The sequence below is a fragment of the Vespa mandarinia genome, chromosome 2 (assembly GCF_050613455.1).
Source record: "Vespa mandarinia isolate Hongniang chromosome 2, ASM5061345v1, whole genome shotgun sequence".
NCBI lineage: Eukaryota > Metazoa > Arthropoda > Insecta > Hymenoptera > Vespidae > Vespa > Vespa mandarinia.
In genome coordinates, this window is record NC_140811.1 from 8,993,850 (window position 1) to 9,138,028 (window position 144,179).

Below are 144,179 nucleotides of genomic sequence, written 5' to 3' on the forward strand. Positions count from 1 at the left end.
TATCAGAGATATTTTACAAATGCAAAATAAATTTTCTTGCAAAAAAGAAAGAGAACTTATCGAATAGTTTTGCTAGATCTTCCGCGTAGGCGATGAACAGGTGCAGCTATAGTTGAATAAAAAACACCTTTGCGATAGGCTCTCATCAGGTGAAAAAGAGAAGGGAAGAGCGTACACACGTTGGCCAAGGGAAGACGAAATTTAAAGGACTTAATCACCGTTTTTTTCTCTTTCGGAACCATGCATGCAGATCTAGGTTGGTAGTGATAGAATGACTGAGAGAAAGGAATAGAGTGAGAGAGAGAGAGAGAGAGAGAGAGAGGGAGGGAGAAAGAGGGAGAAAGAGAGAGAGAAAGAGAAAGAAAGAGTAAGAACAGGTGGAGCTGTTTAGAGAAAGACCGTTTCATCTTGGCTTGCCTCCGTTTCTTGTTTATCTCACTCGCTCTTCTTCTTTGTACGTCACTACTCCCTCTCTCTCTGTCTATCTGCCTGTCTCTGTTTTTGACTCTTTTTTCTTTTTCACTCACCCACCGCTCTTCTACAGGCGATTATTCTTCTCTCTTTCTTTCCTTTTTCGTTCTCAAGAATCGTACGTACATATATACCTACGTAGACAGCAAGTCTAAGAGGCTGGCAACGTTGCTGCGTGAGCGGGCTAAGTGTAAGAACCATCTGGTCCTGCGGATCTTCGCGGCAGCTGCGATAATCCTGTCGACGTTTTTCTTCTCTCTCTCACTCTCTTCCCCGTTTTTCATTTTCATTTCTTTTTGCTTTTTTTTTTTGAAAATAACGAGGATTCCAGTATGAGGATCCGGAGAATAAGAACGCTCAATAGATTCGTTAAGAGTTTGTGTTCAATGAGCAAAGAGTGAGTTAGATAGATCAGATAAATTATTATTGTGATGATTATTATTATTATAATATGTTTATGTTATTTAGGACAATTAATTGTTGAGTTTGATTTGACTTCGTAAAATATTACAAAAGTTTCATAGTTTTAATGTTTAGAAACTTGAGCGTAGATGTCTAATCTCTTTTCTATCTGCATTAATCACGTAAAAATAGAAGGTTGTGACCACTTTGATGGCATCTTTCGGTTATCTTCAAAGAAAACTTCGAGCACGGAGTAGGATCAGAAGAGCATTTAGTCGAGTAACTTGACTAGTTTTTGTTTAGATACCATTAGAAAGAGAGAGAGAGAGAGAGAGAGAGAGAGAGAGAGAGAGAGAGAGAGAGAGAGAGAGAGAGAGAGAGAGAGAGACTTGCAGCTCGGAGAAATTTAACGTGCTTCACGAAAGTGTTCTAATCGATGTTAACTTTTCCTTTTCCTTCGAAGCAATAGGAATTTTTAAGGATTTTCAATAATCCTTAAATATTACTATGCTAAATATATAACTAGTGTGATGTCTAATCCGTGGAAACAAGTGACTTATCTGTGCTTTATTACCTGAATTACATTCGCCATATTTTTTAAGTTCTTTTACTCACGAGCATCAAAACAAATGTTTTCTTCCGTGTACTGCTGTCTTCTTTTTCCTTTCTTTCTTTTCTACCCTTCTCCTTTCTTACTTGTTACTCCATTCATAGATGCACACTTGGTTACTGATAAAAGTTACGAAACAAAAAGTCGTTTGAGAATTACTGTATATTCCTTATTTCTTATTTCTTTAATTGAAAAAGTATGCATCGATAACAATTAATATTGAGTTGAAGAAAGAGAATAAATCTTTGTGATAAAAGTTAAGAAACTTACTTTGCTTAAATTTTAATAAAAATAAAAAAAATAACGGTATGCAAACGGCTATCATGAGCCGTTGTCATGAGCATCTAGTAAGATGTTGCATAATGATTTAGATTTGATGACTGTTTGCTGGTACCTGTGTAACATAAATTCGATTAATCGAATACAAAACTCACCCAGTATTTCAGACCATGTTCTCATGATTTTTTGTATTAACTCCGTTTTATTGATAAAAAAATAACTTCCTAATTAACCTCCAACGTAATATTCAATTAATATATCTTAATTAATTTAGAGTATTTTGGGTCATTATTTTGTTAAAGTAACCGTTCTATTGAAATTTTCTCGTTAGCAAATGGTAACTATAATTTCGTAATATATTGTGATACATAAAGTTTCTTTTATTTATATTAATGAAGTAGAACCGTTACGCGATAAATAATCTTACATCATCAAATTACCACTACCAGATTGTATTGTCGATTCCAGATACTTGACATTAAATCGCTATACTTATTATCATCATTTTACAGAATTTTTAACAACTCAGTAACAGTTTAATTGACGTGTTCCTTACCATATTTCAATTAGACTTTTCAATTCTTTTTAGAAACAAGTGATTTTTTACATGCTTTTAAGCGGAAAAAAGATTATTTTCATTTAAACGGCAACTAACTGTCCTACTATTAATACTTTCAATTGATTATTAATTTTCGAAGCAGTGCAAAATGGATTTCATTTAAAGATCTAATCTTGTTCGAATTCTTGCAATTCGACGATATAACTTTTGACTAGTTTTTTGCGATCTGCCGGTTTGTGATGACGTTTTAACATACTATATTCTTAATATCATTTTATAATCTTCGTGATAATAACGATTTGTACTCATCACTTCCATAATCTCAGCTTTTCTCTAGTCTTTTTTAAACATTTTAACTATACTTCGTTCTTCAGTTTCAGTTAAATATTCTCTTCTTGTCCTATATTTAATGCAGCTTATAATATAAACCACATTCGATGATGTCAGAAAGGAAACTTTCTCCAATCATGTTTGTCTACATTGCATCCTTTACTCACCGAGAAGCCTCCATGTTTTTTAACTTTTGTTATATAGGTTTTGTCTTCTTTCATCAACTTAATATTATTACACAAGTATATTCAGTGAAAAAATTATTGTATGTTGATGTATAAAATGTTATCTCTTTACGCTAATTTTAATTCCTACTTATCTACCTCAGAAAATAAACGATTAGTAATTACCAAACGGTTATTTTATTTACATACATAAACGCTTCGAAGAATGAGAAAAAGTCGAAAGAATAAGGTCAACGGGTGAATCAGCTTGTTTTTCTATCGTTTCAATGTGTATCGTTTGGACAAAACACTTGATACTTTATGATTCAAAAAAAATGTCTAATCTTCTATAAGTACATTCTAAACAATTAAATCAATAAAATTATATAGTTGATATAATAAATCTTTTTCTCTAAATGATAATAACGATACATGGAGAAAGTGTTTTAATTTTTTTAATTATATATTTTTGATTATACGAAATCTAGGCAAATTTAAAAATGAACATCTATTTTATTTTTCTTTTTCTCTTCCTCTCTTTTTATTTTTTCCTCGTTGTAATTTCATAAGGACATTAATCGCCGTTGTCGCGTTTCGCCATTGAAATATAGTAGGTAAGTGGCTTAACAAGGACACAGATGCAAGCGTGTCGGCTGTTCCGATGGTCGAGCGCAAGATCGCAGAGTGTGCATATCGAGGGATATCTCGATGCATTCCGCTCGTACGTCACGTTTCCTGACGACAACGACCACGATGTTGTTTTGAATGATATTCTATCTATCTCTGTCATTCATTGGTGAAATAAAATATTCTAATGATTCGATCCTTTATATTAAAATCTTCGTCTATTAACAATTTGATACTGTAGTGAAATAGAAATTTTAGATGTATCGACGTATTTTATTTGTATGTTACGTTTCCTGTTGACAATATGAAAAACGTTGTTTTGAAAAATATTCTATTTTTATCTTTCTTATTCATTAGCGAAATAAAATATTCTAATGATTTTAAATTTGATTGGTTTTATCATAATTTTCGTCTATCAATCGATTCGATATTGTATTGAAGTAGAACTTTTAGATAGGTATTTCAATGTATTCTATTCGTTTGTTATATTTCCTAACAATGATGATGTTTTCCTAAGCTATATATATTCTATTTCTTTTTCATTAGTTCATTAGCCAAATAAAATATTCTAATGATTTAAAATTCGATTTTTTCATCATAATTTTTGTCGATCAATGATTCGTTATTGTATTGAAATAAAAATCTAAAATGTCAATTTTTATATTGATAAGAATAGATAATTATTAAATGATAAGAAGACACTAATTTAGAATTTGTTATAAGTTGTCAAGTTATAAATAAAAAGATCCGGAAAAAGAGAACGATATTTTGGATTTGAATAAAAATCAAGAACTAAAAAAAGGATTCATTACCGAATTATAAAAAAAAGATTCGAAAGAGTGAAATAACGATATATTCAAATCAAATGAAAATCCAAAATACAAAATAATGTTTAATTATAGATTACCAAGATAAAAATAAATAGAATAAAGAAAAAAGAGGAAGAACGAAAGATATTTTTGATTCGAGTGAAAATCAAGAATTATTATATATAAATTAATTATAACTGAAGTTATTATTCATTAAAGATTTGGAAGTGACAGAGAGAAAGAGAGAGAGAGATAAAAGGGATTATATTTTCTATTCCACTAAAAATCTAGACTGAAAACTGATTTTAACCCGACAATTCCTATTAAAGAGCTACTTACACTCTTTGAGTATCTATTTAGTTGAGTTTAGGAAAACAGGAAATAAGCTAGACAGGACTGAACTTTTGATATTTATAATTCTCTTTAAACGATCTTTCTCTCTCTCTCTTTCTCTCTCTCTTTCTCTTTCTCTTTCTCTCTCTCTCTTTCTCTCTCTCTCTTTCTCTCTTTCTTTCTCTTTTTAAATTAAACTGGGATCATAGAAAAGATATGGATATTCTCAATTCATATTGAAAGAAAAGTAAGTATAATAAAAATCGACAGTAGTTAATTAATGTCTTAACAAGATAATCTAACTTCAAAAATCTTAACTTAAAATTCAACGATCTTTTAAAAGACCGAGAAAATGTAGAGAACATAAATCGGAAAGAAAAAGGAAAATGAAGCCAAAAATAAAGAATAAGAAGAAGAATGGAGAAGTCGGTAAGCAGGTACGCATAAGCAAAAATGCTTACTTACATTTAACAAAGTCGGACATTTCCTTCCTAAATGCAAGAAGGTTTGCTTTCTCCCAACACGGAAAGGTTGTTACATTCTCGGATGTGCAACATTGGCTGCTTGCAGGAAAATGAAAGAAAAGAGTGAAAGAGAGAGAAAAAGAGAGAGAGAAAGATTAAGAAACGAAGGTTGGAGGAGGACAAAAGAGAGACAGAGATAGCTGCGCAACGCGAACTTTACTTCTTGGACCTTGTTGTCTTTGTCTTTTGTCTCGTTATTCCGGTCAGGGACCATCTCCTGGAGTGGCGGCTCTTTGTCGAACAATAAGTCCAAGATCGCTACTGCCAATACTACTCTTCTCGTTTTTCTTTGAAGAAGAAATATACTGAAACTATTTGTTTTTTTTATTTTATCTATTGATTTAACTCATCCAGGTAAATTTAGGTGTCCGACCAATCAATTGATAAGTATTGATAGTAATAATTAATCCAAGCTTATTGTTGAATTAACTTAGAAATACATACAAACATATACATATACATATATATTTTGTATATATATATATATAGATATTTTTGTATATATATATATATATATATATATATATATATATATATATATATATATATAAATTCATCGGCCATTCGATATAATCCAGGACAGATTTGACGACAAATCGTTGGCTCGATGCTCTTGGGAATGAAGAACGCTGTAAGAAAGTCTAGCACGCTTTAATTACCATTCAAGCCGGAGGGAGGGTTGCCTCATGAAAGTATAATTTCCTGTCTGTCTCTCTCTCTCCCTCTCTCTCTCTCTACCTCTATCTCTTTCATTCCCTTCACCTCGCGAGCTTCAGAGACTCGCATGATCGAAGGGACAAGCACGTTCGAGAAAAGGCATAACTTCTTACCGTTACGATATTTAAACGAATTTTCTTTTAACTTTTCACAATTTTATGAAAAATCATGTGAGTGGTCAGATATTATTAGAATGTAGTATGTGTAAGTACACTAACTCAGCACGCGGCGATGATATAGAGGTGGAAAAGATAGAGTGGAAGGGATGAGGAGTCGAGTAGTTACGGGTTTGGTGAAGGAGAAGGGTGAAAAGGGGTAGGAGGAGTAGAAGGAGGGAGGGAGATATCGTCGTGCTCGAACGCTTGGAATGCGCCAACTCTCCGACATCTCTCCGGACATATGTCCTTCGTGTCTAACCGTGCACATTGCTGCACGTTGCTCTCACTCCCTCTATTTTTCTCTTTCTCTTCCTTTCTCTCTTTCTCTCTTTCTCTCTCTCTCTCTCTCTCTCTCTCTTTCTTTCTCTCTTTCTCTCTCTCTCTCTCTCTTTCTTTCTCTCTTTCTCTCTCTCTCTCTCTCGTTCTTTCTCTCTCTCTCTCTCTCTCTCTCTCTCTCTCTCTCTCTCTCTCTCTCTCTGATGCGCGCGTTGCTGCCACGAAGCATTCGCCGAACGAACCGTTCGAATTTACGAACGTTGCAAGCGCGCTCGCGCGCACGCATGCCCGCTGATAAATTGTGGCTCGTCTTTCCGTCGTCTACCAGCATTTATGAACGCTTAATCAGGATATCAGATTCTCTGGGAAATCGAATCGAGTCTGTAGGATTGGTTTTTGCTAAAATTGATGGTAATAGCTTTTGTTTTTGTTCTTTTTCATTTTTTTTTATTCATTGGTACAGTTTTAGAATCGTCGATTTTTATATTGTATATTAGATTTTATCTAATGCTGAGATTTTCAATTTTATTTGGTAATTAGCAGACTGCAAAGTTACTTATTTGTATATGTAATATATCAATTTGTATATGTATCTAAATAGATACATGTATATACATACATATATATATATGTAGATATATATTTGTATGTATTTTATATAGTCACGGATCGAATTTGGCGGTAGGCCAAAGAGAACTCAAGAGCTTGGATTTTTCTCCCTCTTGTTTCAGCCATCTTGCTATCTCGCTGTTGTTCATCGTCTATTCTTTGGTAAAACGTCGATATTTCGAGAACACAGGATAACCGGTCATGCTCGAGAAGTGAACCAGGTAAAGAAGAATCGCTAATAATGAATGGAAAAAACATATATACATATACATATACGATATATAGGTAAATAAGTGTATAGATATCTAAGTAGATACATATATATCTATATTAGTGATATATAGTATATGTACCTAATGTAAGTATGTACCTAAATGTATTTATATGTAAATATGTATTAGTGAAATATCTAATAACCAACAAAAATCAATTAGTGAAATAGTAATTCGAAAAGATCGATTGAGATCTATTATTTCGTTGAGAATGGGATCGAGAAAGATGAAGAAAATCCGTGTCGTGTGAGAGGTTCGGTTATATCGCGTGTAAAGGACGTAAGAGCTTTTTCCACGAAGGCTTTTTGATTATCCTGACTCATGGAACAATGAACAGTCGTCGGAGATGATAATAATTGTTCATCGAGCAATGGCCGTAAGCGATCGTTCCTAGTTTCTAGATACAGAGCCCATCTTATAGGTGTATGCATGGCAACACGATTTCGCTCTCGTTCCTAATTGCCTCCTAAGAAGAGGCAATTACATTCTTGGACATGCTCGTAAAAATAATGATATATAGGCTATTAAAGAATATAAAAAAAAATGAGGTAAACAATAAACAAATGAATTTGTATTTTTGCAGTTCTCTTCCGTTAAAATAATTAACTCGACTAGTTTTTGTTGTATAATTACATCATATAGAATATTCATTTAGAATTATCAGTGTTTAATAATTATAATAATTAGATACGGTTTTACAGTTCTAGTTCATTAATTTCTACCCTAACTTTTTATTGTGGCTAGAAAAAAAATTATATAATATGAAACTTATATTATTATTTATATCTATTAGTATACTATACTAAGAGAGTATAATTTATATGTATATAAAAAACATGAAAAACTTTGAATATGAAATAACAGTTAATTTTGTTTTAAATCACACTAAAATGAAATAGAACCTAAAAAATAGAGATAGGTATATAAACGTCTGGCTTCAAACGCTTTTAGTTGCATGGCATATGATTGTTATATAATAGAATTAGATCATATATTTTTTTCAAAACATATTTGACTATAAACTTTCTATTATCTCTTTGTTTTATAAACTTATTAACATTACTGATGTCCAATAATCATAATAAATAGTTGAGTTTTCATACTATTTTATTATTAAAATAATTAGCTACTATAAAATAGAATTCAATCGAACATTTTCTTTCAAATTTGTATAATATTTTTTTTGATTTCTCTTCTTTGAGATATATAATCTCATTTAATATATAATATCATTAGCCACTTTTAATTCTCATAAAATGTATCGCTAAATATATACCTATTTAAATATTATATAACAAACGTTATAAATAAACTAATTATTATAAAAAAAGACATAATGAAGAATATTCGTCATGTGGAATAAAGTTTTCAAAAGAGGATTGTTTAATACGAGCACTTTTTATCGGTCATTCACTGTTGCCATTGTGTGTAAATATCGCGAGCGTAATGCTTTCACCCCCTTCCTTTCTTTCTACCTTACCTTCCTTTCCTTCCTTCTTCTTCTTTCAAAGACGTCGCTAACTTGTAACGTGTATGTAATCCACGTAATGTCAGTCCGTAGCGTGTTAATAAATCTTGGAAGGAAGGAAAGAGCAAAAGAAAGAGAGAGAAGAAGAGTAAAGAGAATAGTAAGAAGAGACCAGCAGAGAATAAGAGAGAGGGAGAGAGAGAGAGAAAGAGAGATGAAGAGATGTTGCTCGACGCTACACATGCCACCACACACGAAGGGCGCAAAGAGGCGGCATCGTTTGCATTCACTCGATCGGTTCATTAACGTCCAACGTAATTTCAAGTGAGCATGGAACTTTGACAACGTAATCTTGCCGAGAGAGAGAAGAGAGTCTCTTTTTTGTTCTTTTTATTCTTTTTCTTCTTCTTCCTCTTCTTCGATAAGATCGTTCCATCTCGGAAAATTTTGTTGTTGAATAAATGTAAGGATATACGGGAATAATCTTGTTTTGATTTCATTTTCCTAATATTTTCGAAATTTAATAATGATATATTTAGTATCGTATAAAATTATTATTTAGTAAGTTTTTGAATAAAAAGAATTTGTTTCTCCTAATATTTCTCGAATTTAAAAATGATACGTAATATTGTTAAAAAATATCTAGTAAGTTCTTAAAGTAATTTCAAGTGAGACAGCCTTGCAAGTGGTCTCATATATTGTAGATATAATCCGATTTTTAACTATTTTTAGTGGTAGAACTAACAGTTATTAATTCTATTGAGAAATTAAATAAATTATTTGTAATAGGGTAATTTAGGAAGTGCAGGGCCACTTTTTTTTAAAGCTTTATTATATTGTCAATTTAATCGATATCTAAAGAAAAAAATATATCTGTAGTGATAGATATATGACAAATTATGATATAAATAATTTGTAATTTTCATGATAAAAATAAGATTTAGATTTTTGTGAAAAGAAAAAATAAATTATTTCCCATGCAAAAAGACATTTCATCCATACTGTTCGGGTGAGAAGAACAATAATTCAGGACGTCATGGCCCGAGTAATGAAAGAGGTTTTGAACATAACAGGAAGAAAAATTATTTCTTCTGCTTACAGAAAATTTCTTTGTAAAGATCACATAAATCTAAAAATGTTAAATATCCTTCGTGAAACCATTTGTCACATCTCACAGCTATACATAGAATCCAGTCATTTTGTTTTAATGTACACCTGTACTACTACCTATACCTAATTCATTCAGTATTATCTTTTTCCTCAAAACTTTCTGTAGATTCTTGGACTTTAAAATTTGAACAATTTTCATCCATAAATAAATCTTCCGTAAAAGAGACGTTTTTACCTGAATTTTTGGGTTTGTCTAAATCTTTAGCACATTTTGTTACTTTTATCACTTGAAACGCCTCCTACGTTTTCTAATTCGTTGAACTACATCTGACAAATGGATTAATTTTATTTTGCATTGTCTTCTTATTAATAGCTTGAACAATCGGGTGAATCGGATTCTATTTCTTCATTTTTCTTTGTATCTTATTCAGTTATATGAAGTACACGTGGATCTGGTTGTTGTTCATTATTTAAGAAAGCGCATAATTGATCTTCGTTATTATACGCAAATGATTAAAACAAAGAATAAATATCTACTATTTTCGTAAGAAGCCAGGTTTATGTTGTAAGAACATAACAACGTAAAATTTTACAATGGATCAACCATTCCCGAAAAAATCGTGCTATTTATTCTAAAAGTCAGGGAATGACGACTCACTTGTTTTTCAATAATGTTACAACAACATTTCATCGCACGGTTATAAATTTAACTATTTAAATATTATATTAATGAACTATATTTAAAAAAAGTTATTATTTTTTTGGTAAATTGTTAGTAAATTATAATTTAAAAAATAAGCAGAAAATTTAAAAAATATTTTATTTCTATGTTACAAATAACTTACCTAATTTTTAAATTGAAAACAAACAAAGAATATTGTTTAATAGTTTTGTTAGTATTGTAATTATCAGTTCTACCACTAAAAATATTGGAAAATCGGACTATATGTACAAAATGAGACCGAGTATTTTCATCCGTAACGTCAGCTCAACCGAGATTACTCTATAGAAATTAAATACTCTACAGAATTTCCTGCTTGTTTTTTTAAATCAAAGTTTATTAACAATTTATTAAAAATAATGATTTTCTCTTCGAAAATTTTTCAAATATTGTAACTTAAGCAATTTTGAAGGAAGTTTTGCGGAAAAATTATGCTAAAAATGTGTCCGGTGTAGATAACATCGAGCTAACATAGCTGTATATCGAAACAAGCCGACTAGATTTGATGTATGATATGTAATAAGTGATTTCACGAAAACTGTAAATTTTTATGATCTTTGAGGAGACGTTTTGTACCAGCAATATATAAATAATATTTCTTTCTGTTATGTCTAAAACTTTTTTTTATCTGGGCTATGATGCACAGACAGTCTGGATAAAATTGCCATGTGCATAGGACACAATTTCTTTTTTTTTTACTAAAATCTATGATTGTTTTTTAGTTTTATCTTGATATTATAATTTCTTGTATTTCCACTCTTGTAAATACATTTTTAAATATATGAATATATTTTGGAACATGCATTAAATTTACAATGTATTGAAGTTTTAAAAAAAAATGGACCATGACTCCTCGATTTACCGTGTATGAAAATAAGCCAGATTTAATAATGATATGTAATATTGTAATGGATTATTATCTGATATGTTTTTATATAAGAAAATTACAAATAATATTATAAGCCAATTATTTTGAGTAAAAAGTTAAAACTAATACAAATTTATTGGTAATCATTATTTATTAGCTTTTTTATAGAATTCGAATATTTTACTCTACAATTTAACTCTACAATTTAAGTTCAGTTCATTTGTGAGTTATATATAGTAATTTGTTGCTAATATTTATAAGATATTTGAAAGTAAATAACGTATTTGATAATTGCTTACAATCAAATATTAACTTAATGATAACAAGTACTTCAATAGTTAATCATTAATCCATCTAGTAATTAAAACCTTAAATTAATTGTACCATGTGATTAATATTGGCGTAATTACAAATTTAGTCGTTAATTTATCGATAGATTAATTAATTAAATATTTAAATTAACCCAAATTCAACCTGATCGGACTATTGTAGTTCATAACAGTGCTCATTTTGATAATATTTAAACACTTAACAATTGATCTGATCTATAAAATAAGTACATTATTAGATCATACGAGAATTAAAACAAAATTTTTATTTATGAAAAAACGAAAAAAGCAAAAGAATGGTCGTTTGAGTATATGATTTACACGAATAATATCGTTACTTATTTACGACGAAAAGGAAGAAAACAAGAGTGAAGAAAGAGAGAGAAAGAAGAGGGTTCTCCCAGTCTTAAAAGAGGGAATACATTATCTTTTGGCGAAATGCCAAGAAAATCGGTCCACGGCTAGCACACTCATACTATGACTATGTAACAATGCGACTATGCTAGCAATATCACCAGGAAGAAACACGAGAGTCCTTTCCCTACTCACTACCACTATCAACACTTTTTACCTTCTACCTATGGATTTGCCCTAGTTTCACAATGACGATTTAGAAAATGACGATTTAGAAAAGTGAGATCTTTCACTGGATTCGATGAACCATCTTCTTTTTTCTTTTATCTTACTACAATCTGTTCATGTAGCAGTTTTTTTTCACGTTCAACAGGTTCGTAAAAATTCGATAATGTTAAATTAAGAGACTTAAAATGATAAATGGAATTAGTTTTCTGAAAGTGAACTTCGTTATTATTTCTACATTGCAGATAATATATACATACATAGATATATATAGACACACACGCACACAATAAAACACACAGGTATCTATATGATAATTCTTTGGAGTATTCATGTTAGAGATACTATCAGTATGCATTAGATAACTTTTTTTAAGCGTATCAATAATCGTTCGATAACATGTCAATGTAGATATATAGTATATCTTTGTATAAGCGTCTGCTGTACGTAGAACTCTTTTTATATCTAACTATTCGATTATCATATTTTTGACAAATATGCCGAAGTTGATTCTTTTTAAATCTCATAATCTATACCTGTATTTATTATTGTTTTAATTTGTTAATATGTTTGTATTTGTGTGCGCGTATGCACATATAGAGCTAATAGCTATTAATTGTGACCTGGACAGACCTTCGTTTCTTGGATAAATGATTAATTTTTAAATGAATTTCATATCTGACCTTGAAGATCTTTTTCTTTTATTTTTCTTATTCTCTCTCTGTAAATCATCTTCCTTTAAAGTTTTATTTCATTTTGGCTATTGTTACTTTTTGGTTAGAAAATACTTTTTGTAATTTCTAAGCTTACTATAGTTCACTTAAAACTAATCAACAAGGGAGAGTGTTGATGGAAACGTTCAAATGTCTTATCGTACGATTCGATCAAATAAACGAGGTAAGGAAAGATCGATAGTTGGTCAGCTAATCAATTTTTTCCCCTCACATATAGCGTTTCAAGGCTATTTCTACAATACTCTACAATACTAACAGTCGTCTCTCATACGAAATGGTTTCCAATCTCTTCCCTACGATTGATATAGTCGAGTTGGTCAGGTCCACACGTATCATTCGGCGCATTTGAGCGTTTCGAATGGAAGGGCCACCCCTCATCCTCCAATCAGCGATGCGTATGAAGCCACCACGGCAGGAGGCTTTAGCATACCACTTACTTCTTCTGTTTCTCTGATCCTTTGCCGAAACATCTATTGTCCTTAATGATACTTGCCTTCTCTTCCTTCTACTTCGTCCTTTCATCTTCAACATTTTTTTTCATATTTTCTTTCTCTTTCTTTTCATCTAAATTTTTCCTTCATGTATGAAATTATAAATATCGTTAAGTAACATTTCTTATTTTTTATTTTTTTTGTGACACTTTTGTTAACAATCAACTTTGTATAGATAAATATACTTTCTCTAACAAGATTTACACAAGATTTATACAATTGATAAGAAACAATTATGTAGTAAGAATGTTCTTTGTTCTATTCCATTTGCAACGGTTGGTCGATTCATCGGCTCATATTTCATGAATGTTTTGTTAGATAAACCCCATGATGGTGGTTATATCCGCCAGCCTATCATTTTCTCTTCTGCTTTATACCATTGGGTTTTAGACGGGTTTTATGGTTGTGAAAGTCTAACGAACAAGGAGATGATGGAAGAGAAAAATAGGGAGAAAAAGAAAGAAAGGGAGAAGAGAGAACAACTGTACCTATCTATTTACTGTCATTGCTTCTATAGCAACTAATATATATATATATATATATATATATATATATATATATATATATATACATATATATCAGTCGCTATAAAATAAATATTATATATTATATATATATTATATATATAATATTTTACTATATATTATTATTTTTTGTATTTATATACAAAATATATATTATTAGATATATACTATATTCATATATAAAATATATATTATATATTAGTATTTTATTTTTTAATATATGGTACATCTACTTATAGATGTAAGTACCATTTATTCTTTATCTCATTTTAGAAAAAAAAGAAATACATCGTTAAAGAAATATAGGTGTGTTTGAAGAAAAAGGTTGTAGCAGACTGTTAAATAAGCACAATTCGTCTGTATCGAAACTTTAAAGTAAAATCTGTGATACTTTATGTTTTATTCATTTAAATAGATTGACAAGTAGTCATATAACATGAAAATCCCTTATCTTCTCTTTACGTGTTCTTTATTCGTATTTTCTCAGTCTCTCTCTTTCTCTCTCTTTCTTTTCTCCTCTCCCTCTCTCTCTCTTTTCCTTCCTCTCTCTCTCTCTCTCTCTCTCTCTCTCTTTCCCTCTAAAAACGAAGGAAAGTTTGATGTCGACCATCTTTACGCTCCATTGATTATGATAATCGCTCTTGCATGTAGGCGCTCGTTAGCAGCTTGTTAACTTCATTCAGAGTCTAGGGACATTTAATTACTACCATTCGCAACCGTCAGAAACGAGAAATGAAGATACGAATTAATAACGAGAATAGTGTTCCTTAGATTGATCTTTTAAATTAATTTATATATATATATATATATCAATATTAATATATATTAATATATACATATATTGTATATATATATATTTATATATATATATATATATATATATATATATACGTATATATAGGTAGTGTAAAATATTTATAATATTAAAATTTTAAATAAAAAAAGTTCTTTTTTTACAGATGATTTTTTAAATCAATTTTTCAATTTATTAACTATTGAGTTCTAAAAATGAATGTTGTAAAGTAAAAATTGTTTCTACTCTTATTTTTTTTATAATTTTTATGTTTTCTTATCAAAGTTAAAGAATCTCCAAAGTATCTGTCATAGTACAAAATTTCGAACGGAAAATATTATTTTTCTTTATAAAGAGTATTCTCGAATACTAAAAGGCCAACTTCTAACCTAAATGATGTAATGCTATTCCGTTGTAAATAGATCAATTTTTTAATTTCTTTCCTGTTAATTTCTCTAACGTAGATGATGAAATGTAAAAATTTGTATCTCTCTCCTCGTAATTTATATTCTTTTTATCGAAGTTAAAGAATTCTTAGAATGTTTCTTACAATGTAAACTTTTAAAAGAAAAGCATGATATCTACCCTGAGAATATTCTCAAAGACTAAGGATTCAACCACGAATCGGCGATTTAATGAAGATCCATGGGAAGAGAGAATAGAGTCCGGTAGCGCCATTTGCTATTTGCCCTTTTGATGTTATAACAGCAAAAGCGGTCTGATTGAGATTTCCACGAGGTGGTCCTCCGTAATAAATCGTATTGTCAGCAGTTCCCTCGGACAGCCACCTGCCAATCAATATCTCAAGAGTTGGCCCAAGGTGAATCGTATGCAAATTCAACGGGATCGAAAAGAAGGGACTCTAGTTTTTCCCTATCTTCTTTTACTTTTTATTTTCCATCTTTTTCCTTTCTCTTTCCCTTTCTCTTTCTCTCTCTCCTCTCTCTTTCTTTCTGTCTATTTGTCTGTTGCTTATTTCTTTTTTTCTATTCGATTCTCTCTTTCCTAAAACGGTTTGAACTAGAGCTTATCGATTTCAACAAATCGATTTATAATTTTTGAATGAAATGGAAATTTAAAATTTTTCAAAAGTTACTTCAATATTAATGAATAATATCGAGTCAAACAACTCGTTAAATCGATCGAACTAATCACCGTACTTTTTTATATTTTCTTGTCTTTCTGTCCGATTTGCTATCTACTTCCTTTTCTTACAATTTTTTCAATTAGATGAATTTCTTCTATTGATTTTGAACCAATATGAATTTCTTACTTTTCAATGAGATAAAAATTTAGGACTTTTCAAAAATAATATCAATTCTATCATGGATGAGATAATGAGTCGAACAAAATCATTGATTTAAACAAGCTAATCGTCATACTTTTCTTAGAATATTCTCCTATTATAAAAAGAAGACAATAAAAAGAAAAAAGAAATAAAAAAGAGAAGAGGTCCGAGTTCAGGCGTTAAATGTATAATTCGAGAGGCGAATGAGATGATTCATTTGGCGAAGAGGAGAGTGCTCTTCTCGATGTATAAAGGCGACAGCGAAAAAGAATGGTAAGGGAGAGAAAGAGAGACCCTGTGTGTACGTAGGTAAGTCTATATACAAGTAAATCTACATACAAGTGTGTGAGCGTGTGCGCGTTTGTGTATGTGTATACCTACTATTTCTCTCTCTTTTTCTCTCATAGTGGCAGCCGGTTCGGCAAGTTTTTGACCGTCTGCCGTTAACTGCCTGGCCCTTGGTGTCCCACCTTCTTTGCAGGTACCGCTCCACGGTACCATCCCACACGTCCTCGTCCCACTCTTCGAGATACTGCTTCTGCTGGATCCTGTCCACAAACTCACGCCACCATCGCGCCTCTTATACTTTTGTCGTTCGCATTTTTTTGCATGTTGGCATGCTACTGAAGATATGCAACAGTTAAGATTTGAAAAAAAATTTATACAAGAAAAAAAGTATTAATACATTACAATAAGAAATTACCTATATCTATTACGTTATGAAAATAGCAGCAAACTGCTCCTGAAACGTGCTTTTGATGATATTCTATGCTTTATAAATTTCGTTCATTATTTTATCAGACTTTTAGCAATGTAGTGGATGAGGAATTGTTTTAGTGTCTCAAAAATAGAATTATAAAAAAAGAGAGTGGCTACAATAAAGAATGACCTGTATCTACATGTATGTTTGAAAATAGTTGTAAATTGGTATAAAATTTGTCTTGGATGATATTTTATTTCTTTTAATTTTGTTCATTATTTTATCAGGATTTTAGAAATACTAAAAGTATTGTAAGAAATCATATCAGAGTCTAGGACCTGATTGAAATAAAAATTTGCCTTCTGTCTCTATTATTAAATAGACTACACATTGACGTACTGGTGAATACATTTAACAAGTAAGCTATAGACTTTAAGATTAATAAATGTATATCATAAAAAATAGAATACGTAAAATAAGCATTAATTGTACAAGAATCTTTGCAAGTAATTATAGTGTTTGAAACGTGTCTTGGATATGATACTTCATGCTTCTTAAATGTCGTTCATTTATCCGAAAGCGCAATGTCATTTCTAACTTTCAGAAGTGTTGCCAATAAGAAATTTTTTCGGTTTATCCTCTATTTCTGATTCTGTAATTTATTAAATAGACCTCACATTGACATCTTGGTGAAGACATTCAAAAAAACAAGATAAGAGTTCTGAGACTAATAAATATGTATCGCAAAGTAAAACGCGTATAATAAAAACTTATCTGTATTTATATATTTAAAAATAATAGTTAATTGATTTGAAATATGACGATGATGTCATGCAATGTCCTATCTTAAACAATATTTATGCTTTAATTTTGTTCATTTATCCAATATCATTTATTCTCCTATTTTTAGGAATCCTGTTATTGAGTAACTCCATTATATAAAACACACAACCGAAATCAAAATCTGTCTTCCATCTGTGGCATCTTAACATATTTAACAATCTTATTCCTTTTGAGGTAAATTACTTTTTAGTTGATGAAGTAGTTAATATATTATATATAAACTTATTAGTGTTGATGAAAGTATTTAACGTTATACCTTCATCATTCGACTATGAGACTAATAAATATATATATTATAAAAAAACAAAGTAGATACAATAACAAATTACTTATACCTATACATTCGAAACAATTGCAGATTGACCCAAATTCTTTACATTTAATTCATTTATCGAAACATCAGTTCTTCAAAAATATTGCAAATGAAATATTATTGTAGTGTTCGAAACGTAAGTGAAGTTAAAATCTGTTCTTCTTGATCAAAGAAGAATTTATCAAAGACAATATTTATGTCAATATTTATTAAAGACAAAATATTTACGATATTATTGTACCTTTTGTATTTTTCTAGAATATTATGAAAGCTCTTAAGAATTCAAATTCATGCAAAAAATATAAAAAACAAGCTATACAAAATACATTGATGTAATTAAACGAATAGAAAACTTCAAAATAAATGTAATTTCATATATAAATACTAATGAAAACATTTAACAGGCAAATGGAAGACTCTGATCTATATATATATCGCGAAAAGCAGAACAGGTAGATACAATAGGAAATCCACATACAAATTTCAATACAAAAATAGTATAAATATAAATAATATAAAATTAATTTTTAATTTTTTCATTACCAACGAAATTTCTTTTTTTCCAACTAAAAAAGAAAAATGCATCCGTAAATGGTGTTTTATAGTACTCGAGGACGAGAGCTCGTTGGAAATCGGTCGAACGTGTCGGAAATAGAGTCGGGTGCGTGACGGGCGACGAACTTGATCAGGAAGGATCGAGAAGAAGACAGTCGAAGGAGGTAAACTATCGAGGAGGTAAATCGAACCGAAGGAAACGGAGAAGTAGAAGGAAGGAGGTAAAGAATGAAGGAAACAAGCAATGTGAGTCGTTGAGTTTGAAGTCGAACTAAAGTAATCGTTCGACTTGGTTATAAAGCCAGTAAATTATATAAGCATAGTAATAATGGTAAAAATATTAATATTAATAGAGTAGCAAGTTGCAGTAATAGTAGTAAATGTTGGAGAGATAGATTCTTTGTATTGACAAAAGAAGAAGAAAAAGAAGAAGATAAGAAAGTAGTAAAATAAGACGAAAAATAAGAAGAGGATGACGATGAGTTGACCCTGCGGGCCAATATCGGCGAACGTCAGGAGGCCGAGTAACATTTTTTCCTACCGAACGCAGACAAATCGATATCTACTCGCGCGCAGCGCTGGTTCTCTACGTTCTTCTACAACATAGTGGAATCGTTCGTTGAGTGCATACGAGCATAGAGGTCATTACCACTCCATCGGTGTTGTCTCTATCTCAACATTGACGGAGATACTTCTAATTTAATCAAATTAACAGTTTTCTTTCTTTTTCTATATTTTCTCTTGATTAATACCTTTTTTTTTTAATTTGCCGAAAGAATCAAAGCAAATTCCTTTTTTTTGATTTGCAAATTGATTAAATTAGATATTAACTGTTATTTATAAATGTAGTTATTGAAATTTGATATTCAATATTGAATGAGAACGACGAATTGTCATTTTACAGATTCTTTTTTCTATAACATTTATATTATATTTTTTTTTAATATCTCTGTGAGTTGTCCGAATGATTCGAAAGATATCGATAAATAAATAGGAAATTAAAGTAATCCTGAAATGTATCTAATAATTCGCCTACATTGTAAACATCTATATTGGAAATACTAGTTGAATTCTTGACTTAAATTATTCGAAAGAAAACTAAGTTATAGGTTAGAACATGAAGCGGAAAGTTTCGAAGTTTCGAAAGAAAAAAGATAGGGAATACATTTTTACGATCTTATTCGTATCATTACGACTAGAGAGATAAAAAACGTACTTTTAGTTATCACGTTTTCGATGCTCGATACTAAACGCGTTTATGTTTCGTGGTTGTAAAGCATTAGAAGTTGTACGTAGGAAGTGTTATAAAGCTATGATACGTGAGAAAAAGAGAGAGAAAGATATATATGTGTGTATATATATATATATAGAAAGAGAAAGAGAGAGAATGAGAGATAGAAAGAGAAAGAGAGAGAATGAGAGATAGAAAGAGAGAGAGAAAGAGAAAGAGAAAGAGGCAGAGAAGGGGAGATACAATGCAAACTTCCTGCAACTTCTGAAACCTTGCTATAACTTAGTTCCTCTCCTCGTTTCTTCCATGCAGAACTGAGAGAACGTGATTCAACTTTTCTAACATGTGGCAGCACCGATTTAACCGCCCAAAGAGACTTCCTATTTTTTTGTAATCATTTTCTATTTTTCTCTTTCTTACTCTCTCTTTCTTATTTTATTATTATATATATATTCTTATAATAATTCATATTATACATATGTATATATATACATACATTATATGTAGATATATATATATATATATATATATATATTATATGTAGATATATATACATTATTACATAAAATTTATATCTTATATATTATACTGTATACTTTCCTATAACGGTATACTATATTATAATAATATGCTATATAGTATATAAGGAAAAAAGAAAGAGATACTTTAGTATTTATGTGATATTATATAGGTACTTATACACATGCACATATATATATATATAAAATATATATATATAAAATATATATAATATTAAATATATAAAAAGTATGTATATATATCACAAATTTTATGGTCTTTGGAAGAGAATCGCTAGCTAACATTTGCTTTTTCTTTTTTCACTACCCTTCTATTTCTCTTTTTTTTCTCTCTTTTGTATTTTCTCTACGATTTAAGAAAAGCTTCATGATCTCCCGATACCATGGACAAGTGAACGCAAACGTGCAAGGTGGCATGCTTAACTGCTGCCACGCAGACGCCATCGATGCTCTGTGTCGATACGGAAACAGGAACGCATGTTTTTGATGCGTTCAATATCATTCATGCTGGCTGGTTCCTCGACAAAGAGAAAGAGGTGACTGTATTCGATGCAAATTTCTCTGCGTTATGTTATTGAAAAAAAGACAGAGACAGAGAGAGAGAGAGAGAGAGAGAGAGAGAGAGAGAGAAAGAAAGAGAGGGAGGGAGGGAGGGAGAGAGAGAGAGAGAGAGAGAGAGAGAGATGAACCTAGCGGTACCAGTGATAGAACCTTCTCGACGTTTGCTTTGTTAATGGTGTGTCACCAATGTCGATGATGATTCTATCGAGACTACGAATAATCTAATTTATTTGAGATTAAGAATGGATAAAACAATAATTTTCTAGTAATGATTATTAATTAATAAAAATTAACGAAGACTCGAATATAATTCCTATGTTAAAATATTCATACTTTCGAATTAATCAACGATCCAAACATTCCAATTTCAATCTCTTTTCTTCTATTTTTCGTCGAAGCTAGAAAGAGAGGTCGAACTAACTACGAAATAGCCGAAAATGGCGGCCGTGTTCACCGAATTCTAGAAAGTACCGACACGACACTCTTCTGATTGGTCATTGCTCCCCTTCGGTTGAATTGTCAAAATGTTTTCTTCTTCGTTGAAGCGCCGCCATCCTGTAGCGAGCTTGCAAAGCTTTCCGTTGTTTAGCAGAACGAGTATGGCGGTGGTACTACAAACAAAATCATCTAGTTGTGTGCCACCACTTCGGTATTATGACCATAGTTAACCTTGTGTTCTCGCTCATTCACTCTCTCCCTCTCTCTCTCTGTCTCTTTCTCTCAACGATTTTCCTATCCTCGTCAAGAGTTGATAATCTCATTTTCGAGAATGCGATTTTATCGGCAGCGTGGAAAGTTTCCATATTTTCGGAAGATCTTGTAAACGGTGACGAGGGCACTGCTTGTTTGAGATCCTTCTTAAAAATTTGAATCTTCTTGATATTGTAAAATAAACAAAAAATCTGTAATCGATATGACTTCAACAAAATTCCTTATAAGATTGTTAATATTTGCATGGAAAGAAAGCATAATATTTGAACCCATTCAAAAATTTTGATTTTTCGATTTTTTTGTTTTGTTTTCTAATAATTTCATCATGTTTATTATGAATTAGTTTAGAAACACGTTGAAAAAATAAGCTTGATAAATCGATAAATATGTACATATATCGTCCAGCTAGCTAGCTAAGCTAGTTGTTCTTTTTTAAACTCTTTCAAAACTACGTCAAGGCAAAGACGCGAAATCGATAACTAGTTATTACTGATGAATTATTAAGTTATTTAATAGAGAAAATGCACTATATCTTTCTGACAAACTCGAGCGAGTACGAGTTATAACAATGAACGAGAGTAAAACGAGAAAGGAAAAGTAAAATATTCAAGCGATATGATAAAACATAATATCCTGGCTACGATAGTTAGAGTTACATTAGTTCGAGGTCTCATTATCAAATATAAATTAGCAATAATTTGTAAATTCATGGTATATCCTGAGTCTCACACGTTGCATTACGAACTGAAATGATATTCCATTCAAAAGATTTCCTTCTCTTTTTTTTTTTCTCTCTTTCTCTTTTTTTTTTATTTGAGCAAGTTCGACATCTGAAAGTTTGTCAAAATAATCTGTTGACCTCAACATTTAGGAAGAACGACGAAAACATAGAGGTTGCTTTTTAAAGGAGAAGAAGAAAAAATTCTTGACATTTACTCGAGAAAATACATGTGCTTTTCTCTCTAATCGATTTCTCCCTCTCAACTCCTCGCCTACATCCTTCCAACTTCTCCACTGACTCTCGGTTGTCTTGTTCCATGACGTAACGAGGAGCAAGCCAATCGATCGTCCGACGACATTCTATCGAGGGAACTCTAAAAGGTGCTTGCTAATTGATAAGACATACTTTAGATCGTTCGATCTTCATCTTGGTTAGATCTTTCAATGTGAAAAGTTGAATGATCGATCAATATTAAATAAAAATGTATATATCTGATCTAATTGAAGTGTTGCAAAGATTGTGAAAATGTTCAAGGTTAAGTCGAAGATGTTCCTGAACCTACATCAACAAAGATGATATCGCCATAAGGCGATAAAAGTAAAGAGCGCGTGCCTCGTTCCTGGTGACATATGCGCGCACGCGTCTCTCCTCTCTCTCTCTCTTTTTCTCTCCTTCTCTCGTTCTCTCTCTTTTTCTCTCTTCGTGACGCGTTTGGCCTCGTATGACGTAATCCAGAGGTGTAAGCGCAACGAAAAGACTAGTACGCCGTCGAGGATAGCGCGAACGTGGATGATTACTACGCGATGTCCTAGTTTCAGATTTCCAAGTGATTCTCCTTCTTTGCATTTAGTTGCTTCGAATTATCTTTAGAAACTCCGTGAACGTTTATTGATCTACTTTTGTCTGTTAAAAGCTTCAAACAATCGTTAGAATCCTTCTGTTAAGTGACATCGTGATCGTCTCGTGATTGTCACGTGACGTGATAAAAGTGACGGAAAAAAGGCGTTCAAAGTTCGCCTTTGATTCGCTTGTGATTGATGAATATATAACAGTTTTGATATCTCTTCGCTAATGATCTTACAACTATGTATGGATGATTGTATGCAATTTGCTGATGAAATTGATATTGAACAAGGATAACGACGTAGGTTCAACGCAAAAACCGATTTACTTTGACCGTTTTAAAGTCTCTCTTTTCATTCTCATTCGTAAGGAGAGCCGTTGCTTTCAAGTATCTACGAGAATTTGAGGTAAGAATTTTTCTTTTATTATAAAAAGAAAATAATTGTTTTATTTTCATAAGCGAGAGTATATCAGGGTTGAGATTGTTGAAAAGGCGGATTTAGAGGAGTTGAAGTAGCCTTCAATATAATTTCTTATTAAAATCTATATCAATCGATCGATAAGATCAATCGATTCGATAAGATCTAGAATCGAATACTACGTCCATTTTTTGTAATATCGTATTAAGAATTATTAAATCAACTTCTTTTATGGACATTTAAAAGGAATGTTATTCTTGAAAAATTATTAATCTTCCATAATGTAATTTTGAAGTTACATACTCATATTTACTAAATCTTAATTTCTTTTCGTCACTAATGTATCACAGATTGTTTATATAATGAGTTATAATGTTTACTAAGATAAGTTATATTTAGTATAATATAATTATACTAATATAAGTAGAATATAACAGTATAATAGTAAAATTATATAAGTATATTATCTATACTATAATATATATCTATAATTTCATTATACTATACTATACTACATATATATATTAATATATAATATTTATAATATAATATATTATAAAATATGTGTAAATAGAATAATTATCTATGATGTATATGTTATATTATAAGTTTCACATTATATAATTTTTGTTAAAAAAAAAATTGCATAAGTTAATGAATACAATTTATAAAAATAACCGAGTAGTACGATCTCTTATCTCATTTTTTATTCTTAAAATTTGGAATATCTAGAAGATTTAAACTTAAACTCAGTTAAATTGAATATGATTTTTAATTGGATATTTTAATTACTTAACTAATTTATCATTAATGCCTAGGTTATGACCGGTGAAGGCTCAGTGGACGACGATGTCTTTGACATGGAAGTAAATGGATCTTCGAGAAGACTCACTCCTGTCGTCACAGAGCAACGTTCGGCTACAACTCCTTCCCCTACCGGTTATCGTGACTACAAACCACCAGCCGAGGTCTTGAGTAACAGCTATGGCACGACGTTTCACGCGAGTGGTGACTTCGATAGAGCGAGAGCTAACTTCAAGCGGGACCAAGAGAAGGAGGAAGATTTTGCGCACAAGGTCGGTGTTGCATGTATGTACTTACATACTACATGAATTAATCTTTTAAACATTTGTTTTCATTATTTTATTTTTTGTTATTAATATTTTTACGATCGATCATCCATTTATTTTTCAAAGTGAATTAATTAATGACGTCGAATTGATTCGTTGATGTTCGCTATATGAATCTTATTTCACAGAGGTTAAGTATACAGAAATCCTTATGTTTGAAAGATTCTAAAAATAACAATTTATTAATATATGAAAGAATCAGAAACTTAGTTTATACTTGTTAAGCATTTAGCAGGTTAATCAACAGTGGATAATTAAAAATAAGTGGATAAGTGGTTGGTAATCATTGTTCGATCGAGTAAGAAGATGAATAGCGATGTTTATTCTAGTTATGTTGACATGCTGCTAAACGTCCGACCGCTCCCGATCTACGTATTTACTTCCCACTCTCTCGACTTTATTCTTTACCTTTGCTTAAAATATCGATAGTACTAATCAAACTAAAGGAAGTTAGATAAGTTATCATTTTTGTTTTTTTTTGTTAAAAAAATAATTCGCTTTATTGAAACTTAATACTCGACCGATAAGATAGATAGCTTCGTCGATAATGCAGGAGACTTTAATTTTGAATCGGAAAATATGCACAATCCATGAGGTACGACGATTATTACCATCTGCTTGTGTTAAAATGATGATCGATTATTATTATAATAAAATTTATTTATACATATATATGTATTAAAGCGTTTGTTATTTGGCAATTAGAAAAGGTTATTAACTCGAAATGATCGTTCGAACTAGTCAAAAGCTATCGCAATGAACGTAGATATCTTTCATACGGCAGAACGTACACACATACTCATATATAAATACTCTCGAAAGTAGTCCTCGCTTTCACCAACGATATATAAAGCTGGTACTACGAGCAAAGGCGCCGTATTCGGTTGGCTATATATAACGCGAACCAAGTAGAAAACACGTTTGCCCATTAATAGTAATTACTTAGCCTTCTTAATTGACGGGGAAAACGTTCAGCGTAATTTACGTCCATTTCCGTACGTGTACTAAGGAACGCAAACTTTTCCCTGATGGTGTAGATCTTTGGATTGAAAATTTAATAAATAAATCGAATAATCGTTAAGAAAATTATTTTTATTTCAATTTTTATTAATATTTTAATTTTATAAATATGTTAATCGCTATTATGTTTTATAAAAAAAAATAATTTATATAACCATTGTCATATCTTTTGTAACTTTTTTGTAAAAAATAAAAACAAAGAAAAATTCTAATGCTATAGTTTTTTTTTTAATACATTTTAATACACCTTCTTTATTTTTTTTTTTTGATAACCCATGTTTATTATATTTTTGAATGGATTTTACATAAGTTTGAAATTTGATGATTCCTTATGGCAATTAGTGCGTTCACCATTTATAACTTTCTACAACCCTTGATTGTATGTAAAAAAAATTACGTAATACAAAATTTATAACAAAATTTATATTAATATAATTATAGTATAGTGAGAGTATAACTTATAAATAGAAAATATTAACTTGGGATATAAGCTAATTGTGATGAAGAAACAAGATAAGATTAAAAAAAATATTAATATATATAAATATGTGATTTCAAAGTTGCATGATGTTATAAAGGATTAAGAAAATTTGCGTTTATTACGAGAATCTCTTTCCGACACCATGACATAGGTAATGAAGTTCGAGAGTGACGTATATCGAGAGCGAGAGTGAGAGTGAAAAGACAAAAGGAGGGCAGTGAACTATGTTTCTCCGCCTCTAAACTAACATCAACTTATTGGTATGACGTTTGGTTACAATCACCTTAGAGAATAACAAAATTTTTTTCGAGAAGATTTTTCACGAATCGATATTGATGCACATCAGACTAATTTTTGATCAAAGATAAGTGCAATAACTGGTATCGCTTTGAAATAGATTTGGCAACATGACCGAGCTTAAAAGGAAAGAGAAAAAAAAATCTTGGTTCTATTACCGATTTTATCAATTTCGATAAGGAGCGTTCATGCATGAAAACCAATACAGCATGAAGCCAAAAAAAAACTCGAACGAGAGCTGGTAGGTACGATCGAAATTTTCGAGCTTGCATTTTGTTGTATCTGAACAAAATTCAATTTTTATATTATCATGTTAAATAAGAACATTCAGATGTTTCCTATTAAATTGTCCAGACGCTGTAATTATAATAATTAATCTCTATCGATATCTGATTATTTTCTCTTGTCTTTGTTGCTTCAAATATTTCATAATTACTTTTAAATATATATATATTTATATATATATATATTTTTATTTATACATATTTTTATTTATATATACATATTTTTTATTATATCGTCGTTTCTGAAAGATTTTATTTTTATGTCATATTGAATTAAATGTTCAGATATTCTTTTCAAAATCGTTAACACCCTATATGATGAAATAATTCGATTTTGTCAATGTTGTTTTATTTTCTTTTGTCTTTACAACTTCCAATATTATATAATTACGTTTGAATATATACCTATATATATATAAAAAAATATACAGCGTATAACAGAATTGTGCGATAAAACTTTAAGAATGCATTCCTCATATGTAAACAAGAAAATAAAGGATTTCTGGTTCCATATTAATAGAACCTATTTTTCTTTCTTATATATGAAAAATTCATTTCTGAAGCTTTGTCGAGAAGTTTTGTTACACTCTGTGTATATATGTGTTTATGTGTGTGTGTGTATGCATACACATAGGTATATATATATATAGATATATATATATGCACATATAGGTATATATATAGGTATATATATATGCACATATAGGTATATATATAGGTATATATATATGCACATATAGGTATATATATAGGTATATATATATGCACATATAGGTATATATATATGTATCTATATGTAAATTTTTTATCATATCGACGTTTTTAAAAAGGTCAAATTTTTATATTATTATAAAACGTTTAGTTGTTCCCTTCAAAATTCTTTACATTCTTTATAATATAATAAATAAATTACTTCCTATACTAATATTCCATCATTTTCTTTTATCATTTGTGTTTGAATATGTATAAAATAAAATATCCGCTTTTTGTATCAAATAATTAATTATATTATGTATAATTATTTTTCAATTATTTGATAAATTTTAATTATTATAATGATTATTTTTAATTCGTTACAGACAATTCTTCTTGGTGACAGCGGAGTAGGTAAAACATCATTACTAGTTCAGTTTGACACTGGAAATTTTCAACCAGGAAACTTCGCGGCTACCGTTGGTATTGGCTTCACGGTATGTAACGTAGAGTTTAACTGGACACACTTGAGTATCGTGTAGTTTGTTTACTGCGAGCAAAGTCTTTTTAAGATCGCTTTCTCATCTAAATGCATTGTACGTACATATGTATATAAATATGTAACAAATCTTCGATGAGGATCGTTCGATCGATGTTTAGTATTACGAGCTATACAATGAGTTGATATAATGATACCATGCATACCTCTATACAAAATATGAAGATTTAAATAAAACTTTTCTAAATTCTAGTTTGTCATATTTTTACAAGATATTTTAGGAATATCTTGTCTGTTTTGAATTCGCAAAAATTATTATTTCAACTGGAAATTATTATTGTGTGTGTCTGGGTTGATTTATAAATAAAATATTTATTATAATAAAATTGCAATTATTTACGAATTAAGGTAATATTTCCAATTGCTTTTTACAATATTTGAAGATTTTTTTAAGAATATTGAAGAAAAAGATATATATTCATATACACACACACTATTGCTCAGATTTATGGATATTCGAATTTTTAATATCCGAGTAATGTATCCGAATATTTGTTTAACTCTCGTTCAACGAATGTTGAAGCATTTTGATACGACTGCTGCATTGACCGCTTCACTATAATAGATACATATATTGCTTTAATATATATAATGACACATTGAGTTAGTCTTAGCAAGGATTGAGCACGCTATGAAAGGTTCTCTACGACAGTATAAATTGTAACGATTAAGAAGTGGATTAAAATGACCCGGCATATCCAAGTATCTGGCTACTTGATAATACCCGATGCTTGATTTAAATTCGGATATTCAAATTATTTTATGATTTGCAATCTAGTATCTGTAAGAACGAGTGTACACGTATTGATAAAATTGGTGTCGGTATCGATGACGAATCGATGATACTCATATTATACATACAATATTATGGTCAGGATGCAACGAAGTTGGCAGGACGACATTATTAAGAGGAACATCGATATGTCGGGGTGATATTGGCGGGCCCCTTGATAAATACATCGATATCGGTGCGCAGAAAAGGTGCGCACTTGTTTTCTATTTCATCTATTAAAAGAATAGGTTCTTATTCTTTCATTTTTCTGTGTAATAGATTTGATATTGGTAGTTTATTGTGTAGAATCTCAGTATAGCAATTATTGGATAAAATGTTAATCAATTTCAAGTATGTTTACGTATTGATTTTATTTGTATTAGTAGAAAACAGAGTATTGCTCATTTATGGCCAATAATCCTGGATTTTTTCTAATATTTTATGATATATAATACGTAATATTTAATACGTAATGATATATTGTCATTAAACATTTGATCACCAAGAGTCTTCGAGGTTACTGTTACCAACCCGTTACAGGGACACGTTAAACGAAGACTTACATGAATCCATTACATGAATTTATATATGAATCGTTATATGAGTCCATTACATTAGCCTGTTACATGAACTCTTACATAGGCCCGTTTCAAAAATCCATTACATTAGCCCATTACAAAAGTCTGTTACATGAGCCCGTACATGAGTCCATTATATAACCCTGTAGATGAACTTATTACATGAGCCCCTACATGAGCCTGTACATGAGTTTCTACATTAGTCTGTTACACAAGCTCATATATGAGCCCGTATATTAGTCCATTACATAAGATCGTACATGAATCCGTTGAATGTGCACGTACATGAGCCCGTATATACTCAATACTTAAATTTAAATCCAAGTATCTAAACACTCAGATTCAGATTTCTACTCGAATTTCGAATCATTCGAATAATCTGATATTTGAACAATAAGAATTTTAACACACATAGACATACATATATACATATCTTTCTTTTCAATATTCTAGATACTTATATCTTCTATGTTGAGTGTATATATTGTATATATACTATATATATATATATATATATATATATATATATATATTATAAATATATACTTCTATATTGGGTGTGAATATATATACACACGGGATGAAGGAAAAATCTCCATACGAACAAAAATCCATGTTTTTTTATTGTTTGCATTTTGGAATGATGAAAATCTACATTATATGTCAAATAACAAAATGCAAGTTTTAGAGAAAATCATGTTATAATGCGGGATCTGGACTTATAGGATTTCTTCATTGATGGAAACCTGAATATGCATATGTATTTGGTTTTGAAGGATCAGATCTTCATATAAATCCTAAATGACTTCCTTGCATTCTAGTAACATGACGGGACACCACCTCACTAGTATGCAAGTGCGTCAATGGCTGGATCAGGAGCTCTATTCATGAAATAGTTACGTATACGTAAATGGTAAATAGCAAGTAATAGTAACGGAAAATTTCCAGAACGAATGTCTTTGTGAGTCACAAATGCGTGCATGCTATTTTGTATACAATGTAAGGAATAGTCTATAAATTTTAGTGATGACAGTTGAGAAAAGTAGTAAACTCCAAAAATAAACGTAGAAAAAGATACAATTTTTTCAAAAATGGATTAGAAGATTTTATAATAAACGAACCGATTATTTTTTTATTTTCAATGTTTATATATTTGTATATATGTTTTTCTAACAATATACATTAATTAAAAAACAAAACCTTTCCGATCTTTTTCGCGTCATTTACTGCATTTAAAATTTCAGTTATTTCATTCGACATATGGAATTTTTTAAGGTAAATAAAAATAGTAATTTTGTTTTTAGTATTTAAGATGCTTATTTATATATTGTGTTAACTTAAAAAATTTAATAAAAGTTAATAAAAAAGTTAAAAATTAAATTTAAGAAAGGATTAATATAAAATTGTAATTAAATATAATACAATATTTTTTCAAACAATATATGTCATATAATATTTATATATTTATTTATTTAATTTTCTTTTTTTTTAATCGATATTTTTAGGAAGTATATATATTTTTCAATATATTATTTTGTCAAACGTAAATCAGTGCAACTGAAAGTGTATATGTTACAGATTACAAATATTACACATTTATGTTCAAGAATACTATCTCAGAAACATACGCGCATTTTTACTATTTGAATCATATGCATACGTAACATTACGAACAAGTTATAAAGTAGAGCTCCAGTAAGTTTTCTGGCCATTGGATCAGTCAACATGGGTAGTAGAGTGGCTATCAAGGTCATTAGATCTTATGCCTATGAATTTTTATCTGTGAAAGCAACTGAAAGCTATGGTTAAATATCAAAAGAATATTACTCCTAAATATCGATCACATAAAGAAAAGAATCAAAGAAGTTCACAACTAAATACTAGGACATGTACTATCACATGTTCTCCGTGATTGGCTGTTCCGCGTTTGCTATGACTTGCAGGAAGGATATATCAAACGTATATTATAACGTATTTGTAACTGAAACTTGTGCTACCGTTTGTATGGAAACATTTGTCTTACCCTGCACTTGTGTAGCTATATCACTTTGCTTTTTCATTCGACCGGTAAATTATGGAATAAGAAGATAGAAAAAACAATAAATCACTCGATCCATTCTTTGCAATCGAGTATGTTTGGGTATAACGAAGTGATTTCATTTCTCTTCTTCCTTTCTTTTTTTTCTCTTATCCACAAAATTCTTGATAAGATAATTGGAAGTGTTGTTAAATCGCGCGTGAAACGTTCTCTTATTTTTATTCGAGACTTTTAATACATAAATATATATCAAATAAATACTTAGATACATTGTCAAAAATCAGATCATAATATTGTATATATTATATATGTATATGGTCAATTTTATCTTGAAAATGTAAGGATTTTGATGTATTGAAATGAATCTAGTATTTTCGGATGCAAGAAAGCGATTTAGATAGATCTCGAATTCGGGAAAGTTCATATAGGGGGTTAAATAATCAAATAAAATATAAATGATTTTGTCATTATACAGTGTAATTATCATGGGCAACAATAATGTACGCGTAAATAGTAATGGCGCTACGATATTCGCTGAATTTCATACGACTGTCTCTGCGATAGACAACCAAATTCACTGAACTTCCTATGGCTGTATCAGCGATAGACATAATTTTTGTTAAAATTTATTTAACTTTAAAAGACATCTGTTGGATGCTTTACAAAACATTGAAATTTCAACTTTAATAAAAAGAACACAACACGAAGAAGAGCAAACATGGAATGCTGTACGTTGCCTTTTCTCTAAGTCGAAAGATTAAGCAATTTGAAAATCTTGTTATCATCAAAGAATCCATGTCACTCTCATAATGTTGTATGAAAAGAAGTGTTGAACATTATAAAAGTTAATCGAAATATAATATTCATAGAACTCGACTATGAAGAAAGCTGTGGCAGTTACTCCGACAATATAGAGAACTTCAACACCACAGCTGAAAAGACACAGAAAAAATTTGTTATGTCATCAGAATTTCCGATGACGGAATTTTTAAGAATTCAGGTTTCAAAAACAAATTAAACGAACATTATCATTAATGGTATTACTACATCGATAGAAAAAGTGCCATATATTTTTATTGCCGATGATTTCTTCCCTTTAAAATCTTGTTTAATGAAACCATATAGCGACAATCAAATGAAGGACTAGAACAAGCATTTAACTATCGATTTTCTAGAGTATGTTGGGTCGTAGAAAATGCATGTGGTATAATGTCTTGATATACTGTCTTCAACAGTTAGAGTCTTAAGAAAGTCTATTTTGAAGTATCAATACGGCATCCTATATATAGATAATATATGTATATTATATAATATATATAATATACATATAATAATATAATATGTAATATATAATAATATATAATATATAATAGAGAGAGAGAAAGAAAGAGAGAGAGAGAGAGAGAGAGAGAGAGAGAAAGAGCGTATTATGATAATACTATATATAGATAAAATGTATTTTTTTTATTATCACAGATGAACTATTATATATAGATATTATATATATTTTTTTAAACACATTATATAGATAAATGTATAATCTTAGAGCTAGCCATATGTAATAGAATGGGTGTTTAGAAGAAGGACATATATTACGTTTTATAAAATTTACTAAAGAATGTAAGAATAATTCATTGCTTACTGTAGCAATTAAAAAAACAGTTGATGTAATATAAGCCATTATTCCACTTTGAAAAATATATAATAATCCAATAATGAGAAAGTAGTTTGATAATCGCAAATACAAAATTGTGTGTAAAAATCGTTATTTTCGATACTGGTATGTATCAATTTTTCAGAAAGAATAAAAATAATTTTTTTTTTAATGAATGCATTAAGAATATGAACTATATTATCTTAATAATATTAATAATATTAGGATAACATGGTATAAAATTTTATAACGTGTAAATATAAAATATAAAGTATAAACTTATAAAAATAAATATAAAATATAAACCTATAAATATAAAGTATAATGTTCAAAATCTCCTTTCAAAAAATTTGTAAGAAATGCTCTTTTTCTAAACACTCATTCAATTATCGTTTAATTAATTAGAAGAACATTTCGAATGAACAATTCTTCACAGAAAAGGAATACTAAATGTTGATGGAAAAAGTCATTAAAAAAAAATAAACGTTACAAACGTATATAGAATTTTAATGATGAAAACAAACGGGATGATCGGTAGGAAATCTATTCGAAAAAGAAGATCGAGTCTCAATGAGGAGATCTTTAAAAGCAGGAGATATCGCGTTTTGAACTTTTTGCTCGTACCTACGTGTGCTAGCGGATTCACGAACTCGTATTTCTCTCTCTCTTTCTCTTTTTCTCTCTCTCTCTCTCTCTCTCTCTCTCTCTCTCTTCTTTCCTCTGACTCATTTCTTTTTACATTCTCCTCTCCGTTCTGCTTATTCGATCTTCGACATTCCTTATACACAACTAATATTTATACTCACATCATCCAATAAGCATAATGCATTGCACATAAGTTCTTCTTTATTCATATATGTATGTATTCTCAATGAGCGGATCTTTTCTTTTCGAATTCGTCAGTTTTCCACGGAATTCCTATGGGACAGAGGAATCATCTCCTGTTTTTAGTTTTCATAAATACAAAATATTTTACGTATCTGTATGCAACTGAGGTATTCGGCTACTTTTATACAAATCGCGTATAAGATCTACAAGGTCCGATGACAAGTGTTCTTTCCTCTTTTTTCTTGAGAAAGAAGATCGATCGACGAATGATTGTAACGAGAGGACAACGAGATTAAACCGATACTCCTTGAGAAACAAACTCCTCTCGATAATTCCTCTCGATAACTTATATAAGTACGTACATACGTATAGATATTATAGGAAGAGAAAACTGATTGAGTGGATTTTTAGAATGATATATGCCTTTGAAATTAATCATAGATATAATATACACGTACTAAGATGTTTATATTACAGAAATTTTATTTATGTATATGTTTTAGTAGAAATAAGTTTACTAACAATTATTTATATATTATAGGTATGTATATACTGAGAGAACTATGCCTTTGAATGAATTTTTTAGATGGTATATGTCTCTGAAACGAATCAAAGATACAATATATGCTTATATTGGGATATTTAGATAGTAGAAGTTCTATTTCAACAAAAAAGTATATTATATATAACGATTTTTATTAAAAGTTATTTAAATATTCTGTAAAAACTGATCCAATAAACTTTTCTTATAGCTTCTATTCATGAAACGAATCGAATATACAATATATATCCATTAAGATATTTAGATCTCGAAGTTTTATCTAAACATATCTGTTTTAATACAAATTTTCTATTTATAATGATTTTTTCTTTAAAAATTGAGCGGATTTTCCTAATGTCTATTTTTAAAACATATCAGAAATATAATACAGATTATAGAATTTCTATCTAAATGTATACCTTATTAAACTTATCTTATCAACAATAATTTGTCCTAGAAACGATTGTTTCCCGGGCAATTTTTTTAAGGTTCCTTCTAAGAACTGGCGGGAGTTTCGAACGAGATCGATATCGATTCGCACGTATGGTTTCTCTTTTGTTCTAGGCTGCTTTTTAGTGCTTTCCCTACGGGTGATTTTACTCTTCCGGGCCAGTCCAAAACCTGTTGCCATGAGAAGATGAAAGCACGTCAAATGTATATATTTATGTAAGAGAGAGAGAGAGAGAGAGAGAGAGAAAGGGATAAAGAGAGAGAATAACGCGCCGGCGCAAACGAGGAACAGGCGCACACTCAGCATGTCACCATAGAAACGCTGAAGGCTCCTGGTAGCCACGAACACAACGTTGGTGCGAGTACTGACTCTTTCTCTCTCCCTCTTTCTCTCTCTCTCTCTCTCTCTCTCTACCTTTCTCTCAATATTCCTCTACAATTTCTACAAGTGTGTTCGTGAATGTTGCCGATGTGCTTGTGTGCAACAGCTTCCCTCCTCTTCATTCGCCTCTTCACGGCCTTCAGGTGGTACTCCACTAGGGGGTAAAATCCCTCGAATCGCTTGACAGTGCCAAAGCTTTATCGTAGTTACTAGAAGAGACATCGCGAGAGTAAGATAGTGTGAACATTGTATGTTGAAGAGATCAAAGAACTGTTTTTTCTTTTTCTTCTTCTTATTTAAATTAACTTTTATTAAGATTTTCAAAACATACGAAGATCACGCTGAAAAAACTAGGTAAGATTTTATCGACTTTATTGAAAATCGAGTTCTCTTAATAAGTCGATGTAACATTAATCTTTGTCGTTTTTTGTCTTTGGAGTAGGTAAGTTTCTTCAAAGTTTTTATGATATTTCAAGAATTTCTAATTAATTTTCATTTGCTTCTCTTTTTTCCTTTTCTTTCCTTCGTTTATATTTCAAATCCTATACGTTCGAGGAATGATAATTTTTTTTGTAATGAATTGAATGATAATTAATTTGTAAATATATCAAATATGAAGGAAAAAAACGTAAGGAATTAAAATGAAATTGTTTTAAAAGAAAAATGAGAAACTTTGACAATAATAGAATTCGCAAAACTTCTCAAACAAATTTATGATGGAAATTATAATAGAATTTATCTAGCATATAATAAAGAAATATCATTTCGTTTCGCTCTCTTTAATCAACTATGAAGATAATATATGCGCGTAAAAGTGTCATCGTGAGAAACGCGACAGAAACGAACGAAAGAGAAAGAACATACGTATCAAAGCTAGAGTAATGATACTCCAACTGTAGCTGTTATTAATCTTGTGAAATAGGTACCTACTACTAGACACGTTTATAAATGTGTATATGCATATATATATATGTATCATTTGTATATGTGATATGCATATATGTATATATATGTATCGTGTGATCATTTTTGTCATTGTGAGATGATGTTATTTTTATCGAGTTCATTTGTCATGCAATTACATCCGTATATATACACATCCACACACATATAGATATATACAGATATATATACTGCAAACGTCGCATCCAACACACTTTATAATTTATGTCGATTTTATCTTTCGATACATGGCGTCTGTATCCGTAATAACCTATTAAGAGTGGATATATTACCTCATTAAATATTCAATATGGCTCTTGTAAAAAGTCTAAAAGAAAAAAATGCATTACTTTCCCATTCGTTGAAGTAAAGAACGATGTTTCGTTAAAATTGTTGGGCCGAAAAGATGGCGTCTTGTCTGCGTATATCGGGTATTTCAGTTTTCTTTGATCTTCGTGCATCTTACCGAAGAAGAAACAAGCAACGAATATTTATTGAATATACAATTTCATCGGTCTTTTGCTAATTTTTCTTTGCAAATCTCCCGCTGTGAAGATGGACGCTGAGGGCAAATGATCGACGTAAAGGCGACGTTCAAAAAAGACGATATAGATGCGCGCGCATCGTCGATTCGATTGGTTCTTTTTCTTACTCTGTGTTGATCACGTGACTTCTCTTCTTTCTCTCTTTTTCTCTTTCTTTTTCTCTCTTGTACTTATTAAAAGAAAAAAAGGTTTTTTCTTAAAATGAACAAATAATATAGGTGAAACTAATTAATAAAAATGTTATTCAAATAGCGTATCACCTATATAATAAAATGATACCGAACTTGGCAATTACAACATGATGATATTGAAAAAGAAGGGAATCTTTTTGCGATGTTCATGGTAAAGAGAATCGATCTTTGAAGGAACTATAATAGCGATAAGAGTTAATTTCATTGGTGAAGAAGTTCGATATAAGCTTCGTAAAAATCTAAGAAATAAGAAGAGGAGCATCTAAAAAAGACGAGGGAAAAGAGAAAAGCCAGAAAGAGAGAGAGAGAGAGAGAGAGAGAGAGAGAGAGAGAGAGAGAGAGAGAGGAATTCCTGCTTTTACGATAAGTTTTTTCACTCTAGATATCATTTCTCTGTGTCGTTGTAAAGAAAATCCTTCAATTTCATTTATGCTTCGTGATTTTCTTTCGATTTATAATTCTATTTCTCGTTGTTTTGATTCAAAAAAAGAAAAAATAGAGAGAATCTTCTTTTATCATTCTTCCTTGTATTTTTAATCCCGCAAAAAACCGATAAAAAGAATATTAACTTATTAATTGTATCAAGTTAAAAATTGCAGAAAAATTTTAGTTATAAGTAATCGAGATGGATGACAAAGAAATCTACGAGAAAGAAGAGATTCGAGGGACAAGTTATGGAAAGTAGTCTGAACGGAGTCGATCTATTTAAAGTAACTCGCGCGAGCACACTGAAGATACGTAACACTTGTTCAAACGCATCTCGAAATTTTCAGCGCGATAAATAAACGCGATAGTTATTCTATTTGATAAAATTGTTCTATGAAAAGACCAATTACGTACGATATCGTATAAATAGATGTTTTCGTGTCCATGAACATACATATATATTTTCAACAAATATTAAATATCTTTATAAATGGTATAAATTTACTATTTTAAATATGTTATGTGAAAATGCGTTTAGTGAAGTGTCTAGCGTGCCAGTCTACGGATCCTTCGCTCTACGTCGCGTCACTGTTCTGGCGCAGGTTCGAATCCCGTTCGCGCGTGTTTATATCTCTCTCTCTCCCCTCTTTCTCCTTCTTCTATGGTACGATTTTTTCTTTCTTTCTTCTTCTGCTTGTATACGGATAAATCTCTGTTTATTTGTAAGTAAAACGGAAATTTGTGTAATCTATATTTGTGTAGAGTGGGGGAAAGGGGTTTTTATGCAATATATATATTATATTTATTTATTAGTAGCAGAGGTAAAACTCATTCTTGGGTAAGTTTTTATAATTCACCCCCTCTTCATTTCTGAACTTCCCTATTCCCCTTCCTCCCTCCTGCTTGGGGTCTTTCTACATCTAAAAGAGGTTCCCTCCCCCTCCTGTCTCTTACTAAATACGATATAACATTAGTTACTAGTAGCAGCAAAATGTGTGGCTTTGTATCCCCACATATAAGCAGCTTTCCCCCGCGCGCGCGCTCCTTCTTCCCCGTTCATAGTTTCTCACACAATGATGATACTCTACAAGTTTGCCGAGATTCTGACGATCGAACTCCTTCAATGGGAGATCTCGTTGAATCGATGAAACTTTCGCAACTGCAGTCATAGTTACTCTGAGTGTGAAAAATATTGAAACCTTAGAAGAGGGGAGGAGAGAGGGAGAGAGCGGGATGAGAATTTATATTTTTCTGTTTTTTATAAAAGCATACAACTTGGTAAACTAATAACGAATAGAGAATTTTATTACAATTTGTGTTTGTGTGTGTGATGCCTTTAAAGAAACCAAGGATAAAAGAATATTAATGTATTATTTGTATCATGTTCATACAATTAAATGTGGTAAACTTCGTTGATGGATACAAAATTAGTACGATAGAAAAATAATGCTATCACTTTGTTATACACTTTTTACTATGAAATTAAAGAACTCTAATAATTTTTCTTTTTTATATCATATCTAATAGAAATATTTTTTCTTATTTTAACGCGTGAGAAAAGTTAAATTATTATAAATCTTTTTTGTTATTAAATTATAATAAAAGATTTCATCTCACAATAACTTTTTTCGATGAAAATATAAGTTCGTAATTCATGCTTAGAAATCACTTAGTCTATTTCATTTCATTTCATTTCATTTTATTCATACGTCATACAGATACATTCTGTTCGAGGTAATATTATGAATGGCGCCACCAATCGGATCATACCCGTTTACCATCCCTTAAGAAGCTTTATTTATGCTAAGCACTAAAGGGTCTCTTATGAACGACAGGTGTAATATAAGTCAATCCAAAGCAGTAGGTTGAATTGATTCAGCTTTATATCAATGCTGTTTCGAGTCGATCCAACTTTGTGATGGAACTTTGAAATATTTTTCGCACGAACCTCTCATTATTCATCTCATTATCAAAAAAGAGACATAACAAAAAAATATTCAATATTTATCACAACACTTTATCAAGGTTTTTATGTTATATGATTGAAAAGGTTACTCAACAGTTTGGGAAAGGTATTTGATATTAAAATGAAAAACTATTAACACGTGATCTTAGATAGAAAGAAATAGAAAAAAGAAAAGAAAAGAAAAAATAGATATTCAACAATAGTAAACTGAAAGATCTTACTGTAAGCACCCAAAAATCTTATGGTTTCGGTAATATCTTTGAAGGAACTTTCACTCGGTCGGTCTTTGTCTGTTAGGGAGTCGCAGTTTGTAGCAAGAGAAAAAAGAAAAGGAGAAAAAAGAAAAGGAGAAGAAGTACGAGGAGAGAAATACGAAGAAGCTCGTTCTCGGTAGAACGGGTCCCGATTACGTCTGGAGTTGAATGACCCTTAGGTTGTGTGGCAGGAGGTACAAAGAGAGTGAACGAGAGAGAGAGAGAGAGAGAGAGAGAGAGAGAGAAAAAGAAAGAGAGAGAGAGAGAGAGAGAGAAGAGAGAAAGCAAGAGAAGGAGAGAAGAGAGAAAGCAAGAGAAGGAGAGAAGAAAGTCGAAGAAAAGCAAGAGAAGGAGAGAAGAAAGTCGAAGAAAAGCAAGAGTAAAGCAAAGGCACGAGACAACGAGGAAGATCAAGACGATCAAGAGGAGTAAGAGGAGAACAAGGAAGACAACGAGGACGACGACGGCAAGGAGTGGCTGAGAAGAAGAAGAGCAAATTGGTGCTTCCGGTAACAGGGGTCCATGAGTACCGTGGAGGAAAGCGTGCGTAACGTGACAAAACGTAACAAGTTTAGTTCACGTTGTGGCACGAGCGAGCCGACCGATTGGAGCAGCTCGACTACTCCCACCAGTGATACATGGGACCCAGTCCAGGTGGTCCCCACCGCCGACACATCGAGATTCTCGTCCGCCTCTCTCAGGACCCAGGATCCGTTGGGCCCTCCGAGCCGTCGCTTCGACAACCTCGACTCGACCGCTCAGCAAGCCACACCCGATCAAGTTGACTTCTTCTTCAAGGTCCTCCTTTCTTATTCTTTCTTTCTATTTTTTCATGTTATACTTAAATATCTATATGCCATTGAGAACGTGGCAATTACCGTAAAATGAAAAAATATTGCAGAAGGATATCATTTGGTAACGATAATGATTCTGGAATAAATTTGGAAAAGAAACTTTCTTTTTATACTGATTCAACTGTAATGATATGTTATAGGGATGATTATATATATGTACAATATATATATTTTTTCTTTACCAATCCTAAAATCGACTCTTTCCCTTTTCGTTATCTTTTCATCGAAATAATTCTTTCTTATTTCTTATTTTATCCTATTCATATACTTCATATACTTCAGGTTATGCTATTGGGCGACAGTGGAGTCGGAAAGACCTGCCTACTTACTCGTTTTCGCGATGGTCGTTTCTTATCTGGAAACTACATAACTACCGTCGGCATTGATTTCAGGGTGAGAAGTAGATTCCATCCTGTGTATCCTATGACGATCTTCAATATTTTCCATTTTTAAACAAAATTCAAATCGATGGGAAAGCGATCCTCATTGCGTTGCTCGTACATTAGACAAATTTAATGAAAAAACAATTAGAACAATGAATTGTAATAATGAACGATTTCATTTTCTGTTTTAGAATAAGATCGTTACTGTCGATGAAACAAGAGTGAAATTGCAGATTTGGGATACCGCCGGACAGGAAAGATTTCGTAGCGTGACTCACGCGTACTACAGAGACGCTCATGGTACTATTGCAATTATTGTTATTGTCCTTGTTATTTCGTAAAAAAATCGTCCCTTTACGGTGAGGTTAAAGCAAAAAAAAGATCTCTCCTAGCTATTTATCGCCTTTGTTGATAAACGTAGCACGTTTGTGACTTCTTTCAGCTCTTCTATTGCTGTACGACGTAACCAACAAGACGAGCTTTGATAATATCAGAGCCTGGCTCAGCGAGATCCGGGAACATGCCAATGAGGACGTTGTTATCATGTTGCTCGGTAATTCTTTATGATTATTATTTTTATTATTATCATCATCACAATCATTATTATTATTATAAATGGAGTTGAGAATTATTATTCGTTAACTCTCTGTAATATAATTTTTTTTCTATCTACAAGAAAATTATGTAATGTGAAATAATGTAAGTTATACTTTTATTTGTTATTAATGTAATTATACTTTAATAATTACAACTTATATTTTAAAAGCATTTCAAAATATATTTGGATATGAAGTAACAACTAATTTGTGACGATAAAATAAAATAAAATAAAAAAATAGATACGTAAGTGTTTAACTTCAAAGTTATATGACGTTATAGAGGGTTAAGATCGTAAGCTAACAAATGTATCTCAGTTATAATGATTAATCAGATTTTACCATCATTCCATCAATCTAAATATTCTGCTCCGCACTGTTTACTGGATCGAATTACAGGCAACAAATCCGATTGTGGACAGGAACGAATGGTCAAGACAGAAGACGGCGAACGATTGGCGCAAGAGTACAAAGTTCCTTTCATGGAAACCTCCGCCAAGACCGGACTCAACGTCGAATTGGCATTTCTCGCGGTAGCTAGGTATGTACCTACTCTGTTTTTATATAAGGAAGAGATAAATAATTAGATAAAAATAGATAAATTCTTTTTTTTTCTTTTTTTTTAATTCTTCAATTAACGACTCTTTTTAATTTTTTAATTCATCGATTAGAATCTGTTAATCCAAATAAAAATGTAAAAATGTATTAGTCTAGATAAAAATGTTTCTATCGATTTTGTAGAGAATTGAAAGCTAGAAAGAGCAGTGACCCAGACGATACGAAATTCAATGTACAGGATTATGTACGTCAACAATCAAAACGAAGTTCTTGCTTCAATTCTAATTGTTTGACAACCTAAACTTGATCGCGGCATAATTATAGACCCTCGCTCGTAAATCTTTTTAATCGTTTGGATTGGCGGAACGATGGAATGGAAACCGGAACTGGTTGGCTGTTGAATTGTGATATGGTATTTTCATTAATTCGAACACAACGGACTATGAGCACATAAAAAAGTAATGAAATTTATTTTGATTTTCATTTCATTTATGAATTAAAAAAAGCAACAACAACAAAAAATAGAAATTAAAAAGAAAGAAAAAAAATAGAAATGATGATAGATTTCGTCAAGATGCGTAATTTGGAATTTATATATAGATTAAATCAAGATAAGATAATCAAGCAAAATCATTACAAGCTAAAATCTAATTTCTTCAAAAAAAAGAAAAAAGAAAAAAATTACAAGGAATGACCGGACTTGACACAATTCGTTGCAAAATTTTGATATAATAGAAAATTTTGTCGTTAATCGCACAAAATGATTAGAAACAAAAAAGAAGTGAATAAGTTGTATTCGTTTTGTTAGATATTGTTTTTTCGATCGACGATCGTTGATTTAAACATAATTTATTATTTATAAAGAAGTTATGCTGAGATGAAAATTTGTAAAAATTATCTACAATTTTGAGACATCGTACGTTGACCATTACTAGAAACACATAGAATGTAGTATACTTTTCGAAAAATTTCGATGCATTTATGATCCAAATAGTTAACAGAACGATTAACGAGCTTATAATATCATTTTTCAATAAGAAATTTTTGATACCACCTTGAATATTATTTTTTCAAATTTTGGTGATTTTTAAACACGGACATTTGCTCAAACGAATAGTATAGATGATGATTAAGATTTTTTAAATATTTTTTTAACAAGTTAAATATACGAATAATTTTATTGATCTCGTTTTTATTAATTTTATGATAAATCCATCGTTGAATACGAGCATGTTGTATCTGGACAAAAGAAATGTGCATCATATAAGTTATATATATAAATTGGTAATAGGTATATATATAAATTGTAAATATACAAAGTGTATGTTAAACGTGTACAAAAGATAACAAACAATGTATGATAATGTAAGGTCGAAGAATAAAGAATGATCACAAAATTACAAATATTGGTTTTATTTTTCTTTTTATATAACAAATACATTTTCTCTTTTCAAAATAATCGTATGCTATTTTTTTCTTACTATGGGTACGTCAAAAATAGTTCGACGTGTAACAAGTTTTAATCTATTAATTTATATTTTTACTTCAGATGGCAGCACTGCCATATCATACTCGTATTGCACATCATCACGATGGTATTGAAAGCGTTCTGACTGGTTCTTCCTAGTAAATGGAAGGAACGCTTTGAAAGGGACCGCTCGATTCCATATTCAAATGTCGACTTACAAACAAAACTCTGCGTCCCTAACCTGGCCCTAAGGAGGAGACGGATTCGTGGCGGTTCGAGTGGTGCTTCAAAAAGCACCAAGAAATTTTGCCGTCCACGATGGACGACATCGTTGAACTATCAAACGTTGAAAACGTGTGCAGATTGTGTCTATCTGTTGAAGAACCAAAATCGTCAATCTTCGGGGCACAAGATTCCTCTGCTGGTGTGCCACTCGTTACTAAAATACAGGCATGCCTATCACTTCAGGTTCGTTTTACTTTTTATCGCGCGTTTAAATATTGATGAGATCGATTTTATGTTGGCGAATTATAATGTGCGACGTTGTACGTCGAACGAATTTGGTTTATCTCATTTGGAGGTTATGTTCACGGCGGGCGATGTAAGAACCACTTAATAATGCTTTTTATCTTGTGAATCGTGATTAAATGTTTACGATAATACAATAGTTTCTTAAAAACTGGGTAGCGCTTTTTTATAGAATTATTAGTGAAATGAAAAACACATTGATGCCCCATGGTTCTTCTTTGGTATAGTGTATTCATATGTTGCTTTTTTCTTTTTGTTCAAAGTTTACAAATGAGTGATACATTTTTTCTGTATCTGATTTTGTAAGAGAACATGTCAAGATAATTTATATAAAGATTACTTAATCGAAATAAAATATATTCCTAACATATATTTGTATTTTGTTTCAGATTTTGTCTACCGACAAAGTATCTACATTGATATGTTCATCATGTGTAAACAATGTAAATCAGTGGTACAGCTACAAGGAAACTTGTTTTCGTTCTCAGGACAAATTACAGAAATGGCTGGAAACTCATCCACAGGCAAACCCAGTGGTATAATTATAGTTATTCTTTGATTTGATGATATTGGAGGAAAATATTTTTAATGCGAAATTATTTTTTTATTAAACAGGTTGTAAATATAAAAGAGGAACCTATGGATATAGATTACTGCGAAGATAACGCTAAAATATCTGAATCCAACAATGAATCAAGCTCTGTAAGTTCAAATACAAAAAAATTCTGTCATGTAAAATATTCCTCTCAATTTCTTTTCAATGTTCATTTCAGTGTGTCATTAATCATGTAAAATCTGGGAGTAAACTTTATTCTAAAGATGAAGCTCGGACAGAAGTACAAATTGACAAGACACGTAAAGATAAAGAATCTAAAGCTTTTCAGCCAATTCCATCGAAGAATGCAGACAGGGAGGAGCATAAACTGGATAAACATTTTTATGGTGTATCGATAAAAACTGAACCAGAAGATGATTATGATACTGATTGTACAATAGAAATAGAATCAGTCACTGATAATGAATTACTATTGAATCCAATGGCGATCGCTAGTAAAGAAGACAGAATTATGGAAGCTGACTCGACTCAAAAATCAAATGCAGCTACTCCAAGCAGTAGAAAGAAGATGAAACGTGGTCCTCATACACATTTCCGAGGTACTCGGGTTTATAAACAAAAGTGTACTCATTGTCAAATAAATTTACATTCTAAGTACACATATATAAGACACATGCAAAGATTTCATAGTGACGAATGCGAAAATAAAGAGTTATCTAAGTCGATGTCTGTTGATGAAGAAGAATCGATTGAAGATGTGGAAGACGAATTAACGAGTATGGAGAACGATGCACCATTGACGGAGGTACAACAAAATATAATCAGCCAACTGAAGACATTCTCGTGTTACTCGTGTCAGCAAACTTTTATCGATAGAAGAAATACGCTTTCTCATATTCGTCAACATATGCCAGACTTAAGACCATACACTTGTATCGCATGTTTAACGGAATTTTCTGATCGTTCTATGTACAAATTACACTGCAGTGCATCCTTCGAGTGTGCTATGAAAATCGCGTTAGTTATACCTAAAGAAGGAGACGAAAAGTATTTCACTTGTAACATGTGTTTACGACCGATGCCAAACAGAAAGGAATTATTAAGTCATTTATCAAAACATTCGGATAAACAATACGAAGAAATGATGTCACCAATGAGATCTCCGCCCAAGTTACAACCTATGGCACCTTTGCCGTGCCCGAAGAAAGAAATATTGCCGAAAACATCTCAGATGAATAGGGTCATTTTTGGACCTTACAAGAATGGCGATCCAGCGCATAACCACGCCTGTGATTTATGTGGCATGATTTACAGATACAAACCTAATCTGTTAAAGCATCGTGTAATCTGTATCAGGTTATCACCGGAAGTAAGAACTTGTTACAGATGTATTCATTGTGGTATGACTTATCTTGTCTTTAAAAAATTTCATAATCATATCACTATCGATCATAAGAAGAAAGAATTCGTTTGTTTCGAATGTAACGCTAAATTCAGATCACCGAGTGATTATCTGACGCATTACGAGAAGCATCGGCTGATGAACGTGGATCAACATCATCGGCCGGTTGCTAGTAATCAAATTATGTCGCCTCATCGTGGACAGAGTCCTTTAAAATCGTGGAGTGACAACGAGGAAGCTACGGTATCGAGACGAAGCGTCGACAGTCAACGATATGTTTGTAATCTTTGTGATCAGGATTTTACTACGAGAGCTAAATTGGCTGAACATAAAAACCTTCATCTAAAAGTAAAGATATATTCGTGCGTTATTTGCCGTAGTATGTTTAGCAGCGCTGGTGCTTTAGAAATTCATATGAAAGATCATGGTATCGAAGATCCACAAGAAAGAAACGCCAATAGTTCTTGCGTTGAATATGAACGACTCGACGATAATTCACAAGGAATGAATTCTATTAATGCAAGTGCGATCTCAGATTCTGGCGAACGAAGAAACGAATGTAACATATGCGGAAAGATATTCTCCAATTATCCGAATCTGAGAAGACACTTTAGGAATATTCACAAGGACAGCAAAGCACGTTTTACTTGTATACGTTGCTCATTATCCTTCAAAACTAAAGAGCTTTACGAACGTCATGCGAGACTTGATCACAAAACGAAAGTCATGCTGATGTGTCGTCAGTGTCCTAAAACATTTACTTTCAAAGCTAATTTGGATCTCCATTGTAGGAGTGCTCACGGAGATAAATCTGGTAATCAAGAGTGTGATATTTGTGGTAAAGTCTTTTTAGAGGAAGCCTCGTTAAAGATTCATCGAGGCTGGCACAACCGAGCAAATTCGCGTTTGTATACTCGATCCTTCTTGAACAATGAGATTAAAACTGCAACTTCGCTCTCTCCTACTGAGGGCAGCGTCCGTAGTTTAGTTGTTACATCGCCTGAACGTCCAGCTAGAGCAAGAAAATCTTTTCCTAATCCACCACCTACGAAGCCACAGAACAATTACCAGTGTCAAGTATGCGATGGCAAATTCGAAGATGTAGTTGAATTGAGAAAACATCTGTGGGATGTCCATTGTGCTCGTAACAAACCAGAGAAAAGTTTTTCAGGTGACGAACTTCAATGTCAGTTATGTACCAATATTTTTCCTGATCAGAAGAGTTTAAAAACACATATGGATTGGCATAAAGCGAATCCGATATTGAGCGACTTACAAAAGCAAACTTTCCCTTGTGATATATGCGGCAAACATTACAGTTCTAAGAAAGTCTTGACAAAACACAAAAAGCTTCACAAAGCAAACACGGTAGCTTCGATGAAGTTTCAATCACTCGGTAGAAAGAACGCTCAATTCTTCTGCAACATTTGTCGAAAAATCTTCAGTAGCAATCAATCATTGCAACGACATAGAATGTCTTTCCACAGTGACTTACAGGCTTCATTACGGTCTAATCAAGCACAGAATAGTAGTACTCGACGAATTTCCAGCGAGGAATACAAATCAAAGAAAACAGTTTTTGAATTAGAAGAAGATGCTGCGAAGGAATTTACTTTAAATTTAACCAATGCCGGTAAGAAACCGGTTACTTGTCATTTGTGTAAGAAGATATTTCCGAACATGAGTGTTTTATATAAACACAAACAACTGATCCACAAACCAAGAGTAATAAAAGTGATCGGTAAAATATCAACAAATGAGTGCGTTCCCATACCAAGCGCTGATGGTCGAGTTTCGTGCAATTTATGCGGTAAACAGTTCTCGGCATTGTCAAATTTGAGACAACACTTCTCCGTAAAGCATAGAAACAATCCAAAAAGTCGTTGCACCACAGGCAGCTGTAACCCTACGTATTCGGCTCAATCGCAGTCTCTAAAGACTGAAAGTTTGCCGCACAAAGCAATGATTCTCTGCTGCAAACTCTGCAATCGTCACGTTTGGAGCAGAGAAGAGATAGCTAATCATATGCTCTCTGTACATGGAACAGCTTATGAACCTGATAACAACAGTAATTTTCATAGGGAAACTGATCTTACCACTTATGTTGTCGAAGGTGCCGTTAATGCGACCTGTCCTCGTTGCAATATCAAGTATCCTAACAATAGAGCTATGAAGATTCATTACTTTAAATTTCACGAAGCTACGGACTAATCCACATTTCCAATCAATTCGTGAATCCAGATAGCATTGATTTTTTTTATTACGAGCCTTCCTTTCTTCTTCAATGTTGTCTCTGATTAATGAAACACGTTTGAACATATATAATGTTCATTCGAGAACGTTAACTGGCGACTCTTCCTTCTCTTGGATATCATTATTAATATTGTAATAGCAACTACACAATCCTTTTTATCGAGAAAACTTACTGTTTTGTTCGCTCGCTCTTTCGATCGATCGTTCGCTCATATATGTATGTGTATATGTACTTTCACAGACTATCTTTCCGGCTATCAACTTTGGTCAATAATCATCATCGTCGGATTCTACTCATTCAATTAACTTACGACACGACGATCGTGTAAATAGCCATAGAAACAAAGTCATTGTACACTTATATTTACACGTTTATTGTTTATTATATATATTATAAACATATATATATATATATATATATATATATATATTATAAACATATAGATATATATATATATATATATATATATATATTATAAACATATATATATATATATATATATATATATATATATATATGTTTATTCAAAAGTAATGTCACACTCATACTCCTTTTTTTTCTTTAAATAAGCTTCGTATATTCATTGAGTATCCCCTTTGATGAAGATGATGCAAGTTATCGTCAGATATACGATTATATATGAGAGAGGGGTAGAGGAAACAAAAATGAGAGAGAGACTTTGGGGATTTCAATTGTTTTTTAGAAATAAATGATAAAGAAAAAAATAAATAATAAAAGTAAAAGTGAATAAAAGGAGTTTTTGATTACTCCCAAGAGATGATTCGTTCGATTTACTCGGTGTATCGTTCTAATCGTGGGACAAAAGAAAACTAGGAAAGTGTTATAGGTTTTATCGTAAAAGGCATATTTATATATGCAACGTATAAGTTGTAGCATTTTGCATGTAGCAGTAAATAAAGGTTATTGATATAAATTTGCTCTTCGCATTTTTTTTTTATATAAACGAACCTTCTTGAACCTTACGATCTTCATCGATGAATTCCAAGAACAAATTCTATATTGAAACATTATGCTGAAAAATAAATAACTATCATGGAAAAATGGAATGAGTATTAGAATATTTTCAAACCTAAAGTACTATAAACCACGTAATCTAAGATGGAATACGGAGGTAAGGCATGAAGACTCATTACGAGACGAGTATTGATATTTTTTTTTTATGAATGCACAAAATATTTTAATATAAACTTAAAAATTCGTACAACAACATGAAAAATTATAGGCTATTGTACACATGTATACAGACATACGTCATACCTTTTATTTCTCATTTTTTTCAAAGTTTTATCAATATATATATATATATATATATATATATATATATATATATATATGTATATATATATATGTACGTGTATATACGTATATATATACCTTTATTATTTTATTTTCATTTATTTATTCATCCGGAATGGAAAACTTCCGTCTCTCACTAAAGTTATTATGTGTATTTTAAATATTATTAATGTAGAAATATAAAGTGAATTATCGTATGGCCGCGCGCTACTTCTTACATTCAAGATACTTGAATTTTTTTTTCTTTTTTTTCCTGTTTTTCTTATTTTTTTTTTCTTTAGCGTATATATATATATATATATATATATATATATATATATATATAATCTCGTTTGAAATCTTACTAATTCAGAGATATTTTGTAATAATTATACTTGTAATACAAACAGTGATGATATAATAATAATATTAATTATATATAATAATTAATAATAATAATAATAATTATAATTATAACAATAACAATTGATGTAGTACGTTCTTCTTCGCTTCTCGAGTTCCTCGTCCTTTTTGTTCGTGACTCGACCGTGTATGTCTCTTATATCTCTCTTTTTCTTTTTTTATTATTATATTTTATTATTATTTAACTTCAAGTGTAGCATCGAAGCAATATACTTTTGCTAATGTATTCGTGGTACTACGGACAAAGAATTGTCGGGCAAAATTTCGCTGGGAAAGAAAATGTCGCGCATTCTTGGACACTACGGAAACGTTAATGCGGAGTTTCTTTCGTTCGCGAGATTTTCCTATTCAGGAAAATAATAAGAATTAAAACAGAAAAGAATAAGAGAATTTTCGTTTTGTGAAAATATTTCTCTTTTCTTATTTTCTTTTTTTTTTTTTGTTAATATATTAATTAGTATAAAGTTTTGTGCGATCGATAAAAATCTTGCGCCAACGGCGCTCGCGATATTGTTCTTTTTTATATTAATCGTTAAATTAATCTTATTAAGAACTTATTTTTGTTCCTTTTTTTCTTTTTCTATGTCGATCGAATAGAAAACTACGAAAAAAAGTGAAGAGAACGCGTATATGTTCGAAAAAAGTTTCGTTAAAAAAATTCACGATAGATAGCAAACAACTTGGACGATCTTTGGTTTTTTAATTTCTTTTGTAAACGCCATTCATTGTTCAGATTAAACTGAAAAAATTAATTGATTAATTATAAAAAACCGAATTAATAAATAATGTTAACTCCCACAGAAAAATTCGAATTAATCGCGCTCGCTAAAGAAATTCCATGGATTTCCGTTTCGTGCAATTCCGTTATAGTAACGCATATTGCAAATATTTTTATTTTGGCAACATTTTCCCGTATAGTTCACGCATGAATACCGTTTAAATTTGCCGCGTAACCTCAAATCGATCGTTTACTTCGTTCTTTTTTGTATTTTTAATTTTTTTTCCATTTTTTTTTGTTATACTTTTTATAAACACCTTAATTTTGCTTGTCTAATTGGTACTTATGCGAAGGATTATTTAATCTTTAATATTTATATACGAGATGTAGCTGCGTTCTTCGAGACTGCTCGATTAGTTGCGCCCACGAATAACAAATCGTCATATTTGCTTCATTCTCTCAAATTTCCTTGCACACTTCCTCTTTCTCTCTCCTACTCTCTCTCTCTCTCTCTCTCTCTCTCTCTCTCTCTCTCTCTCCCTCTCTCTCTCACTTTTTCTTCTGTTTTTTTATACCTTTCACATGTCTTATTCAATCATTTTGATTATGCAGTAGCATAATTTTTTTCCGTTAACGTAAGATTTTTTTAACGTTTTTCCGTAACGAATGATTTTGAGGAAAAGAATATAACGCAATGTCGCAATTGGTCGTCGAAAAAGATATATATATATATATGTCTCGGTATTTCACAAATCAATTAAAAAGAAAAAAATAATAATAACAGAGATTAACGAAAATTCTTATTCTTTCATCCTCAAAAAGTCTTCGTTCGAATTTAGAATAATATTGCGTCGTAAAATCCGTTAATTGGAAACCATGCATTTTTCTTTTTCCGTTACGGATTGGACATGATCGGATCGGATCGGATCGGATCGGATCGGATATATTCAAAGGTGTTCCAGTAATGGGTGCGCTTTATATACGGAGGGGCTCTACTTTTCTATTGCATATTTTCTATCTCTCTCTTTCTCTCTCTCTCTCTCTCTCTCTCTCTCGCTCTCTCTCTCTCTCTCTCTCTTTCTTGTCTGCTTGCTCGATCCGCCATCGACCCGACGCGCATTCGTGGATGCGCGAGAGACCATACATTATTTTTTTTTTAATCCAAGTACTATTTATAATAAATACTAATAACACTTGTCTAACAAATGTTGTTACGTATTCACATTAATTAAACGTAAAGAGAGATCGTATTTTAGGGCTTGTAGAAATAGATATGACACATCGACATTGAATCAGCAGCGGCTTATTTTTTTGTTCTTTTTTTTATCTTCACTTAATTAGCTGTATGTTGTACGTACATACGTATACTAGCTGATAAAAGGTGGTAAGAAAAAAAGAAGTTTTCTCGAAGTTTATAATCTCTTTACACATATGATAGGTCGCGAAACAAACAAATTATCTCCTCTTCTCTCTCTCTGTTTCTCTTTCCATCTCATCTTTTTTCTATCACTTTTTTCAACAATTTCAATTGATCCTTACCGATCTTTTCCTCTATTTCATAGTAGGTTAGATACATTTATATGAAATAAATATTGAATCATTAGACATCCTTGTATCTTCATTAATCTGCAAACTTCCTTTTTTCTTTCTTAATCTCACTAATCACTTTTTGCTTCCAAATGAATTAAGAATGAACTTTATATGAGCTCTCGATTCGAGAGATTCGATTTAAAATTACGACCCTGTTACATATTTTCATTTCTTTTCTTTCTTTTACATCTTCGTCAATAATAACTCTTTGTAATTTGATCTTAATAACGATCGTGAGATTATGAAGTTATTTTTTCTTTGTCGTCTAGTTTCTTTCATCTAATATCGATACTCTTTACGTTATATATTCTTTTATCTTTGATTTTGGATTTTTATATTGTGCGTACAACGATGTTTAATAATAATGATGACAATGATGGATAATGATGGTGATGATGATGACAATGATGATAATTAGACCTTTAAATAAATAGAACCTTCTCCCTTTTTAATTTTCGTGTGTGCACTTTAGGTTTGATTTGCGTTACAGTTATGAGGATATCTTTCGTGTCCACTTGTTGCATATCTTCGTATCGTATCACTATTGCGTATCATCATTCCGTATCATCATTGCGCATTATCAGTGCATCTCTATATAAAAACGGAACATACGAACTTTGCCTATCCACATTAATACGCGACGGTGATACGATAGGAGTATACATAACAAATGGATATGTACCTTAAGAGATACTATAACAAATTTATAAGAAAACAAGCGGAAAAGGTAAGTCCAGTGATCATATAATTGTTCATTTGTTTCATCCTATTGGATCGTTAGCCATTCGTGGACTTCCCTTAATCCTAGTTCGAACGCTCGATCGTGATTTCTTTCTAAAGATATGAAAAAATAAATAAAATTCTGATAACAGATATATTCTCGATACATTAGCATCGCTCGAAGGAGCGGAATTCTACGAATGTTCGATGAAAGGGAAAAATCTAATCGATTATTGAATGATCGAGCGAATACACGCTGACAACAATTTAATTTTGAGAATTCGTAGAACGATCAATTGAAAATTTTTATGAAAAACAAGGAAAGCGTCAATAAATACGACATTATTGCAAAAATAATGATTATTTAAACTTTTCATTAGATATTTATGTATACAAGATGATTGAAATGAAACTTTGAAATCATTAGAGACAATAATTTGAATCTTTTAGAATGAAGTGGAAATGAGATCTGGAATAGTTCTAGTGTAAACAACTCGTAACATTTTATTTGTTTCTCTTCGTAAATAAGAAAATAATAATCTAACGAATAGAGAAAAAGTAATTTAATTTTCGTAACCTTTAATCGAAATACTTATCGTCCACGTCATAAATCAATGTTCGTCACTATCCAATTTTCAAGATTACTAACTCAATAATTGTTACATAAATTGTTGTACACATGTACTCTCTTGTCTTATTTAATTTCGTAAACTAATGAATGATTCTAATATTCAATCCGTAAATAATGAATTAAAAATACGAATGATCTCGATGACATTCATTTTGCAAAAGAAAATCGTATCGTTGTTTCTTTGTTCAAATAAAAATGTTTAATATATTTTTATCATTTTTATTGTTTTAATTATAAAGAAGTAACAAAGAATAGTAATTTCGTGTTTATCATCGGATCATTTGTTTCTCTTTTTCTCTCATTCATATTTTCTTTCTCTCTCTCCTTCTGTATCATTTGTATATAACATAACACACACACGCACAACGAATGAACTTATTCTTTATATTTTTTTATTTATCTCTGTCCTTCTCTTTCGTTTACTTCCGCCCGTTCATTTATTATTTTCCTCTAGATGCGCGTATTTCTTGAGATTATTACATATATGCATGTATGTATATATTTATCTATCTGTCTATTCATCTATTTATTAATTACAATTAATACTCATGTTCGCATATTAAATATCACGGGAAGTGTATATGCGAATGACATTTCGGACCGATCGGACTTGCCATTGATGACGTGTGGAGAGCATGATACGAGCTTGACTTTGTCGTAGGACGAAGTGTCACAACTCGATTCGAGCGTAGTTAAATAATTGAAGGAGTTCTAGTTTGACTGAAGGGTCTCTTGCTTTTGGTGGAAATTTTCAAACTAGATTTAAATGATAGGTGAACAAATTAGGAGCGATTTCGATCCTTTGATGACTCGTGATCTCTATCTCTCAAATGATCTCTATCTCTCTTTTTCTTTATCTCTTTTCTAATTTAAAACAAGAAAAAAAGAAGAAGCTATCTAACTCTTATCAATCGTTATCGGACTTTATCCAGTTTTCGTCAATACCATTTTTCAAATATATGTTAAACACAATCTCATATAACATGATATAAAAATTGTGATTTGTGTTTGTATAACACAGTAAAAAAAGATGTCTTATTAAACTTAAGCACTAAATATTTCATTTATTTTTGATAATAGATAGGAATACGTTCAGGACAAAGATGCATTGTTTCAATAACAAATACAATGTTATTAAAACTATGCTATCTATGTGACTTGTGTATAATACGAATACATTGTCGTGTTATATGAAATGTGTAATCTTTTGTTTTTTCTTTCTTTTTTTCCTTTTAAAACGGACTATCATACACACACAAACTAATAGAAATAATCATTGACTAATTGCACATCCATCGTATGAGACAAGTTGTTCACGAGCATGGTTGGAAGCGAGGCAAACTGAGATTCACTCGAGAAGAAATAATTCCTCCCCCTATATGATTTAACTTCTATGTTTTCCTTTTTTTCTCTCTTTATATTATGATTATTATCGTTATTATTATCGAATACAAAAATCCCTTTAACTGAGCTACCGAATTCACTTCTTCGATTTCCTTTTTTTCTCTTCCTTTCTTATTTCTTCTTTTATATCGGAAAAATCGTAATATATATATATATATATATATATATATATAATATATATATATAATATATATAATATATATATAATATATATATATAATATATATATATAATATATATAATATATATATAATATATATATTATATATACCGTATATATATAATACATATATACGATGTGCAAAACAGAGCAAAAGAAAACAGATGAAGTAAACATTTTCAAAGTTCGAAATGCAGAGAAAGCATGGAAGTAGTCGCATAACGCGAAATCTTTTTTATCATTTTTTGCTTTCTTTCATGGCATTTTTTATTTTCGTTTATCTTCTATCCCTTCCCATATCTTTTCCCTCTCAGAAAATTTATCGGACTCATAATGCAAGAACTCGAGAGAACGATTTAACTATAATAATAATAATATATGTATGTATATATATATATATGTATATAAATATTATGTTTATATATGTATACGTATATACATATACAAATAACATATCGTGAATCGTATTTCTTAGTAAACTACAAAAATTCCAACAATTAATAGGACGCCCTCCAATTGAAGATCACTACTAACGTGTCCTAGCCAATCACAAGCGACCGGCCTTTGCCATCGATTTCCATCCATCCATCCATCCATTCCTCTCCCATTTACTTCACTATTGCTAATGACGTCCTCAGATATATCTTGTCTTTCATTCATTTCTTTTTTTTCGTTTGGCATATTAACATTCGACCATTTATCGAACGTTCTCTTTCGATACAAATTTTTTCAAAACAAATCAGCGGCCCCTCGCTTGCTAATTTAAAAGCGTCTTATGTTTCCATTTAAGTTGGCCTAATTCATTTTCAATGAAGTGCGCACATTTAATTCTTCTTTCTCTTTCTAATTTTTGCTTTGTTTACAGTACGAATTTAATTGCAAAATAACCATAGCGATCGCGTCACGTTCTAGTATCAATTTAGCTTCTTTCATCGAGTGTCTTTTACGAGAAAAAGAGAAAAAAAAGAAGACGAAAAGGAATGAAAGAGAAAGTTAGGATGATTTAAAGTGGAAATGTATAGGGAAAAGTAAGGACGAGCAACCCCATTGATGGATTATTTTTTTTAACGCGTTGCTTTCAAAGCCAATTTCTTTTTTTCTTTTTTTTTTTTCAATCGATATGTCCATCTAATGTTTCTTTTTTTGTTCAGTATAAAGATACAGATGAATTTACTATGATATTATTTATATTAGTCTCATATATTTTTTAAACATTTTGAACGCAGAACTCCCTCATTCCAAAATCTCATCCCCGTGGCACTCAATATGTTAAAAATTTATAGGATGGCATCCAGAGAAAATTTCCTTTCGTCGAATGGTTTATATCGTATACGTGGCATGGATTATATTTAATTGCTATTTTTGATCCATAACTCCATCTTCCCCCTTTTTTATTATACCAAAATCGTGTTTTACTATGCGAAGAACGTGTCAATCCAATCATGTTTTATTGTTTTAATCTTTGAAAAAATAAAAAATTTCTATTAAAAAAAGTATATAAACGAAATTTAATTTGGTGTCTAAACGCTACTTCATTCTTTGTTTTCTTTTATCTTTCTTTTTTTACTATATCAAAATTGTGCTGATTCCCAATCCTTTTTACATTTTAATCTGTCAAACAAATATATATTGAAAAATGTATGTAAAGGAACATGCATGCTAAATTAATCTTTAGATATAAAATTGTAAGGTTCACCGTAAATGGAGTTCTTTTGCGTAGTTTTCTCTTCTCTTTTTTCTCTTCTTTACATGTTCTTTCGTCCTTTTACTCTATTCTTTCTCTTTCTCCTCTTTCACTCTTCGTTATTCACTTGTCCTTTATGCGTGTAACACAATGATAGAAATGTATGATGTGTATCGCGTCAATTGAATGATCAATAACAAAACAACATCGATAGATATTTAAAATATATAATAATATTATTATGATAATATTAATATTAATAATAATAATAATAATAATAATAATAATAATAATAATAATAATAATAATAATAATAATAATAATAATAATAATAATAATAATAATAATAATAATAATAATAATAATAATAATAATAATAATAATAATAATAATAATAATAATAATAATAATAATAATAATAATAGTAATAATAATAATAATAATAATAATAATAATAATAATAATAACAATAATAATAATTATCATCATCATTATAGTAATAAACAAAGCATTGACAAGTTTAAAGATTACAAATTACAAAGGTACAAATAATAGGGAACGAACTGATATATCATATATCACTGAAAGAGGGGGCAATCGCGTGTGGAATTAAAATTACTGTGTGTGAATGTACGTGTATGAGTGTATATTTACGCATATCTTTAAAAAAAGAAATGACAAAGATAGAAACGGTGATATATATATATATATATATACACATATATATGTATCGATTACATACATACATATTATATACACTGCGATTCGTTTTCGAAGCTACTAATTATGCGTAGCGCTGCTCTCGATCAACGAAAGGGCTATTAATTAGCAATCAACTAATTTGAAAATATCGTTGGTGTGATCGATGCATTCACGAGAATGCAACGCGTCATATTTTACTTTCTCAAATTTTCTTTCTTTCTCTTTGTTGAATAAAACGACGCTCCATGACATGAACACACACCGTTTCTTCTCTGTATATATATCTCTGCGCGCGCATGTGTGTGTATGTGTACTTATATGTGTACGTCTATGTATACTTGTTTGCAATCTATATGCGCGGGCATTTGCTCTTCTACATATGTATATATATACGCATACGTTATATATAATATATTATATGTATATGTATGTATATATAAAAATACAAAAAATAATTTACAAACTGATAAGTATATCACACGCGAGTTATTCCATTTTTTTCTTTCTTTTTCTTTTCCTTTTTTTTGTTAAATATTTGGGATCGCAGCCTGTGTGTATACATGTGTATGTATATGTGTGTGTTTTTTTGTCGTGACACTCGAGAAAATTTTTTCTGTCATTGTCGAATCCCTGTGCTCATTTTCGTCATCTATTGTTTCGTCGTTTCTTTTAAAAGCGACGAACGAACGTTGCTTGCGTGCTAAATAAAAAGTATATAGCATATTTACGTACGTTAAAAAATATAGCTGATATATCTATTCTCAAAAAGATTTTTTTTTATACAGGCCGTATAAGAAATTGAAATAAATTCAGATGATTAACCAACAATGGTATTAACAAAGGAACATGTATGTATGTGTTGTATGTTTGTATGTGTATATATAATATGTATATATATATATATAACTTTTATAATATTTAATAGTAATATATTATTATTCTGATGCGCCATTAGAGCACCGATTATATCAAACATCATACAAAAAAAACAACGTTAACAAACTATCAAAAAAGAAGATGAAATAGGAATCCTTGATGAAATAGGAAAGTTTAACTTTTTTGTCTCGTAAACTCGCGAGAAAATAATAACGGCTTTTTACACGATATATATATATATATATATAATTACACTATTCGCTAACGTAATATGTCTAAATATGTATATGTATATATGTATATTTGCGCGTTAACGCGTAACGATAGTGTATACTCTGTATATGTGTTTTTACGTGGTTGTGTGAGTGTATATTTGTATGTGTATACAAATTCGTGTGTGCAACAAATAATAATACATAGGTGAATAAACAGAATCAGCGACGATATAAATTCGTGTCGATTTCTTATAAAAAAATAAAGGAACAAAAAAAGAAAACTAAAGTCAACGAAAAGTAAAATCTTAAAAAGTAAAATCTATAAAAAAAAAGAAAAAAAAATTAAAGAGAAAATGATTAATAATAATAATCATAATAATAATAAAAATATAACGGTAATAATTATAATTGAGATGACAAGATACCATATATATATACATATTTATATGTATATATACATAGGTTCTTCTTTTACTCACAATCTTACATACTCTCTCTCTCTCTCTTTTTTCACTCTCGTCTCGTTCATTCATTAAAAACTAATAAAAATGATACATGTGTACTGTTTTGATCCTTAACGAGGTCCACGCAATTCTTCGTCTCCTTTGAACCTTCTTTTTTATTTTCTTTTTTCTTTCTTCTCAAGTGATATTCATTATTATTTATCTTTGTTGATGTTTATCTTGATTCTTGGCTTTTGTGTGTTTTTCTCTTTTTCTCTATTATTTTTGTTAATAAAAAGGGGCAATTATTAAGGGATATTATCATTATGTCGCGCTTATACGATTAATGAAGTTTATTTCTTTTTTTTTCGACACCGAGAGCATGTATGTGATTTTGGATAGAGTACAAAAATTGTTTCTTCCCTCTTTTTCTCTTTTTTCTTTTCTCATTCATATTAAAAGCGTCGAAGAGAATCGGCACTGATTTTCAACCGACTAGAACACGTTTATTTATTCTTTCTATCAACAAACGACGGATGGTGATCATTTGTTTTATTTCAATTTTTGCTTTCTAACGCTTACTTTTGTCAGTGAAAAGAAGTGACTAGGGATCCCTCTCTCTCTCTCTCTCTCCACTTTCTGTGTCTTCAAAAAGCCAATATTTTCGGCTCTACTCAGCTTATTATTATTAATTTTCTTTTTCAAATGTGTTTTGTGTATTATATGTATATGTATAATAATATGTATATAGTTTACATTCAGCAAGTAATTAAAGTATTGAAAAATATATATATATATATATATGTATATGTATGTATATATATAATCAATTACAAATCTAATTATCATCCTCTCTCTCTCTCTCTCTCTCTCTCTCTCTCTCTCTCTCTCTCTCTCTCTCTCTCTCTCTCTCTCTCTCTCTCTCTCTCTCTCGTTAATTCCTTATTTGATAGAATAATCTATATAGTTTACTTTTTTCTTTTTCTTTTTTTGCTTTTTGCTTCTTCTCGTGACTTGAAAGTGTGCTTTAGAATATAATACGTATATGTTTAAGGTAAAAACGTTTGAAATTGATTTTTAGCCGGGAAAGTTTAATTTATCATTCTTGAAATTAGAACAATGTCTTTCGGATCAAATTTGTATGATTGATGTTTAAGAAGAAATACGATAAGTATAAAAAATTATTATAACGTCTCTCATTTTACGAGATATTATAAACTAAATATTATTTATTGTTGACTTTTAAAAAATATGTCTTATTTGATTGAAAAAGTAGTATCTATTTTTAGCGTTCAGTAATCGAATTAAATTCACATCGGCATGTCCTATAATTTATATATACAGATATATATAAAAGAAAAACTTTATTATTATTATATCCTTTGAAAAAATATACTTTTCTTTGACATCTAATAAGAAAAGAAAACACGTTTCATAAAAAATCTATTGCAATTCTTATTTTCTCCTAATTTTTATAAATAAAAAAATTATATAATTCTCAATAATGAATACCTCGCATTGCATATACGTATATTTTCTTGCGCACGTGCGCGTGTGTGGAGACGTCTACGGCCATTTTCTCTCTTTTTATTTATTCTCTTCTATTCATAAGTAATATTCTCATGATGTAAGTTAGGTTTAGAAAAATGCAAATCGCTGTTTTTCAGAAAAATATAACAAAAAAAAGGAAAAAGGAAGAGTGGTTTTCGCCAAGTAGGCGAAAGTCGTTTTTAATCGTTTTAAAAACACAAGGGAGTTTTTAATCGACCTTCTCTTTTTTAAATTTTTCTTTACTGGCACGAAGCCAACGTAATGGAAGGCCGATAATCCGGTAAAAGACGATTTCAGATGTTGTCCTTCGTAAATCAAGACTTTCCTCTGCCTCCGCCCTTCTTTTTCTATATTTCGACTTTGCATACTCTCGTCACTCTTCTCAGTTATTTTTTCTTCATATACAACAGTAGGTTGTTAAGTTAGATAGGTAGGTAGGTAAATAGATAGGTATATATGTGTTATGTATGTTAGTATGCTTTCAGTGTGTTCCAATTTTTGTTACGTTAGCAATATGCGTTTCATTTCTCTCCTTCTTTTCCTTTCATTCTAATTGTAAGAATATATATATATATATATGTATGTATATGTGTATGTATGTGTGTATATATATCATATATGGTGTATTGCAGTGTCCGATTATCACTATATGACATTATACGACATTACCACGGTTATTTGTTTACCATTTATGTAAGAGACAATACCGATGGCTATTAGTTATAGACACATGACATTTTAATACAGATTATTTTGTTGATTTCTCTTTCTCTCTTTTTTTCTTACATAATTCTCTCTCTCTCTCTCTCTCTCTCTCTTTCTCTCTCTCTCTCTTTCTTCCTTCTCTCTTTATTTTACTCTCGCATTATGCGTATTTCGGTTTAGCATCTTTATATTGTTTCCTTATTATTTCAGTTGAAATGTACTGTATTTAATTTATGTGGCCATGTTGTATGTATATCATAAATTCTCTCTTCCTTTCCATTATTCTTTTTTTTTCTTTTTCTAAACAAGTACATCGATTACAGAGTATTGAAAACTATGCGTACTTTTTTTCTTGCTTACAGAGTTAACTTTAATTGTATTTTAAACGTATAATACTATATGCTTCCTCTTTCATGTACTTTTTTCCGTGTATGCATTCTATATATCATTTAATAGTTTTAAGTAAAATCCATAGCGACCAAAGCCCTTCTTGACCTGTTTTTTTACTTGATACATTCTTTGTTTATTTTTTCTATATTTTTCTCTTTTTCTCTCCTTCGTCGTTTCGTCTTTCTCCCCCTTCCCTTTTTCTCTCTTTTTTTTATTTTAAAGAGTATACATCATGTTTGATTCTTCGCTGAGCTGAGCCTCTCGTTTCGAGTAGAGATCCATTTGATTCGCATACTTATTGCAACGTTTTGCTTCACACTTTGCCCTCATTCTCGCATCTTCCATTCTTTTTACAATTTTACGACAGAAACATCCGATCTCTCTCTCTCTCTCTCTCTCTCTCTCTCTCTCTCACTCACTCACTCACACTCTCACTCTTACTTTCACTCTCTCCTTCTCACTTTCTCATCATTCAATACGAAACGCGGAGGCCATGTGAAAGAAATGATAGACAAAACGATCACGAACAATTCTCCATCTATTTCTCTTTCTCTCCTCGTTATCGTTCTCATTTTATCTAGTTTCTCTCTCTTTCATATCATAAGTACAATACATCGTAGAAAAAAATCTGAAAGCCTCGTGCAAATTTCGTATTGCAGACTGGGAAGGTTCGAATTACTCTTTGCTATTTGCAAATCCCATTTTTTCTCTTTATCTTTCTTTTTCTCTTTCGTTTCTATTCCCCGACGTATAAAAAGCGTAAGCACTAGACTGCCCGAGCGTTTTCTGGTTGCCGCAAGATGGTTTTTTGCCACGGTTAGAGAGAATATGGCGACTCAGTTTGCAGCATCTTACCTTTTTTCTTTTTTTCCCTCTCTTCTATCTCGATGCTTCTAAGGCCTTCTTAGTACTTTTCTTTTTCTTTCATTCTTTCTGTGTCTCTCTGTTTGTCTATTTCTCTCTCTCTCTCTCTCTTTCTCTCGTTCACTTTCCCAATCAATCCATCTTACACCACTACATCATCTTTTTTCTTGTTAATAATAGCAGGTACTAGCATAGCTACCACAGTCGTACGTATCGTTAATAGTTATAATTAAGTTTAGATATTACTACAGGGTACTGTCGTGCTTCTCTTTCTCTCCTTTTTCTCCCTCTTTTTCTCTCTTCATTTATTTTCGTATTTATTTCTTTCTTTCCTTGTCTTTGTATCATCCTCATACGTTTCTTTTCTTTTTTATTTAACACTTCTACCCTTTTTATTAATTTTACTAGTATAGGTTTCCGTAGTTAAAAAATCATATATTATAAACCCCCATTTCAACACGCCCCGTGCATCCGGAGAGGACGGCTGCCGAGTGGCCCGTGCATATACACATTTTATAGGGACTATTTTATACTAATCGCGGAGGATATATCATTATAGGATCCTCGTTCGTTTCAAAGTCAATCTAAATACGATTATCTTTTCCCGTGACTCAACGACAACACAACAACGACGACGACGATGACCCACGACGATGTCCCTTCGCGTACATTTGAAATCGTCGAGATAAGCTGAGATTCTCAAGTAAAATTTATTCGCTCGCAGAGGAAGTATGCAAAGGTACGACGCCGAACTATCGCCATTTTTTTTTCTTTTTTTGTTTTCTTCTATTTTTTTCGTTGGCAAACAATTTTAGAAATAGAAGAAAATCAACGAAGAAAAGGCGAGAGAGCTGTCGAGCATTTGAGTTATAAACGTTAACATGTTCTGTAAATAATATACATTTATACATACATTTTTTCGTACTTATTTTTGTATCCTCTTCTTCTTTTTTCTTCTCTTATCCTCCTTTCTTCTTTGCATAATACGTATGTACGTACGACATACACAACATACACAAACGAGAAGTTTTAAATTTTCTCTTTCGTTGCGCTTTTCCCTCGTTTCTAAAAATCTCTCTCTCTCTCTCTCTCTCTCTTTCTCTCTCCATCTATCTTTTTTTCATTTTTCTATTATCCAATTGTTGCCGGGCCTGTCGACTGTCTCCGGATGCGCGCATCCTTACAATTTTGTCATATTTACGATAAGTTAAATACTTTGTTTGCTTGTTTTTAATACTTTTAGCACCTAATATACCCCAGCCTGCGGCTCATAGCACTTCTTCCTTTTCTTTCGTCTATCAAACTTTTTCTCATTGTCGCCGCCGCTGCCGTCGTTACTGTCGAGTCATATTTTTTCTGTTTTTTTCCCCTCCCCTTTTGCTTTGTATTTTTTTCGATTATTTCTCCCCGTTTTTCTTTTTTTTTTTACGAGAGCTCGCGAGAGAGGTTCGATCGAAGAAGATAAAGAAAGATCCCCCGAAAAAATTTCATTTGTTTGAAATCGAAAAAAGTTTGTTCTATTTTAGTTTTTCTTCTTCCTTCTGATTTTTCTTTCTTTAATTTCAGATTTATCACAAAAATTCGAATAGACACGTGCCTTTCCCCCAAAATTGAAAACAGATGAATCTCTCTCTTTCATTTAAACGTCTATTGGACAAAATCGCGAGCTCGCATGGGACATTGTAAGTCAATGGTCGCGGCCTTTTAACCTAATTTTCTAATATTCAGGATGGTACAGAGACGACGTGTCACATATCAAATCTTCCTTCCGATTCTATATAGTGTATAGGATCGATAAATTTGAAGATCGGCAAATATGACTTCATCGTTTGTATGCTAATCCTTACGAGTACAACGCCAATCATCTTCGTCCAATTCTTCTTCTTTTACTTTTTCACTCTCTCTCACATCATCTTTTCTACGTTCTACTGCATTTATTACAAAAATAAAATGTAAAATCGTACCGAAGACGAATTTTCCGAACGGTATGAAACGGTATGCGCTCTCTTTCTTTTTTTCTTTTTTTATCCGTGTTACCCACGAGAAAGAGAGAAATTCACTTTCTCCCTTTTTTGGATTTCGCTCGGCGATCTTCAGATTTTTTCTTCTCTCTTTGCTCCTCTCTCTCTATCTCTCTCTCCCCCCTCTCTCTATACCACTCGTTTTTAATCACTTCTTGTATCTATTTCCCCGTTAATAATATCCGTCTTCGAGCTCGACAGAAATTGACAGATACTTCCTACCGTTTCGCGAGAACCCGTAAAGTGAGTGCATCTTGAATATAATACATAGGCTCTACAGTTATATTCATTATCAATTCTTCAACTATACCAGTGAAAAAATAAATTATTACGTCTTGGTAATATGTATGTGTGTGTACGTGTAATACGTGCCGTAAGTAAGTATGCATGTATGTATTTTTACGTATATGTGTGTTCACCATCGGACCATTATCCTCGAACGTTCGTTTAGCTGTCGACCGTCAGTTATCGCTGTTTTCTTCTTTTTCTTCTTCTTCTTCTTCTAAAACGTATCCAAAGAATAGCATCTCGTCGCTCCATCTTCCGTGTATATCGCGTGCGACGTTGGAACATGTTTGTGCACACGCATACGTAATCATGGGATTCATGGATCATGATGCTCAGCTCTCGGTAAGCTTCGTTTTCGAGGTAGTTGTGTGTCCTTGTGTGTAGCTTTATGCGTGTATCATCTCTTTGCTTCGTGACATGTGTGTATATCTGTTCCTTTAATAATAATAATAATAATAATAATAATAATAATAATAATAATAATAATAATAATATATATGTATATTATGTGTATGTATGAATAGATACATAATATATATATATATATATATATATACGTTTCCATGTCGGTAACGTCGTGGATGCGTTATGTTCGCTCGTAGAATACCGGATTCGCGTAATCGATTCGGTTTTATCGAACAAACTTCTGCGCTGTCTTCGTCTTCGTCGTCCTAGTCCCTGTCGTCGTAATTGTCGGGTCTCTATTTTGGGTATGCGTTGCTGTTGTTACTTTTGCTTTTACTTTTGTGTCGTTAACGGCAACGCTCCCACGATCATTTTGATGCCTACCCTCTCCTCTCCTTTTCGCATCATATCTCTCTCTCTCTCTTTCTTTTTCTTTGTCTATCAACTATCAAAATACAGGAAACGTGTAAGAAACGCGTCCTCTTCTTCAGATTCGTTTTCTATTCTTTACGGAGACCTCCTATGAGGGAGACGATAAACCGATGGACAGACCTTGTTGAAAGTCGTCCTGGCGATGGGGAAGTTGAGGAGGAGCGTCGCGTTGCGGAGCGTATTGTTAGGCGCGTGGCAACTTGCCGAGCAGTATGTAAACGCGCAGGATATTAATTGGCTACGAGGAGATGCTGATATTGGCTGGCAGGATAGGGTGCCACCGAGCCGAGTCCAAAATTATTCAAGCCCTCGACGAGAGCATTTTTGTCGGGCTGTTGTTGGGCCGTTGCTGCATTTACGCTGGCAGCACTGGGTGTTGTTGCTGAGCCAACAGGTCCAAGATTCGTGGCGTTTTGTGCATTACCACCGTTGCCAGCTGCAACGATGCCGTTGCTGCTTGTGCCGTTGCTACCGCCAGTACCGTTCACGCTACCACCGTAAAACTGATGCCCGGCGATCGTACCGGGATCTAGGTAAGACGACGGAAACTTAGCAGCACCGGCGTAAAGATCGTTTGGAAGGTAACCACCATGGTTCGATGAATCGAAGATGTTGCGATGAGAAAATTGAGGATGATATGCGGCAGCAGCAGCCGCCGTTGGACCGTGCTGAAAGAAATATGCACTTGGATCCGTGTGCTGTTGAGTCGCAGTTCCACCAGTGCCGACTATGCTACCCGGCGATAGGCTGCGATTGCTCGGTGAATTCTGTGACACCGGTAGTCCGGTGCTGCCTTGCTGTTGACCCTGCTGTTGCTGTGCCTGTTGCGCCTGTTGCTGTTGTTGTTGTTGTTGCTGCTGTTGTTGCTGCTGTTGGTGCTGCTGATGATGATGATGATGATGATGAATTTGTTGTTGCATCGCACGCTGCTTTATATAATTCGAAAACTCGGTAGGCGACATCCTGAAACCGGTCAGACATAATACTGCTGAACGAGTCTGTTTTTTTTCAAGAACTAGCGGCTACGTTAAGGTGCGTTCTTTTTATCATTTAATCATGAACGACACGCAGATGATAAAGGAAGGCAATAGGACGTACCTGTTTGCTCGTTTGCTGCTTGTCTTCAATTTGGTGCTGCCGAATTTGGTTTGAGCAAAGGTGGCGGTCGTGAAGGTGAGCGGTGCTGTGGTACGCGGTATGAAGTTTGGTACGGGACTGGGCGAACCCTTGAATGAGTTACCGATCGGCGTAGGTGAGGGTGCCGAGGAAGAACCCGAACCGTGATTGTTCTGCTGATTGTTGGAGGAACCATTGCTGCTGCTGCTGCTACTGGCTAAAGAATTCGGAAAGGGCGAAGTGGATTTGGGGCTTAAACTGAGACCACCCAAGGACGTACCGACGGCTTCGATCGGTCTGAAGCATTGAGCCTCTGGATTGAATGTCTTGGTAACTTCTCGATCGGCCGAACTTTCATCGTGGGGATCTCCAGTTTCAGAGTAGAGGATCTTTACGGCGTTCATTTCGCCTATTCGATAGCTGACCTCACCAGGGTCCACCCAAACGGCTAACTCGGCCGGTAAATTCTCCAGGATATCTTGAATCGGTACACCGCTTTCTTTCGCGGCCCGTTCTAGGACAGGATCCACGGGATCGCCGGTTTTCAGGCATCTAAAGGCAGAACCCTTGAATGGCTTCTCCGGATACCAGTGACCTTTGAACTTATCCTTCAAAGCCTTTTCGAGCTCCTCGCCGAAGATATTGACCCGCCTACGTGGTAACTTATTATAGAGATACGATATCACGAAATTGAGCGCCACCTGCACCTCGATGTGCATTTTGGACCTCGGTGGAAAAATCTTCGGGCTGTTCTCGCTCGTAGCGACCACGGGATAGACGAGAGTGGTACTACCGCACGATCGGCCGTCTTGCCAACAGTGCGAAAATATTATATTCGTTAAGTCTCCTGCTGACTTTGATGCGGTATTGATGACAACGTTGTTCTTCGTGACGTCGTCGTGACTGATCTTGGCTGATCACGAATCTTTAACAGAAAATAAAAGTAACGACGTCAGTCAAATGTAACGTTAATAGCAAATTGATTCGGAAATAAAAACGTTTCATGACATTGGACGAAAGCTTACTTTAATCTTTATTAGGTAATTCTTTTATTTACATGAGAAATATATCGCTCAATAAAAAGCTCCCATAAGACCTTACGTCATTAATTTCTCAAGGTACAATACTTAACTATAGTTTAAATTGGCACTATTTCATATAACTCGCTTCTCTTCTTCATACTTTACTCTATCCACGTTTTTCATTTTAACCGAGTATGTCTATGTAATGTAGTCTAGCCAATACGAATTGACACATATTATGGAACCAGTATTTCCTAGCTCGACGAAAAGGAAGGCAATAAACGAGATTATTGCTTGGAGACCTTCGAGAATAACTTTCCCATTGCGAATGTCGTTCTCTGGCTGTAATACAAAACGACTATATAATATTTTAACAGGATATAGGCTGGCACGGAATGGTCTAACTTTGTATTTTTCGAAAGAAGAAAGCCATTTTTATGCGATTACTTGATCGATAAGAAAATAGCACCAGTATCATTGTTAACAGAAATTCTTCTACTTCGGTAAATATTCAACGTAACGTGAAGTTTTACCTCACAATTTCATAGGAACCTACGTTTTAACCACTCAAGCCACTAAAATCCGTAGGAAATTTTAACGGGTAAAGTCGAGGCAGAAAGCTCGATATGTAGGTTAAAGCGAACTCGTGTATCTTTCTTGCTTTCAGTAATACGTAGTACATGGCACAGGGGGTGGTAGATATTGATCCCGACAGAGTCGCCCGAAGGTTCTCTCTTGAAGTTAAAAATATACTTGCGGCCTTGCAAGTAGACCTGTCTCTAGTAGGGTGGTTTAACACGATCCAAGTATTATAAATTCGAAGTAATAATTCAGCCAAATTTTTTCATTTCATTCATTCGAATAAATTCAATCGGTTTGCTTATGATAGCAAAAAAAGATAAAATTTAAATTTGAATTCAATTCTGATTGAATTCTGCAATTCGAATTTGATCGTCGAAATAAAAGCATAAGAAAGGAAAATAAAAGAGGAAAAGACAAAAATGGATGTAGTCGTAGGCTGCCTTCGTGTAGAGAAACGCATGAAAAGGTAACGCATACACCCTTTACGTTTGCATTGAGTCTGAATGGAGGTCACCATGGTAAAAGAGGGTAGCGAATATGGGCCAGAGAAATGTCCTTCAACGAACGAAGTCAATGGAGTACGGTTCGCGTATCGTACTTGTACTCGGCGTGTACGACGTACTTGACTATACACATTGACGTGTCCTTCAAAGTCTTTTAACCTCTTTTGATTAATTTTTTTCTTTGTTTATTTTGTCAAATAAGAATCGATGAGAAGAAGATTACAATTATCGTATAGGTTGCTTCTCTGTCGGAAAGATTTTACTCATTTTGTTGGCTCGAATTTTCTTGTTTGGTTGAATCGACAGAGAAAATTATGATTATTGTTTAAATTATTTATATATTAAACAAATCTTATTTGTTTTATTGACTTTAATAGAAATCGATGAAAAGATTACGATTATTGATTAATTTGGTTCTCCAACAGAAAGATTTGAGTTGTCATTTATTTTTTCTCTTTATCAGAAAGATTATGGTAAGCTAATCATAGAAATCACGTGACGAAAAAAAGAATATTTTTGATCCAAAGAAATTATTCGAATTATTTCTGAACTTCCAATATATAATGTTACACGATAAATGCATAAAAGAGAATATCCGTTAAATCGATAGAAACCTTTTGACATATTTTAATCTAACGTGTCGGTGATACGAACTGTAAGATTTTGCTGAAGAAAGTAGGTGGACTATAGATGTATGGGACCTTAGACGTCGACTTATGATAATTTTTCTTTCCTTTAGGAATTTCATCATCTTTTATGCATTATTGATACGATTAAGAAAGGAATGAAAATAACTGGAAGACTTAAATATATACGATCGAAAAAAAGAAATTTTTTTCTTTGATGATGTTTTTCTTTGAAGAATATTCTAATTCAAAATTTTTCTTTTGTTAACAAATAATTTACGAGAAATACGGCGGATTTCCAAGAAAGCTCTAGAATGAATATTCCTATAGTTTTTATTGACCTAATTCACCTTTCTGAATTTAATTTAAAAGTCTGTTGGCTTATTCAGGAAAAGAAAAAGAATTTGTTTTAACAGTTTCTTTCTCTTCTTGATTTCTTTTTTCAGCGTATCCTTTTTTCTCGATGAGAGTGCAGAGAGTAAGAGAGAGAGAGAGAGAGAGAGAGAGAGAGAGAGAGAAAGCGAGAGAGAGAGAGAAAGAGAGAGAGAGAGAGAAAGCGAGAGAGAGAGAAAGAGAGAGAGAGAGAAAGAGAGAAAGAGAGAAAGAGAGAGAGAAAGAGAGAGAGAGAGAAAGAGAGAGAGAGAGAGTATGAGGCCAGCAGACCTACAGATCAATACACCACAACCCTCTCCGCAGACACAGGCATTGCTGCTCCAAATAACAAGGTGAGGATCTATCTTATAAGCCTTCATTTAAATACTGCTGAAAACGCAGTTTCCTTTTCTTTTGACCTAAAATTTCTTGACAATAAGATACTTTCAAGTATTTCCAAAGTGTACTTTTTAAAAACTAAGATAATTTCATTTAAAAGTCAATTATCAAACAAACTAAACACGGATCAACTAATTATAAATTAAATCATTTTTTGATATCTTCCAATTTTCTAATCCTTATTCATTTTACTCGATTGATAATACAAGCTTGAAGTTTCTTGGTACCAGCTCAACCAAGATTTGTGATAATTCAAAAGTTTAGAAAAATATGTAAGTAATATAAACTACAAGTATCGTTCTTGGTAGGATAAATCAAAGGATTCACGCAACGATGGATTATTTCATCTTGCGAAGGCGTTATTTCGATAAGATTTTCCTTGAGAAATACTCTCGCCAATTGCTCCAGGAAAATGAGTTTATCAAGTACAGTTAGAGAAAGAATTAGAGAGAGGGAGAGAGAGAGAGAAAGAGAGAGAGAGAGAGAGAGAGAGAGCCATCGACATGATAGAGATAGCCACGACACTTGGGAAATCCCAGCTAGGATTATTGCAAGTTATCGCCGTTCACTCGGCCATATCGAATATCCCGAGAGACACAAAGGTAATCCACGGGTTATGCTGGTATAACCCAACAACACTGAAAGTGTATTTGCTCGACACGCTGTAGATTGATATATTTGCGAAACTGATTTCGTGTTTACGTTACATCTCCTTTCTTCTTTTTAAAATTTTTCATATATCTATTCAATAAAATTTAATGAAATTCGTATGACGTAATCATTTTGTTCGATCAAGAATAATTCAATGAAATGACTCGTGTTATATAAGTCCCCTAAGAAAATACTAAGGAAGCAATTACTATGTTGTGTTGAACAGAGTATAACACATGGAGAACACGTGTCATCTATTATCGATACCTGCGAAACAATCAGAAAAATGACTTTTAACGTTAGTCCTAGCTACTTAATTCGAAACTGTCTTTGAAAAGATATCAACTATTAACCTGTTGTAATTAGACTGTCTTTCGTAGCTTCTTTGGAGATATGGCAGACACCTGTCGTTCGAAGTTCTAACCGCAGTGACAAGTTCATCGTGTAAAAACCTTTAAGCTTTTTTTTCAAGTAAGAAGACAACTAAAAAGAGAAAGAGAAAGAGAAAGAGAAAGAGAAAGAGAAAGAGAAGGAGAAAGAGAAGGAGAAAGAGAAAAAGAAAAAGAAAGAGAAATAGGAAGAGAAAGAGAAAAGAGAGATAAATATAAATAAATAGATATATAGATAGATAGGTAGATGAAAAGATAGATAGATAGATATATAGATAAATAAATAGATAGATAGATAGATAGATAGATAGATAGATAAGATATATAGATAAATAGATAGATAGATAGATAGATAGACAGACAAACAGACAGACAGACAGACTGACAGACAGACAGACAGACAGACAGACAGACAGACAGACAGACAGACAGACAGACAGATGGACAGACGGACGGACGGACGGACGGACGGACGGACGGACAGACAGACAGACAGACAGACAGACAGACAGACAGACAGACAGACAGACAGACAGACAGACAGACAGACAGACAGACAGATAGATAGATAGATAGATAGATAGATAGATAGAGAGAGAGAGAGAGAGAGAGAGAGAGAGAGAGAGAGAGAGAGAGAGAGAGAGAGAGAGACTTTTGTCGTACAGTCTCGATAATTTTTACAGTAAAAAGATGAGGAAGAAAGAGATACATGCGTGGGTCGATCGATCCAAGGCAAGATACCTCGAGTGGTGAAGAGGGTTGGACGAGAGTCGACCTAGAGAGTCATGGAATTAATCTTACGAGCTGGAGAGATAGCTTAGGAAGGAACGTATGTACTTGCCGATATCCTTGAAACACCGAACGAATTTTTCGAAGAATCTGGACATTCTCTTTATATTGTAAAGTACAATTCCTTACGATTAAAACCTTCGTTTACATAACTCGACTGTCTTCACCAGACTTTTTGCAGCCAAAAAATTTTCTTTTATATTAGAAAAATAAATATCAAAGAAATGAACTAGGAAATAGAAATCAATGAAACCAATTGTCTAAGATAAATCTTTTATAAGTTTGCTTTTTAACTTTATATAATTGAATGTTTTTTCTAAATAAAAAAATTATATCATTTGAAACTTATACTAGAACGATTATATATAATATATTAACAATAAATGTAATTTATAATTAGGAAACATTAACTTTTTTTCTTTAAAATAAGTCTCCATAAAAAGAGATAAGCATATTGAAGATGTGTAAATAATGTGTATGTGTGTGTATATATATATATGTCACAGGATATAAGATAAGAAACGATGTAAGACGATGGAAGAAGTAGAGGAGAAGGAAAAAGAAAAAGAAGAAGACGATGGATAAAGTGGAAAGGTAGAAAATAAGAAGCGTGGAAGTAGGATCGATACTTCTCGTACAATGGCCGTGTTCTTCCTACGTCTCGAAGGGCGTAGCACTGCCACTAGCCTGCTATCGTAGGAAAGCGTGTCGTGTGATCCAAGTAAAGATATTTCAGACGAAGCTTCTTTCGACCCTTTTCTTTATTCATATTTGTTATATTCGAACTTTTCTGTATAATCACTATTGATAGTGAAAGGAGCAAAAAAAAGAAACGAAGAGAAAAGTGTACCAAATTAAAAAAAGCAAAGCGTTATTTGATCATCTTTCTACTTCTTATTATAAAACTCATTATTTTTATTTCAATTAAATGATTTCAACGAAGATCGAGTACGTATGAATACCACGTTGATTTGTTATTTATCTACATATGTTAGTATTGGCTTGATCAATAAATAATATTGGAATTTTTATATTTTATATTTAATTATAAGTAAAAAATGAAATTTTGATAATATATACATATTTTTCATAATGAAATATTGATTTTATTATTATTCATTTTTAATAATTTGATGTTTTTATTGAATTAACTAATAAGTAATATCGAAACCTATAGTTATATCTAACTATAAGAAAATTAGTACTTTTTAAATTAGAATAATTCGAAATATTCATTTAGAATAATTCGATATACATGTTAATGATATAATCAGATAATATCAGAATTTTCAATATTTTATGTCTAGGTAAATAATACTAATACTGTTTAATGAAAATTTCAACATAATTTATGTATATTTGTCATAACGAAATATTGATTTCGTTATTGTTTATTTTCAATAATGCGATGTTTGTATTGGATTGACTAATCAGTTATGTCGACATTTTATATTTGAATAATCAATATAATATAAAATATTATTTATACATAACAATATTACATTGATTAATAAATAATGTATTGATATTTTCCATACAAAATACTACTATGTAAAATATTAAGAATTACTCCATGTAAAACAAAAATATTAATATTTTATTCCATATAAAATATTAAAAATTCCATTACTACTTATTTTCCAATCTAATATATATATATAATCAAGATAAATACTGATAAAATCAATATTTTATGATAAGAAATGTAAACATATATACTATTTTAAGTCGAGCTTTCTTTGTACTTCTTTTTTCATAATTAATAAGAGACGTAAGTATCTAGAAAAGAAAATCGATTGATCTACTTTCGTTCAACCAAGAAAAAAGTTAACGATGATAGGGGAATTTGCTATAAACGGCATATTATTAATTAAAATCTTAAAAGGAAAATAGGGTAAATACTAAACAAAGGAAAAAATAAAACAGATTAATAATTATATTTCTAATATTGTATAGCTAAATGATTATTTTTCGTTCGTCAAAGAATAAGTAAAGAAACGCAGGCGGCTTCTGATCGAGTCGAGTGGCTCGTAATGACCTCGCATTACGTGATACGTCCCCGAAGCGAGACGCGTTTACGTAAGTGTGAATAAGACAAGCCGCATTCTAAAGTTGATCTATTTACGTCGACACACTGTGCTCTTCGCCGAAAAAGCTCGGCTCACAACCGTACTTTCTAGCCCACGCGTCTCTTCTTCCTACATAGAACAGTGGTGCTCAAATTATCAGAAATGTTTTCATCGATTTTGCATATAATAATAATGATAATGATGATGACAATGATGATGATGATGATGATGATGATGATGATGATGATGATGATGATGATGATGATGATGATGATGATGATAATGATGATGACTATGATGATACTTTTAAACCACAATTCTAAAAAGTTTTCTTTTTGAATAAAATATTATTACTATACTTATATTTAATAAAATAATGGAAAAAATGACATAGTTTTTATCGAATTTTTATTTAAAGAAAAAGTTCGCGTCTAAATAATTTGCACACCACTGTTACAGACGACGAACAGGCGCACGCGCTCGTCTGGCCCGCGAACGGACCTAATTTTATATTCGGAACAAAAACTTCGCTTGGCACTGCCAAGTGGAGCTGCTTACACACCGACACGATATCGACCTTTCGACGGCCTTCGTTCTTCTTTTCTATATCGACGTATATGCGTACAATTTTATATAAGATAATGAGGAATATAATAAAGCGTCATACAGAACAAAAAAAAATATTATCGTAAACCCAATCGAGATATCTTTATACTTTACTGATTGTTATAAATAAATGAGATATATTGTCGATATGACTATAATTTACGTAAATAATATAATTTCTATTTAAATCCAATTTAAATGTAATGAATGTCAGTGAGAGTGATTTTTAAAAAACAGATGATGCATATTTCAATAAATGAGAATGACACAATCCTGTTTAATTTGTAAATGTAACATGAAATATCTAGTAAATAAGTAGTGTATTTATAAAATAAATAAAATTATATCATTGCTCTATTATCATATAGATATCTGTATATCTAATCAAATTGCGTATTTAATTACAGGAAACGAATAAAAAAAATTTCAAGAGCAATAACGACGAACTTGAGACAGTGTGGAACAAAATTTCAATTTATTGATTAATAAAATCTGTGATTGAATTTCTTAATCTGTTTTTATTCAAACGATCGATGTTCGATTTAATGTCCTTTTTAGTTCTATCTGGTTCGTTTAAAATTAAAGATACAATATTTATTATGCGAATAATATCTAATACGATAATCATATGAATATTAATTCGTATTTGAACTATCAGAGTTCGATAAATCGATCCTGTCTATCAGGAATCTGGATTAGTTAACCTTTTATTTCTTTAGAATTCTAATAAGTTTTCAATACCTTTGAATAAACGTTACGCTTGAGAATATTCCATGATTTTTAAGTTATTTCTAGTGCTTATATACTTTTTTTTTTTTTAATGGAATTGTGTAAACGATATCAAATGACGTTTCGTCAGATAGAAAACGTTGTTACCGTGATCGTCATCGTTGTTGTTTTTAACGATGGAATTATTCTCGGCAACGAGTCCTGTTCTATTCGAGTTCTCTATTATTGAACGCGCTTCGTGGAAAGTAGTTTTTCTATAAATGGTAAGAGAACGTAAGTACTTCCAAAGCTAAGCTCTCGAATTACAAAGAGAAATATTGGCTCATCCACTAAGATCTCTATCTCTTTCTATCTTTATCTTTTTCTCTCTTTCCCTCTCTGTCAACCGATTAAAAGCAATTTCGAGTTCGAAACGTTTGCCAAAATACATACTTTTCTTATGATTCAGACTTTTGCATATTTCTTCTAAACAGTTGGATCATGTATAACGAGATAGAAACAGAGAGAAAATTACATTTCGGCGGGCTAACGAAAATACGACGATAATAAATCCATACACGTGGGTAGATTGAGAGAGAGAGAGAGAGAGAGAGAGAGAGAGAGAGATGGGATGATGAGTAGTAAAAAGTAGCGGGGGAGAGAGCTCAAACATTGAACGATCTTTCGCTACTACGTAGAAAATAGAACCTTACTCTTTCTTTTACTTATCATCGCCATACACTCTTTCTCTCTCTGTCTCTCTCTTTTCTTTCCTTCTCTCTCTTTCTTTCTCTTTCCTTCTCTCCCTTCTTGCTGCTCTCGTATATAACATTACGTCGTTTTGTCTTGTCGTGTTGAAAAAATCTTATGACCTTGTATTATCGTATTCTCGTCTCTAAGTTCACAAATCGTTCATTGGAGAAAAAGAAAAAAGTAAAAATAGACATAGGAAAGTTACTCGACATTTGATTTTTGTTTTCGGATAATTGTTCTCATTTTTTTTATCCTACCAATCCATTCATTTTTAAAAATTAAAAAGCATTCTCCGATATCGATAAATAATTTGAAATATTTTCAAACTAATCTTTATCATTAGTTGCTTACGTTCTTACGATGTTATTATTTTTTGAGGAAAAAGGAAGAAGGAAAATGGAAGAGAATACAAAAGTAAAGTTTACTTAAAAAATTGCACGATTGGACAAATTACGAGGGCATATGACGATGTGCGCACGTGCGCTAAGTATTGCGTCGTTCTTGCGTCGTACTCAACACACACATATACCATATGCGACTCGCAAGACCTCACGCATGTACACACACACAAATATTCTGGCATCACGCGCGTGACGCATCACGCGCCAGCCTCGAGCCGCCGAACCGTATGCCCCTCTCTCTTTCTCTCTTTCTCTCTCTCTCTCTCTCTCTCTCTCTCTCTTTCTCTTTCTCTCATTCTTTATCGTGGAAACGTCTAGAGTCGCAAAAGAGTGAGTGAGTGAGCGAGATCTCGTACTCACATGCTTCTTTCCTTTACGTAGCGGTATATTCCGAAACTTATGTTTCCCTCTCTCTTCCGTAATAATCCACACACGCACACACCTTTCTTGTAGTAATCTTTTCAAAAGAAATTCGGTTTCTCTTCGTCTACGAAGATGCACACTTGGAAGATAATAATCTTTGATAATTATATCCAGAAAGAGAAAAAACTGAATCAGGACGAAATTGCACACGTAGTAAAAAAGAAAAAGAGAAAAATTTCACATTCCTATCACACTCGCGCACTCCGATCGATTATCCACTTCTTTCTTCCGTCTCTCTTTCTCTCTTTCTCTCTCTCTCTCTCTCTCCCTCTCTCTATCTCTCTCTTTTTTTTGATTGATCGTCACGGTACTTCTTACGTAAAAAAGAAAAAAAGATAGAAAATTAAGTGTGAAAGATAAAGATAAAATGAAGTGGAAGATATCACGATTTTATGATTCTTACTTTTTTCGTTATTATATCCGCGAGAAACACCAAGAGAATTTGATATATATTATATATACGTGTATATATGTTCTTTTTCACAATTCTACTTCCTACACTTATTTCATTGGAACCCGCGACATACAACATCCACGACTACAGCTGCGAGACTGGAACGCGGGGTAACATCTGCGGACTCTTACATAGAGCGGTGAACGGGACAGCGGCGCCTTGTATGCTCGGAGTGGAAGTAGAGATTCGGCTCAGTAGTGGGGGTTGAGCGCTCGGCAATAGGTTACCCCTCTCGCGACACAGTATCGTCGCGGTGCTCACCATGGGAAGAGTAGTGGGGAGAGCTATCTGGCAAGGACGCGTCGCTTCAGCCGACCGACCGACATATACTATTATACTACTCGTCGCATCGACTTTCCACAAGGTGCAGTTACAAGGAAAAAGAGAAAGAGAGAAAGAGAATGTCAAGGGTTGTCGTTCAAAATTTTCTTTTTATTTTTAATCTTTTTACAAATACTTTTCGAAAAAATAAAAAAAATTACGTTCCTTTTTTCTCTCTCTCTCTCTCTCTCTCATTCTCTGTTGAAATAAATGAAGAATACAAAGACAAACAAGGAACGATCTTTTTAATCTTCGTAAAAAGAAAAAAGAAAAAATGTCATGGAATATTCGAGAAGACAAAAAGTATTTTCGCTTTGTGGTAAATCCTCATGTATAATAATCGAACGAATCGTCGTCTGTCGTACGTCATGTCCGTTATCGAATACGTAGTTATATAGGTAGGTACATATCTATATAAACGTATATACATATATCCACTCGAAAAAAGTCCAGCAAGTACACGAGGAGACTTATCGAGTTGCGATTAAACTGGCGCTGTGAAAAGGCCATCAGTGATATATAGAAGAGGATGTGTTTTTAGCTTATTCGTTTGATAACGCGCCACACGTACTTTTTTTTCAAACGACACATCCTTTTCCTTAGAAAAATTCTCTTTAGCTTCAAACAATCAAATGAAAGTTCGATATCAAATGAATTCCATCGACGTTACATTGACCAGCTGATAAACGTTCGCTTCGCCATTGATATCGAATCGTCCGTAAGGAACGTGTATGGTCGTAGAAATCTCAAGAATTTTCCATTGTCGTTGATCGTTCAGCGAAAATACGTGAAATTCTCTTTCTCTCTCTCTTTCTCCCTCTCTTTTTCCTATTTTTCTACTTGTAAATTAACGTAACGTTTAGAATTAATTTTCTAAGAAATTTCCACTGGCTTATCAGGAAGAAGTAACGAAATTCATTTTTTTTTTCAATTATCTCATAGAAATGACTTGAAATTTCAAAATAAAAAAGAAAAGAAAAATTCGATCAAAAGAAAAATGAGATATAATATTGATCTCAAAGATCTGGCCAGTACTTTGAAGCGATAATGTCAGGGATTTCAGAAGCACCGAGTAATTACCAAGTTGGCTATTTTTGAGAAGTCTACGTGAATTCTACGGAAATAATTTTGTGAACGAGAGAAGATATCCGTTGGTAAAGTAACGCTCAACTAGTAAGAAAATCTCTTTCGAAATTGGAAATGGAAGATCCATAGGTCTTTTGAAAGCTTCGAGAGTATATTGATATCGATGAAACTTGAAACGAAATAAGACGACATAAATCAGAAAAGAGATAGATAGATAAATATATATATATATATATATATATATATATATATATATATAGATAGATAGATAAATAGATAGATAGATAGATAGATAGATAGATAGATGGATAGATGGATAGATAGATAAATAGATAAATAAATAAATAGATATAGATAGAGAAAAAGAGGGAGAGAGAAACAAAGAGAAGAGGGAGAGAATAACCGACAAGAGGAAATTGCAATATAAAATAAGAAATTGCTTGTCCACGAAACGTTTCTGATATCCTCACTATTTCTTTTTTGTTCTTTTGAAAATATAACTCATAATTCATATAACAGAGCTATTTCTAATCACCAATACACACATATGTTACGACAAAAAAACATTCTTAATGAATTTTAAAAGAAAATTTGAGGTATGCGAGATCATAATCTTAATTGGAGCACCAATGAGATAACTGAAAATCTATGAAAGAATAAAATTATCTTTCAATCTGTCGCTCTCGTAAAATAGATATATTCACACATATGTAACATAGATATGACGCGATGTATTACTGCGTAATATAGTTTTCTTGATAGAAATACTCGCGTTACGTTTCCTCGATGTTTTTGCTTATTTCGCGTGTAACATGCGTGTGTATGCGTGTACTCTAATGTATAAGATTTCCATTCGCAAAAAAAATGACTCTCTCTTTCTATATTCCTATTTATCATTTTCTTTCTCTCTCTCTCTTTCTTTCTTTTTCTTTCTTACTTATCTGCTATTACGTAAGGAGCAATATAAGACTAATTGTAAAATCAAATTTACATCGCCAGGAGATGCTGCCACTGTTGTGTACGCTTTGACAACTTGCAGAAACCGAAGAAATATCTATAAACGCTATGTTCAAAAGTAAAAAGTGTGTGTGTAGGTATGTCCGTGTAAGTGAATATGCGTGCGAAACTTCATGCGTCATTATGCTATTGTAATTTCAAAGAAATGACAATGCATGTATGCATACGATGCAATTATTATACAAAACGAATGGTATTAAACGTAATCGATCGAAATTTGTTTCTTTCTTGAAAATTTCCATCGTCGATCAATTTCGATGTCACAACGATGATATCGTAATCTATTTTATAACACTCTTTATAAAGAACTTAATTGTAAATTATTAATTGTTAAAAGAGTAAAAAAGAAAAGAAAACGATGATCATGATAAATGAATTGCATTCTATGCAATGTAGATACACATTATGTATGTATCTATATATGTATGTGCTGTCTGTGTGCGCGCGCGTGTGTATATGTATATATGTATAAATGTATGTATGTATTTCATTAACTAAATCTTTCTATCGTGTTCTCATTTGTATATTTTCATCGACTTTTGCTTTTGTATATGTGAACATAAATTACATGTGTGTATAGATAATACACGTTGACGATATGAATTTAAATAAACGTAAAACGATAAATAGAAAAACAAATGTTGTATTTAAGATATCTATCAATTCAGTTAATAAAGTCTATCTCATGTTCGAAACCAAATTGCTTTGTATCATACGTTTCGACTCGACTTTGAATAACTTTGAATTATTTCTAAGGTAACTTTACATGTAACGCAATACAACGAAGCCCGGACGAGCATTGCCGTTCATGGTGGTAGCTAGTAGTAGCCAGTTCACTCGATTTCATTCATTTGCCGGATAATCGTCGTGTTCCTGTTTGCTGCCGGCCAACAAGACTGACACGTGCATGCGTGTGCACTGTGCATATATCATCGTTACTCCTAGTAACGTCTGGTTTATATTATATATACATATATACATATTATACATATATGTATAATATAGATATATGTACACGGATATACACATATTTATACGTAATTTCTAACATTGTATCGTACTCAAGGTCCAAAGTTCCGGGTATGATACTTTGTTGTTTTTTTCTATAAGTCAAGCTCTCTCTCTCTCTCCTCTCTTTATTAACTCCTCTCTTTCTTTTAAACTCATGTTATTCAAGACCATCGAACTCTTCCTTCCACTTACTCGCAGATAAATAATACGAGTTTGCGAGCGAGCATTCGTTTCATCATTAATTTCCGTTTTCTAACGCGAGATTTTCCTATTTTTTTTTCTTTTCTTTCTTTTGTTCTTTTCTTTCCTTTTTTTTTCTTTCTTTTTTTATTTTTTCACGGCCTATTAATTTCTTTTTTCCTAACTTCTTTTTTTCTCTGATAATGAAAGGGTCGTACGATAAGAATACAATCCGTATAGAAGAAAGAGATAAGACGTCACGTTATCATTTAAGTAATTTGCTCAAACGTGATAACTGAATTTTCGTTGATGTTCCATTTACGAAATTTTTCTTACACATACCTATGAGATTTTTCTTCGAATTTTGAAATACTGCTATTGACTACGATTAGAGTTTTAAAATATTAGATAAATTTTTCTTCTAATCTTCGATATATTTATCTATATAAGTAATACATTTATATTACTATATATTTATGATATTTATATATTTTTTATATTTTTATGTAAAATTTATTACTTTTATTGCATATAAAGTTTATTTCGTTTTTAATGTTTTCTTTGCTAAACGCGAAAGAATCGTCTTATTTGTAACTCAATTCATTTAAAATATTTCGTAAATCATTTTTTTATCTTTTAATAAATTTAACTCTTGTATTTAAATGTTTGTATTATGTGCAATTATCGAAGATTAAAAAAGAAGATTTACATAACGCAGAACAGAACAATAAGAATAATAATGATAAGAAAATTATCTTTTATTTAATGTGATAATTAATAACTTATAATTTTGTTTAACGAAGTGTTTCAAATAAATTCTTAACGATCAAACGTTTGAAAACCCTGCGTAAAGTTTAACAAAATCTGGCGGGAAATTCAAAAGTGAGTTCGACTCGAACACGAAGCATGAGTTTCGATCAGCTCTCATAAAATTGGCCACGGTCATTGCGAGACCTTCCTTCGTTCATGTAACAGAGACAGAGAGATAGAGAGAGAAAGAGATGAGTGAGAGGGGAGAGGGAGAAATGAGAACTTTCAACTACCGAACGAGTTCGAGCGTAAACACGTCTACGTCTGCTGAATCCAATTACGCAATGTTGCAATTGCAGGCGCAGGCGCCATGAAATAAGTAGAAATATATCTATATACAGAGTATACCGTTAACAAAATATCCAGCTTTTTGAATTATCAGAAATTTTTCAAATAAAGTTATAAGGTTCCGAAAAAAGAAACATTTTCTCAGACGATTTATATTTTTTAATTCTTATTATAAGTAATAAAATATGTTTTATTTCTTTACTGAAAAAGATGAATTATGTATTTAATTAATAACAAATATTAATTAATTATTTGTTTCTTATTTCCACTATATTATATTTTCTGATTAATTAATTTATTTTAAAACTATCTTATCCGTATTCATTTTTTTTTTAATTAGATAAATAATGTAAATTTTATATATTTACGAGCAAAAATCTTTCTAATTAACAAGTTAAAGTTAGATACAGTATAAAAAGAATACCATGTAGGTATAGTAGACTTCTAAGATTAGTTAGTATATAAATTTGTAGGATTAGTTCAATCAAATTTCACATTAACATACACTTGTTTTTCTTCTTCTCGTTATTCGTTGGTATAATTAAATATTCGTTCATAATAATCAAAAAGGAATTCTCGAATTTTTCTTATGTCTCTTTTGATTGTTTCTTTATTAGTATCTTTTGTCCTTCAGCTCTTTCGATAAGTTTTTACGTAACAATTGTGATTTTCTCAACGTGACGATGCAATCGTTCCGTTTAGAAACGATAATGTTATTACCACGCGATAAAGTCAAAGATTTATCAAGATTTTTCTAATACGTAAGTTCTTCATTTTCTTTGAAAAAAAAGAAGAAGAGAAAAGAAAGAAAGAAAAATTGAGAAACTTAACTCGAAATGGAAATAGGATCTTCGACCGGCATTTATTGATCGTTGATAAATGGACTCGCGGTACGATCGAATAATTAAATGTTTCTCGCCATGCATTCACGAAAGATTTTACAATACAAATAAAAGATCATCTTACAAATTGTGAATTTTTATATTTAATCTTTAATCTTCTTTTTTTATTTGCCATTGAAATATTCCTAAACGATTTAATATTTCATTTGTTTTTCTTTTCTCCTGTTTTTTTTCCTATATATCGCTTAATAAATAATAAAATATAATATAACGTAAACATGTTCACACGTAGAACTGATATTCTATTCTAATCGATTAGTGCGATACTATTGAAAATTTTTAACGATAATGATAACAAAATTCGTTGGATTCAAGATATTCGAAACGATTTGAAACGTAAAATGATTAGAAGGAATGCCTAAATAAAACTTTTTACAAGTTATACCGACGATTTGATTTAGATGAATTATATGCTATTATTATCAATTTTTAATATTTCTGTAATTTCTTGTTTGAATGACGTTTTATAGTACTATAGACGTTCCAATGAAATAAAAAAGAAAATAAAAGGAAGAAAAAGAAATATTCTTGTTAATATGAGAATGAGCATGTCAAATGAGTTCGCACAAAATTCTTCTCCCGGCAATAATCGATATGTTGTCGATTGACCTTCGAACAATGAAATATTGCGCACATACTCGTGCCAGTTCAATGCGTCCAAGGTCTAACGAATAGTAGGCCGCAACGCGTGATACCGTTTTAATAGTAGTTGGCTACGCTCGCCCATACCTTTTTTCTTACATCTATCTATCTATCTATTTATCTATCTATCTATCTATCTATCTCTCTATATCTATTTATTTATTTATCTATTTATCTATCTATCTATCTATTTATCTATCTATCTATCTATCTATCTATCTATCTATCTATCTATCTATCTATCTATCTATCTATCTATCTATCTATCTATCTATCTATCTATCTATCTATCTATCTATCTCTCTCTCTTTCTCTCTTTTTATTTTTTTTCAATTTACTACTTTTTTACATTATGAAAACGTAGTAATTTTTTGTTGAACAAAAAAGTGCAAAAAGAAATTTTTTCATTCATGTTTTAGATTTTTTATTTGTATGATTTTTTGTTGTTTCCTTGGTTTCCAATACGAAAATTACGTTATTGGATAGTTCGAGATATCTTGGGGCTAGATTCTTGGAGAATAATGAAGCAATATATGAGTCTACGTAATAAATATGCAATTCAAACAGAAGCGATTTCTTATTAAATGATGAAATTGTACTTCTCCCTCTCTCTCCCTCTCTCTCTTTTTCACTCTCTCTCTCTCTCTCTCTCTCTTTCTTTCACTCTCTCTCTCTCTCTCTCTCTCTCTCTCTCTCTCTCTCTCTCTCTCTCTCTTTCTCTCTCTCTGTCTGTCTTTTAATTCTGCTTGTTATCGATAAAGCAACTCAATAAGATTAAATTTTCCTCTTTCTTACTTAACTGATGTAGTATATATGTCTTATTTACACCTCTCTGTATAATCGCTATAATAAATGTATTAGGAAAGATAAGTTCGCATGCACTTATAGTATTGACTGGACTTTGTACAAGAAATAGATAAATAATAGTAGATAAATAGTAGATAGTAGATAGTAGATAAATAAAATGAAACAGATATTCGGGATAAATATATGAATATTTCTCTAACTTCTGATCTTTTCTTAAATAGATATAATAGAATGAGAATATCAAAATTATATATATATATTAATTATTATTATTAAAAACTATTAATGTAGATTTTTAATATTAGTTATATATCTGCATGTTTTTAATTTTGTAAGTTTAAAGGCTTAAGTCATAAAAAATCTTTTATCTCTTCATCACAAAATTAATTGTTAATTTATATCCGAAGATTAATGGTTACTAAGTTAAGTTATACTATACTCTAATATAATATGGTTCATATATATGTATGTGTGTGAATGTATATGTGTATGTGTGTGGGATGGAAGGCTAACTCTAAAGAGTTAATCATGTGTGTGTGTGTGTAAGAAGCCGATCGACGTTTAAATGAAGGGATGGAAGGATCCAAACCTAGTTAGTCGTATATGTGCGAGATAAGCAGTCGAAGAGAGTCTGATTTGCCTTTTGCGAAGAGTGTTTGTTTATAGAAAGAAAAGAAGAGATTTAGTTTGAAAGAGAGACGAGTGAGTGAACAGTTTTAAAAGTATTACGTACGGTCCTGAGTGGACCAACAAGAGTAACGAAAAGAATAATATAGATTAAAGAGTAATAAGTAATGCCTTGAGTAGGCTAGAGATAGAAAAGAGGTATAGTATCCTAGTTATAGTATTCTAGTTGTAATATCCTAGTTATAGTATTTTTGTTAATAAAGTATATATTAATCAAGAATGAATGATCTGAGTTAGTCAGTCCGTATCTTCCAGGTAGGGTTTCAAAAAATATCCTACATATATATATATATATATATATATATATATATATATATATATATATACACATACACACATAATATAGTTTTATATAGTATAGTATAATTAAATATACTATAATATTATTATGTCATATATTATACTATAACAGTCATACTATAATTTTTATATAATATAATTTTTGGTTAAGACTCAAAAAAAGAGAAATTGTGTCATAAAGAGTAAACTTAATGGGAAAAGAAATAAATTCACATGAATTAAAACACGTTCACTTTTTAACATATTCACGAAAAATCGTATTCTAACCTTGGACTAGAACTCTCGCTTGCAGCGACCCAGCATTCATTAAATGCAACGACATAATCGCTCTATCGTGTAACGTCAGCCCATTTTACACCGTTACGTTACGAGAAATGTATGTATATGTATCTCTATGTGTGTACCCCTCTTTTAGTATAACATCGTATCCGTGCCAACAAGCCGAAGTGCATCGCGCCACTCTCCTTTAAATTTTTCTATTCAAACGAGACGCGCGACCACATCGACCAATTAATGATACACATCGCAAACTAATCTTGTTTTCTTTTTTAGTGTTATCGTTTGATTAGAATAATTCGTTCGAATTAAAATAGACGATTTCTTTTTAATTTTTTATACTTGTTGAAAAAGACGATGAAGAATGATCTTTTAACATTAGATTTACGGGATCTATTAATTTGACGGACTTTGGGTTGCATACTTAGTTATTATATTATTATTTTTAAGCGTACCATTTATATCGATTTTAATTGATATAATGATATGAATTAAAAACGAAAAAAACTGTTTTTTTTTAATGTACGTCAAATTGACGAATTTCAAATTTTATACTTAACTTATAGAAATTATAAATATTATTTTTTAGCAATTTATATTGGCCTTGATTCAATGATATGAACTAAAAAAACTGAATTATGATGCATTCGTCAGTTTGACTTTTCTCATATTTCATACTTAAAATTTCAGAAACTATAAATATTATTTATTTTTTTGCAATTTATGTTGAATTTAATTAATATAATGATATGAATTAATAATGAAAAAAAAACTATATTTTAATATACCCGCCAACCTGATGGATTTTAATAAAAATTTATAATTAATATTTATATATCTAGTGTTATAAAAGATCATTGAAAGAAGAACAAGGATGAAAGGCAATAGAAGACTGCCAAAACACGAGATGTGCCAATCGATGCATTCTGCAGCTCACCTTCTGTGCTACCGTTTTAAATTAAGATACGTCTTCAAATGTCATGAGTACGCATTCCGTTTCGTGATGCTTCTTGCCACGAGATTCTAAAACGTAGACGCTCTCATCTCTGTTTTGTTATTAAAGCTAAGTCTTAATCATAAGAAAGCAAGTCACTAATCATATTTTTATCATTTCCTTTTTATCTTTCATCAAAGATTTTCGATATTTTTACTTTTTCAATTACCTTGTTGTCGTTTTCAGCCAATAACGTTCTTCCTTTTGTTGATTCCGTACTCTTCAATCGATCTGTAAAAAAAATTATAAATACTACTAATTTATAATTACTATAAACATAAATATACAGTAAATTATATATATATAATATATGCATATGTATATATATATATATATATATATATATATATTTATATCTAAATAAACGAAAATGTATTTAGTATTTTTTATAGATATTTATTAGTAATAAATATCTATAAAAATTTTGTCCCGTAAAATGTCTAACATTAAAGGGTTAAACTATAAGTCCCGATGATCAATGAAATGAATTAGAGATGATAATTAGTTAAATAAATATCACATATTATCATCATAAAAAAAGAGAGTACGAAAGGAGAGAGAGGAGAAAATTCGATTGGACACATACGATCCATGAGATTATATGATTAGATCGGGACGATCTATAATTTCCCGAATAGAAGTTCTATTGCATTTAATTTCTTCTTCGAAGAGATAAGAGAAACTTGAAAAATCTGTTTTGTTGAAACTTGAAAAACAAGCATTTGCTTGTTACTTCGAGCGATATGAAAACAAACAATAATGGTTGCGTCTGATTTATTTTGAAAAAATATTTCAACCTGATAAAACTCGATGATACGTTCCTTTTTTAATATTTTTATATTTTTTATTTTCTCTTTCATTTAACAAGATTAAGAAAGTGAAAATAATTGTCTGATCTCGTCTTTTTATCTTATTAATGGAAAAAAACAGATACGAAGATCATAATGAAGAAAGCCTATCAAACATTCTACCAGTTTTTAACGATACTAACAACACAAATCGCTTTCACCACTGAACGAGCAAGATCGTGTGATCCTTTATCTTAATCTAGATTAAAACTTAATCTAAACCTATACCCATTTCAGATATAACTGCCAAGGTTTGCGCATGCTCTTCTAACAAGATCTTATAGCTTGTTAATGAAAGTGATCGAGAAATATATGTAACGAAACTTCTCTCTCTCTCTTTTTCTCTTGTCTCGTTAGCACTAAGATGGAACGAGACAAAACGAGACGGTAAATTGGATCAAATGCAACGGTGATCTTGATTGGAATTTTTTAATCATACAAGTTAACTTCCTGTATATGAATTATAAAAGAAACTAATAAAGATGTAATTCGTATAAATAATTTATGATCCAGTGAAAAACAATATCTTTTTAATAAAACCGCTTATTGATACATGAATCGTCATTTTTTTTTATCGAGATATATTCGATTTATATGGGAGTACATAGTACTGACTACTAATATACATGAATATTCTTTCGAGTAACACGAATGTATTCCGTAAAACACGGTATACCTCTGATAAGGGGAATCCTTTAAACCTCGCATGTCAATACACTACGATTATCCGAATGTTATCACTCGTTCTTGCGATAATAAGTTACACATTTGAGTGGCTGGTTGGTGCATTTTTTTTCTCTTTTTATCTTCTTGTATTTATTTATTTATTATCTTGAAGTTAACGAGGAATGACGTAACTAAAAAATGACAAAGTTGAAATTTAGACATAAATATATATATTATATGTATATATGTATATTAGAAAGTAACAAACTCTAAAAGTAATAAATAAAATCAATTTGACATATGCGTTGTAATATTAAAGAACTATACAAAATTCTCATTATTTTCAATAACAAATTAAAACGCGAATATGATCGTTCGATTCGATTCAGTCTTTCGAATGAAATTGACCGTTCGTTTAATAGCAGCAGTTTGCTTTCTTGTCATCTGATCGAATAACGACACATATCGATGTTGAACATTGAATCGATTGGAAATAGGAGGTACGTTGACTTTCTATCATCGATCAGAAGGTCAGCTTACTCAGTGACTAACCTTCGTTGTTCCGATAAAACGAATTCCGAAGATTACTTTCGATTCTAAGATTTCTTTTTTCTAGAACTCTCCTTGCCTTAATGACATTTCTGAAAATTTTTTAATCAACTGGTATTATTTTCTAGGAAAATAAAAAGTTGCTCGTTTTAATGCGATATTATAAATAAAAAAAGAAGAAGAAAAAAAAGGAAAAGATTATGAAACGTAGCAAATCGGCTCGTAATTGGAGCACATTTTTCAAGATTCGCGTAAGGGAGAAACTAGAAGAAAGAAGCTTTTGATAAGAAGAATGTTTAAACGGAACGAAGGTAATTTTGAGAGTCATTAGTGGGAGATTGGAGTAAAGGATGATAAAAAGATAGAAGGTAGACGTATTTATTAAAAATATTTTCCTTTTTTATCTCTCTCTCTCTCTCTCCCTCTCTCTCTCTCTCTCTCTCTGACTTATTCATGTTTATCCTTGTATCCACTAAGTATTTACTTTTCTTATACAGTGTTGCAATCAGCATTAGTAATTCATCCTTTGTGATATAAAAAATTATACTAACAGTCAACTAATTAGTATTTAAAAATGAAAATTTATTAAAGATTTCTTAATTTTTCTAACATTATTAATTTTGCAAATAAAAATGTAAATGCCGATTAGTATTTTGATGATAAAATATCTACAGTAATCGTATATACAAGATTTTTAAAATGGCAATAATATCTAAGGATTGAAATTTGCGATATTGTCGATAATAGGATGGAAATAACGTTCAGAATAGGGCGATACATATTAGAAATAGGTTCTTTATATCGAGCTATGCCAGAAAACTAGGTCATATTCTTACACCTGAGGCATTTGTAAGGTGATTGGAAAAACTCAGATCAATATTAAGCACGAATTAGCACGATTTGTTGCAAAGATCGACTCATGACCCGCCCGTATATTAATACGTACATATATATATGTATTTACTAATACCACGAATTTCCAATCACTTCATAAGTTTCTACATGTTTGGCCATTGTACCAAAAACCAAAAAGAATTCTTTATCGTTTCGTGAAAAATCAAACGAAAAATTGTTTCGAATTTAAGTGATTTTATTCTGTATTTCTCGTGTGAAGAGGAATCAAATTTCAGTATGAAATTCAAAATGAAGTTTTTTCTTAAAATCTCATTTTCAATTTAGAGAAGTTGATTTTTTCGGGAAATTTTTTATCGAATGTTGAGAATAGGATAAAAATAGTATCAACTTTGTTTCGTCATGTTCCGAATTTTAACTTTCTCGGGATGCGTTGTTGTTACTGAAAACGAAGAAGATGAAAAACAGGACGAAAGAGAAAAAGAAAAAGAAGAAAAAGAAGAAGAAGAAGAAAAAGATGATGAAGATGAGAAGACAGCATGCATGAGAGACAAGACGTTTATTTATTTACGCGGCCACGCGAGCTTGCTACGTCATAGTTGCCATGTAGAAGAGAAGCCACGCCGAGAGTTAAACTATTGAAAGAGCTAAAATTAATTCTGCGCCTGGTAGATTAGGAAGGCACTCGCTAGGTTTCTTCTCGACCACTATTCACATTATCCTCCGTTGTTCAAAGTAATACGGTTATAAAAAAGAACTATGCGTCCCTTGTTTTACGTACCATCCAAAAGAGTTCTCTTTTATTTATCTATTTTTATTTCTTTTTTGTTCAATTTTTTTTCACAATAAATCTTTTATATATTTTCGATTATCAATCAATTTTATCAATTTATTTTATAATAAATTGTCTTCAGAATTTTTTAAAGATTTCGACGTTTATTTATTTTTTCCTTTTTCAATATTTTCCAGAACAGATCTTTCATATATTTTCGATTTTCAATTAATTCTATAAATGATATATACATTATATCCAGAATTTGCTGATAATGAAAAATTGATTTTCATCTCAACTTATAAGTTACAAGCTACTTTCTTTTTTTTTTTTTAATTGACGGACCAAGTTAAAAATAAGGACAATCGAGTCCGATTCTGATTATATTCGCTGAACTCTAAAGTAACGAGTGAAAGCTTGCTGGGCGTTGAAAAAAAAGTTAATATAGTTATAAAGCCGGAAAACTTTCCTCGAACGGTCGCCACTTTTTATGCTGCTTCCTTTCTCTCGTTAGATAGATCTCGATCGTTAATGATCATAGTAGCTCGATAAATCTAGATCCAGAATATCTTTCTTTCTTACTTCTTTCAAATTTGTGTCTTGAGAAGAATCTTCTACACGGACTTGATGTATTAAGTGAAAATTAAGATATCGTAAAAGAGAGAGAGAGGGAGAAAGAGAGAGAGAGAGAGAGAGAGAGAGAGAGAGAGAGAGAGAGAGAGAAAACCAACCAATCACAACGTCTTGTATAACTCGTACGGGCACTGATTGGAACGGGCGTGGGAGTATCGAATCGATTAGACCACCGATCGATTCAGTGCAGTGTTCTCTCTCGTTTTCTCTCTTCGACTATTCCGTCTCTTTTGCTCGCGTTCAAGAAAACATTCGATTATTGTTCCATTTTCAATGATTTTCGTGCTTTCTTCTGATGTTTTCAATAATTCTTCAAATGTTTTGTTCTTTTTTTTCGTTTCTTTTTTTTTCGAAAAAAAGATAAAAACAATACATCATTTTAACATTAATTATCTCACGCAAATATAAATACGAATATAAACGTACTAGTATAATACACGTATTAATATATATATTTATAAAATAACACGCGAGAAGACGTATTACGTGGTTGAACGTAATTGTCGTAATCGTCATTGTCGTACATTTTCTCTATTCATATTCTCTGAGTAACATATAACGAGTACGCAAGGTCTCGGTATCTTTTTTGAATACGCTCGTATTTATTAGTTACGTTAAAATACACCTCGAGCACGACTTTCCGCCTTGACAAAAGCAAAATATTATCTCTTTTCTCTTCCTGTTTCTTTTCATACCAATAAGATAAGATTCCTCGTGATATTCTTTCCTCTTTCTTTTACAGGTTATTTATATGATTTCATATAACAATTGAAATACGAAAACATCAAATACACGTGTATAAACCATATAAACAACGAGAATATAAATTTTTAGTCGCAAAAAAAAAATAAAAAAAAATAAAAAGAAATAAATGCTCACTGTTATTGTTAAGAAAAAAGAACGACAACAACAAATCTTTTCTTGTCTTAACGAACAAAAGTCAATTTAAAATCCGATTGGTATATATGTATACATATATTAATTCGCAATGTTTCGTGGTTTATACATTACGAAATGTGTGCGCGCAGCTGTCCTACGATATATTTTAGCGTACCGCCACCAGTAACGACGGCGACAGCCTATTGGTGAATTAACCAGAATCTGGGTCAGTTACGACACCTGTCGGACGGATACAAGAGAGAAAAAGAGAGAGAGAGAGAGAGAACGCGAAAGAGCCTTCGAAGTGTTGTAAATCATACGACATGCCGATGCCAAATATAAATCTTTAATGGTTCATTTTATGTGTACTCACGAAATATTAGCACTGTCTTTCCCAAAATTTTCTTTCATGCCATAATTCGTATGATTCACAACAGTTTTTATCGACTTTATGAACGTTCATTTGGTCAACAAATAGATTAGGATTATGAATCTTGAGAAAGAAAGAGGGAGATAAAGATAGAGATAGAGATAGAGATAGATAGAGAGAGGGGGCGGGGTAGAGAAGGGGAGGAGAGAGAGAGACAGAAAGAGAGAGAGAGGTTTTTTCTTCTTTTTCATAATAATGTATCTAAAAATTACGAGATATACCATAATAATAAATACATCTTGAACGTTCAAATACTATAATATTCTAATATAACATCCTCGTTTCTAAATCTATACTTAGATTTTTAAAAAAATGAAGAGAAAAGTAATGATATATATGTATATGCACACAAAATGGCAATAGTTGTGTGTATGCAAGTATAAGAACGATTCACTGGCCTTGGGAAATAGAGATAGAGAGACTATATAACTGTCAACGACATAATCCTTTCGTAATTTCTAACGATTCCTTTTTTATAAATTAAAATTAATTCATAATAATTAAATTCCTAAAAACCTAAATCCTTTCTCATGTAAATCGAGAAAGTTCTTTTGAGATTACTCTTATGGGTTTAGTCACGTTTTTTTTTCTTTAAACAAAAAAGGGGGAACAACTACATTAGAATATAAATGTGTAACATTTCTAACGTCTAATCATAAGATTCAAATAAATCGAAAATGAGAACGAGAGAGTAATTGTATGCATTGTTACAAAATGATTGCAAAATAGTAAATGTATATTCTAATTACTATACGTTTAATATAAAGCCGATTGTATATAAAAGAAATCAAAATCTAAACAAGACAAAGTAAGAATCTCTTATTTATTAATCATCATTTTTTTCTTTTTCTTTTTTTTCATAAGACGAAAGAAACAAAAATGTGAACGAAAAAGAAAGAGAGGCAGAGAGAGAGAAAGAGGGCGAAAAAAAATCATGTTTATGACACGCACACCTTTTTTTCGTCTAATCATTCTCCGTGTTCTAGTACTTTTAATTCTTTCTCTCTCTTTCTTCTGCTTAAACTTGCTATATAGGGAACACGCACTCACACATACACACATGAATTGTACCTATATGCACTCAAATATCATGTAACGTACACATACCTCTGTACTCGGTACGTTCACATTAACAAACACATACACACACACACACACACACACACACTTCGTGGGCACGTTACGTAGCCCTAAAAGGACAGTGCTTTACTTGGAAACTCGAGCACGCACGTACGTACACACAAACACATGCTCGCTCTTTTCAGACTTACGTACGTGTATCTTATACGTTCTCGATATGCAAATGTGAGACGCAGTAGAAATGTAGAAGAACAGGATGCACAGTAAAATATATATATATATATATATATATATATATATATATAATGTCTGTATGCTATATATATTTATATATACATATATATATATATATATATGTATGCGTATATATATATATTCTTGATGGAACAGTTATATGACTAGAGAATTTACGAACGTATCGACGAATGAAGGAACGATTATCATGAAACTATACGATCGCCTCTTTCTAGAGAACTCGCTCGGGAAACGCGTTATGAGAGAGGTCGGAGAAAAGCAAGAGAACGCGCAACTCCGATGTACCAGTAGAGACTGGCGACTTCCCCTCGGACTCACCGAGTGTTAGCCGGTATAGTGGAAAAGAGACGTATGTACATACAGCCACGATGCTAACCGTATATCGTTGAGTGTACTACATAACTACTCCACCACCACCACTGCCACTACATCACACACTACTATCCCAGGAGTAAGCAGCAGCGAAGCAGGTCTACTATCTTCGTTACTAACACTTACAAACAACGTCGTGTCGTCCCTGCGCTGTGTGTATTTCTCCCAAGAGAACGGTAGAGGGGAGTACCAAAAGGAACCTGGTGGAGGTAGGTTGGTTAGTACAGTGGGGGAAGAGAACTTGGAGGAGAAACTATCAGGTCGCACGCTCTCGACGCTCTGTGTGACGTAAGTCGAGTCATCCTGGATGTGTCGTGCGCCAGCGCAAGAGTAAAAGAGAGAGAGGGAAAAAGAGAGAGAGAGAGAGAGAAAGAGAAAGAGAGCTGAGTGAGAAAAGAGTGGGGGTACGCGGGCAAGGCCGAGCTAGTGGGGAGAACGCTAGAGTTAACGGAAGGAGGGGAGGATGGCGGTCATTAGTGCTACTGGGACACGGAAGCGAATCCTTGCCTTGTCGCACCTTCTCGCTCTTCCTCTCTCCTTCTCTTTCCTTCTCTCTCTCTCTCTCTCTCTCTCTCTCTCTCTCTCTCTCTCTCTCTCTCTTTCTCTCGTTGGCTCGCGACCCGGTACCTGCTCGCCACCCCCACCTTCCATCGTGCATCCACCATCGCTCTGCTGCCCGGGGATGCGCTTGCACTCTGCAGCCGTATATATCCCTTTTGCTGCACCCTCTCTTTCTCTCTCCTTTTCTATCCTTCTGTACAACACCTATAAGAACCGGGGTCGATTAGGCAGTGCTCGCGACCTCGTCCTTGTCAGTCCACTTCAAGACCGCCAATACTTTTCCTTATTTTTTACCTCTTTTCTTTCCCCTTGCAGGATTTAGCTTCTTTCATGCATGATTCCTCTGTGCATGTGCGTATATTATTATTTTTATTTCTTTCTCATTATTCATATTTTACAATAAATATCATTTTCAAAAAAATATGAAGGAAAATGTGTGACTATAATCACCTATCTATTTTGCACATTTACCAAATTCTGAGAGCCTTGATATGCACTGGGCCAATTGTTATTAAAGATCAAGGAAAATCATGAAATATTTGTCCAAGTTACGTGGCCGCATTGAAAGAGATATCGAGCGAATGCGAACTTTATCATTCGATATCGAGGTATGACGAACTTTGACATTCCGTGGTTTAGTGTTGTTCGAAAGAAACAATAGATGTGAGAATCATTTTTAGATAAAAATCTCATAAATAATAAGCTATTATTTTTCGTTTATATAAGTTTCTTTATGTAATATAAGTTTCATGTATCTTTGTCTTTAATTTATGAGATTTTTTTGGAATTATATGATTTCTATTAATTTGTCAAATCGTATCAAGATCGACGACTAATTCGAATCGATACGATGATCAAAGTTTTACGTATTTCATTCGGATAAATATAATAAAGGTGTCATTGAATCATGGTTATCATTGGATTGCTAGTGATAATCGATGATGCGAGTGTGTCATCCGAGGTTTAACTTATATGATTTTATATACTTTACAAAATGAAGGAGCCAAGATTTGCTTCTGGTGTTCTATATCAATTTATATTGAACTACATCATTTCTTCTTATTAAATTTTTTCTGTAATATTCTTCTCTCTCTCTCTCTCTCTCTCTCTCTCTTTCTCGCTTTCTCTCTTTTTATATATATATATATATATATATATATATATATGTATATTAGAGATAATATTATTTTGATTTGGATTACGAAATGTTATCTTAATGATATATGCATAGTCGACAAGTAAACATCTTGGCCTGTCATCAATCACATTCGATTTTCGTTTCATCAAATAACAGGACAATGGTCGCTACTGCGTTGGGTTCAGATATGTAGAAATGTCTGAATATGTCATATGCAGCTGTGACATATTCAAAGCACTCACGATACGTTTATAATAGTATTGCATTTCTAACAGAGTGCTTTACTTAAGACATTACAGGCTCGGAGATGCTGCTGATGCATTTCGTTCGATTCACCTTCGAGTTTTTTATGGTTTCCTATGATCATAGACGTCGACAAATGCGTATATTTTAAAATTTTTCAAATGAGATTATTTTAATTGAAATCTGTCGGTCTATAAATCCTTATCACTTTTTGTTTCTTTCACAATGATCTATGATTCTTAAATATAGAAAATTAATAAATATCTTTTCATTGACAAAACAAAAATATAATTTAAAAAGTAAAATAAATTAAATAAAATTTAGGAAAATAAAAGTATAAAAAATCTTTCTACGATTTCCTACGGTCATATACATCAACGAATGTGAACAATGTAGCTTTCAAATGAAATAATTTTATTGAAATCTCTGGATTTATAGAAATCTTTATCTTTTACAAAGGCCAATAATTCTTGAACATAAAAAATTAATAAGAATTGTTTCTTGTATTTTTTTGTTTAACGATGAAGATCCTTGTATTAAGAAATAAAAATGTGAAAAAAAATCTAGCTGAGAAAGAATGGGATTCGTTGAATCTACACCTATGTCTGACGAATTTGAAAACTGATTTACCCAGAAACAAAGAAAGATGTATGTATTTACCTACTTACGTGCAGGTACACATAGATATATTTAAAAGTATCATACGTACAATCACCTCTGAGTATTTCGAGCGATTTCGAAATAGGAGTGCGAATTATGTCTCGATTTCCTTTCTCAACCTCGGATTCATTACTTGTAGTAACTCGTTGCAATCCATGAGCTCTAGAATTTATTCTAGAATGAACTCTAGATGACTTTTTTTATGAGTATCGATAAATAGCTCTCTTCTTTTGTCGACTTTTCGAACTAAACCTTGCCTGATTATGATTTCTTATGATTATCCTCTAACATTCTTGCTTGTTTCATACAATTTTATCTGCAGAAATAATAAACGAAAAAGTTCCATCTAATAAATATTAAATATAAATTAAAATATTTTTTATGAATCGTTTTAAAGGAATAATGATACAAAAAACGTTTGTTTGACTTAATTATTAATTATTATTAATAAGAGCAAACTATAAACGAAAAAATAAATGACTTGTTAAAGAATGACTTGATAAAAAAATGATTAATTAATTTAGGGTTAATAATAATCATTTTTTTTTCAATAGCAGTTAATTTTTTCTTTTGTTTATAATTTCTCTATTCTTTCTAAACTAATAATGTATAGATAATATAAACAAAATTCTATCTTTAACATCAAAACTATCGATCTTTTCTTATAAAATCCTGTAAATTTTACAAATACTTACAAGATAAAAGAAAAAAATAATTTGTTTCCTATCATTCTTAATTTATTAAACATTACGATAATAAACAAATACAAACATTTTTTAATAATTTTTTTGTTAATCCTCTATAATGCCATGTAATTTTTAAGTCAGGTATTCATATATCTGTATTTGTTACGATTTATTTCATTTTGTTCTCATAAAATCGTGTTAGTTCATATCCGAAGATTAATATTTGATAAATATAAATTATACTATATATAAGTATTATTATAAATATAAGTTATACTAAGTATAACTTATACTAGTATACTTAATATAGTAATATGAGTATATTATGTTACTATATATATTTATACTATGTATATACGATACAATTATATCAGAGAATATTAGTATATAAGTTATACTATTGTATAACGTATATATATATAGTTGATATATACTATAGTATAAATCTATATATTATAGTATTAGTTATATTTCGTATAATTTGTAATATAAATTTTACATTATACAGTGTTTTCTTTAAACTCAAGAAATTTGGTTATTAGACAGTTAATAATTACAAAGTTTTGTTTATCATCAAACAGAGAAACTAAAATTTGTCATTTTGGTTGCTGCTGTAATTCTAACGTTAAAGAAATGATAAAAAAAAGATAAGAAAAAATTTTTTGCTCTTATTCTACGATTTTAATTCACGAATGGTTAAGTCCATTTCCTCAAACCGCATCAAAGCCTTCGGATTTATAGCTGTACGACCGCAGACGTTTAATTAATGAATTAATTAAACCGGAATGGCCGAGGGCAATCGTCGTTTACTTCGCGTTTATCTTTCTCGCACTACTATTTCTCTCTCTCTTTCTCTCTCCCTATCTCTCTCCCTTTCTCTCTTTCTCTCTCTAGTTCTTATATTTTTTTATAATCTTGACTGTATTTTTTATTTATACATTTTCCATCATAATAAATCAATATAAAAAATGTTTATATTTATGAATAGAAAGGGGGAGATATTATCGAGAATTGGAATATTATCGAAAATTCGATAATATTTAAAAAATGCTTGCAAATTTTTTTTCCTTTTCTTTTTTTTTATTACTTGATTTTATTCCTGAATTGCTCAATCCAAGTTTTCTTTGACAAGAGTCCGTCTGAAATTAATTTTTGTAACATTGCGACGGACTTGCGATAAAAGAGAGAGAGAGAGAGAGAGAGAAAGAGGGGAAAGAAAAATGAAAAAGCTGACTTCGATAACAAAAGCATAATCTCCCTTTTGAAAAGCATGCGCTTATATGCGTCCCTGGATAATAATTCGTGGAGAGTCGGTTCCGTTTCTGTCCCTTATGAAAAGGATTATCTATAATACGACCTCTCTTTTTTTCATTGCTATGATACAGAAAAGCTCTTCTTGATGTAACAAAAATTTTTTCGTTTGTTCATTCTTTTCTGTCCTTTAGAAACAAAAAAGAAAAAAGAAACAAAATTACAAAAAATTGTTGCTGATCTATATTTCTTTTTTTATTTCATTAAAATATAGTACTTTTCAAGCTAATATCTTAGAAACTATCCGAGATATTCAAATGTAAAAATGGTAAAAAAAATTTTTATATGGTTCAGAAGTCAATTTTATTTAAGAAATATTTATTCTTATTATATGATCTTATAATTAGCAGTCTTAAAGAATAATGCGACTCGATCGAGTAGGACCGGATCAAGATGAAACTGACGATCGATTTGATCAAGAGAATCGGATGTTCCTGTGAAATACGAAAATGGCTATGAGAATAATGACGAAGGGAGAATGAGGAAGAAGGATGAAGCAGAAAAAGTATCCGATTAATCGTAGTTATCTGGAAGAAGATAGGAAGGAACCTCCGATGTCGATGAAAGACTATCTTCGTCTTTTTATGAGTGTTCAGAGAACTAAGTACCGATTAAAAGATCCTAGGCTTCGATTAACTGTCACTGGCAACAATATTACGATCGCAAGGAAAAGAATCTGTGATTTGATTAAAGTTTGTAAGGTATCTATGACACTTTGAAATTTTAATATTTACACGTCATAATTTTTTGACACAATTTTCAAAATATTTGCTTGATAAGTGAGTTTGCTCACAATAATATAGTATTCATTTCTATCCAAGATTTATTATAATGTTAAAAGTGGATATTCTTATTATAAAATATCATATTTATTGGGTTGCTAAATGGAAAAAATTAGGAATTTTTATTATAAAATATCGTATTCATTAAATTGATTAATGTGAATAAATAAAATAAACAAATAAAATAAATTATTATAATAAATTTTTTCGATAAATAAATACAAAATATATTGTTATAAAACCACATCATATATTTATGAATTTACTTATTATACGTGATTTTTTATGTGAATTTCTCAAATATTTCATATAAAATTTTTTGGTTTGACTTAGTTTCTAAACTGGTTTGATACAGTTCTTCATGCCATCCTACCGAAAGCTAATCTTTTAATCTCTACATAACTATATTTACCCTAATTTGTTTATTACATTTATGCCTTTCTATTCAATAGAAATTTAACATTCGAATTAATATTTGAGATCGCAGCTTGATATTTAAGACGCTTATAATATAGTATCTCAATCTTTTTCCAAGAATTAGGTAATTAAAATTTTTTATAGTCATATAAACGTTGTAATTTGAAGTAAATTTTTCATTTACAAGCATGAGTTGCATTATTCATTCACAAGCTTGATGTATTTCTTTAAATTAAACCATCATATCAGAATAAAGTACAGAAAGCTTTTTGGTCAAGGATAAAGTAATTAATTCGTGGCAACGAATAACAGAAATAGAGAGAGAGAGAGAGAGAGAGGGAGAGTGGTTATGCGGATATATTAGATTTCGGGAAGTTAAACGGTTTAATTAGCTAACTAGCGGGAGCTTTAGAGGCAGTTCCTCTGCCATCGTCAGGTGCGACTATGCAATTAGTTATACGTATAGTTTCTATGTGCAAATAAGGTGCTGATAATCGTATATTAGTTAGATTGAACGAAGTATTACTACATTGTTCAAAATAGAGCCTGATTCAAATCGAAAAGTTCCTTTTTTTCAATATTCATTGTAATTCAAATTATCCAGATTGTCGTATTAAAGATGGTCATCTACATGGAATCGTCTCAATTTTTGTTTGGTTTTTCAAATTAAATCGTTTTCTCGAAACTCGTTTTTAAAATTTCAATATTATCTAAAAAATCAAAACTTGAAGATGCAAAATTAATAAATAAATAAAAATAATCATAAAATAAATAGATTCTTTTAATTCTTTAATATATGATATTTAATTTTTTATACACTTTAAATAAGATAATATTATATTATCTGTTAATTCAATATTAAAACGAATATAATACCGTAATTATTATTTATTTTTAAACAAAATTTTATTTTTAAACATGAAATTATTGCAATATTTAATGCAATAATTAAATTAAATTACATTAATATGTTTTGTAATTTTGCAAAAAGTTGCATTAAATTGCAAAATAATGGACACACACATGTGCACGCATACTCACGCACGCACGCACACACACACACACACACACAGAGAAGCCAACGTACGACTAAGCGTTTGCAAAATGGAAAAGAGGAAAGATAAGCAGAACATAGCAAGCTAAGCTAGAATTGAAAAAACAAAAGATCATCCTTTTTCTCAGCATGTTCATATTTTCTTTTTAACATTCGGTTTGTTGAAAAACGTCAAAAAATAGAAGAATGAAATTCATTATTTATTCTGCCTTTATCTTTTTCTTTCTTGTTCATATCTCGTGATCGATAATGAAATGTTTCTACTCAAGTTCCCGAAGTTGCCACTGCCATTACTTCGGTCCTTCTTTAAACGCGAGATCGTAGGACGATGGTTAAAGGTCAAGGTCGAGCTATTTCTCGTACGAGGGAGTGCACCCCAAGTTTCTCTCTATTTCTCTCCCTCTTTCTCTCATACTCTTTTCTTTTCTCTTTTGGATTATGTCGAAGGATATGAGCTGCTCTCGAGAGGGTGAATGAATAAGTGAAAGAGAGAGAGAAAGAGAGAGTGAAAAAATAAGAAGAAGGGCAAGGAAGTGCGGTGTAGAGATAGCAGAGTAGCCGGAGGGTTATTACTTGGCACGATTCTTGACGGTGCTGTTATGGCACTCGCATCGTTCGCTTCAATCTTTCCTTCTCCGAAACAATGGGAAGGAGAGAGAGAGAGAGAGAGAGAGAGAGAGAGAGAGAGAGAGAGAGAGAGAGAGAGAAAGAAAGAGAGTTTCGAAGTATTTTTATGTTAATTGAAAAGTAACAAACAATCAGTAAACAATCAGTAGAATTCTAAAATGAATTTAGAAAATCCATGTACTTAAAGGATTTCAGATTTATTGCTTAAAATTAGAGAAATCCTAAATATAGGTCATAATCAACAATTAGGTTAACTTTGATTAATATAATGATATGAACTATTATTATAAAGAAAAAAAACGAATTTTTAATTTCAGTAAAAATAGGTATGTAATCAATGTTCGTAAATAGAATGTTGAACATTTCCTCTTTAAACGTATTAAGAAAATAGAGAGAATGAGAAAGAGCGCACGAGAGAGAGAAACAGAGAGAGAGAGAGAGAGAGAGAGAGAGAGAAACAGAGAGAGAAACAGAAAGAGAGAGAGAGAGAAAGAGAGGATAAGGGTTAATAGGAGGGTAAAATTCGTTTGAAGGGAAATACGAAAACGGAGGAGAATCGTCAGATACAGACGCGCAGTCACCCCATACGGGTCACAGCGCCTCGTCAATAACTGAACGCAAGAAGGGTGAACCGTCTAGATTCTCTCCCTCTATCTCTTTTTCTTTATGAGATGAGATAGAAAGAGAGAGCATGATAATTGAAATTATCTTAGGAATCTTGTCTATCGAAAACGATTTTAAAATCGGCTTTACTGATAAAACTGATGATGATATTCTAAGTACTATATCTCCTTTGATTTTTAAACATACGCGTTTTATGATAACGATACTGCCATTGAAACTAGTTTAGACGCTTATGACGATGAACTTTTTCGCTGAATCGCGGTATCGAGAAAATAATCAGAGCCATGATCGAAGATACTAGATTATTTTAATCGAAAGAGAATTATTTTTTTTTAACATTTTTAATATTCATGTAATATTGAAAATATATTTTATTAGTTCGGAAAAACCTTGTTTTTTTTCCATTTATATAGCTTTGAGAAAATAATTACAATAATAATTATAAAGATATTAGATCATTTTCATCGAGAGAGATTTCTTTTAGTTAATATTTTTAATATTCATGCAATTTTAGAATATTTTACTTAGGTTTTGAAAAAATTATCATAGAGAAAATCGAAGATATTAGAGGATACAAAATCTTTAAGGAGAGTGATTTCTTCTAAATATTTTCAATATTCATGTAATATTTTAATAATATTTACTGTTTTATAACATTTTATTCGTTCGCACATGGCATCGAGAAAATGATGACAAAGAAAATTGAAGATGATGAAAGATAAGATATCGCCTTTAATGAAAATAATTTCTTTTTAACACTTTTAATATCCATACAATTTTTGAACGTATTATTAGTTCAAAGAAATGTTAGCTTTTCCATTTATGGCGTCGGAAGATCGATCACAGTGAAAATAGAAAATGCTGAAGGGCGAAAAATCTTCATCAAAGCTAAAATGATTTTTTTTTAACGTTTTCACTATATATACGATATCTTGATTATATTATAATTTTATAACATCTCATTTGCTAGCTTTTCCACATACGATGGCATCGACAAATCGATCGTGGTGAAAATAGAGAATACAAAAGGATAGAATTGATTTTTTAACGTTTTCGATATACATACAATATTGTAATTATGTTTAGAACATTGTAAGACGTTTTATTAATTGAAAGAAAAATGTTTACTTTAAAAGTAGCTTTTTTGGTCGTCATATTTAAATAAAACGTTGTCAGTTTCGATTAAAACGTTTCAAAGTTCCTTTAATTTTCTCTCCCTCCCTCTTTCTTTCTCCCTTTCTCTCTCTCTTTTATTTTTTAATAAACACATACATGTTATTTTTTTCGTACTAGCAGAGAAACGTCGAATGTAGATCGCGAATGCGGAAATTGCACGCCTATTACTTTCGAGCGACGAAAGTCGACAGGAAAAATGAACTTTGTTGGAAGTGGAGGTTTTGTCATATCGATTGTCGCGCGAGATGTTGACGACAAAACGATTCCCAAAGCTATCTTCCTCCATCCCTCCCAATCTCTCTCTTCACCTTTCTAGAATTTCACGTTTTCTGTTTTTCACGTTCCTCTCACTCTCTCTCTATCTCTCTTTTATTTTGTTCTCTCGTTTCATGGTACAATTTTTATATTCAATTTACGTGCCAAGCTGCAGCGGATCCGTTCGTATTTTTCATGCGTTTGAATTTTACGGCGAATATCTAACCTGGCCAACATGAAAATATAATAGGAAAGAATGAAACAAAAAAAAAGAAAATTCAGAAGAAAAAAACAAAGAGAGAAAGTAGAAAAAAAGGAAATACAAGAAAAATAAAGAAAAGAAAAGAGAAGTACAAGGAAGAAGAAAAAAGAAAGCTTGCTTTCCACACGAGAACAACGTGAGGGATGAGAACCAGAAAAGGATCGCAAGGGAAAAGTGTTCCCCCCCTCCCGTTCTTTTCGTATCAAAGAGCGTGGAAAAATATTGTTGGGCGAGAACAATAACGGCTTTCCTCCTTGAATTCTTTTTCTCTTATAAGAGATGCTACGTTTCGCTTTCGATTTGCTGAATCGTTTTCTCTTTTTTTTTCTACTTTTCTTTTTTCCAAGATTTTTACAATATTCTTGACATCTTTTGCTCGATAAATAAAAAACTAATAAAATAAGAAAGTATAAATATTAAATAAAATTTTTAGCTATTATATAGTTAATATATAGTTATATAATTCGTAAACATGGAAAAAATTATATAAGAAAATGTCGTGATACATAGAAGACTGGATTTTTTACATTCCGACGATTAGATGTGAAAAATAAATTCAGCATAGACAGCTTTATGTTAATAATCTTTTTATATTCAATATAGAACTACCAGGATTAACAATCTTCGTCAGAAATTTTTCAAGTCTCGTTAATGGGAGAGAAAGAAATAGAGACAGAGAGAGAAAGAGAGCGAGAGAGATATGAATACTCGATGGATGGATCAGAGTTGAAAGACAGATGGGTCAACGTTGAAAAATTTGTTCTCTAGACTACCGAGAGACTGAGAGAAATGGCGAAACTCTCAAAAAAGAAGAGTGGAACGAAAAGGAAAACGAAGAAGAAAACGAAAAACAAAAAAGAGGTGAACAAAGGAAAATAAAAATGCAAGCATCCTAGAATACAGGAAAACTGATTTCATTTTCTTCACCGTAAGAGAGGTCATTAATTAAATAGCATGTAATTAAACGTATGTTAACAAGATACGAAGCGTATTGCCTAGGAAATTTGATTGATGTATCGTGCTTGGTTGATTTACATCTAGTGTAAAATATATATGTAGAATACAAGCACGAATTATAACGACAAATAAACACCCACTCACACACACATATACGTTTCATTATAATAGATATTATATTAATTTTGTATAGAATGTGATATATACGAATTACGTATTTTAAGAGTTTTATCATATATAGGTATATGTGAGTATGTGTGTATATTCAGGAATATGATGCAGATTATTCGATATTCATTAAAATGATTGTGGCGAGTTGAACGTTTAAGTGTTAATGATGAGAGGGCAAAATAGTTTTTTCTTATAATTTTATTAAAAATTTCTGCAAAAATACTATAAAAACTAAATATATGTAGTAGTATTATATTGCTAGTAGTAGAGAAGGGTCACCGTTGAAATGAGAAAAATTTACTTTGTTACTATTGTGCGCAAGATATCATGCAGAGGCTATTAAATACGAAATTGAATTGAACTGTTGTAAACATGCATAAGAATAGGACAGAACTTATAAATAAAATTATAAGTTGCACTTATTTATAAATGATCAACAAATATATTAAATAACTAAACAGTTAATCTTGGAAATGATTTGATAGTAAATAGTAAATATACTAGTAAAATAGTTTAATAAAAATAGGTAAATAATATTTACAAAATATAAAATTAAAAATAAAAATTGAACTCTGTAAAATTATATTTCTCTTCATAAAAAGGTATAATAATAAAAATAAAAATAAAAATAAAAATAATAAAATTATAAAGTATAATTGATTTTATTAATGAAGTGCATACAAAATGGAATATAAAAATGACAATAAATTCTATAACAACTGTTATTAATAATTACTGATAGTATATAATAATAATTGATTATTAATTATGTAGTACATCTTCGTTTAAGCTTAATCCACAAACATTTAACCATTTTTGATGTATAGTCAATCCTTCGGAAAACTGAAATTGATTATACATTTATTTATTAAAAGTCATACTATTATTTATTAAAAGAAATGTATTAAATAATATAAATATTTCCTATACATTTACCTATGTAATGAAATATTCTGTTTTTGATGCTTTCCGATCATACAGACAGCATAATTTATCTATCTTCATAAAAAAGACATTAATATATTTTAATAATAGAATAGAAAAATTGCCTTAAATTTTTAAGAATATATTAAATTAATAAATTTCTGACGATGCGCGTAACGAACAAATGATATTGTCAGTACTGTAATATTTTCGGCATTTTCGAATCCAATTGGATTCTAATTTGGAGCTAAGATATAGAAAGCTATAATAACTATAATCCGAGAACTCGCGATGTAAACAGTTTGATACTTGTTACTCAACTGATTGGTTCATTGTTTCGTTATCGTTACGACGATACTTAAGCAAAAACACGTGATTGTCCTTTTTAGCTGCCGAGTGACAAAACAACATAAAATTATCATCCAAGTGTGTAATCTAAAAAAAAGAATCCTCTCTCTCTCTCTCTCTCTTTCTCTCTCTTTTCCGAGAAAAAAGCTACATCTTGGTTGCCACATAATATATAATGATATAAAATGATATGCCTATAATATATATATATATATATATATATATATATATATATATATATATACACGCAGAAATAAAATGAACACGTACAGACGTAAAATGAACACGGATCTAATTTTTACAATGTTAATTTAAAAAATTAATAAAAAAATAATACTAAAGAGAAAGAAAGAGATTATAATAAATATACTATATCTAATTTGTACGTTATCTAATCTAAAAATTTAATAAAACAATGATACAAGAGAGACATATCTTCAATACCATCAGCGTATTTTCGATGAAATTTTTTTTCACATTTTCCCGTATTTCAGCGAAACGATAAAAAAATGGAGCTTCATCGAAAGATCAAGCAGAGATAAAAAATCGGGGGCGTTTTTAATGGTGAAACGCCCACACATGCTTGCTACATATATTCTCTTCTCTCTTCCTCTTTCTATTTCTTGCTTTCTTTACGGTTTTACATTGATTATAAGCGACTCGATGCCACGAAAACATTCGATCGTTCATTTTATACCATATAAATAATATGTGTATGTGTGTACACACATAGATATATATGTACGTATATGTACGAAATACGATAAGTAGGTAAATGTCTACACAATAGCAAGTTTTTGATGAAGTGAGTAAGTAGGTCAACAGATAACATTATCCGAACGAGTACCTGTACTTTTCTTTTTCGCACTCATATTTACGTAGATATATGTAGCTATATATATATATATATATATATATATATATATATATATATATATATAGGAAGGTATTTAAGAGAGACGAATCAAATATAATAATAATGAAAAATTTTTAAGAACTTTATATCTATATAATAACATACATCCGTTTTCATACATTGACTTCTATCCTACCATTTTTCATGGTACCAAATATCCCGGTTATTTTATCTTTTGATTTTTTATCAGTTTTTTCTCAAGATAAAAAGCTGTTTTTTAACAAAAAGAGAAAGTAATCGGAAATAATTATCGAATTAAACGACATAATTACGTCATTTTGTAATAACGCGCGAATATCCAATATCTCGGCACTCTCAATTTCCTCGACCTTATCCCACGAGGGATTATCTGCGCGAATAATAAATTAAATCTCGGCCTCGTTTCTAAAGAAGGGGAGAGAAAGAGGGAGAGAGAGAGAGAGATGGAGAGAGATAAAGGAAAGCATTTCGAATGAATTTCTAACGACGACTCGCTTGAGCTTCTGTGAGAGCTACGAAATCGGTTTGAAAGGGTTGAAGAGAAAAAACAGGAAATATGAAAGAGAAAAAGCAAGGTATATATATATATATATATATATATATATATAGAGAGAGAGAGAGAGAGAGAGAAGGAAAATCATTGAAATAGATAATTCTTGAATTGAATTAAAAGACAACATTTCTTTCCAATGTAAAAGAAAATTGATGTCAGTTGCTGAATATCGATCGAAAATAAGTTTGAAAATGGTAAAACGATTGAAGTAAAAAGACCGATATTAAGGAAAATATTTAAAGGATTTATTAACTACTTTTAATTCTAATTATTGTATATATATGTGAGGAAGTTATGTAAGTAATATAAAATATCATAATATATAAGTATAACTAGAAGTAAGTATAATACAGTATACTTAGTATATGTAGATACTTTTTTATCTAATTAGTATACTGAGAAAATAATGATTTTTCAACAGCATAAATGTTATAAAAATCGATACGAATCGCCGCTTTTCTATTTTATATTTTCAAAATATGAACGAAAATTTTTCTAATTTGCAAAGATCGTTGCTCTGATTTTTGTATAAATCTGATTCAAAATAAAGATTTATGTTTTTTCTTTATAAACACTATCACCTTTCGTAAAACAAAAAGACAGAGAGATAATCGGACGAGGAAAATTGAGATAATGAATAAATTTGCCTGAAAAAATAGTGAGTTTCATAGATTATAAAGGAGAAGTGTAATTCATAGGACAAAGATGGGGCTACTCGTTTCCTCATCCAAGCGTCCGTGTCGTTTCCCTTGTTCATTCTACTGAACGAAAAATTACTTGCAATTGGATGAATAAAAAAACAAGCAAATTGGAAGAATAAGCGAAATAATCGAAGGATTTTCTAGAAAATATAAAACGGATTACTTCGAATAATTTTTTCTTTTCTTCGAAATAGTTAAACCAAAACAATATTTATATATAATGACTCTGATTGATTTTTATATTAGTTATTTTCCAAAATTAAAAATACGATTTCCAAAATTTATTTAATATGATACAGTTGTTAGCACTCAAATTGTAGACTTTCAATTAACATTTAACAATTCTGCAGACTTTATTTAATGTTTCTAAAATTTTTTGTGACATTTAAAAATTAAACGTTACATCATATTAAGAGTAGTGTTTAAATGTTTCTGTATCTTTTATCTATTTAGCATTTTAAAATATTCCAGACAAGAGTAAAATTTAATGAAAAAAGTATGACAAAAAGAATTTCTCTATATCTTTTATTTACTATTTTTTATTGTACTATCGGTAAAATAAGAATAAAGTTTAATATAAAATATATTTATTGTATAATAGCATCCATTGTATTAATAACATTGTATAATAGCATTTAAACATATACTTTTTAGTAAGAGTAAAGTACAATATAAAAATTATGACAATAAATTCCTCTACATGTTATCTGGTATCTATTTAATATCTCAGCATAATATATAAATATTGATTTATATATAAAAGTTAATATATAATAAAATTTTATTAATATATAAAATGTCTATTTAAAAATAGTATCTTCTTTATAAGAGCTAAATCTAATATAAAAAGTATATGAAATAATAGATTTCCTTATATTTTATATCTACAAGAAGTTATGATAACAAAATCGAGAATTAATTATTAAAGAGAAGAAAATTTGTAAGATTCTTTTAAGTCATATGAAGAAGAAGAAGAAGAAGAAGAAGAAGGAGGAGGAGGAGGAGGAGGAGGAGGAGAAGGAGGAGGAGGAGGAGGAGGAGGACAAGAAGAAGAAGAAGAAAAAGGAGGAGGAGGAAGAGGAGGAGGACAAGAAGAACAAGAAGAAAAAGGAGGAGGAGGAGGAGGAGGAGGAGGAGGAGGAGAAGAAGAAGAAGAAGAAGAAGAAGAAGAAGAAGAAGTAGAAGAAAAGAAAATAAAGTGAGGGTGAGTTTGGAAAAGCAAAGTGCCAATAGACGGCGCTTCTGTTAGGCAGGGTCGAGCACCGCAATGCAGCTTTTGACTTTCTCTCTTTCTCACTTTTTCTACATTTCAACCCTGACACATGAAAGTCCTGTTCTCGCTTCTCTCTTTCCAGCTTTTGTTCTTTCCGTTCTTGGCCCTCCACACACTACCATTTTACATACGGACTTTCTCTCTATCTCTCTCTCTCTCTCTCTCTCTCTCTTGCTTTCACTTACTCTCTATTTCCCTCCAATTGCATTCCGTTTTCCTCTTCAAATGTCGCCTCGTGAACAATTAACTCTCTGCTCGACTCGCCCCCTCTATTTCACTGCTTTTCACGGCCATATGATTGGAGAGTGTTCCTGCCTATTGTAGACTATTAACCACTCACTTCTTTGCCCTTCCCAAATTCCTCCTTCCTTTCTTTTTCTCTATTTCTGTCCCAATTCTTTCTATCTTTCTATAATGATTATTCAAATACAATATCGATGACGATCCTACAAGAAAAATTATCTTTCACGGATCAACCGTTTGCAGTTTTAATATAATTTATCAGATATAATATAATTATAGAATATAATATAATTATATAATTTTGAAGAGAATATAATATAATTATATTACAGATTAATAATTATTATCAATTGCTAAAAATCATAATTAAAAACAATAATTCTTGATTGTTAGCTTTCAATTGAAATTTAATTTCATTTCTATTCGATGTATGCTTCTAGTAAATTACATACGTTCTCACTTATCTTTCTCAATTAATGTTTAAATTCTTAAATAAATTAAATCGATAGATGTATATGAGTCTATAAAAGTTTCTTTATCTATTTTAATTTATAATATCACCAAAAAAAATCTAATTCTTAAAAAGATACAAGTGCTCATTTTGAACTTCAATCGTTACTGAGTAATTTAGATAATTTGATTTTTAAAATAACAGACAGTATTTAAAATAGTAATCATAATTAATAGTTAAATATTGCTCGTGGTGTTAAGTATTACTGTATTTATATTACCAGTAAAAATTAGAAATATTTATAAATTTTGTCATCCGTATTGTAATAATGGCGCATTATCGTTTTCTCTCTCTCTTTCTCTCTCTCTCTCCTTTGCTCACCAATAAAATATAATACACACACATACACGCGCGCACACACACATATACATAAAACGTTCATCCATTTATAAGAAGCAACGAAAAGCTATTTCGAGATGCTGCACGTTCGTGAGCTAACGTACCGGATCAAGGCAGAGCCAATGAATGACCAGTGACAAATGGCCTCGTAAAGAAGATGGATTGCAAGTGTCAAGAATAGACAGATCGCCGATTATCCATTGACCATAGTACGTTTCAAAAACAATGAATCATTTAAAATACAATTGTACAATGTTCATTTCGTTTAACATTTTACTCAAAAGTTCTGATACAGTATCGGAAAAGCATTGGACCATTATTCCTTGTTTTCAATGAATTTTTCTAATCCGATAAGATCGAACAGATTCAAATATATTAAGCAATACATTTCCTGAGAAGTGAATAACTTAACGAATAGTTATCAGATGAATATAAGAAAAAAATATGTTTCTGGTAAATTACACACTTAAGAATTATGTTTATCTTATTTGTTGTAATTAATGTTTAAATTGTTTTATAAATTAAATGTATAAAAGTGCATTTATTTTGACAATAGTTTCAACAGGTGCATAAAAGAATAAATAAATAAATAAATAAATAAATAAATAAATAAAAATAAAATAAAATCAAAGTATTTACTCACAGCTTTGTTTATGAAGAATGTTTTTAATAAATTAACTACTTGATTATTTTAATCTTATTTTTTCTTCATTGATTTAAAAATTATTTAGTACATTTAATTATAATATAAGACATATTTGTTTGTAATAATTTCTGGAATTTATTTATTGCATACAACTTTATAAATAAAAACATATTTGAGGGCATTTGAATAACATGCATGAGATATATCGAGCATTTTTGAATAACTTCAATGCTTTAGGAATATCGGATAACGATAAGACTTTGGAAATTAGGTAGGGGAAGATATTTGACGACAAATGAGAGGGAGAAAATTATCTCATAGTTGATTTACTTGAATATATTACAAATATATATGTGTGTGCGCGCTCACGTGTATGTATGTGTGTCTATGGGATAGAAGGTTCCAGAGCTAGTTAGTCATGTATGCATATCGTGTGTGAGATATATCAATCGACAGTTGAACGAAGGGACGGAAGGTTTTAGAATTAATTAGTCGTGTGTGTGTGCATATGTGAGGTAAGTCAATCGGTAGTCAAGGAGAACTTGATTTGTCTTTTGCGAGGAACGTTTGTTTATGGAAAGAAAAGAAGAAGTTGGTTTTAAAGAGAAAGCGAATGAGTGAATACCCTTAAGAGTACTGCAGTTAGTCTATCCTTGCGAGTGATAAACGTTAAATTTGTATTATTTTCTGTATTATTTACAATAAACTCTATTTTCAATTATATTTCATTTACTCTATTCCACACACACACACACACATACACACATATATATATTTGTGACGATTGAAAACGCACGAAATAAGGTAAACGTGCGAGACAAAGTAAGACATAGATATCAGAAAAGATGTGCTATATTACAAAAATAATAAATAAAAATAGAATTAAAAAAAAATGAAAACACATAGAGAAGAAACTATAGGGTGAAATGACGAAAATAGGTCAACGTTGAGCATGAACCGAAATCGTTAAGAGGACTACGTAGTATATGTTAAAGTATAAGAGTACATGTGTGCGCTTTATGTACTCATGTAAAAGATAAAGAAACGAAAGCAGGTTGAAGGGACGACGAGAAGAAGGCGCATAACCTCGGAATTGATTTTATAGAGATGAATAAACGAGGCTAGCTACGCGAGCTCCGATCGAGGGAAGACCCTGAAAACAAGTCAGAGCTTCTGTCGATCGTAAAATCTATCCTTTTCTTCCTACCTATATAACATACTCTCCATCACTATCAGCATCAACCAATATCACTCTGACCTATTTTCCAGAATAGATATCTTTTTCCTCCTTGAATGCGACATAATCCGCGATTGACTTGGAAGATGATTCCGAAAATGTGCTTCTCCTACAAACTTTTGTACTCATCTTCCCACTTTTCTTCCAACTTCAGAGAGATTCTTAGTGATGAACTTTATAGTACTTTCATGAAAATCGATCAGAGATTTATATTATATATTCTTAATGCGTAATTGAAAATCGGGTTGTTATATTAACTCTTTAAATATAATATCATGTAATTTTGAAGTTATATACTTATGTATATGTCTTATTTCATTTTTTCTTTTTTAAATAAAATTCATTGTTAGTTTCTATGCGAAGGTTTGGTAATTATAAGTTATACTTAAAGTATAATTTTAATCTAATATAAAAATTATTATTATAACTTATGTATAATAGTTAATTTCAATATAATGTAATAATTAAGGTATATTTGTAAATATTAAGTAATATTATATACATAGCGTTATATAAGTAGTTTATAATACAAGGTATATAATATATGGTATATAATATGTTTGTAAATTAACTTAAATATCTCGTAAAGAATACATTTTTGAAAAGGAAGTTTAAAACAGAAGTTGTTTGGTTCTAGGGGGCAAACATAGCAGTACTCTTTCTATTTGATTCGGTGAATATTTTCAAATTCATTACAAGGTCAAACTTTTAAAGAAAAGATCAAATTTTTAAAGAAAATCTATGATTTTTGGAGCGGCATCTTATTTTAAGCAAGAAACAAATAATTTCTGTCTGAAATATTTGTTTATCTAGCTTTTATTTTCTATGATATTTAATATTGTTTAGATAAAAAAAATTACATTATCCGAACGATATCATACCGTGAAGATGAAAGTAAACTGTGAAAATTCAGAGTAATGTAAATATTTGTTTTTATGTTATCTCAAATAAAAGATATATTAGGCATACCAATTACAGTAGAAGATATGAAAATTGCATTGGAAATACTTGTAGAAGTATTAATAGAGATATTCTATTACGAAAATAAAGGCCATCATTTTAAATATCTATTAAAATAATATTTTTACAAAAAAAGAATATCTCTTCTAAATAAGTTGGGAAAATGTATACTATTTTCTTTATTTATATTATCATTATAGTGGAGGAGTATGAAGAGAAAATTTTCGCCATTTAGGAGGAAAGTAAAATTTTGTATGAACAAATATTTTTTGCATACAAAATTTATTTATTTATAAAGAATGTTCCATACAAATATTTTTATTATATTTTCTTTTTATTTATTTATTTTTTCCTTAGTACGCACCTATTCAAACTATTTTCGAAATCATTACCTACAAATAAATATATTTCTGTCAACTTACTTTAATGGTACACAATTGAAAAATTAATGAAGAAAAAGTGAAATAAAGCTAATTCTTAAGTGTGTCATTTACTAGAAGCATTTTTGTAAATATAGTTGCATAAACACTTTTATTTTCTTTTTATTTATTTTTTTGTTTTGCAACTATTTAAAATATTGCCGAAATTATTACAAACAAATATATTTATCAATTTAATATATTAAACAATTTTAAAATCTATTAAGACAAAGTGAGATTAGAATAATTAAATATTTAATTTATTAAAAACATTCTCAAACAAAGTTTTGCGTTAATATTTTGATTTTAGTTTATTTTTTATTTATTTATTTATTTATTCTTTTATGAACCTGTTAGAACTATTTGTCACAATAAATATAGTTTTATAAATTTAATTTAAGAAACAATTTAAGTACCAATCACAACAAATGAGATAAACAATTGTAATATCAATATATACCTGTCTTATATTTTATGTTAACATTTAAATATAAGTTGTTATACTATGTATATATATATATGATTGAAAACAATAAATCATTGAATTGACGAAGGAAATACAAAAGTAAATAAAATATTTTATCAGTGTTTTCCTACTTAATTTCGATTACAAGAGCGTTTTTCGAGATCAGTGACTTGACGACAAATAGAAGAAAATACGTCGCTCAAGAATGAGAAAGAAAGAAAAGGTCTAAGAATGCATCGGGAAAGAAAGGAATTTTCTCATTTTCACCGTATGTCGTCGACCATCAAAGTCCGATATACTAAGCTCCGCTAGTGTATGGTGTATCTGTCGAGAATACCTATGTGACTACATCGTCAAGAGCTTTCTAGAGCTTTCGAGCTTATGGGAGAAAAGCACGCGCGATTCGTATATATTCCAGTTTAACTGCTGGTCATGTCTGAACCGATTTTATGTACACATGAAGACGGACAGAACGTTATAGGTATCTACGAAAAAAGCTTTTTGGAGCTTTTGTTCTGACAATATTATGATTGTTTGTATAAATACTTTAGATGTTTTGTTTTTTAATTTGGCTAATAAAACTTTAAATAACGTACAATGATTATTTATAAAATAACTCATTAGAATAGAAAATAAAATTCCATTAGATCATATCATACAAAGATCTAAAATATAAAAATTACCTAAAGATAATTATTATAAAGATAATTACTTAAATTTTTGTTTTTATTTTCTTAGTTAATAAAACTTTAAATAAACGTATAAACAAAATTTATTAACAAAAGTCAATTAAACAAAACTAAATTAGAAGAACTTTGATAACTACTTAGCTTTTTGTCTTTATCTTTTTAATAAAACTTTAAATAAACGCATAACGATTATTTATAAAATTCGATAAAATCATCCAAGAACCAAAATAACAATGTGAATTTTTTCTTTATTTTTCTCTTCTTCTTCTTTTTCTTCTTAAAAAGGGGAAAGTTTCTTTAAAAATGACCATTGACATCGTGCTTCTAAAGAACTCTAAAAGTTTGGAGTAATCACGTTCATGCACGCTGCAAGACGTAGATAAAAATAAGTCCGATAGAAAGAGTAGTAGTCCCTTTTAACCACTCCCGAAATTCTTTTCTCCGCTTATATTGGTCAAGTTGTGGCGAACTGTGACGATGACGTCGTTTGGAAGAAAAAGTCAAAAAAGAAAGGAAAGAGAAAAGAAGGAAACAGCTTAACAACGCCCTGTAATCGACCGACAACAACTCTTTTATATTTTCATTTGCCATTGTGACAACGAGGGAGAGAAAGAGAGAGAAAGAGAGATAAAGACAGAGAGATAGATAGATAGAGAGAGAGAGAGAGAGAGAGAGAGAGAGAGAGAGAGAGAAAGAGAAAACGACCACTGGAAGGGAAGAAAAAAATTTGAAAAATGTCGAACGATTTCTTTCGATAACATCTTTTTTTCGAAAAGATGTTATCGATTACTTTTCTTTTTTGTTCAAGAAATGAGACAATAAAATCTCGTCTTTGAAGAAAACAAAATTTTTGGAGAGAGTGTTTAAGACTTTTGCATTTGAGCTTTATTTTAGCCGAATGTTACACAACAACTTAAATTCTTTTCAACTATTTACATAAATGCTGTCTTCTTTAAGAATTTTCTTGTCAATTACAGAATAAAATATTTTAATTGTAAATTACAATATATATATCGATTTTTTATTCCGATATATTAGTAATATTTCTGAAAGAACACGTTTCGAATACAGCGTTAAATATTGTCTCTGTCTGGGAGGAGTATTTCGAGTGCAAAGGACTAATCCGTCCAATCTAAACTAATTTTCTCTAGTCGGTAAAGGAAGGAAGGCACGATGAATTTTCCTTCGAAGTTTTCGATCCATGTCGAAGTTTCCCTAAAATGTAAATTTGTAAGGAATTGCCTTCACCGACATTTCTCTCTTTCTCTCTCTCTTTCTCTTTCTCTTTCTCCCTCTTTCTCTCTCTCTTTCTCTTTCTTTTTCTCCCTCTTTCTCTCTCTCTCTCTCTCTTTCTCTCTCTCTCTCCTCTTTCTTCCTCTTTCTCTCTCTCTCTCTCTCTCTCTCTCTCTCTCTCTCTCTCTTCCTTTCGCTCTTTCAGAATTTTTCCTTCTTTTTCTACGAATAACTTTGCTTTTCAATATCTTAAAATGTATCATGTAATGTCGGCATACATGTGAACTCAAATTCTAACCGCATGTGTATGAAATATGTAAAAGAAAGTGAAAAAAGGAAATATAAAAAAAGCGTGAGGAGGAGGAGGAGGAGGAAACGTCTACCGTCTTTCAAGCGTTCAATTTAAATATTCATGAAAGAGAGAAAGAAAGAAAGAGAAAGAGAAAATTTCAGTATGCAACCCCTTAGATTGTTTCATGGTCGGCCTCGTTAACTCCCTTCACAAATGGAGAGAAAAGAGTACTGAAAGGTAAGGGGTTAGCGGGTAAAGAGGTTTGGATGAAAGTAATGTTAGAGAAGAAAAGAGAAAGAGAGAGAGAGAGAGAGAATCTCTAGGATTACTGCTCACGGTAATTTTCCTGCGAGTGTCACGAAAGCACCCAGGCTATTCTGGTGAATGGTAGAAGATAGAAAATTAGTAAAACCTGAAGATAGAAATTGAAGGAACATCGTGACGAAGTGACTATTATTAACAAACGAATAATAATCCATATTAAATCATCTAGAATCGTTCGAACGATCAAATGAAATGTTTCAGTTTATCTCAGTTAATCTCTCTCTTTTTCTTTGCAATTTGTTCCTCGTCGAATAAATGGAAAAGAAGTAAGAAGTATTACGAAAAGCGCAAAGTTCGTTCCTACGATGCACAGATATATCCACGTTTTTATGCGAGAGAGAAAGAAAGAGAAAACGAAAGAGAAAGAAGAAAAAGACCAGAGTTATTTTCGTAATGCTTACTCTACGAAATTCTCGTGACAATGCTTTCGAGAGAAGCGTCCATTGGCCGTTGAGAAGAAAACAAATGTGAGTTGTCGAATGCGGTCAAAAATGACTGACAGAATGAGATATGACACAAAACAGTGAGGAGAGAGAGAGAGAGAGAGGGAGAGAAAATAGTCAAAAAAGAAAAAAAAGGAAAAATATCGATCGTTCGATCACCGTCGTTTTTCTGTTACAAATAATTGAAAGGATTCCTAATTCTTCTTGCCTCCTTCGTAGATGTATCTCTTTTCGTATTTGTTGACTGAAGTTATTGTGTAAAATCAACGAACTCTTATCGATCGTTATGCGAGAAAACTGTAATATGCTTTGATTAATCCAACAACTCCGAGCCAAAGAATAATCTACGGCGACGCCGAGAAACAGATGGCGATGCGTCTTTTCTTCCCCCCACCATCATCACACACAATCTTCACTACATTGTTACTACCACCGCAAACTTCTCCTAGGTCAAACAAAACCGTTGGAATCTCTGTTACTTAAAAGAGAATAATTCTTTTCTAAAAGATCTCTTTGTTGATCTTTGCCATTTCGTCGATTGTTCGAACGCCATTATGAAGTAAAAGAAGAAGAATACAATGAACTAAAGGACAATCCTCTTTTCTTCCTTTTTATTAAAATTATTTTTTAACGGGAAAAAGAGAGAAAGATGAAACTAGATAAATTATATATCCAGTTAAAATTATAATAAATATTAGATAACACGAGTCCATATTCCATTTTATCTTTTCCACACATTATTACCATTATTATCATTATATTAATATGACCATTATTATTATTAAATATTTAATAATAAATATTAATAATTATTATTATTATAAAATATTTAATAATAATAATTATTATTATTATCTTCAACGTCTTTTTACTTCATGCTTGACGGGTATGTAACCATGTGACGGATCACGAATTAATGATATGTCATTTCTTTATTATTATAACACTTTTCTAATATATAACAGCTGTTTTAGTATTACTGATATATATATATATATATATATATATATATATATATATATATGTAAATATTCAAAATACATATATATATGTATATATGCCCAGTGTTTCGAGATGTTCTATTAAACTTATTGTTGTGATATCTATATTACTGTTCTTATTAGTAATATACTATCATTACTAATATTATATTATTAAATGTTACTATGTAACTTAAACAAATCTAGAAAACTATTCTCACTTTTCATACGGGCCACGCCCTTTTCTTTTCTTTTTCCAGATTTTTGTTCCACAAACATTTTCTAAAAACTCTCAGCAGATACATTTTAATTATTGATTTAATCACACAAAAAAGAATAAATTTAAAAACAAACAAGAAATACCACGAGTTATATTTAATTATTTAACATTAAGCCGAAGCCAAAATGATTGTTTTTATAAAAGTGTATACTTAAAATTATATCTTATGTTTTCTCAATGCATTATGACTTTTTCTATTATATACATTACATATGATCAATTTTATAATTTTTTTTTCTTTGTTCCTTTTGTTTTTGTAAGATACAGAATATTTACGAAAGTGCGTATATATGAGCTATACCTTAATATACTAGAATAATATTATCAGTAGTTCTAACTGTTCAACAAATTCAAGTAAAATTTGTTACTTTCGAAAATCAATCTGCTCCCATTCGTTATAGTTTCACTCGTGAATTGAAATATATACATATATACTAATTGAAAAGAAATGATATATCTATATTTTATATAATGAAAAAAGATATAAATTATATAATATTAGAAATAATAATAATTACGATAACAAAAATATATATTAAACGAAAAGCGGAAATGTAATTGTATTTAACTATGAAATAATATGGGCCTTATCGGAAGAATCACTTTTCACTTTTTTCGTATTGATGTCTGGGAGAAGAAGAAAGAAAAAAATATTACGAACTCCCTCATAGTTCGATTCTGACTCACTTGTTTACTAAATTCTGATGACAATTACTAAAATAAAACGATATGAAAGAAATTAATGAGATGCGCGACGGATCAGAATGATCTAGTTCAATAATAAAAACGAAATAAAAAATTTGAAAATCAAATTCGAGAATTAAATTCGAGAATCAAATTGGAGAATCAAATTAGAAAGATATCTTTCTCGATTCAATATAGCATTCTCCTTCTTACGTTTCTATTCGATAAATAGAGATATAAAAGGATAGAGAAACTCGTAGCTGACTGCAATTACAGTAAGAGAAGAGACAACTCCCAGAGGAATAGACTGAAATCAGCTCCCACTAGAGTAGAGTATTAGTACCTCGAGATTTCTCGTAGGCGGAAGCTCCTAAGCAAAGATCTTTGTAGTCGTCGTCGTTATCGTCATCGTCGTCGTTGATCGTTTGGTCACGTGAAATCTCATCGCGTCCCACGGGATTCCGTTGACAACAAATTGAATGCACTTCTTGCTAGCGAAGAGAACGGCAATCATAACTTTCAATTATTCTTAAACTCCGCTACCGGCCCGACTCTCTTTCATCATCCTGATAACATCGTTTTCTACTTTAGGTAGCTCTCCTTCCATGTTCTCTTTGAATTTTTCTCCTTTTTCTTTTTCTTCTTTCACTCTACTTGGATGATCCAAGAAGAGCTTTGCTTTTCTCCGCGTCTTTTGACTTCTGCATATTTTGATGTTTGTTAGGTTGAACGAAGACGATAATAACAATTTTAAATTAAGAAAATGATGATAAATTTATATTTATATATTATATATGTTTTTAACGAAATTAAATAAGTAAAGTAACAGATATAAACGAAAGTTTATTAAGTCATAGAAATGTAACAGTAAATTTATCAAGCAATCAAAATGATTGGTTTCAATTTTTATAAAATTGTCTGTTTTTAATTTCATCACATGTTCTTTTAAAGCATCACAACTTTTTTATTATATACATACGATTAATTTAATAAATGTCTTTTTTCTCCTCTTCTATATATTTCTAAGTTTTCATTTAATATTTTGAAATAATTCAGAGTATTAGTAGTTCTAGAGTATTAGAACGACGATCATTTCGACGAATTCTTTCGAATTTCATTTTGAACTATCTTGTATTTTTTCGTTCTTTTTCTTTTTTTTAGTTCACTCTTTCCTATTTTCACCTTTCTTCTCACATGATATATTCAAATGCTCGACAGGCATGAAACTCGCATGAACTGACGAGAGAAAACGATGTGGTTCATTCAACATGACGACGATAACGACGATGACGTCGAACGGGTTTTGTAAAATATTCCACGAATGAACAAAACGAATGAACGACGTACCAATATGATTTACACAAAAATGGCTAACAAGAATCTTGCCATTTTTCTTTCGTTCGTTTGTTCATTCATAGGCGGAAATAAATCTTATTAGAATGTACCACTCTTCGTGGAAAAATCTTTTGCGCAATAGATATTTTTTATCAATATATATATTATCGTTCATCGTCGTCGATGACGAGTTCCCCGTAATATGGATAATTGGATCGTTTGATTCATTAAAACTTCGATGCAACGAATAAATTATTACCTTAGTCAATTATTTTCTCTTTAAATCGATAGTTACATACACTTGCGTTGAGAGGTTAACTATGTATGATTTACGACTAGTCTACGTTCCTGTTGAGAAATGACAAAGTGAGGAAGAGAGAGAGAGAGAGAGAGAGAGAGAGAGAGAGAGAGAGAAAAGAACAATAGGCGGACTTTTTTGTTCATTTTATTGATCGTGACTCTTATTTGACGAAAATGGAGATCATGTATTACGTAGGTTCTTTACAGTTTTTTGATATATAATGTGTATGGAAATATTTTTAACAATTTTAATAATAATATATATTAATTGTAAAAGAATCGTATAGTGTTACTATGGCATTTTCCTAACACGATGTGTTATAAAAATGTTTTTTAGAAATTGAATAACTTTTTTTATCAATAAAGAAATTAATGTTCTATATAAAAAATAAAAAAATAAAATAAAAAGAATATGTCAAAAGAAAGAATACATGTATTTTGTATCTTATGTGAAACATCTAAAACGTATTATTCAATTTATAAAAAGTTATTTCGTTTAAAAAGTTTAAATATTTCTGTAATTCAATGTATTCATGTTTATAAACTTGAACGAGAATTAATAATAAAAACCCATAAGCACGATGAGTGTATACAAACTTCAACAAATATATATACAAGTACATACGTCACATGGTGTGAATACACAATAAGTATAGCTGAATCGACGTTCCAGTTATATTACACTAGTCGATAATTAATTAGTTTAAATTTGAGGGAGACCTTTTTTGATCGATGCATTGCATGAATTGCTAACTATAATTCGTAATAATTTGATGTAATCATCAGTATCGACCTACTCTATAATCGCATTCAATCTATTGAACCGAGTCGTTTATGTTATAATACTACTGGTTCTTATTGAATTAACATTTTTTTTTGTCATTTTTCTGTTTAGAAAATAATTGATTGAAAATGATAATTTTATAATTACCAACTGAAATGATAAAACAATGAATAAATTTTGTACAATTGCTTTAGACGGAAATTAGAATTAGCCTACTCTATGATCGCATTCTAACAGAATAGTTTCAATTTATCAAAGCAAGTTGTTAATGTTGTCATCGTACTTAAACGTTTTACTTTTGTCATTTAGTCTAAATTTTTTTAAATCGATGTTTACATTTAAAAAATGAACGATTAAGAACAATGATTTCATAACTATAAATTATAAAAATAAGACAGTGAATAAATTCCGTGCGATTATTTTATGCAACGATTGAAATTAGCCAAAATCGCATTTGAAAATTCCATTTATTCTCATTGAACCAGTTTTTTTACTAAATATTTATATATTAATGATGATCGATTCAGAAGAGTGATTTTGTAACTATAAATGCAAATGATGAAACATGATCAAATGGTGAATATAATATAATTTCATTGTTTTAAAGAAGTACGTATTGTACTTTCAAAACGTATTTTTCTTTGTTAGTTTTAAAAAAGCAAAAAAAAAGAAAAAAGAAAGAATAAGAAATAAGCAATTGTGACAGCCATGACAAGTTGTTTAAAATTTATAAAACACAATTGATGTACCAGAGTATATATATGTATATACTCTGACTAAGGGCATATATATATATATATATATGCCCTTATATGTGTTTATCCGACCATAGCAGTTTCATATTTGTTCTTTTAAAACACGTTTATTTCCGTGTATTGATTACGTAATTCCGTTTCATTTCGAAAAACCTGTTTGAAAAATTTTTTTCGTAAACTTTTGTTCATTGATTAAGTCAATGAAATTTCCAGAGTGAATTTGTTTCGGCTGATAAATAAATTTGGAAGATACTGATAGTCAAAAGAATCGTAGTAACACGAGATGAGAGTATCGAGTGATTAATCCAACGTTAGGGCCGATGGTCGATTGATTCATAGGCAAAAGGTGTTTATTTATTAATATTTGCATTTATTTAATAGGTAATACAAACGATATAATGTTGAGATATATGGTCTATAGATATATATCTAATTATGTCAACAGAAAGAATCATTTCTTGTAAAAAGTTCTTGAGTTAATTAATCTGTAAAAATTCCATTGAAAAGAAATTATTTTTATTGATCATAATAACAATGACAAACAACAAAGTAATACTGATGTAAAAGTAAAAAACTTTGTTAATTATATATAAAACGTATACTCGTTCGAACAAGGAAACAAAAAGAACAAATTCGAATTTAACTCTGTGAGTTCCTTTTGATATCTATAAGTTTATGTTTAAGATGGAAAGAGAGGCAGAAAAAAAAATAATAAAAGGCAAAAAGATAAAAAGATGATTGGAAGTTCGTCCTTGCTTTTGTCCTTGTCCGTTGTCATTGTATCGGATTTCTCTCTTTCTCTCTCTCTCTCTCTCTCTTTCTCTCTCTCTCTCTTTCTCTCTTTCTCTCTCTTTCTCCTTCTTCTCTCTTGAGATAAAATACGGCCGGAAGCATGAACGAATATCCATTCTCGTATCGATAGACGGATTCTATCTCGCGCTCACAAGCATTACCGAGAGAAGTTCCGCAGCGACTGCACAAAATAGGCTACGCTATAAAGAAAAAGAGAGAGAGGGAGGAAGAGGGATATATACATATATGTATGGAGATTTGGAGTAGGGGATCTCCGATAGAGCCAAACTCCGAGACACTCCGACGGGGATAACGCCAAGGCCGGAGATCGAAGTTGCAACACTAGGGAAATATTCTAAATGTTTTCGAAAAATAACTTGGAAAGTCGATCGAAACTAATCCATTTGGGACTTGAAACGTTATACTACAATGGTAAATAATCTAAAATATTCTAAAAGAAAATAATGTTTGCTAATATTGTTTTCAATTTTATAAATATGTTAATGAATACATATATATATATATATATATATATATATATATATATATATGTATACATGTATATATATTATTATTATTATTATTAATCATTATTAAATAATTCGAATTTTACTTTTGAACATAAAAATAACGTGATAAGAGAACAATGTTTATACATCGATATTGTTTGAAATTATATAAATAAAAATTAGTCAATAAACATTATATATTTATAGAATTTATTATTTATTGTTATTAATTTGAGTTTTGGTTTTTATCAATAAATAAAATAAGGTAACAGAATAGTACGTTTAAAAATATTCTTTTTAATTATATAAATATATTAATATAAATATCATTACTACTATCAATCATTATTAATATTACAGGCTTTAAAAAAAAAAAAGAAATATGATAAGACGATATTCATAAATATTGTTTTAATTTTAATAAATATATTTTAATATTGGATTGGTCAACAAATAATCTCGGAATTTTCAATAAAAATTACTAATTACAGTGCTGTTTATTTAGATATAAAATATTGAAAATTCCATTACTTATTGATCAATCCGATAAATACAATTATTACTATTAATCATTATTAATAGTCTTTATTTTGTAACGAACATAAGAGGAAATATAATACAAGTATAAACTTTGAAAATACAATACTTATTAAAGTGATATATAAATATGTTAATAAATATCATTACATTAATCACAATATCCTTATTATTACTCCTATTATCACGAGAAATAATCTTTTAAATATTAAAAAGTATTAATACAAAGTTGATATATATACCCATTAGAAGGAATTAAGATCAAAGAAACTTTTCGTAATCTCCTTTTCTCTTCTCTGTAATTTCGCTTTTTTACGTTATTTGGAACGAAGTTTCGCGTTCGAAACGAATTTTCTCGTAGCAGATGCAGAATGGAAATTTGAAGGCAGTTGTCGGTTGTCGATATAAATAACGGGATCACGAAGAAAAAAAGAGAGAAAGAGAGGGAGGGAAACGAAGGAGAGTATGCAATTCGTCATTCTGTCACGTACAGAGTACACTTAATACTGTGTGAACATATATATATTTTCTTGTATTTGTATACATTGAGACAAATTGCATTATATTATAGAGATAAAATTACGCGAAAAGACTACCTACGACGCTTCGTTGGGTTATAATCATTATCGAATTTGAGAACATATATATAATGAATTTCATTAAATAAAAAACACATATATATATATATGTATATATATGTATTATTAATATAGAAATATACAGGGTGTCCGTCTAGAGATGTCCGAGCAAATATCTCGCAACTGATTGAAGTTGCAAGAAAGTTTGATAAAAGAAATTTTCGCGGCTCTGAGTCAGCTATAAAGAGTATATAAATATATGTTCTTAATTTTTTTTAAATAATATTTACCTCTTGAATTGTGAAGGTCAACATAGATTTCTTTTTTATGAATACCTATAATCTTTCCTGCATATTTATATAGCAATGCTCATAAGCAATAACAATCATATATAATAAAAATTGTTAGAATACATAGATAATTTACAAGATGATCGGAATTTAAAATATTAAAGTAGTTGGTATCATAATTTGAAAGATAATTGTCAGATTACATAATATTTTGAAATTGGTTACATTGAACAAAATCACTGACCATTAAAATATACGACTAATTAATTTCCAAATAATATATCATAGCGTGGATTATGAATTACAATTCAGTACAGATCTGTTAGTGAGTTGTTAAAATGTAGATTATCTCGTAAACAATGCATAGTAATAATTTTTTATTATATATAATTTCGATTATAAATGATCACTAATATATAAATATGCAAAAAAATTATAGATATACATTTAAAAATACTATATTGATCTTCGTAAATCAAAAAGATCATGAATAAGAAAAATATGTTTGCATGCATTTTACAGCTGACTTAGAATCGTGCAAATCTTATTAAATAAATTTTCTTGTAATCAACTAGTCACAAAATATTTACTCAGCATCTATGGACGGATATAGTACACTTTTTTATGTATACACATACATATGTAATATACAAAAAAGATGGAGAAAAAGTTCGTATATAGTAATCAATAAATTGTGTATGTGATATACAAGAAAGATAGGGAGAGAGAGTTTATACAGAATGATCAAGAAAGTGTATATATAAATATATGTCCACATATTTATTTTATATTCTCAAGAAGATACCAAAAAATTATAATAAATGTATCAAATATAATGAATCATCATAATGAAATGATGTCTATGTATTAAATACGATATAAAAGCATAATGAAGTTCATGTATAATGATAAAGAGATTATATATATATATGTATATATATATATATATATATATATATATACAGGGAGAAAAAGAGAAAGACTTTTGGAAATATAGTATTTTATATTCTAGATAGGATATTAATAGACTATATTAAAAATATGATAATAAATATGAACTCTCACATGACTTTGTGTCACATGACATAATGACTTTGCATCCCAATTAAATAATATTAATTATCGAGAGTATCTGGATTGTATTAATTAAATAAATTAATGGCTGTATATCGTCCTTCCCTCCTTGATACTTTAACGATTCTACGTTTTCACTTCTGTTGACGTAACGAATAAATGACGAGCATTATAGAGTCTCATGTTTTTGTCAGAAAAGTTTTTATACAGAACAAACGATGATAATAGTGTTCGTATAGTATAATGCGATTGACGAATCGCAATTAGTTAACGACTCGTTAGTTCTCTCGTTATGCCGTTCTTTCTGACGCAAGCAGACTACGTGGCGCTGAAGAATCTTACGAAAAACTATTGAGAGAGGAAATGTCGAAGCGAGTAAATAATGAGTTCTTTTATATTAAATAAAGACGGATTTACGTAGGATCGTAAAAGGAAAGAGATTTATAAATAATGCTGTATAACGAATGTCAAATGAAACGAATGAAAATGAAATACTTTCTGGATATTTTTATTGATACGGAATAGAAAGAATATCGTTGGATTTTCAATGAAATGACCAAGAGAAAAGGGTTCCGAGGGAATACGGAAATTATTGAGAGGAGAAAAAAATTGAGATAGAGAGATAGAGAGAGGGAGAGAGAGAGAGAGAGAGAGAGAGAGAGAAAGAAACGACTTATCTTTGATTTTACCGTGACGTTTCTAAGTTTATCGATGATGAACATGCGAAATATTTTTCGTCTCCTCGATTTAATGTGAAACGAAAAGATAAGATAAGTAATGCATCAAAATTAATTGATATTATTTCTCTATCTCTCTTTCTTTTTCCCGTTATAAAAATCGTTCTCCAAATTTATAGCGATATTAAAAAACATCATTTAATATTATGAATAAAAATGAATTTATATTGATAAGATAAGTACAAAATATCATAAAAATTTCTCTCTTTTGGAAATTATTTTCTAAACCTTTCGTCTAATTGTATTTCTATGTAAAATCAAATAATTTTGCTTTGTTAGGAGAGTAAATTTAGTACATATATGAGCAATTTGTAATGAAAATAGTATAATTCTATTATTTGAAAAAAATTAATTAAAAATTAATTTGTTTATAATTTAATGAGTATGTTTTTATTTATAAACAATTTATAAACTAGATTTTAAAATATCAATATGCTTTGGTCGATGTAGATTTCGTTGTTAAATGAAATTGCAAAATCATTTGTTATGGAAGTAGTATAAATCCACAAAGTCTAATTAACGACCGGCTAAACTACATAGTAAAACTATGCTGTGTCAGAATATACCAGTTCTACTTTGCATTTAGGGATGATGCTATATTATAAATAGTTTAAAACTATTCCTACTTTATCTAAATTTAGGGTTAGATACAGCAATGTATCTAATATTTTGTATAATGGAGAAGAATGTGGAGTTTGAAACTATTGATTTATCACTATTCAGTCAAGAAAACGTTACACTAACACCTTTACATAAAAATATTAGACACATTACAAATATAAAGAATACAAAGATATAATGAATTTATTGCTCTATATATCTCTTGTACATCATAAATATTTTAACTCTTTCACATAACGATTCAAAATAAAGAATCGAATATAGTTGTAAAGTTAGTATAATAAACATAATATAATCAAACAATAACCTAATAGATATTTAAATAAAATAATGATATTGTATTTTATTATAACTTTATCCTAAATAAAAAAGTAACCTTATTAAGTAGCCATTACGCCTTTGGCTTATAAGCCATTGTCATATATATCAAAAATCTGATTCGGAAAATAGTATGATTCAGTTGAAAGCGAAGTTTAAATGCTTTACAACTTATGATTTCCACAAGTCAATAATTATGAAAGTAGGGGAAGTTTATTTATGGTTTATAAAAACATTTATTTTTTAAATAATTCTTATAAAAATCATTGCATAATGAATTTACATTGATTTACATTCTAAAGAACATAGAACAAATTTATTAGCATTTATCAATATTTTTGAATCGATTGAAATGCAAGATTTTAAATATCTTGTTAAAAAGAAAAATGTACCTACGGCAATTTTATAATAAACGACTCCTATATAAAATGAAAATATAAAATGAAATGATTTTTATGTCAGTTTTTATACAATTATTTTTTAAATATTTTGTCTAATCACATTACTATCTAAGTAATTATAGTTATTTTCTAAATATTTCGTTTAATCGCATTTCTATGTAAAATCAAATAACTTCAATATGTTAGGAGGATAAATATATATTGATTAAAAATATAAAATGAAATGATTTGCATTGATTTGATGAGATTTCTTCGCTTGAGATATTCAACAACGAGGAGATTCAAAGATTCGGAGGATTTGTCCAATGACAACACAAGCCAAGAGCGAGAGATTCGCGTCATTAGTAGTCACACCGCTGGAAGACCTATAATCAGTCTCACACCGAGTTAGTTCCTCGCTTATTTCGACGTACTCTGTAATCAATGCTATCCACCAATAACTAACATTAAACTCACCGACTCCTCAACACTTCCCTCCGAAAACTAATATCGAAGAAAGAGAGTTCTGTAGAATTTCTTTTCTTCTTCTTCTTTTTGCTACTTTCTCTCCTTTTTTTAATTTTCCATTAAAAAAAATATTTTCTATTAAATAAAAATATTTAATAATTAATATAATATCGAATACTTTAATTTGTTTATAAGATGTTTACTATTAATTTGTTATAAATCTTTTTATAACATAATCCGTGTAAAAAGTACGAGTAAATTTATTAACCAAAAATATTAAGATAATTACTAATAGGATTTATACATTCTATCATATATTTTAATTGGTAATGTAAAATATTCTATCACAAATCTATTTTTAGAAAAACATAATTAAATGCAGAATAAAATTAAATATTTGAATTATTATCGATTACATAAAATATAAATTATTCAAAAATATTTATATCATGCGAAAACTAAAATATATCATGCATACACACTTTAATGATAGAAGAATATATCTGTAAAACTAATAATAAACATTGATCGAAAGCCGTCTTCGTTTCTTTTCTTTGTTACTATGATGTTTTAGTCCAAATTATACCGACGTTCAAAGCCCTATCAAGGATTAATATTATAATATTATCAGAAGAATACAGTGACGACGCATGTAATTCCTAATAAAGATTAACATATGAAAAGAGGAGTAGGCTGCAGATAAGTAGATACATACATTAGAATGCTAATTATTTAAGGAGGTGAAGAATCCGATGATAAAATTTAAATTAAAATCCGTCTCGTTGTAATTTGTGTTAAAAAAGATATGTTAACCGTGAAATCGATGTAACTCAAACTATTTCCTTTAATATACTAAATAATATATTAAATAAATATATATTAAAAAAAATATTTTAGATTCCTCAATTTTCATTATTTTATACTTAAATAAAGAAGATTTGTATTTTTTTTTGAAAATGTCGACATTATTTATTAATCAACTATTCCAATACTATATTATTATGTTAAACTATTATGTATAAATAATATAAAATAAAAATTATTATATAGTAATGTATATATACTATTATATGTATATATATTATAATAAATATAATATAGTCTTTATATAATATAATGATAGTACTACTTTAATTGACATTATTAATAATTATTTAATTAATTAAAAATACCGAAAATATACTATTGACTTAATCAATAATATCGGATTATTCAGTATAAATAAAAATATTATCTATTTAAATATGAAATATTCTGAAAATTCTGACATAATTATCCAAGTCAATGCAATTTAAATATCTTCTAAAGTATTACAAAAGAAATGTATCATTGATAAAACGATTTGTCTCGTCTTCTCGAAAATAAAAAGAAACTGTAATAATGTTTGTCTGGAGAAAACGAGAAAACATATATAAGAGAGAGAGAGAGAGAGAGAGAGAGAGAGAGAGAGATTGAATTCGACAAGCAGGCATTCGATAAAACACACAGACCGTACACGAGCCAACATATTACTTTTAATTAGCATTCGGTTTATTATCGTTCGCATCGATGCGTCGACCGTCGCTATATCACTAGTGATAAAACGAACGTATATATATATATATATATATATATATATATATATATATATATATGTCTCCGTTTACTAATTACCAGTTAGTTAGTTAGTTTGTTTGTTAGTTATCTCTCCTACTTTTTCTTTTTTTTCTCTTTCTCTCACTTTTTCTTTTCATATTTTTTTCTTTCTTTTCTATCTGTTTTTCTATATCTCCGTTTCTGTTTGTGTGTCTCTCTCTCTCTTTCTCTTTCTTTTTCTATTTTTTTCTCTTTCTCTCTTTTTACTAATCAAATAAGAATTATATTTGTGAAATGAGCTAGAATAATTTAACACGCTATTCTTGTTCGTAAGAAAAAGAAAGAGAAAGAAATAGAAATAAAGGAAAGAGAAGAAAAAACTTAAGAATAGAGGGAAAGGATAATAATCTGAAAAAAAGGTAAAACGACCTTCTTTTGATATCGCTCTCATGCTTTTCTTGATATCATGTGTATCACGTTGAACACTGTCTCGATGATGGCGTCGTTCGTCATATTACAACCAAAAACTTCTTTTATACTATGGCGTGAGTACTTTCTTTCACACCGAAACAGAAGTAGAGATTGAGATACATGTATATAGTATGTACTCTCGTATATAGAAAGAGAAAAAAATGGATTATGTCATATATAAATAATTATTGTGTGTATATGCGTATATTTTACTAAAAATTTCAATGTTACTTATTAGTCAATATTAATATATTTGTACAATTTAAAATAATATTTATAAATATTATTTTCTCATTAACTACAGAAAGCTACATGTTTAAATAATAATAATGATAAGTGCATAATATGTTTTTATAATGTTATAAAAGAATGAATGTTTATTCAACTTCATATAATATCATATAATATTAAAAATTAAAAAAAAAAAATTAAAATTTTTAGTATTGTATTTTATATTTAGATAAATAATACCATATTTTCTATTTTTTATTAAATATTTCGATATTGACCAATTAAATATTAACACATGTATAGAATTTAAAACAATATTAGTGAACGTTGTTTTCTTATCAACTGTAAAAAAAAATAACTACATATGTTATTTAAATAATAATAAAATTATAAATGCATTACGACGTTATAGAAAAAATGAATACATTTTTAATCTTCTATAATACCATATGACTATAAAATCATATGCTTATATATCTTATTTTATTTTTATACAAAATTAATTGTTTTCTAAATATAAGTTATACGATAAGTTTTACATCATATAATATTTTTTTAAACGTGAAAAAAATTAAGTTATAAATTGTTAAAGAATTAATCGAATTTGTCGAAGTAAAACAAATAGAGGAAAAGATTTAGTGAAGAGAGTTTTGGCATCTAAGGAAATTAATGAATTGTGAAAGAGTATTTTCCGCTTCGTGAATTCATTTAATATAAGAACTCATTTGTTTATACATATGTATATACTTGCATGTACATATGCACGTATGTATGCATGTACGTATGCATCTATGTATGTATGTATGTATGTATGTATGTATTTATGTATGTAACCAAAAATGATAGTTTCTTCATCATTATTTTATTGAGAACGACGATGATATTGAATAAAAGAAAATTGAAACGAATTTGATATAAGGATGATATAGTGACATAAAAACAAATTAAACCGAAAACAAATTAAGATCGAAAATCTATATTCATTATGAAGATAATTGTCAGAGGTCTGCGTATTAAATATTTCAGTTTTTTTAATCAGATTTCTATCGAATGTGTAAGTTAATTCATAAAAATGTTAATTTTAAATAATATCTAATAAGTATGATACACATAAATATTTAATATATCGTAATTATGTATAATGTATCATAAAAATATTCAGACACTTTTTGAGATATTCATTATTTTTTATGTAAACAATATTTGAAGAAATATAGTATTACACTATATAATATAAATTTTAAATTTGAAAAATATAAATTACACTATATATAAATAGTTTTTATATACATGTAGGAGACTTAGTATTTGTATAGTAGGAAAATGGAGATATTGTACATTCCTACTGTGCGAATACTTAAGTTTTCCACTGTATATAAAAAGTATAGTATTGTATTATATATAAATAATATTTGTAAATATTATAGTACTTGAAAAATATAATATTATGTTATTAAATAAATAATTTTTTTTTTAAGTATATTATTATATTATATATAAATACTATTTATATGAAAAATATAATATTATAGTAGTAAATAAACAATAAACGCGCGTAAAAAAAATATTCTTTGATTGAACAATAAACATTAATGTAGAAATAAATTTTCAGAATTTGTATTCGGAAGCTTTTCCTCTCTGATATCAACGTTATCATAACGCGAAAGCAATTACGTTTCGCATCTTACCGCTTTTAAAGGAAGAACACTAAATGATCTTACGGTCGTAGCAGTGAAATTCGTTATCTCTCCGGAAAATAAGACGCGACAAGCAAAAGGAGAACGCGATGGCGGCGGTAGCGGTGGCAATGGCGGTAGTGGCGCAAGTAACACAACGCGCGAGCTGGTAATTATTGCATCGGGTTCAAACTCATTAGCACGGCTTGGAAGGTACCCGTTACATCTTTCTCCTGCAAAATACGAGCAGCGTCTACTGTATGAAGTTATAGAAATCTATTCGAGAATATCATGATAGAAATATCATTTATCCGACATATCACACAAAAATTAATTAATTAGTTAATTAGACAGGGCAATCGATTGGTCATCTATTTAACAAGAAATGTTCGATGAAATCGTTTAATGAAATTTACGATTTATACAGAGAAAATAATCCTATCCTGTTCCTTTTCTTTTTTTTCTTTTTCTTTTTTCCATTTGATACGTTTTTTCCCATCGCGGGCTATTGACTATCAGATTTTCGATGAAATCTCTTAATAAGTACAAACAAAGAAAGAGAAAAAGCATAAAAAAATTAATAATATGATATCACGTAGTTTATAAAGGAACAATGATATTTCTTTTTTCACAACTTTTATCTCTAGCATTATCGAATATCTCGCGTCATACGAACGAACAAATCATGTCTGATTTGTAATCAATAAGAAGATATAAAAAGAAAGATAACGATCTTAGGAGTTTCAATTGAAATTTTATTTGTGAGGATTTTCATTGAAAATAATGACAAATAAAAATTTTGTAATGAAAAACAAAAACAAATAAAAAATAGAAAAAAAGGAGGAAACCTCCTCGTCTTTCTCTCATATTCGATCACTAAGAGAAGAGAAGTTAACGTTATTGCTTTGGCAAATATTTGCATGATGGCGACGGAGGAAAGAAAAATTTTTTCTCGAGTCATTCGCTCATGCGTTAATTCGCGCGTAACTACAGCCTGCTTGTGTTCTATATCATAACGTGTAAAAGAAAGAAAACGATGCGAGAGTGAGTATACATACGTAGATATGTAAATGAGGAAGAGAGAGATACGTGGCCCAGAACAAATATAGGGTGTCTTCTTCCTCGCTCCTGTTTCTTATTTACGTACAGTGCTATGCGAAAGAGCTTGAAAATTATCATCACACAATTCTATGCTCAGCGGCGACGATGACGATGACTCGTTTTGTTTATAAGTCGTATTAACGTACATCTTTCGGCAGAAACGATTCGATTCCGCTACGTCTTTGAACGTGGAAAACAACTATCTACGTTATTTTAAAAATGTATGAATAAATAATGATTTTTTCGGATTGAAATTTATTATGAACCATGAAATTTGTTAAATCGATTTTTTGAATTTATTTAACGCTAGAACTACTGATAATTATTCAAGTACATTTTAAAATATGAATGTTAAAATGATTTAAGGTACGATTCATCTAAAAATAAACGAATAAATAACGACTTGTTTAAATTGAAATTTAAAAAAATTGATTCTCGAAAGTAAACAGTTTTACTTGAAATGATTTTTTGAGTCGATATCTTTTATGAATGTTGTATGAAGGTTGTTTCTCAAAAATTCGGCCAATATTAATTATATGCATAGACATAATCAGATTTGTAATATTTTACATCAGAAATTGCCATACAAATATCGACTTCTTATTACCTACTTACACACAATACTACAAATACAAAACTCAGTTAGTATTAGAAAACGACTCTTTTAGAGTATACTACAATAGGGCCATTACTGCCGACAAACTAGTGACGAATAATCAATCTGACATTATGATTCTATTAGGTCAGTCCAAAAGTTCGTGCGCTTTAGTAGCATGTATGGGATTCGCCAAAATGCGCACGAACTTTTGGACTGACCTGATAGATAAGAGAGACAAGGTTTCGTACCTGATAGAGATGCTCAATAACAATAACATATTGAACAAATATCAAGAAAAAAAACAGAATATATGGCTACGGAGATTTACCAATTGTAACAAATAAGCCAAGTAGAGTGATATCGATTATCATTTCCAGACCTTATACTAAAAATTTTGGAAGATAACCTTGTCAAGTTTAATCTACATAAAAATGTCTTTATTGATATCAAGAAGGCCATTATTCTTCCCCCTTGCCACTTGATTCGAAAATTTCTCCAAGATAATCTTTAAGGATCGATATCTCACATCAAATTTTATTCAAGAATATTATTTATACTCCTTTTGATGTTAATATCCGGTATATGTATATCAACAATTGTTAATATATGTAAAAATAATAATAGTATAATAATAATAATAACCAGGAAAAGTTATTGAAAATGACATAATTGAAATATGTTGAAATATTATAACTGATCATTAAGTTAATAGATAAAATAAAAAAAATTATATTGCAATATAAAAACAGTTAATTTAGAAAAGAAAAACAATGAAAAGATCGAGAAGTACATCCAACTGTTGAAATATTATAATTGATCATTAAGTTAATAGATAAAATAAAAAAATTTATATTGCAATATAAAAACAGTTAATTTAGAAAAGAAAAACAATGAAAAGATCGAGAAGTACATCCAACTGTTGAAATATTATAACTGATCATTAAGTTAATAGATAAAATAAAAAAAATTATATTGCAATATAAAAACAGTTAATTTAGAAAAGAAAAATAATGAAAAGATCGAGAAGTACATCCAACTAGCAAAAGAAATTGAACAGATATGGCATCGAAACAAAGCCGTAATAGTACTTATCATAATATTCACAGCAGGAGTAATGTCATAAAGCATACATAAAAGTTTAGAAATCCTAAAACTACACAAGACCTATAGAAGAATCTACAAAAAAATGCTATCATCAACATATGCACTATAGTCCAAAGGTTTTTAAACACACAATAGAATGGAAGCTTGCTTTAGTTTGTTCTGCCGCCAATCCTGACGTAAAACGTCAAGAAAACAAAGGAAAAAAATGATAATAATAATCATAGTAATCCAATAATAATGATACTTGCCATTATGATAATTTATAGAGAAAGATGAAATGGAACGTAACAAATCAAACGATAATATTCTAAATATATTTTATACAATTTTTCACTTTTTCTTTTTCTCTCTCGTTCTTTTAAATATTATCATTAAATATCATTTCAAGCTAAAATAGTTTGTTACATTTATAGTAAGTAACGTACGCGTTACTGTAGTAAATAAAATACTCAAGAGAACAGATCTATTTTATGATAACGTTATTATTATTAATAATTTGAATGAATAACTAAAAAATGAGTCTTATCAACCTTTAGATTTTTTAATGATATTATAAAATAAAATTTATATAAGATGAAATTTCATCTATGACAATAAAAGAGTTTTATCATCTAACAATAAATATATTTACTTATTCTATGATATTTGATAAATTTAAAATGTTTCGGAAAGAAACTCTGGTATTGATTGTTTGTCTATAAAAATTCTTAAAGTTACGCGGAAATATGTTCCTGATTTTCCAAAAATCATATATCGTCTTTCTCTCATTTTAACGTGCATGGAAATTGAAAAGAAATTGAAATGCAATGTTGAATGCAAGGTGTCTTTTTGTCTTACTTTTACCATGGTTTTAAGTATACCATTCCTTAGGATCCTTTTTGATATCGCTTTCCATGAACGATATCCTCCTCCTCTTCAGGCTCTTTCTCTTTCTCTCTTTCTTTTACTTACTATTTCTTAGTTTCTATTACATTCAGTAGATTGGTTTTCAAGTACGCTTCACGAGAAGCTCGCGGCGATTGCTAGGAAATGCAAGAAGGAAAAGAAAGCAGAAGAGGAAGACGAAGAAGGAAAGGAAGGACGAAAGGAGCGAGGCCAACGCTTGTTTCTTTACTTTCTAACACCGATTCAATTTCCTACGAATTCTGCTTAATTGGAAAAACGTGCTGTGTAAAGCAAAGAGAGAAAGGGAGAGAGAGATAGAGAGAGAGAGATCCTCTAGAAGAAGAAAATCGATCAAAATGAAAAAATATTAATAATTTGAGTAATCTGTCGTTAAAAGATAAATGAGAATTAAAAGAGAAATGAAATGACGGATATAGAAGCTAAAGAATTACTCGGATCAAGTGAAATTAATTTAGCTTTATCATTTCGATTTCATAGACTTCTTTCTTTTTCATAAGATGGAAACTTTCGAGATTGGCAATTATGTTCGATTACTTACGATTAATTTTATGAAAAAAAAAGAAAACGAAATTTGTTCCTTTTACGATGATTTACGAAATAATAATAAATATACTTGTAACATGTACGTATTATGTATTATGGTGTTTCAGAGAGTTCGTACGAACGAAAAGAAAACGACAGAAAGTATATATATTTACCTTGACATACTAGGGCCTCGATTTGCAGGACGGTCATGCACGAATAGCCTCGACCAGTCGATAATAAAAACGTACGAGACTGACTGGTAACGATGTGACTCTAATTATCTATGTTGTCCTTTAAACGTGCGTACGCATACATATCAACGAGTTGACTATGCTTTTCTTACAACATTTTTGTCCTTGTAGACAATGTTTTTTTGCGAAAACAAACAAAAATAAAATATAACATCTAATTCTTTCAGCAGGCAACGAATCTTTTTTATTTTCCTTATATCACTTTCACCTTGCAATAAAATTTAGGAATATCTTCATATATATAATACAAATAAATAAATAAATATATAAAGTGTTGTAAGAATATTTTTAATTGCCAACTCAATAATATTGGAACAAGCGACGACAAAGTACCGGGTGAAAAAGTAAATATGTAGTAATATAGACGCTGAAAGCTCGATGATTTTGCGAAAGTCTCTTGCACTATCGGACCAAATTATTGGACTGTCTCAATCTTTTCGCAACAAGAGATATACATACGTAGGTGTTACATAGCGTTATTATTATGATATGTCTGGGTTGCTATAGAACAGAGAGAAATCAGAAACGAATAAGACGGTGATTGATCTCAGTGACATGTTTCGTTTATTTTTTGAAAATGTATTTTGATAAATTTAGAATATGTATGCAAACTAGTACTATTCACAAATAGTAGCATATATACCACACGAATACTATACGTACTTCTGGTTTCTACAATTTTCTTTTAGAAATTATATATATATATATAAATCACTCGAAAATTGATTATTTTACAGGAGTCAATGTTAATTTGAATAATAATAAACTGATATTATCGCATTGTTGGAAATCTAATTATTTGTTAAAAGAAACATATCAAAATTTATACTTCGATACTATAAAATACGATGGATATTGAAATGCGTTCCAAGAGTTTACAAGAAAATCATATAATTGTTTATTTATTATCAGCATGACGAAAATTTGTTCTCCTTCTTTGGCGTTTTTGCAACAAAGTAGCAATGAAAAACGTGGTCGATAAAAATGGCTGTTCAATCTCTCAATGTCGAGCAATATCTGGCAACAGAAGCAGACGCATTCGATCACCTCCGTTAAGAAATTATTCACGGATTATGGGTGAGATGAGCCACGAAAACAGAATGCTCAAGGCGTGTTTTACCCGACCAATAGACGATGGACTCCGTATAATACTTGTAAAAGACATTGAAGATCAACTCTATTGAGCCAAGATCTCAAGAATGTCGACCTATGAAGAGGAAGAAGAAGAATTTGGTTTTGATGATCGGCCAACTTCGTTCGTTCTCGCAATATTTACGTAGACGCTTCTTTGTCTCTCTCTCTCTCTCTCTCTCTCTCTCTCTCTCTTTCTCTCTATCTCTCTTTTTCTGTTACGTAACATGTAGTTGTCGTATTCTCATGGAACGGTCGGGTGTAATTGAAATATTTACGAAATTTTCCACGAACGATCGTTCGAAAACTCCCGAAAATTTTTACAACTCTTACTAACGTGACTAAGAAAATAATTAAAGAAGAATTTCATGAAGAAAATTATGTGTACGTTTATAATATATTTATTTAACGCGTTAAATACCGTAGTGGTAAATAATGCTCAATCTTGTAGACTTTATTTAGAATACATTTTAAAAACTTTTTTTTCATTTGAAAGTATATGAAAACAAATTGAAAATATTGAAAGTATATAAAATCTAATATGAAAATTATGAAGATGTGAATGTTTCTGTATATTTTATCTACTATTTATATATAATATCAAAAAATATATTTTACCTAATAAAAATCTTTACCTAATAAAAGTCTAATATATAATATATGACAATGAATCATTTTATCTGAATCTTTTATTTACTATTTTTATCTAATATCTAAAAATATATTTACTAATAAGAGTAGTCTAATATAAAAGCCATACAAGTGAATTTTTCTGTATTTTTAATCTAAACAAAGTTATGAAAGATAAATATTCGATAAATAGAAGAATTTGTGCAAAATCGTTTCTATATTCAAATGTGTTAAGAAGAAAATCCGGATTAAATTTATAAATTCAATCTACAGTTTACGACATATTATTATCATTACGAATGAATGGAAACGAAAATGCAAGCTGGCAAGGTTAACCACAGTACGATCGTAGTCTGGTAATTTCGGATGGCTGTATATACTGCTTTATATTCATCGTATATGTATGAGTGAGAGAGAAAGAGAGAGTGAATGTATATGTTCTGGTCTAGTTACCATGTATCAGTTAGAATTCTGAACCATTAATTGGAAGGTTGTAGGATTAAATAATTCTCTCTCTATGATGACATATAATTTTTGCTCTTTAAACATAAATTTCAAGGATCAAATTATATATGAGAATAAGATACGATAATAATTTAAATAAGACTTATAATAATAATAGTAAAATAATAATAATCTAGTACAAAAGTAGTACAAGCTGTTGCCCATGCAACTTGAACGATGGGTTTAAAAATTTCTCGCAGCTCGTATATTTGGAGAGGACCGAAAAAGCAAAGGCAGTCTGTCGAATTTACTATTGGCTTTGCCAAATTTGTCCTGGTTTCTTCTTGCATACCTTGCGTCTTCGTAAGCCGATCAGCGCGAATTTTACCAATAAAAAATTACAATATATGCCTTGATTGCCGTTTTTTTAAGTCCAATGCCAAAGATCAAAAGAAAGAAAGGGAAAGAAAAGAGAAAGAAAGATAATATTTATTCATACGTACACTACATCAAAGATTTTAGAACAACTCAAAATTTATCTTCAAATATATTCTATTATTTATCGTTTTGTTTTCTAAAACAAAGGTACCTACATTTAATTTAAATAACAATTTATACTCCGTAGATATAGCGATTTCGTTCCGGTGAATAATCATAGCAATAACCAAACCACCATTGCATTGATATGCCGTTACGAATTATCGTGTGAAATGTTCTAGGTTGAAATACATTGTAATGGCAGCAGGAGAAACAGGAAAGCGTATTTTAACGAGCATTTCGTAACTTCATCCAGTTATCATCATTTCTATATATACATATAGATATAGTTGATTAAGTTGTACATTAAAAAATATCGGAATGATTGATATGCTATTCACTTAGTTTTCAAATATAAAAAAAGGAAAATAAATATGACTAAGACGAGTCGTTTCAACTGAATCAACTGAATAGTTCAAAACTGAAAAAAGAAAATTAAATTAAACGATTTTTATTTTAACTATTTTATCGTTATCTTTATTATTTTTATTATCAAGATCAAGAGAGTATTAGAATGATAAGATAATAATTCCATCCAGTTTGCGACTATGTTTATATAAACATCGATTAAATTGTATATTATTGAAAACTATCGATCTAATGTTGTTAATTTCGCTTTTATAGTAGAAAAGGAAAAAAAGAAAAAACAAATGTGATAAAACGAGTTGTTTCGTAAAAATAAATATTGAAAACAAAACATGAGAAAATGATTTCTATTTTAATTATTTTATCGTTATTATCGTTTATATTATCAAGGCAAAGAGAGTAGGATTATTAAAAGATAATAAGTTAATAATTCCATTCAATTTATACTGTTTTTATATACACATACAGATATATAGTCGATTAAGTGGTCTACTATTAAAAAATATCGAACATTGTTCATTTCTTTTTAAAATTGAATAGAATAGAAGAAAACAAGAAAGAAATGATTAAAAATTGGAAGAAAAATATTAGATGGAACGATTTTTATTTTAACTATTCTATCGTTATTATCGTTATTTTTCATTATCGAGGCCAAGTGAATAGTAGGATCGTTAGAAGATGATAAGATAATGCGAAAGAAAGATAATATCGATCTTCCAGTCGAGTTTATACGGTTCGCGTTCTTCAGACTCGCCGAAAGAAATTCACTCCCATTATTCTAGTTTAGATAAAACCGTAACGGCGTTGCGGCTCGACAATGGCCTTAGTCATTTTTATTTCCGCTCGGGATACCGGACGTTACATTAGCTAACGTCTAGAACGCGTTTCTTTAGTTCCGCAAGTAATTCATACAAATCGATTTGAGTACCGTGTTTCGAATTTAGAAGAAAGATAAGGTAAAAAGAAAAGACAAACATAATAAATATCGTTAAGTTTGAAAAGAGAAAAACCAAGAAAAAAAAGAGAGAGAGAGAGAGATTAAAAGACGCTTCCTTTTTATTTTTATCGTTTATCTTCATTGTTATCGTTATCACCCGTGAAAATATACGACTTGGGATAGAAGAAAATGAGAGAAGGATGTAAGTACATATAATAATAAAGAAAAAAAAAGAAGTAATAAAACGAACGTAAAAAGTTTAAAGAAAAAATCTCCCCTCGCTAATACGCTTTGAGAAAATTCCAGCCCTGAAGCTTGAAAGCTTTAGTCGTACATACCCCCACTTTCTTTCTACCACCACTACTATTTCTCTCTCTTTCTCTCTCTCTCTCTCTCTCTCTCTCTCTCTCTCTCTCTCTCTCTCTTTCTCTCGCTCTAGCAAGCGCGTTTACGCAAGCAGGCCACCCAGAATCCCAGAAGAGGAGCGCTGACGTCCTGGGACATTTCCCGGATTTTTCAATCGATATTGCGCCGAGTCCCGTGACGTCACGGGAGTAGCCGTGACGCCCGCAAGTGGCCGACGCATGCGTACTCGAGCACTGGGTTAATAGGTTAGCTTATCGATTAGCAGGTCGTCCCACGGTACAACGGAAAGACTCTCCTCTCTTTCCTCTTCCTCTCTTTCGAAAGGCATTTTATCCATCCATCTTATGAAACAGCCAGAGTAATGATGAATTACTGAATAATCGTTCTAATTCGTTTATATTTATAAAACAATAGGATTTTATTAAATAGATGTTAAATATAGGTAAATCTGATATTTATATTAAACATTCTACACTGAGATTTAACTGAACTGTCTTTTACTAATTTCTAATATCTAAATATTTTATTAATATCTCATGTATTTCTCAGTTACATACGCGTATACTTTGAAGGCAATTTTTCAATAAAACTGATTCTTACTGATTTGTTTTATTAACTGAATGAAATGATACGTTAGAGGTGACTCAAGAGTTCTTAGGAATAATACAATTGTCACATTAGCATTGACCTCATAATACAAATAGATAAATAACTTTCTCTATACTGAAAGAAGTATTTTGAATTTTGTAAATATTCTATAGAGAAATGAATAAGTACTTTTCTCTTTCTATCACAAATATACACACATATGTTCTGATCTTTCTGAATAATCTTTTTTCATCATTCTATTTAAAAAAAAATATCGCCGCTATTATGTTTCAAATACATTGTACACATATTGAAATCTCGTAAACAAGAACGGAAAATATGCGATATTTTCCCATGTGTCTCTCTTTCTTATAATATGTCAAAAGTCAGTTGCCAAAAATACTCTTAAAACAGGCCTACCAAAATAGTGGCGCATTCGTCGGTAGAGAAAGAGAGAGAGAGAAAGAGAGAGAAGATGAGTATACACATACTGACAGTACGGCGTTTTATTCTGGTACACGGTATTCAGACGTATCCGAATTAGAGAAGGAAGAGAGACAAGAAAATCTAATAATTGCGTTTCTCTCTCTCTCTCTCTCTCTCTCTCTATCTATCTATCTCTCTTTCTCTCTTTCTCTATCTTCAGCGAGGTATAAAAATATACTTCCTCACTTCGGCATACCTTCGCCAAAAAAGCACCACTAAGAATGGAGTCAAATTACTTTCTGGAGTCGATAGATCTTAATTTTACGATAATCTAAGCGTGAATTAGTTTTCTCTTTCTATTATTCCTATCGATTTGAAAGATTCTTCTACATAGAAAGACAGTAGATCTGTAGATATATCGATATATCGAGGATATTCAAATCTGTGCCAAAGGAACAAATAATCTATATTATATAATCGATTTAAGATTAGATTAATAAACAAGTCTTGTACAACCTCTTGAAGAGAACAAAAGTAAAGACGGGAAGATAGCGAGAAAAGAAGTAAAAAAGACTGATAGAAATGAGTAATTTTTTACAGCAGTTTGTGGAAGAAAATTAATGGAATGTCGATGCAGCAGCTTCGATATCTATCTAAGATGAAAGAAAGGGAAAGATAAAGAGAGAGAGAGAGAGAGAGAGAGAGAGAGAGAGAGAGAGAAAGGAAAAAAGAGAGAATGGAAGTTCTGTGTGTGTGAGAGAGAAGAAAGTACAAAGAGCAGGGCGGAGTCCCGGTCGATATCAACACGAGCTTTTCTATCTCCACCTCTCTCTCTCCCTCTCTCTCTCTCTCTGACCTTCCCTCTCTCTTTTTCTCTATTTATCTATCTATCCATCTATCTATTTATCTATCTATCTATCTATTTATCTATCTACCTATCTATCTACCAATCTATCTAACCCCATCTAACTATCTATCTATCTATCTATCTATCTATCTATCTATCTATCCATCTATTTATCTATCTACCTATCTATTTATCTATCTATCTATCTATTTATCTATCTATTTATCTGTCCTCATTCTTTCCTTTTTGCCAACTCCCAGAGGAATGAACATGAAAATTATAACGCTTTCTCTTTCTCCCTCTCTCTCTCTCTCTCTATCTCTCTTGTTGCGAAAATTTGCCGAATTGCCAAGATATGTTAGAGGATTGAAGTTGTTACAAAGTCAATGGTACTTCCAGTTCTCTGCTAACATTTTTAAGATCGATTGACTCATTTCGGTTTAGTCTATCTTCATACCGATTGTTCGGTCACAGTGAT

At 30.6% G+C, this 144,179-nt stretch overlaps 3 protein-coding genes and 1 long non-coding RNA gene across 14 annotated transcripts; 3 read left to right on the top strand and 1 right to left on the bottom strand.

Moving 5' to 3' along the window:
* Positions 1-22,672: 22,672 nt before the first annotated feature.
* LOC118450297 (ras-related protein Rab-37) lies at positions 22,673-43,288 on the top strand. Of its 4 annotated transcripts, XM_035885972.2 has the most exons (7): positions 22,673-23,469; positions 24,300-24,557; positions 27,773-27,883; positions 40,941-41,049; positions 41,192-41,302; positions 41,745-41,886; positions 42,087-43,288. In XM_035885972.2, exons 2-7 carry the CDS (start codon positions 24,303-24,305, stop codon positions 42,202-42,204), a joined length of 846 nt encoding a protein of 281 aa, XP_035741865.1. In that variant the 5' UTR covers positions 22,673-23,469; positions 24,300-24,302; the 3' UTR covers positions 42,205-43,288. The 4 variants fall into 4 exon arrangements, with proteins under 4 accessions (XP_035741865.1, XP_085521017.1, XP_035741864.2 ...); XM_085664891.1 differs by lacking the exon at positions 22,673-23,469 and having other exon boundaries at positions 24,322-24,570; XM_035885971.2 differs by lacking the exons at positions 22,673-23,469; positions 24,300-24,557; positions 27,773-27,883 and adding exons at positions 38,919-40,310; positions 40,649-40,759.
* A 199-nt stretch (positions 43,289-43,487) lies between these two features.
* On the top strand, positions 43,488-48,477 carry LOC118450295 (uncharacterized). Its single transcript, XM_035885962.2, has 4 exons — positions 43,488-43,839; positions 44,289-44,435; positions 44,515-44,601; positions 44,673-48,477. The coding sequence occupies exons 1-4, from the start codon at positions 43,690-43,692 to the stop codon at positions 48,066-48,068; spliced, it is 3,780 nt and encodes a 1,259-aa protein (XP_035741855.2). The 5' UTR covers positions 43,488-43,689; the 3' UTR covers positions 48,069-48,477.
* Positions 48,478-56,141: 7,664 nt separating this feature from the next.
* LOC118450296 (uncharacterized) lies at positions 56,142-94,240 on the bottom strand. Of its 7 annotated transcripts, XM_035885966.2 has the most exons (6): positions 88,880-88,968; positions 88,338-88,518; positions 86,983-87,044; positions 66,728-67,670; positions 65,350-66,592; positions 56,142-65,227 (listed from the first exon to the last, which is right to left on the bottom strand). In XM_035885966.2, exons 4-5 carry the CDS (start codon positions 67,462-67,464, stop codon positions 65,860-65,862), a joined length of 1,470 nt encoding a protein of 489 aa, XP_035741859.2. In that variant the 5' UTR covers positions 67,465-67,670; positions 86,983-87,044; positions 88,338-88,518; positions 88,880-88,968; the 3' UTR covers positions 56,142-65,227; positions 65,350-65,859. The 7 variants fall into 7 exon arrangements, with proteins under 7 accessions (XP_035741859.2, XP_085521147.1, XP_035741858.2 ...); XM_085665021.1 differs by lacking the exons at positions 88,338-88,518; positions 88,880-88,968 and adding an exon at positions 94,154-94,240; XM_035885965.2 differs by lacking the exons at positions 88,338-88,518; positions 88,880-88,968 and adding an exon at positions 94,139-94,217.
* On the top strand, positions 77,705-105,239 carry LOC118450300 (uncharacterized). Of its 2 annotated transcripts, XR_014983863.1 has the most exons (4): positions 77,705-77,856; positions 93,993-94,437; positions 99,096-99,449; positions 104,549-105,239. It is a non-coding gene; the product is annotated as an uncharacterized LOC118450300 (long non-coding RNA). The 2 variants fall into 2 exon arrangements; XR_014983862.1 differs by lacking the exon at positions 77,705-77,856 and having other exon boundaries at positions 94,379-94,437.
* The last annotated feature ends 38,940 nt before the right edge of the window (positions 105,240-144,179 follow it).

Bases quoted from the DNA above. Each gene is read 5' to 3' on its own strand.
- LOC118450295 (XM_035885962.2), top strand. From the start codon at position 43,690: ATGGACGACATCGTTGAACTATCAAACGTTGAAAACGTGTGCAGATTG. The intron at 43,840-44,288 runs GTTCGTTTTACT...ATTTTGTTTCAG, and splicing joins AGGCATGCCTATCACTTCAG to ATTTTGTCTACCGACAAAGT. The intron at 44,436-44,514 runs GTATAATTATAG...TTTATTAAACAG, and splicing joins ATCCACAGGCAAACCCAGTG to GTTGTAAATATAAAAGAGGA.
- LOC118450296 (XM_085665021.1), bottom strand. From the start codon at position 67,464: ATGCACATCGAGGTGCAGGTGGCGCTCAATTTCGTGATATCGTATCTC. The intron at 66,593-66,727 runs GTACGTCCTATT...GACCGGTTTCAG, and splicing joins AGCAGCAAACGAGCAAACAG to GATGTCGCCTACCGAGTTTT.
- LOC118450297 (XM_035885971.2), top strand. From the start codon at position 40,035: ATGAGTACCGTGGAGGAAAGCGTGCGTAACGTGACAAAACGTAACAAG. The intron at 40,311-40,648 runs GTCCTCCTTTCT...CATATACTTCAG, and splicing joins AAGTTGACTTCTTCTTCAAG to GTTATGCTATTGGGCGACAG. The intron at 41,303-41,744 runs GTAATTCTTTAT...ATCGAATTACAG, and splicing joins CGTTGTTATCATGTTGCTCG to GCAACAAATCCGATTGTGGA.